General features: G+C 35.5%; 6 protein-coding genes and 1 non-coding gene across 11 annotated transcripts; 5 read left to right on the forward strand and 2 right to left on the reverse strand.

The window, feature by feature from the left end:
- The first annotated feature begins 2,524 nt into the window (after window positions 1-2,524).
- Window positions 2,525-11,738, forward strand: LOC100814492 (uncharacterized membrane protein At3g27390). The gene is made up of 10 exons (XM_003553842.5): window positions 2,525-3,133; window positions 4,486-4,594; window positions 4,697-4,892; window positions 4,989-5,125; window positions 6,408-6,696; window positions 9,915-10,021; window positions 10,116-10,257; window positions 10,384-10,579; window positions 10,669-10,909; window positions 11,394-11,738. The coding sequence occupies exons 1-10, from the start codon at window positions 3,040-3,042 to the stop codon at window positions 11,623-11,625; spliced, it is 1,743 nt and encodes a 580-aa protein (XP_003553890.1). The 5' UTR covers window positions 2,525-3,039; the 3' UTR covers window positions 11,626-11,738.
- A 1,439-nt stretch (window positions 11,739-13,177) lies between these two features.
- LOC100805229 (protein LOW PHOTOSYNTHETIC EFFICIENCY 1, chloroplastic) lies at window positions 13,178-15,978 on the reverse strand. Its single transcript, XM_026127126.2, has one exon. It carries the CDS (start codon window positions 15,730-15,732, stop codon window positions 13,309-13,311), a length of 2,424 nt encoding a protein of 807 aa, XP_025982911.2. The 5' UTR covers window positions 15,733-15,978; the 3' UTR covers window positions 13,178-13,308.
- A 14,864-nt stretch (window positions 15,979-30,842) lies between these two features.
- LOC102669901 (uncharacterized) lies at window positions 30,843-31,388 on the forward strand. Its single transcript, XM_006605058.1, has one exon. The coding sequence runs from the start codon at window positions 30,843-30,845 to the stop codon at window positions 31,386-31,388; it is 546 nt and encodes a 181-aa protein (XP_006605121.1).
- An 11,904-nt stretch (window positions 31,389-43,292) lies between these two features.
- LOC113000568 (small nucleolar RNA R71) lies at window positions 43,293-43,399 on the forward strand. Its single transcript, XR_003265901.1, has one exon. It is a non-coding gene; the product is annotated as a small nucleolar RNA R71 (small nucleolar RNA).
- A 3,197-nt stretch (window positions 43,400-46,596) lies between these two features.
- On the forward strand, window positions 46,597-50,892 carry LOC100815377 (succinate dehydrogenase [ubiquinone] iron-sulfur subunit 2, mitochondrial). The gene is made up of 2 exons (XM_003553843.5): window positions 46,597-48,463; window positions 50,597-50,892. Exons 1-2 carry the CDS (start codon window positions 47,802-47,804, stop codon window positions 50,766-50,768), a joined length of 834 nt encoding a protein of 277 aa, XP_003553891.1. The 5' UTR covers window positions 46,597-47,801; the 3' UTR covers window positions 50,769-50,892.
- Window positions 50,893-51,341: 449 nt separating this feature from the next.
- On the reverse strand, window positions 51,342-66,287 carry LOC106797257 (uncharacterized). 5 transcript variants are annotated; one of them, XR_005890112.1, is made up of 7 exons: window positions 65,983-66,287; window positions 65,167-65,214; window positions 64,978-65,064; window positions 57,788-57,868; window positions 55,127-55,296; window positions 53,507-53,785; window positions 51,342-53,371 (listed from the first exon to the last, which is right to left on the reverse strand). XR_005890112.1 is itself a non-coding variant. In XM_041012998.1 (6 exons), the coding sequence occupies exons 4-6, from the start codon at window positions 55,149-55,151 to the stop codon at window positions 53,337-53,339; spliced, it is 339 nt and encodes a 112-aa protein (XP_040868932.1). In that variant the 5' UTR covers window positions 55,152-55,296; window positions 57,788-57,868; window positions 64,978-65,064; window positions 65,983-66,287; the 3' UTR covers window positions 51,342-53,336. The 5 variants fall into 5 exon arrangements, 3 of the variants coding, with proteins under 3 accessions (XP_040868932.1, XP_040868931.1, XP_040868933.1); XR_001386477.3 differs by having other exon boundaries at window positions 65,158-65,214; XM_041012998.1 differs by lacking the exon at window positions 65,167-65,214.
- Window positions 66,288-84,709: 18,422 nt separating this feature from the next.
- Window positions 84,710-87,648, forward strand: LOC100815914 (cystinosin homolog). The gene is made up of 8 exons (XM_003553844.5): window positions 84,710-85,049; window positions 85,188-85,320; window positions 86,075-86,164; window positions 86,249-86,373; window positions 86,573-86,615; window positions 86,908-87,025; window positions 87,116-87,165; window positions 87,306-87,648. Exons 1-8 carry the CDS (start codon window positions 84,931-84,933, stop codon window positions 87,438-87,440), a joined length of 813 nt encoding a protein of 270 aa, XP_003553892.1. The 5' UTR covers window positions 84,710-84,930; the 3' UTR covers window positions 87,441-87,648.
- Window positions 87,649-115,747: the final 28,099 nt, after the last annotated feature.

Here is a 115,747-nt window from a genome sequence, read left to right on the forward strand (position 1 = left end):
TGTTCTAGATCTAAAAAAATATAATTAAAATCATAAAAGTAAAAGAAAATGATATAATTGATCAGTGAGATGATGATTCATCTTTCTCCTGATCTCATAGTCATTTTTTTTCTTATAGTAGCAAACAATAATATTTGGTTGTTCTAGATCTAAAAAAACATAACTAAAATCATAAAATTAAAAGAAATTGGCATAATTCATCCGTCAGATCATGATTCATCTTTCTCCTCCGTCATTTTTTCTCTTACAATAACAATTGGCATACACTCATAATGAGACATAAAGATGACAAAAACATAATGCATATACAATAATCATTCTTGGCTGATTAAAAAAAATACAATAATCATTCTTTTCTCATTGAATCCACTCAGCACTTAATCACAACAAACACATACACTGCACAAAGGCAACTCACATACACAACACTCACTTATTCTCCTTGTATTAATACACACAACCTCACTTATAGCCTTTTCTAAAAATCACTCATAGAACATAGCATAATTCTCCATCGTTTCACAATGATTCTCTTGATCTCTAAATCTGATAACTATTTATGAGCTAGTCAATTCTTGTTTGAATACTATTTATATTCCCTCTCTCAAGTAAATGTCTTCAAGTAGTTCCTTTTTTCCTTGTCCCAAAAGGAGTAAAGTTAATAAAGTAACTTGAAATAGGAATAACTTAATCTTGTATCAATAACAAAGGAATACCTTAATCACATACCAGTAACAATGTTTTAATAAAGAAAGTAATTAGATTGAAAAAAGGCTCAACTAGCTTATGGTTTGATTTCTTATATCAGAATATAAATACATATGTTATGATAAAAAAAAAAAAATAACATTGGAAGCACAACATCAATTTCTTATATCAGAATATAAATATATATGTTACGATGAGGAAAACATAACATTGGAAGCACAACATCAAAAAATACAAAGGAAAATAGATAATTAAAACAAACAAAAAATTACACAAGCACAAGACACATCCACAAAAAGAAGAAAACAGAGCTCCAAGATGTGTTTTTATCCTTCGAAATTTATTTAAAGATAAAAAACTATTTCAATTCTTATTTTTCATACATCCCAACAAAAAAGAAGAAGGAAAAAAAAAAAACAGAGAAAGGGATCGAGAAGCTCACTTGCATGACATAGGAGGATCTTTCTACAAATCTTTGAGCTCCTTTAAGATGTGTTTCGAAGCCATACTTAAGCTTCAAAGAAAAAACAAAATAACTAAGAAATAAAACACAAATAACAAAGTCCAAAAAATAAACCTTTTTGTAACATTAAAGGTTATAAGCAACAAATTGCTATTACTAGAAACCGATTAACAAAATAAAACCTAAAAAATTTTACATTGAAAAGGTATTGACAAAAGGATCACCAATCGAAATGGGTAGATTTAACCCTATTTTGGACAATTATCTAAAAATTAAGAAGACTAACAATATAATTTGAATAGCCTAAAGAATGAATAGATAGAAAGTAAATTTAGGAAGATCTTAAAAAGTTTTTAAAAAAAAGTGTAACCGACACGTTAGCGTCTCATGCCGAAAATATTTACCAATTTCATTAAAGATTAATATTTTTTAGAAATTAATCACTTTTAATAAAATTCTTGATCATATTTTTTATTCACAAAACTTAAATTTAAAGATTTATTTAAGAGATTTAACTCTAAACCAATGACATGTAGATTTGTAATTGCTCAATTTATAAAGAAATGTAATTGCTCAATTTATAAAGAAAAGAAGAGAAAAATGTGAATTATATAATAAAAATACTAAATCACTATAGTTTTTTTTATAAAGGTATTCATGTCATATTATATATATATTCTTTTACCTTTTTACAACAACAAAACAAAAAGAACGGAAAATTTTAACTTTTTGCTACCGAATAATTTACCTAATTATTTAACTTTCTACTCGTTTTCTTTTGTGTTTCTTTTTTTCATTTCTCTTTCTGTTTTTTTTTTAAAGAACTCTCTCGCTCAAATATAAGTGACTCGAAAAAAATTAAAGAATTTAATGACAAGAAAAGTAAAACATATTTTTAAAAGTGTAAAATTATAAGAAAATATAATTTACCCAAAAGTTATTTAATGAGAGCAATTATAAATTGCATTCAATAATAAAAGTAAAAAATAAATCTCAGTGAGCATTTTGTTTTTTTATAAATAAATAAATAAATGCATTATTAAAAGTATCTTTTGAATGTAAAAAAAAAAAACATTACACCTATAATATTTGTTTCCTTATTTTTTTTTTCCAGTGACTTTTGATCACAATTATTTTCCCGCAAATTATAACATCCAAAAGATCACATATTCACACACTAATAAGTGTCTGGTTGCTTCGACTCAAAAATTGGGTCCTATTCTAGTAGAAAAATTAAGAAAACAAAAGAAAACCACACCTAACATAACATCATTAACATTAACACTACGCATACAGCAGAGACAGAAACCAAGGACTTGCTTTTGCTTTAGCCTAACCAAAAAAGGAAAAAATAAATAATTTGTACACACTATCTTTAGTAATAGAAGCAAGGGAAAGGGAAAGGTGGAAATGAATCGGAATATGAGGATTTGACTAAGTATATTTATGTGACACTGATTCTTTTTGTGATATAAATTGCTTCATTCATATTCCTCTGATTTTTAAGACTTCAGATTTTCAACAGTGCCAGAAAGGTCGCATTCCCCTTGTACCCTCGTCGACAAAGTTGATTTTTTTTACTGTGATTGAGTTGGAGAAACCAACAAAATGGGGGTTCAGGAAGATCCACTTGTTTCTGTGGCCACTATCAGAAGCATAGTAAAGGGCAAGTTTGAGTCTTCATGGATGTTTATCGCTATGTGCTGCTAGAAAATTCGGTTTTTGGCTTCTGGGTATTTGGTTGAAACCTTTCTTATGTGCTGAGTAAAGGTTAAAGGGGGCAAAGATTGGATCTTTTCTACTTGAGGGTGGTGAGTGGGGAACTGAAAGTGTGAGTTTGTAGTGTTCTTTTGCAGAAATCTGAGTGAATGGAGCCTCCTACGGGGTTTTGTGCTTCTTTGTTGAGTTTCATCCGGTTTCTTCCTTTTTTCATTGGGCTTCTGCTTCTTGGCACCATCAAAGGTAAATGGCAATGGATCTGTTCTGTGTTCTTTTCGATTTTGTTGTTTTGGTTGTGAGTTTCTTAGTATGCTTTAATTTAACATCACGGAGGCAATTTCTAGGTTGTTATTTCAGGAAATGAAATACTAATGGACCACCTTTGCATATACTTTTTTTGCTATTTATAATTTTGTTAAATATTCAGTGATTTTGAAGTTGAACATCATGGAGGCAATTTCTAGGCTGTTATTTTAGGAAATGAAATACTAATGGACCACCTTTGCATATACTTTTTTGGCTATTTATATTTTGTCAAATATTCAGTGATTTTGATGTAAAATTTATTGAACTTTCTTTTCCTAAACCAATGGTGTGATCGGGTGCAGCCTGGTGTGGGGTTTTACACATGTTCCCTTGTGACCTATGTTTGTTGACAAATTATTCGTTTTTATTAAATTAATTGCTGTCAAGCACGCCTTGAATCATGCTTCAAGTGTCTTATTGGGGGAAATAATTGGATTTTGTATGTTTTGTTACTGATTAATTTTATGGATTTGTTTATAAGCGCAGCTGCAGAAGATTTAATATCATAGGAAAACAGAATTTTGAAAGTTGGAAGTAAAAAGGAATAAATTTGAATGACACCCAACTATATAATAGTTTAAGGTCAACTTGGACTTATTTCTAGGCAAAACCAACTAACCAAGGAATTTAAACAGTTTGTGTACTTGTTTCATTTTCCAGTTTCCACTATGGAATATATAATAGCTCTTGTATGTCATGCTTTACTATACTAGAGAAGAATTAAGGGTAGGGTTTTATGTGAGGAGTATGATTGTAAACCTTACTGCAAAGAATCTTTGGTGGGAGCCTATGAGATGGGTTAATAGAGTGGGTCCTTTCCCCATTGACCCAAAGAATCACTTTCTGCAATTCTCTCAGTGGAATAGGCCAAGTTGTACAGTCAAGAGATGGGAATTTCTCTGGATAGCCCTATCCTTGTCCATTTGGCATCACAGAAATGGCATGGTTTTCAATAATCAGCCTTTCAATCCAGAAAAGGTCATGGACGAGGCATTATTCCACACCTGGTCCTGGCTTAAGTGTGTGGAGAAGGGATTTCAATTGCATTTTAATTTCTGGTCAACTAATCTGAAGGATGCATTTTCTTAAAGGGGATGGGTTTGCTTTGTATTATGTCCTATCTACTGATTCTTCCTAGTGGGGTTTAGGCTTTTTATGCCTTGTATTCATAACTGTATTTTCAGTACACCTAGTACTGAACTTCATATATAATATATTGATTTTTGCTGTGCAAAAAAAAAATGATTGTAAACCTTACTTACCACTGCTCAAACTGCCAATCACTTCAGGTATCCTTTTCTGCCCTTTGATATGCTTAATAATTGCAACTGGGAACACTGCTATCATACTTGGACTTTGGATAGTGCATTCTGTTTGGACATATTACTGCGTTGTAAGGTGCTTTCCTTGACTGCCACTCATGCAAGTTTTTGCTTACTGTTCTATCCATGTGCTATGAAATTGTGATTACTTTCTCATAGTGATTTCCCTAACGGACAGAGCTAAACAATTTGGGCCTATTCTGAAGCTTGTTATTGGCCTATGTGTACTACCAGTGCTGTTGGTTGTGTATCCGATTGTTGGTATTCTTGGAAGTATTGTTGGTGGAGCAGCCTATGGATTTCTTTCACCCATATTTGCTACTTTAGAAGCTGTAGAGGAAGGAAAAGATGTCAAATTTTACCACTGTTTCATTGTATGTGTACTATGTTTCATTTTGTGTTCTTAAAATGCTTGTTATATCTGTTTTACTGTTGTTATTAATTACAGAAACTTTATATTAAATCATCAGGATGGTACATGGAGCACTGTTGAAAAGAGCTGCATGGTTGTCAGGGATGTAAAAGATGTTTGTTTCCATTCATACTTCTCGGTTATGGATGACCTGCGACAAAAAGGACCTCCAGATGCAAAATACTATGAGATCAGGTTTGCTCATTGTATGCCTCACTATTTTGTTTATTTTTGTGTTGTGTCTTTAAAGTGAGGGCAAGCATTGGTGCAACAGTAAGGTTTTGTCTTCTGACCTGGAGTCCACTGGTTGAAAACCTGGAAACAGTCTCTATACTTTCCAGGGGTAAGGCTGCATACACCTACTCTCCCTTGACCCTTCTCAGTTGGAGCCTTGTGTGGGCCACTCTTATGTGTTTAAGGCATTTCTCGGGGTTTTTTTGTATTTGTATCCAGATCCAAATTTTATGTTCATAAAGATCTGTTTGATTGAAAGTGTCACTTAATAGTAATGCCAAATTGTCAATCATGTCTATCAGGAGTTAATAGTTGTTAAGTTTTTTCTTTTGGTTCAGGGCTCCATTTTTTTCCCATTTTTGAAGAGAGATTGTGTTTGTAGGTCACACTTTTACACTTTAAAGCTTTTTAAATTTTAAAGTTTAAACCTTAGTTGTGTAGACAATATGTTATCAACTTGAATACTAGTTATTTTATTTTTACTTTGAAATTAAAGGAGCTGCGAATTGTGAATGTTAAATTGAAACAAAATAAAAAATATCAATTTTCCTTCAATTTGAGAAGACAGAATGGTTTCACAAACTATAGGTCTGTTGGACTTCCTGTAGATTGCTATCTTTTGAAAACTTAACTACTGAAATCAGAGGTAACATCTCTACTGTATTTCATACTTACTAAACTGTGTTGGTCAGGTTATTTAAATCTTCTATCATTTGCATGTGGAAGTTATTAGCAAGCTTGATTATATCATTTGAAAATTTTGACAGAAGACATTGGTCTTGGATAGAATCTTAAAGAATGACAATTCTTTTTGTGGGATATCTTCTGGCTTTGGTGACATTTCAGTAAAAAGTAGAAACCAAAGTATAGAAACTTTAATAACCAAAGTGATTATCAGTTAATTGTTCTTTCAAAATTTTCTCTGGTTTTTGGTCAACCAATATATGGTGAACCAGATGTAACTAATTTGTTTAATTGTGTTCTTCTTTCTTATGTGTTTTGTGTGCTAGTTGTATCTTTAGTTTATGATAGATTTACATCACATAAGAATATTCAACTGTACTTTGAAAAAAAAAATAAGAATTGCTGTTTTTTGGGAACATAAAAGCACGACAAAATGTGACTATGAAAAGGAATTTTAGACAAACACCAGTCATAATGTGTCAAATATGATGTTGTCAGACAACTCAGACACGAGATTTGTGCTATGACTTATTTTGATTTTTTTTCTGCTTTAATGCAGGCTACTTTATATTCCTGGTGCTTTAATAGCTTCAGTTATTGGAATCATTGTCGATGTGCCAGTTATATCATTTGTTGCCCTATGCAAGGGTCCATACATGCTATTTAAGGGGTGGCATCGATTGTTTCATGACCTTATTGGCCGTGAAGGCCCTTTCCTGGAGACCATATGTGTACCTTTTGCGGGTCTTGCTATCCTTTTGTGGCCATTGGCTGTTGCTGGGGCAATTTTGGCATCCATGTTAGCAAGTTTCTTTCTTGGTGCCTATGCAGGCGTTGTTGCTTATCAGGTCAATCCTCATATCTTTTCACTCCCGAGTTGTACTATACTACTATCGTTATTATATCCAATCATGATATACTTGGGTTAGACAATTACAAATATATAGCAGTTTGGTGGTAGGCTTACTATTACTTGACTGCCCTATGATTTTCTAGACTGGTTGCTATTGAAAAGAAGGTCAATGCTAAATTGTGGAAGCAACACTGGGGATTTGGATGGCAAACTAACTTAGTTTCAACATTTATTGTTGGTTGTCATATCACAGCACCCAATTCCCAGTTCATATTAGGCTAATATGCCATGTATTTGGATGATTCATGTAAAAGGTGAAGGCCTATACTAAGTACTTGGTGTCCAACTGTACCCTAATACAAATATGAACCTTGAGCTGTTAAGGCTTTGCCATTTCAAGCATACATTGTTGATGGATAGGATCATAAATAGTGTATGATAGATAGAACTTGAAAATTGCATTTGAAACATTGTTCAACTAATAAAAATTAGCACTGCCATTTCTGCATGGTTAGTGGAAACAACAGCAGAATAACACAAGAACCTGAATCACAGTTCAACTTTTGTTCTGTCTACTGTTTGTTGGTCAGTGCACAGCACAAGCAGTTGCAGATGTTGTTTGGTAAGCCATGATCAACATTATTACTTGGGAGAGAAGATGCAGGTTTACCATTTCCTAAGAGAGATGTGTAGTGGTATACATCTTGTAAAGGCCCAAAATTGTCCTTCATCACCATCCAGAAATGGTTTGGAGATGGAAAATGGGAAATCACAGAGAAATAGTTGATCGATATTCTTCTTAATGGTGGGTGAAGAGGGCTCAAGGAAGTTAAAGTTAATTTGCAGGAGACTAGCTGAGTCTATAAAGAAATAAGTTTTAAAGCGAGTTAACTAAATTTCTCTACCAAAAATCTTAAACTCTTCTCATACCTACCATCCTCAAGAAGTTGTGCACTACTTGTGTGCGTGGGCATTTGTGGTATTTTAAAGTTACTAGGGGCTGTTCTGTGTGTTACAGAGTAAGGCAAAATCAATTCAGCAATACAAAAAAGGAATGCATCAAGCAGGAAACAATTTAACGAAGCATAGACACCTGTCCACTTGATAGGCAATTTTATTGAAACTATAGATCACAAGAGAATTGCTGGCATTTTGTATTGAGAAGGCATGAAGGGTAATATTAAAATCTATTTTGCTTTCCTTTAACACTTGCCTGAGGAACATGTACCAAGCTTTATCTCCTGCTGGTCTTTAATACCAGCTCTATCTCGTGCTGGTCTTTTGCAGCCTTTTCCAATACTACATAGGTGTGCTGTGACGTTTACATTGGATTTTATTGGAGAACTTCCTAAAGTCTTAAGGATGGATACCATTTTGGTGGTAGTGGATCAACTTATAAAAGTATGTCATTTTTTTACCACATTGCAACCCACTTTCTGCTAAAGAGGTTGCTGACTTATTAAACAAGTTGCATGGATTCATGCAGTGGCGGATCCAGAAATTTTTTCTAGTGGGGGCAAATGTTTTTTTTTTTTTTTAAATATTTTCATAGAAGAAAAATATTACAAATTTTTACAAAATACACAATGTGTAGGGGAAAAAAAAATCTAAAATACCTATGTTTTACCAAATTATAATTACTCTTTACACATTTTCTTATTTTAAAAATATTGTATGTTTTTTTCATTGTCAATATTATAAAAAAATTGAAAAGGTAAAATGATAAAATTAATATCAATTTATTCTCTCTTTTATTTCTTATAACATCTTACATTCATTTAAAGAAAAAATATTTTATGGAGACAACTAATTTTTTATGGCCACAAAAAATAAATGTTATTATATATATCCATGTAAAAAAAAATCTTGTGGGGGCAATTGCCCCCACACCCAACAATGTGGATCCGCCACTGGCTTCATGGATTTCTTTCCACCATAGTTTCAGAAAGATGTCACACTTTTATTAGACAATTTTGGACTGAACTATTTAAACAGGCAGGAACCAATCTAAATTTCAGCTCTGCCTATCATTCACTGTTGGATGTACAATTGGACATACAGAAATTGTCAATGTATCTGAGATGCTTTACAGGTTCTAAACCTAATCAGTGTCCCTGCTGGCTTAGTCAGTTGTGTTGAGTTCTAGTACAATGCTAACCACCACATTTCTGCTAAATTTCTACTTTTAGGACCTTATATGGAAGAGACCCTCCAATATTGCTCGAATATACAGAAGATTTATCAATAGTAGAAACTAACCAGTTGGTGGCTAAAAGGAATGTAGTGTTAGATGAGCTCAAATCATATTTGGTCCTGGCTCATAAAAAAATGAAGCAGTACACTGATTCAGATAGAAGGGATGTGAGGTGCCTGGAGACTTAGTCTACTTAAAGGTTTAGTCGTATATAAAATCAGGAGTTTGGCTAATAATAATGAGAAGCTAAATCCAAGATTTTACCTTCTTTTAGAGGTGGTGATACTGGTGATTGAGGATAGAGCAGGTTGCTTGTAGGCTGAAACTTCTAGAATGCAGTCATGCTGATTTGTCTTCCATTTTTCATTTTAAAGTAGTAGCTAGAATTGTCAGAGCGTCAACCACTAGCATCTGCACTTTCAGGGAAGTGGGAGCTAAAAGTACATCTTGCAATGTGCTGCAGATGAAACAGGACATGATGGTAAACAGGGGGTGCTCAATCAGTGCAAGATCATGGGACAATATCTTTGAATTTCACCTTGAGGGCATGGTGAAAGTGTTGGCAGAGATTGATAGACACCCATTGCTCACGTATAGCACTAGGAAGAAGAAACATGTGAGCAAGGAGAGGTAGAGTGAGAAAAGATGTTGTATATTTGTAGTAACAGAATGCTTTTAAATGGCAAGGAAGAGGGAGAGATAAAAGGGGAGTTTGTTATGGATTAGTGGGCTGAATGTAGTGGGAAGGCTAAGAGGTTGGTATCTGTAAGTGTGTACTAACTTAGTCCTCTTGACTGATTTGGGTGGTATAGAAATTGCATCTAGTTGATCTGTCAGGCTTTTCCATTTTCTGATTATAATATCCTTTAGTATTGATATTCTTCTGTTGTTTTATTAACCTATAACAGTGGAAGGTGACTCCTGTGTGATTGTGCGAATAAAATAAAATCTGTTTCCTGTCCACACCTGGCTGCTGGTTTCCTAACTATCTCACTGTTTATTTGTTCTTTTAAATGCAGGAGTCTTCCTTCTTGTTTGGCCTTTCATACGTTATTGCAGCTTCGGCCATTTATGATGAATACAGCAATGATATTCTTGACATGCCGGAAGGATCCTGCTTCCCTAGGTTTTTTTTTCTGCTCCAATGTATTTATCACTGTGACTTGCAATTAAGGCTTTTATATTATGTTCTTATGCATTTGATATCTGAATTCTAATAGGCCCCAGTTTCGAAAAGATGTTGATGCATCGCAAAGAACTTCTAATTCAAATTCCGTTTCAAGACCCAGCTCCTTCCGAAAGGCTCCTTCTCGCACATCTTCAATGAAGAACAACAATATTGCTGAGTTGAAATCATTTGAGGTATTCTTTGTGGTATTTTGTGTTGAACAACAAGACTCAAAATATCACCTTTATCTTCCTTGGATGTTCCTGTTTTTGCGGCTTTGACGGTCTATAGTAAATAAATATTGTTCATGAATTGTGTAGCTGTTGGATGCCTTATTCAAGGAATGTTTCCATGTTGGAGAAAAAATGGTTTCTGAAGGTATAATTACAAGAGAAGACATAGAAGAAGCCAAATCTGGTAATGGGAGTAGAGTCATTAGTATTGGTTTGCCAGCATATTGCTTAGTCCAGGGACTCTTGCGCTCTGCAAAATTAAATTCCGTTGGTATAATGATTAGTAAGTGGAACCCTTCAACTTTTCTCTTTTTGAGATTATTTTCTTTTAACCATTTTGAAGCAACCATTTTGATCACTTCCTCAATGTAGGTGATGAAACTGAACTAACTATCACAAACAGACCAAGGGAGACATTTTTTGACTGGTTCGTTAATCCCCTTTTGATCATTAAGGAGCAAATCAAAGCTGAAAATCTTTCTGCCTCAGAAGAGGACTACCTCTGCAAATTAGTTCTCTTGGGTGGTGATGCAGAGAGACTGAAAAAGTCTAGCGTTGGCCCTGCACCTGAATCGGACGTCAAACGTGCAGAACTGGAGGCATTGGCCAGAAGGTACTGAATAGACCAAAACTTGCTTGGTGTGTTTATTTGGGCAAGCACTTTTAAACTTGATTTTGACTTGAAATTGTTTATGATCGGAAAAAACAAGTTTGTAGTAGCACTCAAAGCTAGTTCAAAGGAGAAAAAAAATTAAGGAAATACAATGAATCACACTTTTTACATATGCTAAAATCAAATTTATGAACCTCAACTTTTTCAAATACTACCCCCCCCATCCAACTTTAACCTAAACACCTATAAACTTTTAAGGGCTTTTATTGTAACTTAGGAATCAAGTACTTATCTCATGAAAAACACTCATGCTAGAAGCTAATTAATCCAAAATGGGTTAGTATACCTAATGCAAAATTTACATTCACTTTTTTGTCTTTTTTTTTTTTCCCGAACATGCTTTCACTTCAAATGGGTTAGTATACCTAATGCAAAATTTGCATGTTAAGGTTTTCTGTCTCATTTTGTTTCCATTTGTATACAGACTGCAAGGAATCACCAAATCCATGTCAAGGTTCCCAACCTTCAAGCGACGCTTCAACGATCTTGTAAGATCGTTATCTGATGATCTGAAGGAGAAAAGTGGAGGTCCAATAATGACCAGATCAAAGAGTGCCTTTGCTCGGTTGATTAGTTTAAAATCATTCAAGGGGACAAGAGCTAACGGATCTGCTCAAGGGTCACAACATGTTGCAAGAGACTTAGAAAATTCATGATGAGAATACCATGTAATTGACAAATCTTATGTCATAGGTTTATTTTCCAGTCCATTTTGGATAGAAAATTGAAGTGTAATTGACAATAATAGTAAGAGTTTAATTTCAATGTATTATCAGTGTAAATTTTTTGTACTGTTAACCAATTAGAAATTATAATTGGTACGACATTTATTGTAAAAATAAAATAAAATAAAAAAATATCATACAATTTGATTAGATGAGAGCGAAAAAAAAATATATCCTGTTGATGCCCAGACTATTTTCTCTAACTATAATATCTGACCTAGTTTACGATGAGCACATTTTAGCAAAATGCTGCCATAAAAAAGATTTCAGTTGGAGACCGCATAACATTGTAGTCATGTCTTGCTGTACTTCTCACGAGATCAATGAGTCCATTGGGAAAACTACCTAGAATTGAACATTCTCCCCCCAAGCATGTTCAAGCTTTTTCACATCGATATCAAGGAGATTCAGTGTTGCTTCATTTACAGTTTCACGTGATTTTTAAGTGCAACAAAGGAATCACCATAAAGTACTAATTTAATAAAAATAATAATTTTCGATGTATGGTAAAAAAGCTGCATTCAATTTTCCAAATTCAATATAAAAAAAAATGGAGGATTGATGGTATCAATATCTATATTTTATTATATTATTTGAGAAAATAATAAGTTTTAAAAAGTAATGAACTATATATTATAAATATTAAATATCAAGAAACCGTTTTGATAAACAACTTGATTAAGGTATTATTGAATAAATACTTATTATATAAGTAATTATGTATAGATTGATTTTATAATCGAGGGAGAAATAAAGTTAAATTGATTTTATATAAATTGTTAGTTGTTTTCAGAAGTTATCGTAGAGAACCTATTAAAATAAGTTAAATACAACTTATAAATATATCATAAACTATTTTCATAAGCTCTATGATGATCAATTTTTCCTTCTGCGTAGTGATGTGGATACGGGAACTGGAATTAACTGATACTCCTTCATATTTTGAGTTGTGCTTTTTATGGATTCAATACTATGGACTTAATACTGTAGGTCATGTCTAACTGTGAATGAGCACATTTGAGCTAACAATTCTGTCAAATAAGGTGTGTAAAACTTCTGAGCAAACAGGTGTGAAAAATTACACTGCCAATAAATGTTTCATTAACATGAAAGAAAAACATAAAAGCACCAATTGGAAAAACTGGCAAAGATTAATATGATACTAAAAACAATAATTGAACAAAGTGACATAAAAGATTGCTAAATGTAATCTTTAAATCAGTTGCAAAAACTAAATATGTAAAGGATTTAATTATTATCCTCTGATTAACAAATTTAAAAAGAAGCAAGACAAACATCATGTCATCACTTTTAAACAGTTGTTTTGACTTTAAATCTCAATAAGAGAAAACACACATTGAAACACAAAAAATTCTCAAGAGGAACAAACTTCTATGTCCTCCCAAATATTTGAGTAGAATTTGAGCCATAATCTAAAAAAGTTCCGCAAAAAAGGGTTGCATCTCTATTTTGCTAACAGTAGTGGAAGAAAACATGACTGTGATTCTTTTACCTTCTTGGCCTACGGATACAAAAAATCTCAAGCTATGACAGCAGAATGTACAGAGGTTACATAATATTTGACTATGGTAATTTAAATGTACTATAAATTCTTTATGGATTTTCTTGTGTCTGTGAGTGATAAATTTCACTTCTATCAAACGGTTGACTTCTTTTGGGAACACCAGCTAAGTTGTAGAATTCATTCAATGTTTTTCTAATTTGCACTTTCTTCTTTTTATCAGCAGGGCGAGGTCCTAAAAGACCTAATTCAATGGTTGCACCATTAGCCTGTGAGGATTGGACAACTGCATCGTAAGCTTTTGAAGAGAGGGTAAGGCCTTCGTTTTTAGCTCTCGTGTATAATTGATATGCCAGCCTTGGCTTTCCATCATTTGCAAGGGCCTCAATCAGCATTTCATAAGTTATCTCATTGGGAGAGATGTTCTGAACTTTCATTCGGTGAAACCATTCGTACGCTGCACTGCTCATACCATTACGTGCACAGCCAGTGATTATTGCATTGTATGTCACCACTGTTACCTCAATTCCTAATGTTACCATCTCCTGAATGATGGCATCAACCCTATTAAAATTTCCTTGGGCAGTATAAATCGAAGCCATAATTGTGTAGGCATATGCATTTGGTTCAACCCCAACCTTGACCATATGGTTCCACACACGGAGAGCATCATCATAGAGTTTTCCCTTTTCAAGAGCACTCAATAAAGCCCCATATGATATTATAGTGGGCTTTTCACCATTTTCCACCATTCTCTTGAATATTTGCACCGCTGCAGTAGTTTCTGAAGCCTTAGAACAGGCCAGAAGAACTGCATTCCATTCCCTACTTCCAGGTTTCAGGCCTTTATCCTCCATCTTGTTCAACAACTTAACACCCCATCTCCAAATTCCCTTCCTCTTGGCTGCACTGAGAAGAAAATTGAAGTGAGAGACTATCAGTTCATATGATAAGTTATTTGGTTTTGGCCCTTTGTCCAATAAATCTTCATATATCTCCAAAGCTGCCCACCATTTCTTTGCTTTTCCCATCAACCAAATTGCATGGTTGCAGACAGACAAGCTGATCTTATCATACCTTCCTCTTATCCGGGTGTACAGCTCTTTCACAACAATGTAGTGATCTTCACGGGTACAAGCCCATGCAAGCCGCTCAAGATCAACCTGCGGTAGTGGAATCCTAGCATTATCCATATCAAAAAGAAACTTCAACACGTTGTTGCTCAAGTTATCACGACTAACAAGCCAACAGCGCATTACTTGATAACAAACACGGATCGTGAACTTCTCTATCTTCATGAATTCTTTCTCCCAATCTTCTCCATCATCATCTTTTCCTATTTCACCTTGATGGTATTTTTCCCTAAACTCAACAAAGAAATTTAGAGCTCCATTGCCATCTTCCATCCTCCGATATGCCAACAAGGCTTGTGAATAGGATACAGGGGATGGAGTAAGGCCATTCCTACGGATCTCCTCAAGCATATTGAGAGCTTTGTCACACTCTCCTTTCTCAATGTAAATTGCCATCAAGGTGTTATATGTCACAACATTATAGGCAATTCCATCTTCAGCCATTTCATTAAGAATAGCTTCCATTTCTGCAAATTGACCAGATTGTTTGACTACACCTAATAGACCATTATATGTGAAAAGGTTGGGGCCATAAGAGCCATTGGTTTCTATCTTCCTCTTCTTCATCCAGTTGAAAAGAATCAATGCAGAATCCATTTTCTTCTCTTTACTAAAACCACTGATTATCGTCGAAAACACCTGCAGGGGCAAGTCCCCCTTGTCCTTAAGAATCTCCTCCACGTCCTCCACTGTCTTCACGGTCTGCAATCTCAGGGCAAGTGCTCTCACATCAACCTTACCATCACACTCTTCGTCAGCACCTTCCTTGCTATTGTCATCACCATGCATTTTTACTTCACAGTCACTCTCCTGAACTTGATCCAATTTCAAAGACATTACACCCTCCAAGTCACTGTTAACCGATGCATCATTAGAATCAGTCTGCTCCTCAACCAATTCACTCCCACCACTTTCCTTGCTATTGTCATCACCACGCATTTTTCCTTCATGGTCACTGTCCTTAACATGATCCAAATTCAAAGAGTTTACACACTTCGACTCACTGTTAACCGATGAATCATCAGAATCAATATTCTCCTCAACCAATTCACTCCCAACGCCTTCCTCATCCAGTGCCCACCCCAAGGGTGGAGCTAAGTCTCCAACATGACTCTTGTGTGGCTTGAAAATGATACCAAATTTGGGTTTAGAGAATCCCAACAAAATCCCACATCTCAAATCCAACTTTGCATGTCCAGAAAAGACCACAGTCCCATACCCTCTTGAACATTGAGAAACACTAACTTTTGAACTATGAGAAACAGAAAAAATAATACCCTGTTTCACCCTCCTTCTCCTATTCAGATCAGTAACACCAGAAGGGCCTATTTCAAAGCAAGGAACCACCAAGTGGTTGACTTTGAAGGGCCAAGTGCTAATCATTTCTCATAAATTTGAAGCCAAAGAGGAAAACCCACTTTCAAATAATTAGTCACAGGAATAATTGAGGAAGCAGCATAAGATGGGTTCTAAGTTCTTACCTTCTTCCACTGAGGCTCGTTCGAATCAGTTGAAGAATGGTGACTAAGGGCAAGGTCGCTTTGTCACAGCCATTCGTTTGCAGAGAATCAAATGGATAAACTGAGTATAAAAATAAAAGTTAGTAAAATTATATAAACAGATCACAGTAGTTACAGAGTCAACCGAAAAGAGTAGAGTATTATATTAACCATTTTTTTAATTATCGTTAAGTTAATTTATCAAAAGAATTATTATTCAGTTTTAAAATTTTAAAACATCATTATATTCATTTTCCTAAATTAATTTTGTTTCTCTTTAATTTTTAATCCATCATTTTAATTTTTTTTAAACTTTTTCATGATTTTAGTCCTCGCATTTTAAAAAATATTTATTCAATCCTTAATTTTTGCATAGGTTTATTTTTTATATTTTAATTAACTAAATTATTTTGTTAGATTTAGTTTTCATTAAATATATCCAAAATTGATAACAGGATCCAAATAATGAATCAAAATTGATGAAAAAGTTAAAAATATAACCAAGGACAATCATGATAAAATCCTTATTGACATCATAGTCATGACATTGAGAATAGAGAATTTAAGGGGATGTTTAGTTTGATTGTTTTCTGTTTTTATTTTCACTGGAAATAGAAAATGGTGATGAAAATTTGTTTGGTTGGATTTCAATTTTCATTTTCAGTGAAAATATTTTTCCAAACGAACCAAAAACTGAAAACAATAAAATTTCGTTTTCGGTTAACCCGGAACCTTATTTTGGGTAAAATGAAAAAGTGGTGGCATGGAATGTATTTTTAAGCAAATCTAAAAATATATTTCCTTTTGAAAATGCATTTTCAGTGTTTTTATTTCTTGAAAGCAGAAAACAAGAAATCAAACCAAATATGTTTTTAGAATTCTAATCTTTTGAAAATAAAAACAGTTTTCAAAAAATGAGAACAGAAAATGAAAATACAAACCAACCACACTCTAAAATATTTATTTTTCTATTTTTGTTTGGTTGGACTCAAACCTTTTCTTATAAGTTGAGCTTAGACCTTAATTATACCTTAACTTTCAAAATAGGGTTTTGGAAACATTGTGTATTGGCGGCTTAGGGAGTGAAGTAGATGTTTTTATTGTCCTTATTTTAGTTTCTACGGCTACGCGTGAGTAGCTTCCTTGTTTTAGGATTGGGGCATAACCCTTGAACTGTATTGATGCAAATCTATTGTTTTGATGTTTTCTTAATTCTCTTTTTTAGTCTTCTCTTATTAATTTATTTATGCAAAACGCTTAACTACCATTTTCATAATAGGGAATTACCAAGTGAATCTTACTATTGAATCTATTAGAGAGGAACTCATGTTCTAAGTTACCACAGTAGACTTAATCATAAGAGGGTAAAACAAATTAGTAAAAAACATAAATAAATGGTCTAATTGAGCATAGCTACAAGAAAATAGAGACAAAAATTACCTTATATTAATTTGTCTTCAAAGAGAATTGACAAGAATATTGAAATAAGAATATTAGATTAATAAAAAGTCTTAATGTCTAACCCCAATTCTAGGAAGCCTACTAAATTTGAATTGATCCAATTTAATTATTGTAAAATCATTCTTAAATGTTTTTCTCTAAATTAATTCCATTTTAACTTTTCCTTTTGTTTAATTTAGTTTAAATTGTGATAATTACAAAGTTAACTACACAATTTCTGAGAATAGAACGATAATCTGTTACTAGAGCACATGCACTTTTGGTAGCATATCAAAGGACCTTCCTTCATTGATTTTGAATTTATAAGAATCATCTTGTGTACTCTTTTTTCTCTTTGTTTTTAGTCTTTACTCGCTCTCTTAAACCAATTTTAACCTAAAAAGAAAAAACTTTCAAGTAACTTTTGATTTATTTATTAATTTTTTTATTATAAACTACTTTTAAAATTGTTCTAAATTAACAAAAAGGTAAACTATGTTTTTGGTTCCTAAACTTTTTCGGATTTTCACTTTTAGTCCCTAAACAAAATTTTGATTAGTCTTAGTCCCTAATGTTTTAGTTTGTTTATGTTTTTAGTCCTTAATGTCAAGTGTGCTTTTAAATATGTAGCAGTTGAAGTGCGTGACATGTGTTAAACAATGATAACGATTGTTTTTTGGTGGTTCAAATCCTCTTGAAAATGTTTAATTTACTTGTTTATAAGTCATTAAACAATTTATGGCATGTCAGAAAATTGCTTCATATAACTCTTACATGCGAGTCTTCATCAATGCCCAAATCCGCCACATAAGAATTATCCAAGGCAAAAGCAAAGTTTCACAAAATAAGACAATCACAAACAACCCCTGGATAAATGATAAATCGGACTTTGATCACCTTTTTATGTATAATTCTAGGCCTATCACATGCATTTGTGATATAAATTGTTGGCAAAACTCACGATTTGTAGCTAGTTATGTTAGTTAGACAGATGATCAAGGGAGTGTTTTAAGGGAAAATGACTCAAAACAGGCAAAAGCTAAAGAATCAAGGCCATGATGAATTTTGTATGGAACAGACGATTTTGTATGCGAAGTCAAGATTTAGTATGATCATAGATTTTAACATGGTCGTGATGGTTTCATCATAGTTGAACATCGATTTGGTTTTGAACTTTTATCATAGTTGTGATGAACTAACCACAGTTGTGGTGAATTTGGTACGTGCATGGTAATTTTGTATGCGCCTAATCGGAGAGTTATCTTTAGGGAAATAGTGCAAGGATAAGATGGCTTGTCAAAGATAACTAATAAAGACTAATTGAGAAAAGATTGAAAACATAAGATCACTTGCTAGAATATTATAAATAGATATTGAAGGCCTCTTTTTCTTCAGTCTTTTATTCTTTTGTGATTTTGAGAGTTCTGAGAGGCAAGAGTAACGTGTGAGAGTCCTTAGCCACAGTAAAGCACGGAGATCAATTGGGAAGGTTCCTCGCCCGACTTTCAACCCTTTTAGTATGATTGTGTTTCTCTTATGGATTTCTAGTGTATCCATGACTACGAGTGGCTAGTCTTTCCAATTCAAGGATTATGATGCAATCGTGTCTTAAACCCTTTCTTAATTTTAATAAGATTCTTGATGTTACTCAATCAATTGATTTTATTCCTTACATTTTAACTCTTATTTGGAAAAAGTCATTCTAATATTTAATCAATTGCATAGTAATTATCATATATATGTTTGTAATTGGTAGATCTAAGAAGGAAATGTTTTACACCAAACAAAATTACCAAACTAGTTGGGTAATCTTTGATGATCAATTGGGAAATAGATTAATCACCCTCATCTTCAAACTTAATCTTTTGACTTAAATTAAATACGTTAAGGACCAATTAGGTTTTCTTTAAGGAAAAAAGCGCTACTAGACTACAACCAATGACTAGTAATTGATTTTTGGATGCCAACAATTGACAATTGAAAGAATCTTGTTATAATTAGTCAAAACAAATCTTTTCTTAATTACTTAGTTAATAAAATTGATTATTTGGGAACACAACTGATCTTTTGGATTTGATATCCAGGCTTAGGTCCTCTATTACTATTGCATAGGGTATTGGTGTGTAAAATAAGTACTCGCACGAGGGCAAGTGTACCTTACGCAATAGCATCATGGACTCAAAATTTCAGATATCATACCCTAGAAACCAGTTGCGTTACAAAAGATTCCAAATTACAAAAACTAAATATTTTTTTTGGGGGGGGGGGGAGGGTTATATCTTGTGTTAAAAGTGTTTCACCAATGGTAACACAGAAATATAAATTAAACTAAGCAATAGTTTCTAAGAAAGAGATGTACAATTGAAGACAAACCCAGATTATGAATTCGCATGTACCCATTTCCCTCTAATTCTAATTTTAATGAAGAACCTTATGTTAATAATTAATCGCCGATTGTATCTTAAATTAATCATCAGCCTATGGTTTGAAAATACTCTTCCCCCTAAATTTGAAAATTAAGAAAAAGGTCATTTACAACCAAAACCTAAGTTATTTATAAGCAAAGAGATCAATTTTGTCACGCAAGGCATGCTTAAGTATGCACGATGTCATGCTTAAAGTTTGGAGCACTGACCATTATGCACGCCTCATGCTGGGAGGGTTATGCATGAGTAAGCATGGCTCATGCTTAAGTATGCAAGGGGTCATGCTTAAAGTTTGGAGCACTGACCATTATGCACGCCTCATGCTGGGAGGGTTATGCATGAGTAAGCATGGCTCATGCTTAAGTATGCAAGGGGTCATGCTTAAAGTTTGCAGCGTTAACCAATATGCATGCCTCATGCTTGGAAGGTTGTTCATGAGTAAATATGACCCATGCTTAGCTAAGCACAGGGTTTTGCTTCTGTTAAACAAGTGGCCTCAATAACTTAAGAGGAGGGGTGAATTAAGTTTAAAAAATTTCCCCTAACAAGTTTTAATTCTCTTTTTAAAAGAAATATGCAGAAAAGAAGTAATAAACAATTTACTTGATGCTTCTTTAAATATGCAAAGTAAAATTAAATTGCAATAAAGTAAAAGAGTTTAGGGAAGAGAGGATTACAAACTCAATTTTATACTGGTTCGGTCACGTCCTGTGCCTACGTCCAGTCCTCAAGTAAACCACTTGAGATTTTCACTAACTTGTAAATCCCTTTACAACTTCTAAACCACCCAGGGATACCCTTCCCCTGTGTTCAGAAAACTTTACAAATCAAGAGACTCACTGCCTCTTGATTAACAATTGATTGCTTTGAAGTACAAAAGATTGTTTTTCTCTCTTTTAGAGAAGAATGATACAACTTGAAGAACTTATAAGAATCCTTAATGATTTTGCAAGGGTTTGGCAAAATATTTTCTTGTGAGAGGATAGGACAATGAATGTTTTGAAAAACTCTAAAGAATTTCGAATACAAGTCACATATTTATAGGCCTTTGGTGACCTTTCAAAAAACTTGTGAAGAGTTGTGACTTTTTAGAGTTATTTTCAAAGTTTCCTCACTGGTAATCGATTACAGGTCTGTGGTAATCAATTACACAATTAATTTTGAGGAGTCATGACTCTTCAGCTTGAATTTCAAAACTTTTCGTGACTGGTAATCGATTACACAATAGTGGTAATCGATTACACCTTTTAAAATTCAAATTCAAACTTTTCTGAGAGCTGCTAAACCATTTTTGCTTCTGTTAAACCATTTTATGAAAGTTGTTAAACCATTTTCACTTGAATTTGTGGAGCCAAATATGGAGCCAAAATTTCACTAATTATGATTAGTGAATTTCAGCTATGGTTTAGCCCACTAATCCAAGATCAAGTCCAAGATTCTCCATTAAGTATACTTAGGTGTCATGAGGCATGTAAAGCATGAAGGACATGCACAAAGTATGACTATATGATGTGGTAATGGGGTGTAGCAAGCAAATGCTCACCTCCCCCTTAGGCTGGTCGTAATTTTAATTTTAAATTTCTCTCCCAACACACATATCAAATAGTGCACTTAATGCATGTGAAATTACAAAACTACCCCTAATACAAAAACTAGTCTAGGTGCCCTAAAATACAAGGGTTGAAAAATCCTACATTACTAGGGTATCCTCCTTACACTGTGAAGCCCTAAATACAAGACCCAAAATAATGAAACCCTAATCTAATATGTACAAAGATAAGTGGGCTCATACTTAGCCCATGCGCTCAAAATTTACCCTAAGGCTTATGAGAACCCTAGAGCCTTCTCCTGCATCTTTGACCCAATCCTCTTGGAATCTCCTAGCCATGGCTTTGGTGATGGGTCCCCTCCTTGGGAGGATTGCATCATCCCCTCCCTCTTGAAGAGGATTTGTCCTTACATCTATAGACTACTCATCATCTAAATCAGCTACACCTACAAAAGGAACCAAATCAATAATGTTAAAGGTGTTACTAACTCAATACTCTTTTGGGAGGTCTAGCCTATAAGCATTGTTGTTGATCCTCTACAAGACCTGAAAAGGGCCATCACCTTTGGGGCTAAGTTTGGACTTTCTCTTAGTAGGAAACCTATCCTTCTTAAGATGGAGCCAAATCCAATCCCTTTCATTAAGCACCAATTCCTTCCTTCCTCTATTGCCTTTAGCTACATACACCTTTATTTGGTTCTCTATTTGGTTCTTAACCCTCTCATGTAATTTCTTCATAAACTCTTACCTAGATATCCCATCTTTATGTATAAAAGAAGTGTCAAGTGGAAGGGGAATTAGATCCAAAGGTGTGAGAGGATTGAACCTATAGACAACCTCAAAAGGTGATTGCCAAGTAGTTCTATGAACCCCCTTGTTATAGGCAAACTCCACATGAGGAAGGTACTCATCCCAAGACTTGTGATTGCCTTTTAGGAGAGCCCTTAACAATGTGGATAGAGATCTATTTACTACCTCTATCTGCCCATCAATCTGTGGGTGACAAGTGGTGGAGAAAAAGAGCTTAGTTCCTAGCTTAGCCCATAAAGTTTTCCAAAAATGGTTAAGGAACTTAGCATCTCTATCAGACACAATAATAGTCTTAGAAAAACCATGAAGTCTCACAACTTCTCTAAAGAAGAGTCTTGAGATGTGACTAGCATCATCTACCTTGTGGCATGGTATGAAATGTGCCATCTTGATAAACCTATCCACCACCACAAAGATAGAGTCTACACCCCTCTGGGTCTTAGGAAGCCCACGGACAAGTCTATACTAATATCTACCCAGGGTGCATATGGAATGGGTAACGGTGTGTATAGCCCTTGAGGCATCACCCTAGACTTGGCTTGTAAACAAGCCACACACCTAGTATAATACCTATAGGCATCTTTTTTCATATGGGGCCAAAGAATTTTTCCTTGAGGAAGACAAGAGTCTTATCAATTCCAAAATGCCCCATTAGCTCATCTTCATGGCTTTCTTTGACCAACAACTTTCTAATGGATCCTTGGGATATGCAAAACCTTCCCTCCTTGAACAAATACCCCATAGCAATGTAGAATCCATCTTGGGACTTATGCCCACAACTAGCATAAATGGGAGAGAAGTATTCATCAGAAACAAACAATTCCCTTATGTTATCAAATCCTAAAATTTGAGCTCCGAGAGAAGAAAGCAATGCGTGTGTCCTAGAAAAAGCATCTGCAACCACAATGGTTTTTCCCTTTTTGCATTTGATAACATATGGAAATTGCTCTAGGAACTCTACCCATTTTGCATGCTTCTTGTTTAGCTTTTTGCCAACCCATGGAAGCTCCTAATATCTCCTACACTTTTTGGGGTGGGCCACTCTTGGATGGCCTTGATTTTCTCAGGGTCCACATGGACCCCATTTTTGCTAACCACAAAACCTAAGAAGACTACACTATCGACACAAAAGGTGCATTTATCTATATTAGCAAAAAGAGTGATGTCCTAAGTGATCATCTAGGTCCCAACTATAGACTAAGATGTCATTGAAATAAACAACTACAAATCTACCTATGAACTCCCTTAGGACATGATTCATTAGTCTCATGAAGGTGCTTGGTGCATTAGTGAGCCCACAAGGCATCACTAGCCACTCATACAACCCAAACTTGGTCTTGAAAGTGGTTTTCTACTCATCACCTTCTCTCATCCTTATTTGGTGATAACCACTTTTAAGATCAATTTTGGAAAATATGTTTGCACCATGCAACTAATCAAGCATATCATTAAGCCTAGGAAAGAGGTGCCTATACTTCATAGTTATGTTGTTGATAGCCTTACAATCTGTACACATTCTCCACTTACCATCCTTCTTGGGCACCAACAACACAGGTGCAACACCATGACTTAGGCTCTCTTGGACCCAGCCCTTCTCCAACAATTCCTTAACTTGGGATTCAATCTCCTTGGTTTCTTGAGGATTAGTCCTATAAGCTGGCATATTAGGAAGGCTTGCTCCTGGGACTAAGTCTATTTGGTGTTCTATTCCCCTAAAAGGAGGTAACCTAAGGGGTATCTCTTTGGAAAATACATCACCAAATTCCTGTAAGAGTTCTTGGACCTTTAGGGGGATAATCTCAACTGGTGGAATTGTGGAAATGCTAAGGGAAGTCTCCCTTGAGAGGAGAAGGTAGAAATATTGCTTGATAAGAAGAGCTTTCTTAATATCTCTTTTTGTTGCAAAATGACTATCCTTCTTTACAACTTTCTTAGAGGAACACCTTCCCTCTTTTTCCTTCTCCTTAACCTTTGGATCTAAGGCCTTACTATCCTTTTTTTTTCTCTTGTTTTTCTAAATTTTCCTCATCTCTCTTGTCCTTCATTGGGATAGATTTAGTGCCAAGATGGGTGAGGGTAATCTCATTAGTTAGGCCATTGTAAATGATCTTCCTATCAAATTGTCATGGCCTTCCTAAGACAATATGTCCTTTTTCCATGGGAATTATATCATAATTGACTTCATCCTTATATGTCCCAACGGAGAAAGGTACATACACTTAATGGTTAACTATCATTTCCCCTTGCTCATTAAGCCATTGAAGTTTAAAAGGTTTTGGGTGGGGAATGATAGTGAGGTTCAACTTGGAAACTAATCTTGTGCTACAACAATTGACACAAGATCCACTATCCACAATGAGAGAACAAGTTTTATATAAAATTTTGCATCTTGTATGAAATATGTTTTCTCTTTGGGATTGGGATAGATCACAAGATTGGCCTCCAAGGAGCCTTCTAACCATTAGGAGGTCACCTTCTTCATAGGGGTACACTTCCTCACTAGACTCTTCACCCCTTACTTCATCTTCACTTCCACTAGCGGAAGGGGAGAAGTAGTCTTCTCTTGACTACTATAAATGTCTTGACCCCTCATAATCATGGTTTTATTTGTGGGGCATTAAGAGGCAATGTGACCTTTCCCAAGACATTTGAAGCATTTAATGTTGCTAGTCCTTGCTTGGGAACTAGTCTTAGAGGTGGATTTCTCTATGGTCTTATCCTTATCTTCCTTGGGTTTTGAAGGTACAACCCCCAAAATTCCTTGGGCTTGGTCCTTCCTTGGATAAGAGTGAAAACCATAAGATTTTGAAGAAGACTTTCTTTTAAGTTGTTGTTCCACTCTTATAGAATGTTGGACTAGCTCATCTAGGTATCTATATGGAAGGAGTTCTTCACTTAAGAGACATGTTTTTTTTCTCATCTAGTTGTGGAGCCAAATTTGGAGCCAAAATTTCACTAATTATGATTGGTGAATTTCAGCTATGGTTCAACCCACTAATCCAAGATCAAGTCCAAGATTCTCTATTAAGTGTGCTTAGGTGTCATGAGGCATGTAAAGCATGAAAGACATGCACAAAGTGTAACTATTTGATGTGGCAATGGGGTGTAGCAAGCAAATGCTCACCTCCCCCTTAGGCTGGTCGTAATTTTAATTGGATTGGACTTCTCCCAATTCAATTAAATTTCTCTCCCAACACACATATCAAATAGTGCACTTAATGCATGTGAAATTACAAAACTACCCCTAATACAAAAACTAGTCTAGGTGCCCTAAAATATAAGGGCTGAAAAATCCTACATTACTAGGGTATCCTCCCTACACTATGGAGCCCTAAATTCAAGGCCCAAAAATAATGAAACCCTAATCTAATATGTGCAAAGATAAGTGGGCGCATACTTAGCCCATGGGCTCAAAATCTACCCTAAGACTCATGAGAACCCTAGGGCCTTCTCCTGCATCTCTAGCCCAATCTTCTTGGAGTCTCCTAGCCATGGCTCTGGTGATGGGTCCCCTCCTTGGGAGGATTTAATCAATTAGTGGGTAATTTTACTACCTCAACCCACTTAGACATACCTTCTACAACAACCAAAATATATTCATAACCAGAACATTTGAGGAAAGCCACATTGGAGGACCTTGTAAGTTCTCCTTGTGGAACCATGGTGGCCCCTAGCCTCCAGACAATCAATGTGTTGGAGAATGAAACTTACCTCCTCATAAGGCACACAATGCCTTATCATATCATCCCTGCAAACCTTGTAAGGGTAGGGATCATCCCATAAATACTGTTGGCCTCCTCCATCCGTCTTTTCCTCTCCTAAAACTTGAACTCTGGAGGGAACACCTTGCATGCTCAAAAATTTACAACTTGCCAATGTTTCTTCCTAAGATTACCCATATACCTAATCACAACACTAACTTCTTGTGTTAGGTATGGTCTGGTGCATACCATAGTATATATGAGACTGCCTACAACACTTGCATAAGGAACATGAGACATGTATTCCTTCTGTGATTCTGATTGTGTAGTATTGAGTTCAGATAGACGAATGCACTTTGTCAGAGGAGTACATACTAGTTTTGTTAATATCATCCTAAAATGATTCAACACTTTCTGAATGTATTCCTTATGACACATAAATTTCTTCTAGACTCAAACCCTTTTGATCTCTATGCCTAAAATCTTTTCAGTGATACCCTTGTCCTTCATCTCAAATTCACTACTAAGTAGTGACTTTAACTCCTGAATTTCCAGTGAATTTTGAGATGCTATGAGCATGTCATCCACGTAGAGTAATAAATGGATGTGGGAACCATCCTCCACCTTGCTATGATAAACCATGAGTCATAGAGACTTCTAATGTACCCATGAGAGACAATTAACTCATCGAATCTCTTGTACATTATCTTGGTGATTTCTTCAGTCCATAAAGAGACCTCTTCAATCTAAAGATAGAATTTTCCTTTCCTTCCACCTTAAAACCTTCAGGTTGTTGCATCAAAATGTCTTCCTCTAGTCTCCCATGGAGAAAGGCAGTTTTGACATCGAGTTGTTCTAGCTCCATATCTAGAGTTGCCACTAGGGCCAGCAAAACACGTATGAAAGTGTGTCGAACTACTGGAGATACTGCTTCTCCGATGAGATGATAGATGCCTTTAGTCGATTCCTTTATCATCTCGCCCTCCCCGATTTATTGAGACAAAAAAATTTATACTATGTTATACCCATCTTTTTATAGTACTTTGTAGTAAAGTAGGAAAATAAATTTATACTATGTTATACCCATTTTTTTTCATTCAAATTGAAGAATTTAATCAAATGGTTATATGTTGTTGTAGTCCACTTCTTCTTTCTGATTATAGCCTTTAGCTACTAGACATGCTTTATAACAGATGACTTCTTTAAGATCCACTTGCACCCTACTACTATTCTATGTTCAGGTAGCTTAACTAAATCTCAAGTCTGGTTCTTATGAAGGGATTCCATCTCTTCATTCATGGCCATCATCCACTTTTAAACTTTAAAACAAGAAATTGCTTCCTGATAAGTGGTTGGTTTGAATGGATTGATGTCTTCTGCTATCTATAGCGCATAAGACACTATATCAAATGCATATCTTTTAGGAGCCTTGATTTTCCTTTTATGACTTTCTGAGTGATGTGATTTTGGGTTACTTCGAATGGTTTTGAATCATCTAGTTAGTCCCCTCAACTATTGTTGAATTTTTATGTTGAGGATTGTTAGTCGTCATTTACGACTAACTTTTGTATTGAATAGTTATATGAAATTAGCATCTTTCCCTCAATTTATGGTTCTTTTTGTAGGATTTGTACATATTTTCATGTTTAGTTTGAAAATGTGAATCAATGTGAATTAACTTCAGTTTGAAAATTTGAAAATGTTTAGCAGATACTCCCATTTTTGTGAATTAATGTGAATCAACTTCAGTTTCAGGCTAAAAGTAGAAGAAGGTGAAGCAGCTGGTGTCTCGCTAAGCGAGGCATATATGCTTAGCGAGTGACATCTGCTAAGCGAGACACTCAGCCCGCTTAGCACGTGGGAAAACCCTAGAAGAGGATCAGTCACAGATGCCCGTGCCTAGCATCCTGCAAGCTCACCCAGCGAGTCGTTTGTCCCTTCTCGCGCTCAGCATGCCCAGCTCGCTAAGCGAAAATTCACTAACCCGCGCTTAGCGAGAAAATGGCGCTATGCAAGCCTTCAGAATCTAAAACTTCAAGGAACCTTTAAAACACTGAAGTTGGTGTAAAAATAGGGGGACATCATATACACAAAGAGAGGAAACAAAGAGACACACCCAGAGCGACGAAAAATAGAGCAAAGCTCCAGCCTTCAAGAGAGTTTAGGTTTTAGGAGTGATTTTAGGGTTCTAGGGGTGGAGGAGACATCCTCATCCATTTGTAACCTTAGTTTTCCTTCACAAATCTATCCTTTGAGCTGAAAGTTACAAACTTGCAATGGAAGGCTAAACCTCTTGTTGGGGATTTCTGTTGAACATTTGATGTAATATCCTCTCACTATCTATTTAAAGTTGTTTTTATGTGTTCATTGCTTCTATCTGCACTTATTTCTTGCATGGTTGTGGCTTGATCACCTATTTGTATGTAAAGTTAGGATTTTTAGTACTGGGAAGTGCTTTAAAACCTTAGAACTTGATAGAGCAGGCTAGAAAACTGTATGTTTGGGGACGGAGTGCAGTGATTTAGTTTATATTATGCTATAATCTTAATGCAACTCATTTAAACCAAGTTTGTTAAGGGATCAAGGAAGAAGTTTAAATAGAGTTAGACCCATTCACTCGAGGGATCTTGGTTTGGGTAGTTGTTTTCAGCATAAGGACACTAAATCAGCGTTAAATAGACAAAAATACTTAGTAACATCAAAATAGGTTTAGTAGAATGACCCAACGCTTTTACTTGACTATTTTTACCTCTCACTGTTAGATACTTTAGTTTGTAGTTAATTAGAATTGTAGAAAAAACAACCCCTTTTGATTATTTATTTGTTTTACACAAATGTTTACTTATTGAATGCACATTTTCTGAATGAAACAAGTTCCCTGTGATTGAATACTCGGTTCTTACCGTTTTATATTACTTATGCGACTTGGTACACTTGCTGATTAGCATTCGCAGATCATTATTCACGATCAAGTTTTTGCCGCAAAACAAGTTTTTGGCACCGTTGCCGAGAAACTTCTTTCCATTTAGAAAGTAGAGTTCAATTTGTATACATTTATTCTTTATTCTTTTATTGATTTTGTGAATAGTTAGTCACAATTTATATTTCTCTTGATTTGGTTAATTGTTGTTGCTCTGTTTAGTGCTTCTTGTATGCGAGGTAACTCTTCTGCAGGCGATTTAGCTCCATTAGATTTGGAGATAGAAGCCACTTGCAGGAGGAACAACACAGAGAGAAAGAGAAAAATTTTGCAGGAAAGGACAGCACAACCAAATTTGGAGGAATCTCAATCATCTAAGTCATCTTCGATCTTTCCAGAGTTAAGAGAATCAGAAGTAGGTGCATCTGAAGTTTCAATTATGGCTGAAGATCAACCACAAAGGGTTACTCTTGAGGACTATTCTAGCTCCATCGTGCTGCAATTCTTCACAAGCATTGTGCGGCCATAAGTTCAAGCCCATAACATCACGTATCCTCATTCCTTGATACAGCTGATTCAAGGAAATTTGTTTCATGGTTTGCCTAATAAAGACCCTTATGCACACTTGGCTACATATATTGAGATATGCAACACAGTGAAAATTGTCGGTGTGCCTAAGGATGCAATAAGGCTAAGTTTGTTTTCATTCTCCTTGTCTGGAGAAGCTAAGAGGTGGTTGCACTCATTTAAAGGAAATAGTTTGAAGACTTAGGATGAATTGGTAGAGAAATTTTTGAAGAAATATTTTCCTGAGTCTAAGACAGCTGAAGTCAAGGCAGCTATCTCCTCATTTCATCAATTTTCGGATGAATCTTTAAGTGAAGCACTTGAAAGATTCTGTAGCTTGCTGCGGAAAACACCCACTCATGATTCTCTGAGCCAATTCAGCTAAATATCTTTATAGATGGTTTGAGACCATAATCCAAGCAGTTGTTAGATGCTTCTACTGGAGGGAAAATCAAATTGAAGACCCCTGAAGAAGCTATGGAGTTGATAGAAAACATGGCTGCAAGTGGTCATGCCATTCTGCGTGATCGGACTCACATTCCTACAAAGAGAAGTCTGCTAGAGCTTTCCTCACAAGATGCATTATAGGCACAGAACAAGTTGCTAGCTAGGCATCTTGAGACATTGACAGAAACACTTAGTAAGTTGCCAACTCAATTACAAGTGACTCAACCTTCACATTCAATTGTTTTGCAGGTTGGAGGTTGTAGCATATGTGGAGGAGCTCATGAATCTGGTTGTTGTATACCTCTTAAAGAGGCTGCACAAGAAGTGAATTACATGGGAAACCAGCATAGACCAGGTTTTAATGCAGGTGGATTCGCAGGTTTTCAACAAGGTTCCAATTTTAATCAGAGTCGAGGGCAGTGGAGATCTCATCCTGGAAACCAGTATAATAAAGACCAAGGTGGATCATCCAACAGGCCTCAAAATCAAGGGCCTAACCTTTATAAAAGAACAACCAAGCTGGAGGAGACTTTGGCTCCGTTCATGTAGATTACTATGTCTAATCACAAGAGCACAGAGTCTGCCATAAAGAACCTGGAGATTCAAGTAGGATAGCTAGCCAACCAAATAGCTGAGAATTCTTCTGGAAGTTTCAGAGCTAATACTAAAAAGAATCCTAAGGAAGAATGCAAAGCTGCCATGACTAGAGGCAAGAAGACAATCATGATTCAAGGTGAAGGGAGGAATGTGGATGAACAAGAGCTAGTAGTTGAAGAAGAAGAAGAGGAAGAAAAAGATCAGTTGAGAAAGAGAAATATAAATGATGGTGAGAAAGAAATAAGAGAAGAGAAAAATGAAAAAATGAAAGAAAAAGAGAAAGAAAAGAAGACAAAGAGTGAGCTAGCCAGAGAAAGAAAGAAAGAGGTTGTTCCATGCTCAGGGACAGAAGTGCCATATCCTTTGGTACCGTCCAAGAAAGACAAGGAACAACACTTTGCTCGTTTTCTTGATATCTTCAAGAAATTAGAAATAACTATCCCTTTTGGAGAAGCCTTACAGCAGATGCCACTTTACTTAAATTTTCTGAAGGATATGCTAACCAAGAAGAGCAAATATATCCACAGTGATAATATTATGGTGGAAGGAAACTACAGTGCTGTGATTCAAAGAATCCTTCCACCTAAATACAAGGATCCAGGGAGTGTCACAATCCCTTGCTCTATTGGTGCAATGTCAGTTAGAAAAGCCCTTATTGACTTGGGGGCCAGCATAAATTTGATGCCTCTCTCCATGTGCAGAAGAATTGGAGAGTTGGAAATTATGCCAACTAGAATGACACTACAGTTGGCAGACAGATCGATTACAAGGCCTTATGGAGTAATTGAAGATGTTTTGGTCAAGGTGCAACACTTTACCTTCCCTACGGATTTTGTTGTCATGGACATTGAAGAGGATGCTAAGATCCCTCTGATTTTGGGCCTTCCCTTCATGTTAACTGCCAATTGTGTGGTGGATATGGGGAAAGGTAAAATGGAAATGGGTGTAGATGATCAGAAGATCAAATTTGATTTGTTTGATGCAGAAAAGCACTTACTTGACCAGAACATCTGTTCTAAGATGGAGGTAATTAAGAATGAGATGGTTTTGATGGCCAGAGCCAAGCTTGCTCCAGACCCATGAGGTAATATATGTCAAGCTAGTGACGTTAAAGAAGCGCTTCTTGGGAGGCAACCCAATTCTTTTTCTTTATTTTCATTAATCATTGCATATAGCTAGGTTTCAACTTGTTTGTGATTGTTAGAGTAAGTCATCAACATGTTTTGTATGATACATGGGGTTGTTAAAGCTTCTTTGAAGTTGTGGATGAGGAATAACTTAGAAAAAAAATTTAGTCATTCACTCGCTCAGCACGACCGGTGTGCTAAGCGAATCATCATGCATGCGCTGAGCGAGCCACCACTCGCGCTAAGCGCATCAACCCCTACCCATTGGCTGAAGGGGCATCGCTAAGCAAGACCTGTGCGCTAAGCCCAAAAACCTCTCTGGAATTGCATTTAATGGAATTAGGCTAAGCGAGTCATCTCGCTAAGCATGCAACATAGTCTCACTAAGCGTATCCATGCGCTAAGCACAATTTCCTCTTTGCCTGGACCTTCATGTTAATTGGGCCCAGCGGGTCATACCCGCTAAGCCCAAATCCCTCTCGGGTTTGGAATTGCGCTAAGTGAGACCATCTTGCTAAGCGCTCCCCACTACTGCATCTTAAGTCATTAATTCGCTAAGCTGACACATGTCCCGCTAAGCGAAAGTTACAGACCAATCAGAGCTACAAATCTCGCTAAGCGTGTAATCTTCCTGCTAAGCCCAAATCCTTCTTGGGTTTTCCAATTTTTGAATTGGGTTGAGCGAGCCTGTCCCGCTAAGCACATGATTTTAAAATCTAAAAACTCAAACGTCACTGAGTGCTCGCTTAGCGAGTCACTTGCGCTAAGCGAGGCAGTCGAAACTTCCAAAAATAAGACTTAACTGCCATAGGAAGTTTCTTTTTGTGCAAACATCATAGCATCTCTTGCTTCCCTCATCATTGGCATCCCCTGCATTGCACTCACCTTGCTTCACTGCTTCTTGGCTTCCATTTTGTTCCTTCTTCTCAACAATCCAAGTAAGTATCTCTTACTTTAATTTTTTTTTAATTTCTATTTTTGAACCCTAGGATAGCAACCATGTTTAGTCCTCTTGGTTTGGGTAGTTGTTTTAAGCATAAGAAAACTAAAACAACATTAAATAGAGAAAAATACTTAGTAACATCAAAGTAGGTTTAGTAGAATGACCCAACGCTTTTACTTGACTGTTTTTACCTCTCACTGTTAGATACTTTAGTTTGTAGTTAATTAGAATTGTAGGAAAAAAAACCTTTTTGATTATTTACTTGTTTTACACAAATGTTTACTTATTGAATACACATATTTTGAATGAAACAATTTCCCTGTGATTCGATACTCGGTTCTTACCGTTTTATATTACTTGTGTGACTCAGTACACTTGCTGATTAGCATTCATAGATCATTATTCACGAACAAGTTTTTGTCGCGAAACAAGGATGCATTTGAAGATCCTGATCAATCTCATCAGGTGCTTCAAACTACTTTTAATCACTAATGTTTCTAATTGTGGAGCTCTCAAACTCCACCTAGTTCATCAAAGACGTCATCTCTACTCGGAATGACCTTTCTTTCAGATGAAGGCTAGACTAAGAATCCTTGGACTCTATCTATATAGCCTATGAAGAATCTTTTCGTGGCTCTAGGCTCCAGCTTAGCTTCACTTACATGATAGTATGTTGGACATCCAAACACCTTCAGTATTGAGTATTTAGCTAGTTTGTTAAACCATACCTCAATAAAGGTCTTGAAGTCTATGGTAGTGGATGGTGATCAATTCATAAGATAGCATGTTGTGTTGACTGCCTCAGCCCATAAACTTTTATTTAATCCTAAATTGGATAGCATGCATTTGGCCTTTCAACAAAGTCATGTTCATTCTTTCAGCTACTCCATTTTGTTGTGGAGTATAGAGTATGGTACATTGTCTTGCTATGCCATCATCTCTACAGAATTCATTGAATTCAGTAGAACAAAATTCCAACCCATTGTCTTTCCTATCTGATTCTTTATAAGAATCATCCAATGCTTGAAAAAATTTGAAAGCTTCAGATTTCTACTTCAAATTTGAATACCCATGTCATCCAAAAGTAATCATTGATGATGGAGAGAAAATCCCTTGCCCCTCCCAGTGATGGAACTCTCAAAGGTCCCCAGCAATCAAAATGGATGTAGTACATGGTCTTTGTGGTGTGCATAGCCTTTTAAAACTTATTTTGATATTGTTTCCTATAGACGCAGTGCTCACAAAACTGAAGAGGTTCCACCTTTTGATTTCCAAGTAAGCCTCGCTTGCTTAGAATATCCAGACCTTTTCACTCACGTGGCCTAGATGTAGATGCCACAGAGAATTATCACACGAGCCATTGGACGCATGACTTTCAGATTGTGAAACAACAAAGACAAAGTCTGTCATAATGGATGTACAAATTTCCTTGCTTGGTTCCTTGCATTACCATAGACTTCCCTTTCCCTTTGATTTGCATAACTTTACCTTCAACCCAGCAAGAAAAACCTTTCGAATCCATGACACCAACAAATACAAGATTTTTCTTAAGCTCTAGAACATGACGAACTTCAGTCAAGGTTCTAACAACACCATCATGCATTTTGATTTGAACATAACCTATACCGATAAACTTACTAGGAGCATCATTACCCATAAGGACGTTACCACTAAACTTCTTCTCATATGTCACAAACCAATGTTTGTGTGGACACATATGATAAGAACAACCTAAGTCCAATACCCATTGTTCAATATGTTGTTGTAGTTGTTCACTAATAGCTAGAGCCAAATTGATTCCCAACGAGGAGTCATTCTAAACAAGAGCAACAACAAAATCTTTCTTTGCTTTCTTTGGATAGTCTCACTTCCAATGACCTGATTCTTTGCAGTAATTGCAAATTCCCTTAGGATTGGGTTTGTCTTCTTTCCATATTTGCCTTTCTTCTTCTTATTCCCTTTAGTAGAATCAATCACCAATAATCCAGACACAAAGGCTTCATCACCATTCCCAGACACCTTTAGTCGAAGCTCTCTAGAATATAGACTTGACTTAACTTCTTAAAGTGTAATGGAGTCCTTGCCTACATTAAGAGAACCCATAAAATTCTCATAGGATGGAGGAAAAAAGGCTAACAAAATCATTGTCAAATCTTTGTCTTCCATCTTGACATCAATGTCACGTAGTTGCATTAGAATAGAGTTTAGCTCATCAAGATGTTCCTTCAGGGGTCTACCTTCCCTCATTTGGAGGCCAAACAAACATTGTTTCAGAAGCAACTTGTTGCAGATTGATTTTGTCATGAAGAGTTTATCCAATTTCAGCCAAAGCCCAATAGAAGTTAGCTTTTCAGAACATAATTCAATTTTTACATATATCTAAACTTGGAACTTACATGTCCAATCAAAAAGAGTCAAGGAATCAACTAAGGAAGAGTTGATAACAAAACACAACTCTCTCCCAAAATAAATTCCAATGTTATCACGTTGGCTAGGCGGCTCCAAAAAAAGGACTTCCCTCCAAGTCACCTACTGCTGCTCATCTGCTCGCACGAACGAAAGTTCGAGATCATCACAAGCACCAACCACACAATACAAAAATTGCAAGGGCGAGTTTATTATAAAAGATCAACAAGCACCAAATGACAATGATTAGTAAGAAAACAATAACAATAACCAGAATCATTCTCAATAATCTAACAGTTCAACATACACTTAACAAACTAGTCATCAACTTTCCCACAATTCAAATCAATTATGCTCATAATGATGCATGCACCTGACTCAACTCTAAAATGCAATGTGGTACCATTCGTCAGGAAATAGCCTAAGCGTGTCCACATGACACTCTCACTTAGGAAAATTAGGCAGCAAGTGTCGAGGTCACCCTGTCATGCACAGGCAAGTTCCCCTATGATGATCAACCTGAGTCTCAAGGAAGTTCCAAATCGAGTGACATGCCTTCAAGTATAAGTATTTTTCCTCATGAAAAACTACGAGTACTTACTAACAAAGTTTGTACTATTTCCATGCAATATGAAGTATGAAACATTGGCATCATCAATACACTGACCATGAATAGTTAAAGATTCTAAGTCATCCCCTTCTTTCTCCAGAAATGCTTAAAACTCTTTAAACACTCTATTTCCCCCTCCAGGGATATCCAACATGTTCATTGCACCCCCCATGTACATACACAACATACATCATCACAATGACATCATCAACATCAACATCATCTCATCTCAATGTCATTATCAACATCAGCATCATTTCATATCAATATCGTTATCAACATCAACATCATCTCATCTCAATATCATTATCAACATCAACATCATTTCATCTCAACATTATCATCAACATTTATCTCATCTCAACATCATCATTAACATCACAAGCAATCACATTTCACATACATACATATAAATTCATGCCTGGGATTCACATTCCCCAGGTCTTCAGACAACATAAACCTCATACAATAGCAATTCATAATATCACAAGACTGGTATTTTAAGGAAAATTCTAAATTAAAGAGGAAAACTATGATATTCAATACAAACTCTTAGCCCATTTAAAATTTAATACAAAAGTAAATAGAAGAACAAATATAAAATTTTGGGCAGAGTCTCCTCTATAATTAAGACTTTTCCCAAAAATTTCAATCATTACAATGACAACATTATTCACAATTTCAATCATCAATAACAAATGTATCACATCCCATTAGTTAAAAACACAACTTTTCTTGAAAATCAACATGCACATCAATAACAAATATATCATATTATGTTAGTTAAAAACACAGTTTTTCTTGAAAAACCAGTATGCACATCAATAACAAATATATCACATCCCATTAGTTAAAAACACAATTTTTCTTGAAAACCAACATGCACATGGACAAACATACATCCCTGTAATTAGGTTTCCTGACCCCAACTATGGTATCAAAAGTTTTAAACAAACAATAAACTTCCCTCACCTATCTATATCTCTCCGTTAGTTCCTTGCAGCGTTGTTCTAAGATCTCTTAGGTTCACGTCCGTTCGTCCAAACATAGAGCTCTATGAACCAAATCGAAGATTATTTAGTATAGATTTCAAAGACAAGGTTAATATCAACTTTTGGGGTAAAATACTCATTCAATTTAAAAAGGGGCTAAAGGGGTGTTTTGAGATCCACATCAAAGAGACGTCATTTTAAAATTTTGATCATGCTATTGTGATCAGGGTTCAGTGAAGGTTACAAAAATGAAGTCTATTTTATAAAAAAGAAACTTTTACAAAGTCTCATTTTCAAGGGTTTTTCAAAGGAAGTGTAAAAACATCCAATAATGGTACCCAAGTCACAAGAGATGCAAAGATAGGCTCAAACTAACTGGGAGAAAGCTTAGTAATCATGGTTAGCTCGAAGAAACTGTGAAGGGAGGATTGGAGGCTCTGCTCTCTACCAAATTCTTGAGTTGAGTTTTGAAGATTCTGCTCCGATTAAAGTGTTCCTTTCCGTGCAATGGTCTTGCAGCAAGCAACGACAGCTCATGGCGGTCACCGATGGTAGGTGATGGTGGAGGAGGAGGTTTGGGGTGTTGGGTGAGGGTTTAGGGAAGAAGATGGAATCAAAATGACCGTTTTACACTATTGGACATATTTGTAGCCTGCAAGACTCGTCCAGACGAAATATTGCTCACCTGGGCGAGCTGATCCAACTCAGACTTTCCTGGGAGAAATTATGCTTGTATGGGCAAATTTTGCTCTAGAGAATCATACTCTAAACATGCATTTGGATGGGGGATTTAGAAATTTCTTGGAAATTTAAATGCACAACATTTTAATTGCCTCGATTTAAATTCCTTTCATTTTGTAAATATTTTGTTTGGATGAGGCAATTCAATTGCTTATATTTTAATTTCATTGTTTGGATAAAGTAATTCAATTTCAATGAAATTCAAATTTTCATTTTTAAATATTTATTTAAAAATTAAAATTTCAATATTGAATGAAAATAAATGATTCATTTTTTAAATAGTTAAATATTCAAAATAAATTTAATGCTATACAATATTTAATAATAAATTTTGTTAATATTTAATAATTAAAATAATTTTAATGTTAAACAATTTTGAATCTTACACAATATTATTGTAGTAACACACAAAAAAACTTGGATTAAACAATAATATGTAAAATATTAAAGATGAATGATATGTAACTCAAATATTTAATTTAAATTGAATTATATCATTTCTAACAAACCCCAGATATGTAAAAAAAAACTTATACAAAAACACTATGTGGGTGAGTTCACGCACCATAACACTATTTCACTTGAGAAACAAAACCAATGTGTTAACCACTGCTAATTGATAAGTTTGGAGACTATGGATAGCTTGGATTGACAGAGACATCCCCAAATTGCAACAACAACAAAAAATAAAATGATAAAGGTTAAAAAATTTTGGATGAAGGTTCAAAAGACCTTGGAAGAGAGCCTTGTTTTCAATCTGCCACCAGAATTCCAACTAGCCTAAACAAAATTTCCAGATGTTACTAAAAAAACTATTCTTTTTATATTATAACTTGTTATTTCCTGTGATTATTGTTTTAAAATTGTGGTATAATGTAAAAGACCTCTCTCACTAAGCCAAATAAAATGGTCCTATTGGCTCGTAACATTCGATCCACAGAAACTTGCCCAATTTTTGTCTTCAAAATCTGTTTGTGTGGAGTATGTTGTATAATAATCCCATCAAAATCTTTGTGTGGAGTATGCCGATTGAAGCTTGTAGTAATCCCATTTGACGTTTGAAGTATATGTCTATGTAAAATAAAGAGGAGCATCACAATATTATGAAATGAGTACCAAGTAGCATCACAATATTATCAGTATTGAAAAAGAAAAGAAAAGAAAGCTATATTATGAAATGAGTGTTGAGTAGCATCACAATATTATCATTGTAAACAACATTAGGGTCTCAACATACTTCATAAAATTATATGTTGAAGATAACAAAAAAGAAAAAAGACACATTCAACAGCTGTTTTATGGGATTGAATAGTAACTACCAGAGCATACTTTGCAAATCAGATGTAAATAAAAGGCAGAATAATAGAGGGGAGCAAAGGGAGAAATTTTAAATAGCAATTTCCAACAATAATTAAATAATCACTCGTCAAATCTCACATCTAGATCTTTAACGACTATTACTTGAAAAAAATCAGATGCCATTGGGTAAACAGGAACCTACAAACTCCTAATCCTAAAAATCAAATTTCCCAATGTGTTTTGAAATACAATTAATCTGAAGAATTTCACTAACTAGTGAATTACAGACATGTCCTCACTCCATATCAAGTTTTTGAAGACCATACCAGTCATTGAACCAATAAAGGGAAGTCTCCCCAATTTACTACTTTCAAAGCCAATTTTAAGTATTGTGGTTCTTAGTTAATCTGGAAGCATGACTGTCTGGCCATTGATCCACTTTTCCAGTTCAACCCTTCAGACCAGCTTGTCCAGTTTTCAGAATCAGAACTATACTACTAATATAAGACATATTCTACAAGGCTATACATAGCACTTAATGATTGAGATAGAAAATTGACAAGACTCTGACTAAATGTTTATTATGCATTACTCAGTCAGAACACATGCCCCAAGAACACCGTTTTCCCAAATATATATGATTTTGAGCTCTCAATTCAAAGTCTTTTTATAATGTTACATCAGTATTAAACCCACTATTGCTTGACCATGATTACCAAGATTCCATTAGACAGTTACAATTATTTGGAACTATAAGCACAATCAACACAACTTCCAAGTACCTAGCTTGCCTTGAATTAATAATTGTAGTTAAACTAACTTGTGATCAATTACATACCTTACAATATTTCTTAAAGACAGAAAAGATAACATCATCATCTACAACCACTTTTGCATGCTTACGAACAATATTGATCCACTAAAAATTCAAAATAAATTCAAATTAAGAGATAATTTCCATAAACAAATGTTAAAAATTTTAAGAACTAGATTAAGTTTTTTGGTACTTTCTAACAATTAACAATTCAAAAATGGTTCCACTGTATCTAGTTATCTAGCTTTTAGAGTGTGGCTAGCCAAATTAATGTTTCTCTTTCAGCAAGTGTAAGCTAAAATTATGTGTTTCAAAGAAAAGGCTACATCTAACCAGTAGGTTTCGAAAGATTACAGAATAAAATATTCTACTAAGCACCATTTGATCAACAGATTAAAATCATGTATGATTGGAAAGAACAATAGTGGTATTTAGGTATGGCAAAGAAAAGAAATATGACCTGTGACCATTTACGCCATTTTTCCCTTGGTATTTTAGGTGACATTTTTGGGTTGTAGCGGCCCTCCTTTGCATCAAGAAAACTGCAATATAAACAAACTAGTTTATTCCACCTTTGAAGCATATCATTTTCATAAAATTGAAAAAGACAATGCAAGTTTGAACTGATTACAATTGAACATTCAACAAAGAATTAGTGCTAAGCACCTCAAGAACCAAAGCCTTCTTCTACCTGTCCACGAAACTCCTTGGAGAAACCATGAGATAATTGTACACGTAGGAAAAGTTGTACAAAGGAACACAGCTGCACATGGAAAATAGAAACTCAGATTTTTACCATGAGCAAGTAAGTTTGTACAAACAAATGCCAAGTCCCACCCATCCCTTCCTTCGAAAAGGAAGGGTGAAGACAACAATGAAATAGAAACATAGAAAGAACAACTCCTAATGGAAACTTGTATTAATACAACAAGACTTGAAAATAAATAGAGTATCCATTTGCAACTGCATCTAAACATTCCCTACAAAATATAACAACAATCATAAGCAACACACATTGTCAAGGAAGACTGAAGGTAATAAAACAAATTCAAAATAACAAAAACTAATAATCCACCAATTGAGAACCCAAAAAAACAAACCCAACTCCTTCCTCTGAACCGATATTAATTAACCTAATAAAATACTACCCTCCCCAGAATTTATTAAGGACAGAACACAAACCAAAAGCCCCAATCATAAAAAAAACCAGCTCGATGACATTCAATTGCATGAACCCCAAAAATCGAAAACTGCTTGATCCAAATCGAACAAATGGCGCAATAAACAATTAAGAAAAAAACGAAGAAAAGGATTGAAGAGAAATAAGTATGGAAAAGGAAGAGGCGATGGCGTGGATCAATAAGGTGCACATGAACCTGGAATCAAAGAGCAGAGAGAGAGAGGGAGGTGGTAGCTCGTGACGCTGCTGAGAGAGAGTGACGAAGAGTACGTGTGGCTGAGAGAGGGAGAGAGAGCTGGTGTGGGCTGAGGAATTTTAATTCCTTTTTTTTTCGTGAGAATTTGAAATGCTATTAAGTTAGTACATTAAAATACTTTTAAAAAATTACAACATTTTAATTACTTTTAAAATATCTCATCCAAACATATTACATTATAGGAAGGCATTTTAATATCCCTGTTGAAATACTTCACCTGCTTTAATTTCCCCATCCAAACACATTGTAAATGTTATTTTGAAAACCCCAATGGTCAAAAGGTGCATACTTGGGTTGCAAGCCTACAATCTAAATTTGAAGGTGATCCAACGGTTAATGAATCTAGGATCAAGGTTTTACCATAACAGGTTTAGGTAAAACTTGAAATCTCATAATTTCAACCTAAGTCAATAAAACTCCACACAACTCAACATCCATTACAAGCAAATCACACATGGCTAATTCACACAATACTTCAACTCATCCAAATTAATCAAGTAATCAAATAACACAAGAAAAATATCAAACATCTATTTTTAGTTATCAAAATTTCAGGGCGTTACACATTTGGATCCTTTGGGAGCACGATGTAGGGTCAATATCCTTAATGTCATGAATGGTCCACCTAAAGGCCTCCTTGTTGTCCCTTAAAACCCTCAAAAGTTTCTCATCTTCTATTTCATTCAAAGTTGGGGCAATGACAACTAACCAAGAAAGAAAAGTTCAAGAAAAACATACTTTAAGCTGGAAGGTAAGGGTTCAACCCCAACACAGGAGGTTCCTCAATGGAGGGTTTAGGCTTTGGCCTACTACTCCTTTCCAACTCTTCAAACCTTTGATTTCTCATTGGTCTAGCATTTCTTTGAGCTTAGAGGAACATCAGTATTTCCTTTTCATCACTACTCAATTACCAGTCCAAGTCCTCGCCAATAAAAACTCTTTCCAGGGGTCCTCCATCCCCACACTTAGGAATGAGGCTTCCATCAAAGCATCAATGGGATTTCTTGCCTAAATGAAATTACAAGCAGAAAAAGAGGTAGGCTTTTTAATAGTATCAAACAATTTAAAAACAACTTGCTCCTCACCCATCCTTAGAGTGAGCTTTCCTTGCCTAACCTCTATGACCATGTCACATGTATTCATGAATGGACGCCCCAATATGATCGGGATATCCTCATCCTCCTCCATGTCTAGCACCACAAAATCAGTTGGAAAGATGAACTTTTCCTCTTTAACCAACACATCCTTAACTACTCCCCTGGGACAGACAATAGACTTGTCAACAAGTTGTAGGGTGATGCTTCTGGGTTGTGTTTCTCCCATGCCTATTTTCTTAAAAATTTAGTAAGGCATTAAGTTGATGTTTTCCCCTAAATCACACAAACATGTCTCAAAGTGAGAGTTTCTTACAGTGCAAGGGAGGGTAAAACTCCTAAGATCCTTAAGCTCAGGGGGGAGCTTTCTCAGTACTATAGCATAACATTCCTTAAATAGGCTAATAGTCTCAAATTTTGTTAATTTGTGCTTGTTGGAAATGATTTATTTTAAGAATTTAGCATGCTTTGGAATTTGAGCTATAGTTTCAAAAAAAAGGAATGTTGATATGCAACTTTTTAATCATTTCCAAAAATCTAGAGAATTTCTTATCCTACTGTGTATTTTTAATCCTTTGAAGGTAAAGGATACTTACCTCATAAAGTGTTAGTACCTCATTTTCTTTTTCATTCTCCAAACTACCTTCAGTAGAAGTTTCCTTTACTTTTTTTGGGTTTTCCTTGGTGAGAACCTCCTTCTTTGGTGGTGGTGGAGTTGTCTTCTTAAGCTTTGCATAGGGCTTCCCACTCTTGATGCTGACCACTTTCACATCCTTCTTGGAGTTGGTCTCAATTTATGAAGTTAATGCACCTTGAGCCCTTGGAGACATAAGAGTGACAAGGTTTGATACTATTGATTCTAAGGATTTAATCCTCCCATCACTCGTAGTCATGTGCCCCATTGTCATTTCCTACATAGATGGCCTTCATTCCTCCTTCCCAGGCCTTTGATTTTGATTTTGACTACCCTTATAAGTATTGTGATTTTCATTTTATACGGGAGGGGGCCTGCGCACATTTTAGCTTTGACCCCTGACCTTGCCTCTAGTATCTTTGCTTCTTGCAAGACAAGTTTGGGTTGTCTTTCCCCCCTAATTGTATGTGTTGGAGTAAGGATCATAACTATTGCTCCTTCTTCCAGCATAGTTCACATCTTCCAAAGGCTGAGAAAAAGGGCAAGCTCCAATCATATGTCCTGTCTCCTCACACTGATCACAAACAGGGGATGGGGATCCTCTGAGTTTGAGCCTTCCTTAATGTCTCCATCTGCTTAGTCAAAACATCCAGCTTTTTGTCAAGAGCTAAGATGGATGAATTGACCACCACTTGATGAACTCCCATAGGCCTCTTTAGGATCCTCTTATCGCTAGTACCATTATAGGCATTGGAAGCCATGGCTTTACCAATGTCCACTGTTGCATTAGTCATCTTATGCATGAGGTTTCTCCCTACAACAACATCCACTCAAGACTCATTGTGTTGTGATAGTCCTCTATAGAAGATGTGGACTTGTCTTTATGGTGAGTAACCATGGTTTGGACAACTTCTCTATAGTTCCTTGAATTGCTCCTAGGCTTCAAATAAGGATTCTTGCTCATATTGGGTAAAATTCCCAATTTCTCTTATTAGCTGCTTAGACTTCACCACTGGAAAGGATTTATGGATGTTGCATTGAGCATTGGTCCCAAGTGGTAATGCTCCTATTTGGCAAGTCATAGAACCAATCTTCAGCCTTTGCCACCAATGAGAATAGAAAAGTATACAATCTAATGTAGTCATGAGCATTAGCTAGGCTTCTTACTGTATTTGTGAGTCTTAGGAATTTCCTCAGATGAAGAACAAAGTCTTTAGATGGCAAGCCATGAAATTGCATCCCCTCAATCATGTTGATCATCCCATGCCTCAACTTGTAGTTTTTCTCCCTTAAGTTAGGAAGCAAAATACTGGACGTGACTCCCACCATGGGGGGTGAAATAGTCCTACAAAGTGGGCTCCCATGGGTCAACCTCATTACTTCAATTTCCTCCATTACCCCTGTTTCCAGCATTTGCTTCAACCATCCTTCTCTTCCTTGTGTCATTGTTGTTCTTGTGACGAGCTCTTTCAATCTCAGGGTCGTACTCAGGAATTTCAACCCTCTGAGATCGAGTTAGCATAAACTATCAAACAAAGGGAAATGATTAAAACACAATAGGTAATTGAACAAAAATTTAGTGGGAATGGAGACAAAACAATTAATAGAATTTAAAGACAAAAAAGAAAAATTATAGAAAAGAAATCAAAAACAATTATGAACAAAAATTATTTAATTAATGCAAATTAAAATTATACAAGAACTCTACAACTAGTCATCAGCAACGACGCTAGGAACTTGATGTGTAAAATAAGTACTTGCACAAGGGCAAGTGTACCCTATGCAATAGTATCGTAGACTCGAAAGTCCAAATATCATACTCTAGAGACCAGTTGTGTTCCTAAAGAATTCAAATTACAAAAACTAAATAATCATGGGGGGTTTTATCTTGTGTTGAAAGTGTTTCACCAATTGTAACAAAAAAATATAAATTAAACTAAGCAATAAAATCTAAGGAAGAGATGAACGATTGAAGACAAGCCCGAATTATGAATTTGCATGTACCCATTTTCCCTTAATTCTAATTTTAATTAAGAACCCTAAGTTAATAATTAATCGTCAATTGCCTTTTAAATTAATCATCAGCCTATGGTCAAGATTTGAAAATACTCTTCCCCCTAAATTAATTTTCAATTGGTCATTTAGGATTTAATTTAGGGTTAAGGATGAATAAAAGAGAGGTTTATAAAAAGGAGATTCATGAACCAATTTGATCATGCAAGTTTCATGAACTCTATTGTTTTACAGGTTAGTTAATCATAAGTAGATGAACACTAATACATAATTAACTATGAATTAGAGTGATCAATTCTAGTGTAAAAGAGAAAATAGTAAAACAATACAATTAGTTGAATATCATTGGAGAACTAAATTAAAATATGGAATCAGAGTACACGGTTACAACTAAATCATAATCCAAGCTCTAGGGGTTTAGCCAATTATGGTCATAGTACAACCAAATGACATACAAAATAGCATAGAGAACAAAAGAGATCGAAAATTCTTATAGACTATGACCCCAAATTTTCCTTCCTCAGTTTTCTACCGATAGCCCCCTCAAGAATTCTCAATTGCTCCAAAATAAAAGACAAAATTTTAAAATTAAGAAAAAGGTCCTTTACAATTAAAACCTAAGCTATTTATAGGAAAAAAGGTCAATTTTGTCACGCAAAGGTAAGCATGTCCCGTGCTTAAGTATGCACAAGATCATGCTTAAAGTTCAGAGTGCTAACCAATATGCATGCCTCGTGCTTTGAGGGTTGTGCATGAGTAAGCATGGCCCATGCTTAAGTATGCAATGGGTCATGCTTAAAGTTAGGGGCAGAAACTAATATGCATGCCTCCTACTTGGAGGGTTGTCCATGAGTAAGCATGGCCCATGCTTAGCTAAGCACGGGACCATGCTTCAAGTTCAAAATGCTGGTCAATAAGCATGCCTCGTGCATGAGGGTTGTGGTTCCAAATCCGAAACAGAGTCTAATAAGCACCCTCTGTGCATAGATTAAGCACAGAGCATGCTTTATGCAAGAAATCAACTTTTAGCTCCCCTTTTATGCTCTTTCTCAATCCTTTAAAGATTCATAGGGTTTGCACAAATTTAACACAATTTAGACTGAAAATAATTAATCCATGTGCTTATAATCATGAAAATAACACCAAAAACCCGATGAAGATTAAGATCAAAATGGGGTTTATTAGGTACACTTGCCCTAATGCATACTTATTTTACGCATCAATAAAAAAAAAACCTTGATTTTGGTAACAGATATTGCAAAACTTAGTAGATTCAATCAAAACATAAAAATAGATCTAAAGTATGAGTCACCCCATACTTTCTGTACTTCGACGATGGCAATTTCCAACCCGCTTCCCTTCGTTGTTCTCCAACCGTCGACACTTCTTTATCTACCTCTTTATGCGCACACAAAATGGGATCTAAAGTGTGAGATGCAGTGGCTCACAAGTGTGTCTCCTAGATAGCCTTCCCCTTCACCATACGAGCCCATGCGACTTTACCGATGATGTTGAACCTCAATCTACCCTTGGGCCTCAAGAACTGCAGTAAGCGTGGTCCAACTTTGACTGTTATGCTAGCATTGACGTTGACTTTGTCACTGCCATCTCCAACGAGGCCATACTCAAAACCACCCTTGACATCACCAGCCTTCACGATGCCAATAAGGCCATCAAGCTACTTGAGTGTGACGAGATTAGGAGGATCAAGAAGATAGATTTGTTGGGTAAATTAGTGTGTTTAATTAATTGGTTGGGTAAATTAGTAGTGAAGGTTGGTTGTTTTCTTCAATGGATCGATAGGGGGCTAGGTTTGTATGTTTGCTTATTTGGGGGAGAAGATGTGTTTGTGATGTGTAGTATTTGATGTTTGTAGTTGAGTTTGTCACAGTAAATTAATGTGTTGGTTTTCCTCGAAAAAACACGAAATTAATTTGTACTATGTAACAATTTTGGTTAGTTCTAAATTGCCAAAAAAATAAGAAAATGTATAAAAAAGTAATTCTGTCATCAATTAACGACTATTTTCACAACAATAACTAGAAATATTAACAACACAAAAGTTTAAGAATTAACACTAGTCAAAATTTTATTTAAAGACTGAAAATGAAAAATAAAAAATAAAAAATATTTAGGAAGAAAAACATAACTAAAAAAAATAGACATGCCCATGGTTTTATTTGGCCAAACATTTCTTAAGCATAATTAATCATACAATCATACACAACAGGACCGAACATTAGGGGTGGAGCTGGAAATCCGGATCCGTCTGAAACCTGTACTACCCGAGCCTAATTTGATTGAAACGGACGGTGGGTTTCAAACTTTGGTAGAAATGAAGTGAAAAACTCGGTTAAGAATGGATATATCAGATCAAAACCGCTAAAACCCGCACCAGACCGTGGTGATATGTACGTAAAAAATGCACATGATGCTTTGCTTCATTCAAGAAAGTTACACTCATTGTGTCACTTATTTTTTCTCTCAGGGTGTACAGGCTCTGCTAAGTCCTATGCTTTTAGTGGCAGAGAAAACGTGAGAGAGTAGAGAAACACCCATTAAAAAAAAAAACCACAGTTTTACATGCTACTAAAACCTTGAGGTAGAGAGTTTTCGACGACTCCAACTCTTCGTCTCCGGTTCATGCTGTAATCCAGAGTTCATATCTTCTTAACTCCTAAACTCCAGAATCTGACAGTGATGTCGTTGCGGATAAAGAGAGAAGAGAAGCACTGGAACGCATCAAATCAACAAGAATGCAACAAGCTACCGGTTGAGGTGTTTGTTGTGCTTATGACTCCCATGGTTTGTCTTCATTAATTCTCGCAGCGACAACCACCATGGTTTCACTTGCACGAAGAAGCTTTGTTAACCCAAAATAACCCACCCACCAACACCTGCCAACCTGAGAACCGAAACCCAATGAATCTAAGAGCGCAATCGGTCGACAGCAAAGAAGATGTGATGAGTTTCAGTTTTCAATGGATTGAGGATTTTGGGTCCGAATCCGACCCGCGCTCAGCCAACATGGCAGTATGCTCATGGTGAACACTCACCTTCATTTATACTCTGCAAAAAAAATTAAATGCAGCACAAAACATGCCACGTAACACCCATCCACGAACGCTTCCCCTCCTGCCACGTCACCCACCACCCGTACTTTCCTTAGTCCTAAACTCCTAATCCTAAGTAAAAATCACTCACGACCCGTAAACACATCAACTTCCTAATCTACCCTCACTCCCCCTCCAAATTCACCAACCCACCCATCCCTCATATATAAAACAAAAAAACGCAGAACGCACATCACAAACACAACACTCCCGAAGAATCCCCAATACCCATTTCGGTAAATAATATAATCGCAATCCTTCTTCACTCGCTTCGATGGCGACAGGGTTACTGAAGAGGGCGGCGCAGAGGCTCCCCTCCTCGCCGGGGTTCAAGCTGGCCCTCCTCCGGGCCCACGCGTCGGAGGCCCAGGCCCAGCAGGTGGAGCCCAAGGCCCGCGGCACCCCGACCCTCAAAACCTTCCAAATCTACCGCTGGAGCCCGGAGAACCCCTCAAAGCCCGAGCTCAAGGACTACCAGATCAACCTAAAGGAGTGCGGGCCCATGGTCCTGGACGCGCTCATCAAGATCAAGAACGAGATCGACCCGAGCCTCACGTTCCGCCGCTCGTGCCGCGAGGGGATCTGCGGCTCCTGCGCCATGAACATCGACGGTTGCAACGGCCTCGCGTGCCTCACCAAGATCCCCTCCGAAGGCGCCGCCACCACGATCACCCCTCTGCCACACATGTTCGTGATCAAGGACCTCGTCGTCGACATGACGAACTTCTACAATCAGTACAAGAGTATCGAGCCGTGGCTCAAGAGGAAGAACCCACCGGAGCCGGGGAAGGAGATTCTACAGAGCAAGAAGGAGAGGGAGAAACTCGATGGGATGTACGAGTGCATACTGTGCGCCTGCTGTAGCACGTCCTGCCCCAGCTACTGGTGGAACCCCGAGTCCTACCTCGGTCCCGCCGCGTTGCTCCACGCTAATAGGTAACTAACGCTTCACTACACACTTCTATTTTGACCGCAAAATTTAGACGCAGTTGCTTGGCTTTTTTTTTTTTTTTTTATATTATTATAGTTTTATCACGGTCCATTCCAGTTTGTAAGTAACGAACTCATATCCCAACAGCAACAGCAGCCAGAATGTGTGTTTGATTTCTCCTGCTGATTTGTGGACCAACAGACCTTGTTGATGGTCTTTTAAGTAACATCAGTAAGCGCTCTTTGAGCGTATGCCTTGGTCCTCGTGAGCCTCCGACCCAACTCACCTAAGGTTTTCGTTCCAAAAAAAAATCACGTCATTGGGATATGCTATTCGGTTCGGTTCTGTGTGTTTTTGTTGATTGGATAGGAATTTTGGATTTTTATTATAATTAAAGTTTTATCATGTTTTGTGATTTGGGCGTGTTTGTGTGATACGGTGACAACAATTAGTTTTTTTTCCTACATGTGTGTGAAGTAGGTTACAAGAAACAAGGATGTCGTGATAACCATTTGTTGAGTTTTTATGGAAATCTGAAAATCATGTGTTGACATTTTTTGTTTCTTGTGTGATACTTCTGCATCTAGCGTGATAAAGAGGTATATTGTTTGTTTCCATGAACACCGTTTTCTTTGCCTTAGTGGTATCTTCTTAGTCCTTGTTTGGATTGGCTTTTAGCTTATGGGACTTTTTCAATTGTGAAATTGTACTGCTGAACTTTACTAAGGCAAGAGTGTTGACCGTTGAGGTCTGTTAAGTTAATAGGGACTTCTCTTCTTGAAGTTCATAGAGGAAGTTAAAGAAGAGATCTTCTGAAAAATTTGAGGTGCATTTGTTGTGCAAGAGGTTTGCTTTATTTTACCTCTTCAATTCTTTTTCATTTTTGTTTTTCTTTTATAAGTACTTGAACAGTAGTCTATTCAAACTGACTCTTAACTGTCATATATTTTTCCAGTTGTCTTTTTTTATCCTTTTCCTTTATGTAAGTGACCAACTTTATGAAATTTTCGTTTGACTCCAACCTTTTCCTGAATGCTAGTGGCTCACCACCAAGATTCTAGTAATATCCGTGGTGTTGCATTGATTTTCTTGGGTGAAATTGAGGGTGATAGGAAATTGGTTTTGGAATATGTGAGCATGTATGTGTTTTTAGCTTTGTTTGTCAGTTAGTTGGTTTATGCTGAGTACGCTATTTGGTTGATTCTATGTGTTTGTTGTATTTTTATGATAATTAGATTTGAACCTTGGGTTGAGAAAGGATTATAGTTCACACCTTCCATGATATATGCATGGTGTGTTGTTGATTTACTTAGGTTAATATTAGCATAATATCTCAGCTCTGCTGTTCTTAGCTTTGTAGTTTGTACTTCAGCTAGTATAAGAGAGCCCTTTGCAGAATTCTATGTTTGTGATTGTATCTTTAATACATTCTTTGATGCTATTTGCTGAATTCTATGTTCGTGATTGTATCATTATGCTTGCTTTTTAGGTTGAAATTTTATTATACTCCAGTGACATTTTTCATGTGTCATTATTTGCTGAATTCTATGTTCGTGATTGTAACATTATGCTTGCTTTTTAGATTGAAATTTTATTATACTCCAGTGACATTTTTCATGTGTCCTTATGGTTGGTGTTTTAGTAGTTCTATAGGATTTATTTAAATGCTTGGGGATTGATCAGAATTCACTAGTATTAACAAGATGGTATTTCTAGTAAGAATGTGACAAATGAATGATACCTGTACTGTTCTTCAAAGTGCAATACCTCTGCATTCTTAGTGTCACTCTTTTAACCAAGATGGCTGATATTTACTGAATTATGTAAGGAAGTCAGTAATTACTTCAGATCTTGCCTCCATACCTGATATTTACTGATTATGATTATGATTATGTATAAACTCACTGTTCTTCGTGCCTACATTAATTTGTAGGAAATACAGTTTTAGTGAATAATGCAAGTGAATGAGAGGGGCATATCTTGATCATTAAGAATGAATGAGTGCAAGTTTCCATATTAGAAGATACTTTTTTTTATTGAATTCATTGCATATTATCTGCTGCAGTGTGTCTCTGTTATAGATACCTTGATGATTGGGTTATTCAAATCTGAGATATTGTTTGTGGTGGTATTTGCAGGTGGATAAGTGACAGTCGTGATGAGTACACTAAGGAGAGATTGGATGCCATTAATGATGAATTCAAGCTCTATCGCTGCCACACCATATTGAACTGTGCTCGAGCCTGCCCAAAGGGGTTAAACCCAGGAAAGCAAATCTCACATATCAAGTCACTTCAGCCTAAAGCATAAAATCCTATTGTTAGAGGCATGATGATGTTTGCATTTGATCATTTATGTTGCAACTTTGTATTTTCTTCGTAGTTGGGGATGATTTAGCTATATTCTTAATAAAACCTGAGCCCCTTTTGTAAAACTTGGGTTTTAAGTTTTTATTGACTTGTGTTTCTCTGAAATAAATGTTAATAGCAAACAGAACCCCATCTCATAAAATTGGCTGTAGCTATGTTGGATTTAGATATACAAGCTAAATACTCCCTGGATTTTTCCCCCCAAAAGATTTGCACTGGAAACTGGGAGGCACGCATGTTTCTTTTTGTCTTAAATAAAAATTTCAAAGTTCTCTTCTGAGTTAACTGTCCCTTTATGTAATATGCATGTAAATGTATTGGGAACTTGAAACACCCCCAATGCTACCTAAACAGCCATTTTGTTGCTTTAATGCTTTCCAATCGTGTTAAATTCTTGATCAAGGTGATGATCAATATGGAGCTTGGAGTTGGACCCTCCTAAATTACTATAAATCAGGAATTGCGTTTAATTTGATCGAAGTTTTAAATTTTATTTGTATCAAATCATGAATTGACATAAACAAAGATGTATTAAAATAAAATTCATGGTTGTTGTTCTTATATGTTAGGAGTATGGTAGTTGAGTGCATGTTTTGGTGGTCATAGCTGTTCTATTTAAACCAAATTACATTAAGAGACTTGATCAAACTAAAAATATTGAATTTGAAACGCCCGATTAATAGAATTGTCATGAGGAATCTTCAATTTATATAGGGTAGCAATATAATGAAAATCAGAAAATGTGTATTCACAATTAACACAACTTTAGAATGATCAGTACATCTAATCATAGCTTATATAAAAAAGTATGAACTTGTGAAAGAGATTCAATGATTTACATATCATACATCAAAACTTTAGTTCTCTTATTAAAGAGTTTCAGTTGAGAACCAGATATAACACTATTGAGAAAAACTTCACATACCATTGAGCAAATCTCATACCAAGTAAAATATCACCATCACAATCATGAAGTAGTTGGCAGTAGCTTGGTTTATGATTTTCATGATTTCTTCTGAGCATGGCATTAATGTTCAAGGTAGCACTCGCCTTTCAATTCTCAGGATTTCTCAGGGTATCCAACCATCTTAATGTGACTATAACAGGTAATGCAGTGAAAAGTATAAGCTTGTAATAGACCTTTCGTGCCACTTTTATTTAGCAATGATAAATAGTTTGGCCCAAATTCTTAGGATGACAATTACAGAATTTGCAGATTTCCTAAATCCTTACAAGGTAGACAAATAATGTTTCTACAGGATGCAACAATGACAGCGACACAGCATGTTGTAGCTGTGACATCACCAAACAGCCCTCCACTTTGTGTTCTATGCTGTCAGAAAGATCCTTAAAAGCCACGTGTATACTTAACACTAACAAAATACTAACAATTAACAACTAATATTTCCGGAAAAAAAAAATACTTGACACTAGCAGTAAGGATTACAGTTAATCAAGTATCTTATATTCAATTTAACTTGAGGGTTATTTCTTCGGCGCTTACCGGCACAATCTATTTACAGAATCAAAGGACTGCATTCTTCACACCACTTATTCTCATCCAAAGTATTCAGAGGATTCCCATTGACTTTAACTCTTCTAGTACAATACCAGCTCTTTAGCCAATACGAAGAAAGAGGAAAAATAATTACATTTTCATACAACCGCAAAGTTTGTTAGTAAAAGAACAGCGCAGAATGAAATAGGCTGAGTGAAGAATTCAATACATAAAACAAATATAAAATCATAAAAAATGTTGCAAGTAATTATTCAAATTGTACCAAAAAATTTCCTTTTATAAATCACATTCAATCTCAAAAATCATGCTCAAAATATTTCTATTAGAAAGTCCCACATTGTTTGTCTTAACTTTCTCGATACAACTTATATTAATGTCAATTGATTTTAGAAATAATATCTAACACAATAATAGAGCCTATAGTCCATCTTGATCAATTACCTATTTATTAGGCACACTTGTTAACTCTCTAGATATAGTTTATATATCCGCTGAACAACTTTACTTAATAACAAATGATTTTAAGCTGAAATCTAACAATTTCAAATCATCCTAGGTTACCGGTGTTAAATTATGATGAGTCTCCACAGCATATTTCGTAATCATCTTCTAATCCACAACCCACAAATTTGTTTCCGATGAACAATGAAGCTGAAAGTAAACACTTGTACAAAGAATTTTACCTGTTATTCCAGGACAAATCAGGCCCTTGTAAGGTCATGTTGATAATGCTTCAACTCATGATAAAACTGTAACCATAATAAAACTCATCTACAAAGCAAATTATGCGTACCCAAGAATATATATTGCCTCTGGAAAGATCTGGATATTACAACAACCCCTGGTTTCCTATTCTAGTCTAGCCTGATAGCTAGTTCTTAGGATGGTAATGCAAACACGAAAGGATGTTAAAAAACCTATATGCATCTTGACAAACCAAGAAATACAATTGCTGATGAAACCTGCACCCTTAGATCAGCAATATCCACATCATGACCACCTTCTACGAGGCCCCACCTGTTCACCTGAAACAGAGAATCAAGACTTTTATTTCGCAGATCATGTCAAGATTAAGTCCCGTACTTCAATATTTAAGCACATTATAGAGAGAAGATTATGAATCAGGTTATGATTATAGTGATAGTCATGTAAGTATGTACCTGAGAAATCCTCTTCAAGTCTAATAAGTTCAATTGCTTCCTCAATTTGCAATTTCCCCTGCACCATTCCAATAGCTAAAGTTAACGAATGTGCTGATGCTGCAATAGCATCAATTGCTGCCAATTCACAATCATCTGTTTTCTTTAGAAGGTTCTCAATAGCCGTTAGAAGACCATCTTCCTGCTTTTCACCAAAAAAGCTGGAGTAAACAACTGGCTTAAAGCCAAATTCTGACTCCACCCAACGAAGCAATGGATCAATTTTCTCCACCTGGCGATCTGCAAAGATAGAATTTTGATATTCAAATCCGTACATCTTATTACTCAAAAATCAATGAGATGTTTCTTAACGTAACCCAGATAACTTTGATCAACAAAAACATTCATGTTTGGGGTTTCAACAAGTTATGTGTTGGGTGTCAAGGGCCTGTTACAACCCTCACCCTTTACCAGGATTAGGGTCCAAGTATGGGACCCCAGGTTGAGTTAACATGAGCATTGCACAAAAAAATTAACAATCATTCTAGGTAGGCAAAGCTAAAATATACTCTTAACAATGCACTATGTCTCTGAACAGCTTCCACAGGAGAGTGAAACATGAATACAGCTTGCCAAATATATATAATCACAACAATACCAACCCAATGATAAATGAAAAAGAAATGGTCACAGTGAAATTTCTATTTACATACTGACCTAAACTAGCTGTGACACTGATAAAAAAGATTTAAATGTAATTTTGGTTCCTTTATTTTTTAAAATCTACAATTTTGGTTCTTTATTTTAAAATAGATTTATTAAGTCCTCCTATTTTTTAAAATCCCTAATTTTAGTCTTATATCTTAAAATAGAGACATTCGGTCCTCCAAATTTTATAAAATTTGTAATTTTGGTCCTTCCATCAAATTCAAAAAGTGACTATTGGAACGACCAAAATTACAAATTATTTGTTTAACCTAATGTGGCTCAATTTAGTGACATGACTCGAGATCATTTGTTTAATCTACGTCATACTCAATGTTAATCTTTTAACGGTCAATGTTTTTAGTTTAACAGAAGGACTAAAATTGTAAATTTTACAAAAGTGAGAGACTAAATGTCTTTATTTTATAATAGGAGGACTAAAATTGTGGATTTTAAAAAATAGGGAGACAAAATGTCTCTATTTTAAAATAGAGGAACCAAAATTGCGAATTTTAAAAAATAGGAGGACCAAAATTACATTTAAGCTTAAAAGAAAGAAAAAAAAAAAAGAAGCTTAGATGCTTGTATTAAAGAAAATCATTCCTGCAACTACAATAATGCAGATTATTCAACAAGACTTGAAGTTCATGATCATATTAGGCGGGAAGATATCATTATTATTTATTTCCATTGCAATAAATGCAGCCTAAGTTATAAAATTCAAATAATTGCACTACAGAAAAATCCACACTCCGAAAACCATCAATTAAAAGAGCTCTATGAAAATGGTTTTTACAATATAATCTAAAGATGATGACTTCAATTCAACTCAAAAAATTCTAATGTACTCAACAAATATTTATATGAGGAAATCATAATTTAATTAGCTGAGATCAGACATGTAAAGACATACCAAGCTATCAATCAATACCATACCATGTACATAGCCGCTCATTGTCATCAGGTGCACGACAAAATACTAAATCTTGATTAAATTTCTTCATCAAATTCTCAATAACTTTGCTCCTTGTGAGTGGAACTCTTTCCAAGGCCGTGCAAGCAAGTCCCATAAGAGGCATTGTGAAGGGCCTTATGCCATCCGTTTGCTGCAATAAATCAAACTGCATTAGCAGTAATGACACTTCTAAACATCCATAACTATATTAAACAGAATATGCAGCTTCAAATTGAGATTATTTAAGTATTTCCAATGGCAATTTAAGGGACATATAATCATATTGAAGGGGAGGCTAGCAGTATCTATATCACCCCACCGAGAGACTTTAAATTATTTTAACCCTGTTCGGAGGAAAATTTAATATTATGAATTCGCAGCTTAAAGCTTCTTTCTTGGCAATGATGATGAAAAATACCAGGCAGCCCTAGTATTCATGATAGTGCAAAATTATGACATAAGCTCACATTGAAGTCCAAAAGTGAGCTATAAATTTTCAAAAGGTGGAAATTTTTCAGCCATCAGCTAGGCCTGCTAATCGTGTAGCATTGAGAATAACAATATAACAATATCCTCTACACTGGATGATAATACAAATAGTCATGATCAATTCATCAATTAACATGGACAACTTCTGTGCTCGCCTGCTCAGTATTAACTCTTACTTAAAGTAATTGTCAACTAAACGTCAACACATCACTTATATATGAATACAATTATACAAAAACAAGTGTTGTTAAATAACGGCCATGGTGCCACCATTGCAGAAAAGCGTGGCAGTTTGCCAACAGCCATAGCCAATATGTGAAGGGAGGCCCGCCATAGCACTGCCATAAGGCACAATGGCGAGTTTTTTTTCTCCGTAAATACATCTCCTCTCTTCTGCTTTTTTTCATGTACATTACTTTGCAATTTAAGTCTCAATATACATTATTTGTGACTTTCTCTCTCCTTTTTGTTTTTTTTTTAATTTAAAATATTATAAAATATAAATATTATATTATATAATTTTTTAATTGGTTTTAAAATTACTTATTTATTAAATTAAATTTTATAATTTTATTTTTAATTCTTTTAAAGAAAATGATATTATTAAATATAATTATTTTTATTTTGTTATTTAATTTACTTAACATATTTTTTAGGTGAATATTTTTATTTAAAATCTGAATTTTCTAATATAATTATTTTTAATATAATTATATTACTAAATATAATTTGTTTGTTTATGTCATTAGATTTAATTAAAAATGAGAAGACTTTTTGTTTAATAATTTATTTATAGAAGAACATTATATTGCATTATCAATAAAATACTTAAACAATTACACTTGGCTAAGGAAAAACTTAATATGGAGATATGATAAGACAATTGTTTCTGTTATGATGTTGTCGGAAAATTCTACATTTTTTTCTATTTTCCTGTGTTCATTTTCTTCTTCGTCCATCTAAGTAGGAATGCAAATTGAAATGGGAAGACCCTTTGCAGTCCTCTTTCTTCTTGGATGAGGACCCCACTGATTTCGTTCATATTCTTGCCACATTGATCCAAAAGATCTCGTAGACGTGCAAAATATGTTGTAAAGTGAATAACATCGGCACATAGTTCATGGGATCAACATTGACAGATTTACATGCAGTCATGACATGAGAAGACGGTAAGTGTTTAACCTGATATTCACCACAATCACACTTTTGGGATTGTAACATTACTCTAAACCTTCCAGGTGGTCTGGGTGTTTGAAGTGAGGATTGAGTCTCACTACTACAAAGCAGGCTTTCTACATCGGTTAAAAGTGTCTTTCTACATCGGTTTTGACGTGTCATTATAGCCAGCGATGTTGAAACATAGTCGCTCTACTACGACGATTGGACAGAATGTGATCATTCTACATTGGTTATTACAAAAATCGATGTAGAATGATTCACTTTCTACATCGGTTTTGCTAATAACCAATGTAGAATTGTCAGCATTCTACATCGGGCGTGACGGTCAAATGTAGTTGAATGCTACCCATGGTAAAGCATTCTACATCAGTTTTCTGTATAACCTGTTGAAGCATTTTACATCAGTTTTCTGTATAATCGATGTAGAATTATTAATTTTTTTTATTTTGTTGACAATAACAATATTCAAATATAATTGAACCTAATGTCTTGTATGAGACTAATTACATTATAAATTCCAGTCAAAATTCAACAATGAAAGTAGTAAATAAATAAATGACATCATTAAAACAAGCTACATATAAAACAAGCTATATATAAATGAGGGAAACACATAGGTTTAAGTTTTCTTATTTTTGTAGATGACAAAAGGATGATTCAATACAGCCTTTTACAACAAACAGAATATTAGGCAATGACGCAACATAGCATCAAAGATGCTTATTAAGTAATTTATGTCTAGATACAACTTAAGTGAACTATGTTGAGGAAGACTCAACATCAACATTTCTTTTGCAATCTTTGCAAAACCATTGATCATTCTAAGTCAAACTGAGATACCAGTAAATTTGCATCTCATTCAAATAAGGACCAGAAATAATTTCTTTTCCCTGAATAACAGGAAAACTAAGAAATATGTATCCAGGAAAAAATATGAAATTAAATGAAAAGACATAGCAATCAACAAAACTAACTTCAGAGATTCTGTCACACCGTCTCCCAATTTCTTGTTTTTCCCTGGATATTGTCCTTCAGTCGTAATTCAAGACCAAGTTCTGTGAAAAAATACATATTACAAATGAAGCTCACTCGAGTGTGGGAAAACTGAATTAAGAAAATAAAATAAATGAAAGATATAAACCCTTAATTCACATTATTTGAATTATAATATTTTTTTAAAAATACATAGTATTCTAAACTATCAAAGAATTGAGAGACTCAATTCAATTTTTTACTAGATCTTTCAAGCAAACTATAAACAGCTTTTTAAATATAATTCCTGCACATATTTGTTCTCCAGCCAGTAGCATTGTTTATCCAAAGCATCATAAAACAATTAGGACTCACTTATGAATCAATAGCTTTAAACCTAACACAAAATTCATTTTCATTTTGAAGCATGTTGCAAAAAGTAGCCCACAAGCATAATCAAAGGGGCATCAAAAGAACTAACAAATCCTTCATCATCAAGCATGGAAGAAGCCCAATCACACAGAAACTTGTCAAAATACAATGAATGCCCTCCCCATAATGAATGCCCTCATCAAGCATTGGAAATTCTATTTTATAAAGAATTTATTTAATTTGTTTTTCATTTTTATTATTTGTCATCGATAATTTAACAATTATTTTTTATTTATATTATTTAACGTCAAAAATTGAATTAACACGGGTGCAATTAACGAAATACTCAAATTCATAAATTCAAAAAAATAGATTATTAAGTTAAATTAAAAATAAATATAAAAGAAAACACAATGTGTTGGGCTGTGACCTATATCCATATGGAAGTTTATTCTGTTATTTTTTCTGTTTTGCCCTCTGCATATAAGGAAAGGATGCCCTGTATTTTTCTATATAGGATAAGCTTCCACTTGTATACTGCAACCATAATAAAAAGCTTTCTGTTTTTCCCTCTCGTGGATGTAACCTTACTCAAGGTGAACCACGTAAATCTGTTTGTGTGTTCTTTCTCTCTTTTCTCTCCCTTTCAATTCTGCTTCAATCTGTGTGTATGATATTTCTGTTCTGCTGCATCTACTGCTGCTGTTCTTGTTTGTTCTTCATCACTTCCACAACAAACTAGTATCCAGAGCTCAAGTTGCGATCAAGGGAATTCAAGATTCTCGTCTGAATATAAAGATCAAGTTGTGGGAGTCTTGTTTCTGGTTCTTTCGCTACTTCTTTGTGATCAAGAACATTCAAGAAATCATGTCAAACACAATCAGGATTGAGAAATTCAATGGAAAGAACAACTTCAATCTGTGGCGCATCAAGATGCGTTCTTTGTTGAAGGAACAACGTGTTTGGGCTCCTGTTGCTTCTGCATCTGTGAAGAAAGAAGTGGCTTTTGAATCAAAAGAAAAGGCCTCTATTTCAAAGACTGAAGAACTTGCAGAACAAGAAGAAAAGGCTCACTCACTAATCTTGCTTTCCTTGTCTGATGAAGTTTTATATGAAGTTGCAAATGAAGAAACTGCAAGTGGCTTATGGCTTAAGTTGGAAAAGTTGTATATGACTAAGTCAATCTGCAACAAGCTCTTCTTGAAGAGGCGTCTATTTGGTTTACACATGAAAGAAGGTACATCTCTTAAAGATCATCTTGATGAATTGAATTCTATTTTGATGGAATTAAGAGATATAGATGTTAAGATAGAGGATGAAGATGCTGCCATGATTCTGTTAGCCTCTCTACCACCATCATATGAGAGCTTTGTCAATTCTCTTAGTGTTGGTAAGGAATGTGTCACCATGGAGGAGGTGAAATCTAGCTTATACTCAAAGGAACTTTGATCTAAAGCACCTAGAAATTCTGAAGAATCAAATGGATTAGGTCTAGTTGCCTCTAACTCTAACAAGAACATCAAGAAAAAGGTGTTTAAAGGAAAGAAGAAGACTCATGTCAATCCAAAGGATATCTGTAACTACTGCAAGGAGCTAGGTCATTGGAAGAAAGATTGTCCCAAGAAAAAGGGCAAACCATCTACTGTTGTTGCCAAGGAAGGTTCCACATCTAAAAATGAGCTTGTTCTCTGAGTTGTTGATCATCACCAACATTCTGAAAATCAATGGATATTAAACTCTGGTTGTTCCTTTCATATGCGTCCTAACAAAACCTAGTTTGACACCTATGAAGAGAAATCGGGTGGAAATGTCTTCATGGGAAATGATGTCTCATGCAAGATAGTTGGAATTGGCTCAATAAAAATCAAGATGCATGATGGAATTATCCGAACACTCACTAAAGTTAGGCATGTTCCAGAGCTGAAGAAGAATCTAATCTCCATAGGTATTATGGATGGAAAAGGGTTCAAATGCAACACTAAAAATGGGGTCATGAAAATTCAGAAAGGCTCTACAATGGTGATGAAGGGTATAAAGAAGGGTAATCTTTATATACTTCAAGGTACAACATGTATTGATGATGGTCTAGTAGTTGTTGCATCAAGATCAAATAAGAGCATACCTGACTTAACTCAATTGTGGCACATGAGGCTAGGTCATATGAGTGAAAAAGGTATGTTGATACTTCAAAAATAGCAGCTGTTGGGAAATCAAAAACTAGATGAACTTAAATTATGTGAGCATTGTGTTTTCGGCAAGCAGCATAGGATTAAATTTCCTAAAGCAATTCACACCACCAAAGGAACTCTTGATTACATTCATGCTGATTGTTGAGGGCCTGGAAGAGTACCTTCACTAGGTGGTGGAAGGTATTTTCTGTCCATAATTGATGACTACTAAAGGATGGCATGGATCTACATCATGAGTCAAAAGAGTCAAGGTTTCAAATGCTTTAAAGAATGGAAAGCATTGATTGAAAAAAAAACTGAAAGGAAAGTTAAAAGACTCAGAACTGATAATGGCTTGGAGTTTTGCTCAACGGAATTTAACAAATTCTGCAGAGATGAAGGGATTGTTAGACAGCTTACTGTTAGGAACACTCCTCAGCAAAATGGAGTTGCTGAAAGAATGAATAGAACACTCCTGGAAAGAACAAGATGTCTATTGTCCAATGCTGGTCTCAACAGAAGTTTTTGGGGAGAAGCTATCAATACAGCTTGCTTTCTGATCAATAGAATACCCTCTACTGCTATAGGACTTAAAACTCCTATTAAAATCTAGAATGGCAAAACAGCAAACTACTCAAACCTAAGAGTATTTGGCTGCAATGCTTATTATCATGTCAATGAAGGAAAACTGGTACCTAAATCAAGAAAGGGTATGTTCATGGGTTATGGTGATGGGGTGAAAGACTATATGATCTAGTCACCATTCGAAAAGAAAGTTCTTCTCAGCAGAGATGTAATTTTTGATGAATCACATCTATTTCATCCCAAGCTTGAGGTTCCAATTGCTGGAACACAGAGCTGCCACTCTCCTCAAGAAAAGGATGTAGAATCTACAACCAAAGACTCAGAAAAAGGGGGTCATTCCGAAACATCTCCTATGGTTCTTCAAGAAGGTGGGAAATTAGAAGATTTCAGTGCAAATGAGTCTCATTTGGTTGCTGAACCTGATCCTCCACAGCTCAATTCTGGAATCAATCAGAGACCAAAAAGGGTCACTAAACCTCCTGAAAGATATTGTTTTGAAGACATGGCTGCCTATGCATTACATGCAGCTGAAGAAATAGATTCAAATGAACCTGCCACCTACAAAGAAGCTACCAATCATACTGAAGCTGAAAATTGGTTGTTAGCTATGAAATAGGAAATTGAATCTTTGTATAAGAATCAGACCTGGAAACTTGTTGAACTACCTAAAGGAAGACATGTGGTAGGTTGCAAGTGGATATTCAAGAGGAAACCTGGTCTTTCAGAAAAGGAAGGAATAAGATACAAGGCTAGGTTAGTTGCCAAGGGATTCAGCCAGAAAGAAGGAGTAGATTTCAACGAAATCTTTTCACATGTGGTCTGACATACATCCATCAGGGTTCTGCTTGCTATAGTGGCAAACCAGATATGGAACTTGAACAACTTGATGTCAAGACTGCTTTTCTCCATGGAAGATTGGAAGAAAATATTCTAATGAAACAGCCTGAAGGGTTTGGCAATGGTACATGAGTTTTGACAGCTTTATCACCAACCAAGGATTCAAGAGAAGTCTCTATGACTGCTGTGTTTATCACAACAAGGTGGAGGATGGATTAATGATCTATCTTCTACTCTATGTAGATGACATGCTTATTGCAGCAAAAAGCATATGTGATATACAAAATCTGAAGATCCTCCTGAGTGGTGAATTTGATATGAAAGATCTAGGGGCTGCAAAGAAAATCTTAGGAATGGATATCTATAGGGACAAAACTCAGAAAAGGCTATTTTTGTCTCAAAAGGATTACATTCAGAAGATACTTGTGAGGTTTGGAATGGTTGATTCTAAACCTATTATTACTCCCCTTTTAGAAAAAGAGAAGTTGTCTGCTCTGATAAAGGTTCAAGCTCAAGCTGATCAGGACTATATGTCAAAGGTTCAATACTCAAGTGTTGTTGGCAGTCTCATGTATGCCATGGTTTGCACCAGACTTGACCTTGCTTATGTTGTTAGCATGGTTAGTAGGTTCTTAAACCAACCTCAGAAGGAACATTAGAAGGCTGTGAAGAGAATTTTCAGATATCTTAAAGGGACTACAGATTTAGGTTTGATCTATGGATCTCACTCAAATTGTTGTCTCACTGGCTATTCTGATGCAATTTTGTTGCTGATCTGGTCAAGAGAAGGTCTTTAACAAGGTATGTTTACACCCTTGGGGCTGCTTGGTGAGTTGGAAGGCAACACTTCAACCTTCTGTTGCCCTCTCAACTACTGAGGCTGAATATATGGTTCTTACTGAAGCTGCAAAGGAAGGAATTTGGCTGAGAGGTCTGATAAATGATCTCAGAATTAATCAAGAATATGCTAACATCTACTGTGACAGCCTTAGTGCTATATGCTTGGCCAAGGATCAAGTTCATCATGATAGAACCAAGCATATAGATGTTAGATATCACTTCATTCGGTCAGAGAGAAGAATCAAAGTTCATAAGATCAGCACTCTGCACAATCCTGCTGATATGTTCACAAAGCCAGTTCCAAAGAACAAGTTTGATCACTGCTTAAGCTTGCTCAATGTAGATTGTTGGGGTTAAAATCATGTGTGTTTGGAGGGTGAAATTTATGTCCTATATGGATGTTAGTTCAAGGTGGTGAATTGTTGGACTGTGACCTAAATCCATATGGAAGTTTATTCTGTTATTTTTTCTGTTTTGTCCTCTGCCTATATAAGGCAAGGATGCCCTGTATTTTTCTATATAGGATAAGCTTCCACTTGTATACTGCAACCATAATAAAAAGCTTTCTGTTTTTCCCTCCCGTGGATGTAGCCTTACTCAAGGTGAACCACGTAAATCTGTTTGTGTGTTCTTTCTCTCTTTTCTCTCTCTTTCAATTCTGCTTCAATCTGTGTGTATGATATTTCTGTTCTGTTGCATCTATTGTTGTTGTTCTTGTTTATTCTTCATCACTTCCATAACACAATGTATAAAAAAATATATTGATTATGATGATTAAAAAATATACTACTATATTTTTTTTAACAGACAAGATAAGATTTGTAATAATCACAAGAAATTATGATAAAAGCGGGACAGTAGAGTACAACATAGAGTGGGGTATTTGGTACAATCATCAATGTGGATTTTCATCTTTCTATATTTGTATACTCTTATTCTCAGAAAAATGTTATTCACGTGTAATATATAAAAGTGACATATCAAAAAAATACAAATAATGCAATAGATACCTTTAGAATTTAAGGTGCAGTAAAGAAATTGGATATATATATATATGTGTGTGTGTGTGTGTGTGTGTGTGTGTGTGTGTGTGTGATGTAAGTAAATATAGGAATGGATGAGTAATTAATTTGATTAGATGTTACTCAAGTCAACTGAACTATATTGGTCTCTATAGAAATAACAAGTGAAGTAAAGAAAGCAAGAAGAAGAATGCTACCTTCACAGAAGACACAACACGGGTTATACTAAAATAAAAACATGATCACTTATGAAAATAAATATATTATGAGAAATTGAATACGAGTTTTTGTAATGATATATATATATATATATATATATATATATATATATATATATATATATATATATATATATATATATATATATATATATATATAGAGAGAGAGAGAGAGAGAGAGAGAGAGAGAGGGGTAAAACCTAGACAAAAAGATTTTATTACAAACAACAAGTTTGATGTAAGTAACATATTCAAGAGATTAGAAAATTCTTCAACCAAACCAACGACTATCCAAGATCTTCAAACAGAGATAAACAATCTAAAAAGAGAAGTAAAAGAACTTCGTCAACAACAAGACATTCATCAAATCATTCTTTCTTAGCTTGAGGAAGAAAGTGATTCTGAAAATACCAACAGTGGGGAAAATCAACCAGAAAATCTAGAAGACGATATGTTATTTCTGGAGATTGGTTTAGTAGAAAAATTAAATATAATTTTCCTTCCTAAATAACTTGTAGTTATTCCTTCATTAGATATTTGGATGGGAAAACTAGTTTCAGTAATATAAAAATTTACTCTATAAATTCTGACATGTCTTAAAATATAATTAAATTATAAGAACTAATTTTTATGAAAGGTCTTTTTAAAAATATTAAATAAAAAAATTAAACCAACACCCTACCTAACTAAATTGCTTGCTGGTATTCTATGTCAAAATATTGTATAGCAGAGTTTGCCACTAAAATTAAACCAGCCACTCTAATTGGTTGCAGACAATTTTTAAATTTTTTAAATGTGAAATGTTTGAAACTTATATGGCAACAAAAGGAAGTCTTTGCTCAAATTAAAGTTAGAGATTTGGCAACAAAGCACAAATAGAGACTATACTTCTCGCATTGAGTCCCAAGCATGAAATGACTTTGACCCCAAGGTATATATAGACAACAATGCAAGAGGATCACAGATCATGCCAAACATGTTCTAAGATGCACAGTTGCTCATGCCTAACATATTGTCAACTCCAACTTATAAAACTGAAAGTTAATTATTGTACAAGCTATGCAAACAAAAGTAGCTTATCATCCACTTTAACCAAGGCATCCATTAGATTTATCAAGATTGTTATGCAAAATGGTTGAGTATCTCTTACCTTTCCAGACCTTTGGTCAGGAACTTTGAAGCTAAAAATAGCCTTCAAACCAGGAGCAGGTTCATTGACAGTGATAGTTGTGAAGAGCTGGAATGCACAAGCATTAAGTGACATTAGTGAAATAGTCATAGGAATATAAAAGTTATGAATAGATCAACCTTTGCCTTATAAGACACGTACCACACCAACCTTTTCCCTTGTGAAAGTATGTTTCACTTTTCAGGCCTTGCTCCTTGGCTTCACACAAACTCACACTCGTCATAACCAATTATTCTAGTCCAAGTTGCAAAACAAGAGCTCTATAAAATATCATCTCATTTGGTTTGGCCTTTGCAGCGATTAAGCAGTTTGTGTGTTAGTGTCTTAATTACTTGGTTCTAAGTTTCTAAGAAAAATAAACTCTCTACAACATTTTATTTTTTCTTTAGTTATTGTTTTGTTGGAATTTCCTCATTGCCTTTGGTGGGTGGACAAGAATATATAGCAGCTAAGTACAAGTAAGTACATGTTTAGATGATTTTTGTCCCAAAAAATTGAAAATACTTTTATTCCCAAAGCAATATTTTTTATTTATTTCATACATTAATATTTGAAATATGTATTGGAATTCTTAAAAGTATTTTCCTATCAAGAAAATCTAGATTAGTTAGCTAATGTAACATAATGAGTGAATTATTATAAATTTATTGTACTTATTTTTAGTTTCTGGTGATTAAAAAATTATTTTTCTAACTTTTATCTAAACATAACTTACGTTTCTTTATCTTGTGTTCGCCTAACAAGCACTATGTTGGAGGGAGATCAAGTTCTGGGGTTTGGCTTCTTTGTAATTGGTTTGGCTTCTTTGAAAGGGTGAGACTAATTAAGTCAACAGTCTCCTAATTTCGAATGAATCACAGAGATATATATAGTACTATATAGGCAGTATTCTTTATGAATATAGAACAAATTAAAGAATATATAGACATCACAGTGAAACGAAGAAAGATTTCAGATTGGACTTACCATGAAGATGTGATTCCAATTTCATTTAGAGTAGTAAAGTTGCCAGCACCGGAGCCCACGGTTACAGCATTCAGGATAAGTGACTAAATTTCAAAAAGAATAAATAAATTATATAATGTTGCAATCAGGAGATACGATTTTCAATCATAAATTCTAGAAAACCCAGAAAAAGAGATCAAGACACGCAATTTTGCTATGGTGGATATTGATTATACAAAGTGACATAGTCCAATAGAGAATTGATTCTACTGAATATCAGAAAATCTTTTTGTAACAATATAATTGTTTAGTGGCAAAAGGGATTCACAAAGGGGTTATAGCACATCATCATAAGTCATAACCATTGAGAACTGAGAAGAGTTATATTATCGTTTTAATATGTTTAATTATCTCTTTTCCTTTTATCTTTTTAATGACGTAATTAATCTTGCTACATATTTTTCTTTTTCTATCCGGCTGTGTTTTCTTATTACACAAAAATTTCATAATTATATAAATAGTTATCCCAATGAGAAAGCAGGTATATGTATAATGTATTCATTAAATTTTCTGAAGATGCTGATTGAAAGAATAATGCAGACGCATACGGTTATAATATAGGTGAGTGATCGTAAATTTAGTATCTTTAATTTATACTCATAAAACAAACCTCTTAATTTTTATTTTTTTACAAACAAAAAAATAGTAGTAAATTATCTATCCAACCTCTTACCCTTCCAAGTTCCAACTAACTCGGCAATTACCACCATTCAAGAAATTCTAAAACACTTGCAAAGTTAAAAAGCTAGAAGTGAGAGATCACAACACAGCTGAAAAGCAGATGTTCTTGTTTGAAAGAATGAAACAGAACAGAGACTCAGAGGATCTACTAGCAAAAAGGGTAGAGGGATGAGGGATCCATTGGTAAGTTAATTAGCCATTCATGAAATTAACGTATGAAGGTTAGTTAGGTTTATTCTCTGGCAGTGACAAAGCCAGCACTGATACCATTGCAAGATTATCAATAAACTAATTTGCTAAATTAATTAAGAATTAATTTAACTAACTACAAAAGAAAATCTAACCGTGTACAACCAACCAACCAAATAAAAATAAAAATAGAGAGAAGTTTAAGAAAGCTTACCTTGGTTAAAAAGTTGCCTCCACCAATTTGGAGCTTATCGACTTCATAGATAGTGGAATGAAGAGTCCTATGGAGCAGAATTTGCGCCATCAGCTGCAAGCAGAATTCACATAGAGAGTTATAATTAAATTAGATAGCATCAAAATACAAAGTTTGACGAGTAGTGAATTTTACAATCGAATATCCTTTCATTCACCAACAATTAACCATGAGAGCTATATTATTAAAAGTAATTTGGGAAAGTGAAACTTTAAGTATCAACTCTAACCTTCCCCAACAGCAATAAAGGAAAGGGCATGTCCTGGAGACAAAACAGCTTCTTCCTTCATACCCTCCAGATAAGTTCCCTGAAACATAAATCCGATCCATTTCCATAATCTCAACACTAAAAGCAAAAAACTAATTGCTCTCCATTAGTTCCCTAAAAAAATCACATGAAGAAAATAAAGTTTGAAATCAAAATACCAAACACATAAGCAATAGCTGGATTATACTCATTGCGCACAATCTTATCACCGTCTGCATACCACGCGATCTCGTCTCCATTGTGGTACTCTCTTTCACTGCAACCAAACAACATCGTAACCTCTCATTTGATCTCAGATAACTCAACGCGACAAGAATAGAAACAACCCGAACGATTCGGTTTCTCTAAAATCCACATCTAATGGATCTGATTCCATAGCCACAGATCTAAGCATTACCTCAACGGTCTGAAATGAATCGTGACCGAAATGCTATCCCGAGCTCTGGACGAATCAACGGGCTCCGTGATCACCTCCTCATCCATCCCGAACTCCACCAGCGAAGGATTACCGTAGCCGTAGTAGACAGACTCGTTGTGACCGCAACTCGGAGTCATGGATCGTCCACCGCCACCAGAGATGTAAAACGACGACATGGAAGAGGAACAGTAGCGAGGCATTACGCATCTGTTCGTGAAGGAAGAAGTGGAAGAGGAAGCTGAGGAGTGAGGAGTTGAGGGTTTGCGGTGCGAGAATGGCAAGCTACTCCTTGCACGTGAGGATGAGGCCGTCGAGTTGACTCACCGAGTTGGTGTGTCAGGGGAGAGTGGGAGAGAGAGAGAGTGGGTGAAGAAGATGGTGAGTTGCAGTGAGAGAATGTAGGGCATGGTCAGAGTTTAAATGGTGAGAGAGTGGCACCAAGCATACAAAGACGGTCATGAGGATAAGACTGTCTTTGTATCAAAATAAAAAATTTACATGTTCCCTACTGAATGCCTTATCAACGACGGTCGTGCAAAAACGTTGTCGTTACATTTGAGTTAATTACGAAAACACCACTGTTGCACTTTCTAAGACAGTCATTTACAACCGTCTTAGAATCAACAACGTAAAAAGCTAAATTTTTAGTAGTGAAGTGTGATTATGTCTATCGAATTCATTTACAATGTGTGTATTAGATTTTTTTCGAATTCATTTTTTTTAAAAAAAATAAAATTGTAAAATTTAATTTAATAAATAAGTAATTTTAAAACCAATTAAAAAAAATTATATAATATAATATTTATATTTTATAATATTTTAAATTAAAAAAAAATAAAAAGGAGAGAGAAAGTCCCAAGTAGTGTATATTGGGAATTAAATTATAAAGTAGTGTAGATTGGAAAAAAGTAGGAGAGAGAAAGTGTATTTATGGGAAAAAAAACCCCACAATGGCGTGTTTAAATGGCGGAATTTTGGCCTTCTATCATGTTCTGTCATTGATAACATTGACAAAAAGCCATACATTAACAACAAACATGCCTTTTCCCACTAGCTGGACTTTCTACATAAATCAAACAACCTCATAATGTTCACTCATAAATAATGTCTAATTCATACAATACCAATCCTGCCACTCATTCAACACAACATTTTAGTATGTTTCGATAAACTTTTACATTATCACTTATAGAGATAAAAAAAAAAAAAAAGCAATAAGACGGTAAATTCTTCATGAGCTCCTCTCATAATTAAAATCAATTTATGCACTTCAGCTTTCAAAGAAGTGGTTTTAGAGAAGTTAAATGAGAAAGCTTTAATGTAAATTAAATTTGATTTTAATAAAGCTCAAGTAATTTTGGGCCTTTTTGGATCCAAATGTAAACTAATTTGCAAAAACTCTTTTGTATTAGCTTCTCTAAAAGATGATTTTTAACATATGCATAAATCAACTTATTAGCTTATGGAGAAACTTATTTCATTTTTTTCTTCTTATTGTCCTTTTGAGAAGTTTATCCAAAGTCATTTATCTTCTCAATTTCCTATCTTGTAAGTGTTTACAGAAAGGGTAAATGATACACAAACATCTCATCATTTTAAACATTCCTCCAACCCCTCTCATTTTTCTCTCTCTTCCTATTGCATCATAAGACCTATTACACCTATATCTTTCTTCTTCTTTTTTCTTTCTTTTTCTAGGTGTTAAATAACATAATGGGTATTCATGTAACATTTTTACTCACAGAAGAAATTTATCTAAACAAACCATTTTTTCCGCTAAAAGTGGTATCAACAAAACAAGAGAGACAAGGGTTATGGGTTGGCTTGATGGTGAAGGGAGAAGAATGGATCTCCATGTAACAAAAACAAAACTAACAACTAACATTGTTGAAGAAAAAAAGAGGGACAAAAAATGAATAAAAGAAAATTAAACACCAAGAAGAGAAGGTGGTCAAAATCAAAGAGCAAACCTGATATTCCCATTTAGCAGCAATGGCTTTGGCAAGAGGAAGAGAGGGAAGCTTGAAGGGTCTCTTGGAAGGAGTCTTCAGGGTTCTGTAATCGAGCATCACCGTCCACCCGTTCCCGTCGTCAGCTTCTTGAGTCTTCAACTCTTTGTAGAACCTCTTCCCCACGATCAACCCCGTCATGAACGACATCGACATTGTCACCATCGAGGACGACGACAGCTTCCACTTCCCTACCAGCACCTTTGTGTACACCTTCTCCCCCTCCGACGAGAACATGAACGACAACGAAGGCGACTACGGAGGGTCCCCGTCCGCCACCGCTACCGTTGCCAGCCGCTGCTGAATTTGGGGGACTGAGAGTGATTTGAGGAAATTGGGGGTTGTTGGTTTTATGGATTTTCTTCTTAACGAGTGAGCCATTTTGAAGATGGGAAAATACTCAAAATAGTTCGATTCTCAGTCATTCGAGCTTGCTTGAAGTATGGAAGGGTTTTATGAGATGTAGAGAGAAAGGAAGTAGGGAGAAGAGAGAAAGAGAAATAGGGATGTTGCTAGGTACACCCAGCATTATTGCTGGTATACCCAACAATTTAAGTGAAGTGACAAAAATGTTCTTTACTTAAATTTTAAAAACCCTATCGTTGCGGACTATTGTTCATATGCCATTTTCCGTACGTCGTTGTCTCCTCTTCCCTCAAGTTGCGCCTTCTTCTTGGTTCGTCTTCCTTGGTTCACGTTGCACCTTCTTCTTGCTTCGTCTTACTTGGTTTCCTTTGTGTTGTCGCTGTTGAGTGCTTCTGTTGTCATCATTGAGGACGTCTCCACCGATCTGTGTCGCTTCCGTCGTTGAGGTAAGCTTCGTTCTCGTTATTAATGGCTTCTGGTGGTTGGTTTGTTTTTTGGTTCATACAAATCATATAATCCATATGTTAATTTTTTAATTATTAAAAATAAAAATTTATTTTTTTAATAGAAAAAGTTTTTTTTATATAAAAGGTATTATTTTGTTTTTGTTTTCAAATAGGTTTTTGTTATGAAATATAAATATATTATTTTATTTTTTGTTTGTAAATAGTTATTGTTAATTTTTTAAATAAAAATAGTTTATTTTGAATTACATTTTAAATAGTTACTTTATTTGTAATTGTAAATATAAATTATGATTTTAAATAGCTATTTTATTTGTAATCATAAATATATAAATTTTAATTTTGTTTTAAAAATAGGTATTGTTTGTGTTTTAAATAAAAATAGTTTATTTTGAATTATGTTTTGAAATAGTTATTAATTTTAATTATAAATAAATTAATTTTGTATTTGTTTATAAATATTTTTTTGTATGAAATATAAATATATTATTTTATTATTTATTTGTAAATAGTTATTGTTTATCAGATAAATAAAAAATAGTTTATTTTGAATTATGTTTTTAAATAGTTATTTCTTTTAATTCTAAATATATTGATTTTGTTTTTGTTTTAACTCTAAAATAATTTTTTTATTTAGGAATGATTGTATTGTAATTGATTTAAGTATTGTTTGAATTTTGACAAAAAAATTTATGTATATGGAAATTTGCAAATTATGATTAGAACTAAAGGTTTAGGTCGTGTCTTAGGTAGAGTTATAAGAAGAGCCCTGCGAAGAGAGGATAATCGTGATTAAATGATATTCTCCAGCGGCGAAGGCCCACAGCATCTGCACGTAGGCAATGGGAAGTTGTCGCTATTGCTGAGGATGCTCCTCACGTGGATGACACAGTTGAAGAGGTATTCCAACATGCTGAAGAAGTTGTTGATGATGCCGAGGGTTTTCCAGGCAGGTTGTGTGACCCATCAGTGTTGACTGCCTATCTTGATCATGTTGCAGTCATTGTTTGGAATTGAAAGATATTTATAGTTTTTAATAAATTATATTTCAATAAGTGTTTGTTATTATTGTTAAAATTATTTAAATTTTTTTTAGGAACATCTTGAATTGAAGTTATCCTCCCATGGAAGGAAGGTTCGGAAATATGGGAGGCATGCTGCTGAAATTGAAGGGCTAGTTGCTGGCACAGGATTAAGTTCTGTGATCGCATATTCATTAGACATTGGCAATCAGGGACTTATATCGACTTTTGTCGAGAGGTGAGATAAGGAAATGACCAGTTTTCATCTTCTAGTAGGAGAGATCACCATCACCCTCGATGGTGTGGCCTTTTTGCTTTATCTACCCATCATAGGTGCATTCCACTGCTTTGACACTCTTCATGTCGACGAAGCGGTGTTGATGTTGGTGGAGTTACTTGAAGTCACTGGAGATGAAGCTAGAGTCGAGACAGGATAGTGTCATGGGGCATACGTATGCCTATCGTGGCTACGAGAGATTTATCGTAGTAAATGTAAGGCCGAACACTGGACTATAGCAGCTCAAGCATATTTGTTGCATTTGTTAGGTTGCACTCTTTTTTCTAACAAGAGTGCAACACAGATGCATGTCGTGCTCTTGGACGCCTTCCGAGACCTCAGTCAAAGTGGAAGCTACGCATGGGGAGTTGCCGCCCTAGTGCATATGTACGATAATTTGAATGATGCTTGCAAGAGTGGTGGCAGACAACTTGCTGGATATATCACACTGTTACTGGTAATTGTCAATGATTGTTGTTTAATTGTTTTTAATATTTTTTTTACATGTTTATGTGAATTTTTTTTTGTTTTGATCAAATTTGTGTACTGTTGGATTTATGAGCATTTTTCATCTATTGTTGAAGCTTTTACGGACTCGGACTATGATGAAAGGTCATCACGTGCCTGCCGCTGGACATCTACAAAGGCATTACCAGCATCGATGTATCGAAAGCATCTACATCGACTGACGACTATTGATGTTTGTTGGATGTCTTACGGTGACCATCGTGTAGTTCAAGAGTTTGACCTCATTTCATGTTTTTCTGGACATATCCGATGGGGTCTCATTGTCGTCATACACCGACCAGAGAGGGTGGTGTGACAATTTGGGTATGTTCAGACGATTTTTCCACACTGTGCGGGTCCAAGATTGTGCTTCGAAGACATTGACGATAGATGGATGCATTTCTCTTACTACCTTGCACTGGTGGGCCAGATTTGTGTTGTGCCTGGACAATATGCATCGTACTACATGTACTGGTTCTACATGATTTCACATCCATTCCTGAGGCCGACACAGCCCGGTGATCCACCTAGACATCCACCTGTCATGCAAGATGAAACATATGTGGAACTAGATATGCCTGAGTTCTTGGTGGCGGCAACATCTATGGAGGAAGCACCTGTACAAGCACCTTCTGATGCGGAGCAGCCTAGACATGCAATGGTAACATTTTAATTCATGTTATTCTTAATTTCATTTAATTTAATTATGCAATATGGTAATACCTTATCCGTTGTTGTCAATGTCATAAGAGGCTTGTCAAGCAATTGCAGAAAGGTTGGAGCGGTTACTCAACCTAAAGGTAGTGACTGAAGGCACAGAAGAGCACACGAGGTCATGCAAGACTGCGTAAGGATTACTGGGGGTGTCACTGTGGATTGCAATGTATATGTGAGATCGCAACGAAGATGGCGCATTGATCATGCATGGAGACTATGTTTGTCATTTGTAGACTATGTTTATCATTTTATTTTGTTTGGCAACATTTTTATTTTACCAATTTTATTTGAATTGTTTTTAATATTACTATTGCCAAACATAAATCATTTAACCCTAAAGTGTAACACTAAACCCTGGTTTTCACGTCACAATTAACTCTAATAGCACACGTAAGACTAAATCCTAAGTAATATAGTAACCCAAAACAATGAACTTTAATGTAAGAAATAATTATATATTAATGTAGGACATTACAATGTCATCGAAACCTAAATGTCCACTCTTCACTTAAATCAATATAGTCTCCTTTCAACATTATCAAATTTCTGTACCGATGCATTCTACTAATATATAGAGTTGGCCACTACTTTGCCTCAGGATGACAATTCCTAGACCATAACAAAGCTAGAGGCGGTAACGGACAACGGTCTCTTAAATAAATCTGTTACACATGCATAAACAATTTCAAGTTATGATAACACAATTATTTTCATTAATTTAAAAACATCATTATGATGAATGTACCTGAACAAAATGATTGCCAAAGACGTGACCAATATATATTACGTGATGCACAGAAGAATCTGTTGGTGGTTGACTTCTAAAGAGAAAAAAACGTCATGCTTTGTTGCAGAGACAACGATACAAGGATTACATTTTACCTTGATGCAATGACATATCCCATGTTGGCTATATCCATCCACTTATCCATTGTAACCTGCATGAACCAGGTATACGGATGACATTTATTTAAACTAAATTTTAAAAAATCAAAACATAAATTACATACCATGGATAATCCATCAACAAGTATGGACTTCTTTAATTCCTCAAATTTGTCTATGCCACCAAAGAGGTTGATATACTCATAAGACCATTTGGCAAGTTCTTTAAGCAAATGGTTGCGCACCAACGACCATGAATCTTCACTCATACCTAATAACGCAACAATTGCACGATATCCACAGTTACCGTCAGCTTTCACATCCACAATGTTTTTAATGAAATCGTGAATGAACGAATGAAATTGATCCAACATCAGCATGGTCCTTCTTGGACTGGCCTGGTCAGAAGATGAAGAATTACTATTTGGCACAGAATGTAAAGCATCAACATACTCCCAGTAAGACGGGTCACATTTTGTTGATCTTTAGTGTTTGGTCATCGATTTCTTATGTGCACCTTTGGTGTTGACCTTTTTTGAAGGAGGACACATAGAGTTTAGATCAGGGTAAGCAATTTCCCAGAGTTTACTCTTTAGAGTTACTTTTCCACAAACATCAAGCTTCTCAAATTGCTTGGATATGGTTTTCATCTCTTCGGTTATGGTCACTTGGGGCTCATTTAACCCTTGGTCTGAAAAACTTAGCCTCCGCCAAAACATATGGATTGTCTCAAGTGGGATGGTATCAAGACTATATTTGGATAGCTCACATGCACATGGAAGACCGTGAGTAGTTCTCATCACACATCCACAACGAGAAGGGTTTTTCCAACATAATGTACACACTCATACGCAACAATAATTTGATTTAAAGCATACCTTGAAACCATGCCAAGTAACCTCTTGTATAAGGTAACTTTAAAAACATGTCTAACCACATGTGTACTTGTCTTAAAGGATGACTTAATTTCAGTGTGTTGCAGCGTGATCATGTTGTTCATGACTTTCTAAACACTACATAGGTCTCCAAGGCTATTCTGTAATATTCTTTTTAAAGCCCAATGAGCAGATTCAACCCTACATTTCAAATACACAAATCCCAATAAACAAATGTAATAATTAAAATCTATGAATTCATCAACCCTAATAAAAAAGCATGAACATTTTCATACCTGTTTGTTATCATGTTTCTTAAGTGCATCACCGTATTCATCTGGGCTTTAACAAATTTTTCCTTGTGAGGAATTATCCATGTTTTGTTAACATAGTCAACAAACATTGGCCAATGTGAACAAGAAATTTCAAACTTCTTAAGGCAATCATCAAACTGATGCTCGAAACGACAATCAACCAAACTTCTCCAAGCATCCATGACATACTCCCATGCATTTTTTTTACCAATTAGGGATCTACATTTTGCCTTGACATTCTTGTCGATGTGAAACCTACACAACAAATTATTACACTTAAGGAATACAATTTTCACTGCATTCATCAATGTTAGGTCTCTGTCGGTCACAATAACTCTAGGGAGGGCATCACGTCTTAGAAAAAGATCTCGAAACCGTTCTAGAGACCAGACCACATTATTTACACGTTCTCCCTCCAAATATACAAAACCAGCAGAGAATGTCATCCTCGTTGGTGTCACACCAACAAAGTCAAGTAACGGGAGTTTGTACCTGTTTGTTTTGTAGGTACTATCTATCAAAAACACCAAATTACATGCATTGCATAACTTCACTGCATTAGGATGACAATAGAAGATATCACGTCCAACATCTTTGTCCTTTAATCTATGCAAATGATATAATGATCTCGTTCAAGAAGCTTCATTAGATGTTGCATTTCACTATCACTACCTCTTATGGAAGAACGGTATGCACTTCTTGCATTGTATATTTGTTTGATTGTTGTACAGCTATTGGCATTGTGCTCCTTCAACGTTAGTAGAATGTTTCTTGATTTCACCATTGAATTTTTCATATCAGCAATAATTGTCTTCTCATCATTAGTCAATCAACCAGCGTATGAATGTATAACTAATGACTTGACCAATTCATGATTGTGACTCCCACACATTAATTTCACCATCCAACCTTGCCCTCCAACCAGTGGTTTCCCACGAAGCTTAAAGGGACACCCACATTTCCTACTGTCAGTATCTCTTCTGACAAAATCTTTCTTCCTAGACCTATACTGACCATTCCTTTCACAACCAATTAATACAAATGAAGTATTTCCTCTCATACCAGTGTTTGTGTTTGAACTCATAATACCGCCTCAAATCCAATTTCATAAGCGACTGATCGAGTCCACTACAAAACATCATCTCGGGTAGCAAACACCTACAATGCAAGTCACACAATTTTAGTCTTCAAAGGGACATTCATTTATTAATTTAATAACAATAAATCACATTATTACCTAAGAAGTATTGAACACATCAGAACAATCAGCATATTCTTCTTCATTCATGTCAGCTTCGTCTTCATTTTCATCATTCATATCAACTTTTTCAAACATTATATTGTCATACATCCATTGATCTTCGTCCATCTTAACAACACATACACATGCAAAATTTTCAACATCACAAACAAACAACCCCTAACCGCACCATACATATACTATCACACAAAACCCTATGTAATTTTTTACTACATACCATTTTATAAACATTAAAATTGATAACCCTATATATTAAAAACCAATAACATCAACTTTTTATACTTACAATTCATAATCATATAATACATAAAAAATTATAACCACAACATATGTAGTCAAATAAATTATTTTATTCAACTTAATTTTAATTCATCAAATAATTACTACAGAAAACAATCAATTTTAGACCATAAAAAGTCAAATAAATTATCCATAAATTACAACTATAAATTATCTTACAATTCATACCATTTTTAAAATATAAAAAAAAAGTAACTACAAATTAATTATCAATCTACACTTCTTTAAAAACATTTAAAATAATAATATGAATTATATTTCAAATAAACATATAAACAAATAAGTTTTATTTAAAACAATAAATACTAATATATTGATAATTTAAAAAAATTTAAAATTTCTTTTTATTTAAAAAAAGTTAAAAATCTGTGTAAACCATACATATGGTTAGTAATCTGTATGGTTTATACGGATTAAGTAATTTGTATGACTTATACGAATTATCTAATCCGTATAAATCATATGAATTAAGTAATTTGTATATTTTAATTTAACTTACAGATTGCATCCGTATAGAACATACGAATTATGTAATCCATAAGTTATGTTAAAACTTACGAATTACTTAATATGTATGTTATGCAAACACAAAAATTTTATGACATACCTTCGATTGACGTCCATTAATAACCAAACCAACCACCGCAACAATCACCACCGACAAACCTTCGTAACACTTTCACCTCGACCGAAGCGGCACCTCTCTCAACAATGAAAAACTAACACGAAAGGGAGAAAGCGAAGAACAAAGTGTAGCAGCGTAAATGAAAAAAGCTTTGAAACCAACTCAAAAAAGAAGAAGAAAGCACAGGGACATTTACGGAATTAATTAAAATTGCTGGGTGCATAAGCAATAATATTGGTGCACCTAGCAACACCTGAGAAACAAGGATGGTGGCCCTAGAGGCCCATGGAATGGGATTCTTGGGCTTAGATTTATTTGTATCTTGGCATGTTTTTTCTTACCTTCTTTTTGCTATCCGCAACGTTGAAAATATTTTTCTGAACTTTTTACAAAGATATCTTTAACCGAAACTAGTTTTCTTTTTAAATTATGTTCAATTTCATATGTAACCATTCCGTCAAGATCTTTTCATTAGTTGGGGAAGAGTATGCAAGAATAGATTTTTTTAGGAACAATGTAAAATTAGACCAAAACTAGTTCTCATTATGCATTTTAGTTAAAGTAAAATGAAAATTAGTTTTCTTTTTGTATTTTTTTCTTTAAGATTTTATCCATATTTTGTTCATACAATGCTCACGCGATAATAACATATGTGGGTTTATCATATATATATATATATATATATATATGGGGAATGGTTCGAATAAGCGAAGCATAGTGTGCATTAGACGAAAATTCCTCTCGTAAAAAAAAATCCATCTTATAGAAATGATGGAAACATAAAAGATGGAAATAAAAAAGGGATTTTTTGAATTAAAATAAAGTATAAGAGTCTAAAAGGTGTGAGTTTCACATAATCTGCCCTTTATTTATCTTCTCATCCACCCTATCTTCCTCCTGCCAAACAAGGCATTATTGTGGTTAACAAGGTCTTCTGATGGTAAAACTTTGAGTGGGTATACAATGCTCCAAAAGGAATCAGCTATCAGAATAGAAAGTTTGACGGGTTAACTAGCTTCTAACAAAAAATAAATTAACCATTTTTCATGTCAAATAAACTTAAAATATATTTAAATAAGAAATTAAATAAATTAAAATGACGCATGACAACATATAAAAATAAGATTTAATTATATTTTTGGTCTTTCAAGTATTATACTTATGTGATTTTTATTTCTTGGGTACTAATTGTGTCAATTAGGTCTTTTATATATCATAACTTGGGTAATTTTAGTCTTTTAAGTTTTGATTTAGCTAATTGGATTTGTCAGATGTCATGAGATTTAATAAACAAACATCATTTTCCATTAATATATATTAAAATCACAAAATTATGAAACATGAAAAATTCAATTGGTACAATTAAAAATAAGAAGATTAAAATTATACAGTTGCATACCCAACAAACTAAAAATGTATTTAAGCCTAAAACTAATGTGAGATCTAATAATGTTGCTATTAAAAAGACAAATCAATATAAAAACAAAAAGTTAATGAATTAAATTGAATAAAAAGTTCGAGAATAAAATTAAAATTGAACCATTTGGTCAATAATCAAACAATGAAGAGTCAGTCGAGTAAGTCACCAACAAGTCTAGTACTTAGGGTGATCCATATTAACATATTGTCCGTCATCTATAAGGTCGATCACATTAACTGACTTATCCTCACATAATAATTTTTTTAGCCTAAAGAGTTTATGAGCCACAAATTTGTGAACCGAATATAACAGGATTCTAACCCATTCCCACACGTGACCAAAACACATTACGTAAGAGAGTAGTTATACACGTTATCCCTTGAAAAAGGTGGGAATGGTTACAAGACCATTCCTCAAGATACCTATCATGGACAGGGGCTAACAACCTCTACTTGACATAATTATTATGCTTTAGGGTTAGTTGATAGGGAAGAATAAAAATTGAAGACGAATGATTTGTCCTAGTTAATGAGCCAGATGTGGGTGAATCTTAATTTAATATGAATTTCGGGAAGACACACTTAATAAATAAGCATAATTTGTCCTGGTTGTGCTTAGGTCATACTTGCTTAGATTTTTTTAACTCTTAGCATATACACTCTCACTTTTCAATATGCATGTTTTTTTTACTAAGAATGAGTTTCTAGGATGAACAAAGCCAACTTTAAAATTGTAACGTGTTTTATACTAAACTAGAAGTAAATAAACTTATACTATCTTTGATATTTGGAGAATAAACTCAATTTTATGATATATTTGATTACACTCAAAAATATGTTCATACATTAAAATTCTACCTGAAAATACATATATGTAAAAATAAAAAGTATTTACGTAAGCGTTTTTTAATCTTGAGGCTTGTGTTCCGAAACCTGCTAATCTAAACTATTAGCCAAAAAAAAAACTTGAATTATCTTTTTAAACTTGAAAAGTGTAAGATAAACATGCATATTACCTTCATAATTCACACTAGTTGGAAACATGCACTGCGTGCTTCACTTACCAATTTTTATAGTTTTAAATTAAAAATAAAAATAATTAAAAGATGTAAATAAGTCATATCGGAGGATTTGTTCTTTCTAATAATTGTATTTGAGGAGTTATTTTTTCTTATAATTTTTTGATTCAAAGATGATTTTTAGAATTAGTTAGAGGATAAAATGCTATGAGAAAATGTGTATAGCAAATAAGAATAATTGCATTTATTTTTTTGAAAAATAAAAATAATATTGGGTAGTTTTTAAGATGTGTCTAGGTGTGGGTTGGTTGAATTGAAGAAAGTAATTATAGCTAGCGTGTTCGGAGGTCGATTCAGGTCAATTTTGATCAAATTCAAAATTCAATCTAATCAAATTTGATCAGTTTGATTCACGGTTTTCACAAATTTTTTTTGAACCATTCATGAATGATTTTGTTTGGTTCAGGCCAACGGGTTACCCATTTAAATTTGATATTTTTCTTTTCAGAATGACTATTTTATATCATGATTCATCTAAATATTTATTACAATTAACACAATATTATTAAATGTCTAAAAGTAGTAAAATTGATTCATTTAATACCACCAACATAATATTCTAAAATAGACTAATACAAATTAAAACAAAAATACTCTTCAACAACATGTACTATAGTAGTCTGAATCACAACTATTTCCTACAAACTAATTGTTTGCAATAACTAGATTTGCTGAAACAAATGAGCAAAATATGATACATTAATATTATAAATATGAAAAAAGGTAAAACAAATAACAATGCACTTGAAAGTAATATCTTAAGAAGTTTCAAAACTAGTAGTCCCAACACTTGTAGTTTCAATACTTTGAATCTCAATATTAGTAGTATTTAAAACCAAACCAAACAACTCTAAAATTTTTTTGATTGGTTTTGATGGATTTAGTTTGCTTTTGATCAAATCTATAAATATAAACTCATGACCTAACTCATATATGAACAATTTTGATCAGTTCAGTTCAATTTTGATCCAAATCCATAAATGATCCAATCCAAACTATTTGGATTGATTTTGATCAATTCAGATTCATAGACGACCCGTACCCGTGAACACCCCTAGTTATAGGAATAAAAAATAAATTTGAAAAGGTAATTTTAGGAACAAAATGGGAAAAGAAGTATATATATATATATATATATATATATATATATATATATATATATATATACTAAAACATCTTTTTTTTATTAATAGTATAAAACATAGATAATTGTCATCTATAATCTATAACAATTGAGAAAGGGAATACCAATTGCCACACTCACATTGTCAGGCTTCATAACAACCTTATTTCAACTTCTTTCTCTCTTTTTTTTTTTATTTTCTATTTTGAAAACATATTTTTTTTGAAATTACTAGGATAAATATTGGTATTCACAACATCCCAACTTAACTCGGTCACTAAATTTGTCCAATAAATTTTCATTCACTTGAAATTAAAATAATTATATACACAAATGATTCTCTCATCACCATTGCGTTCTCTTTCTCAATTATCTCTCATCTCTCAATGCATAATACGCGCTTCATTTCTATACATCTTTATTCCTCTACATCCCATAACACCTTCAATCAAAATTTAACTCATTGAAAGAAAGTATTTTCAATTTGTTGAACGACACCTGTGCTTTTAGTAATTATATGTGATTCCAAATCATTGAAGGTATTAATAATGTTGTGCGAGTGCTTACTATTTTTTTCTATAAAAAATATACTCATTGATCAATTACTTTGAGATCTCCCATGTAGCCATTTATTTTTCTTTCTCTCATGCCAGATTAGTTGCTTCAATTCATGAAGGAAAACATTTTCATTTCACTACATTTGCATGGGACTCTAGATCAGTCAAGGTATCAATTTCAAACCAATTATTTGTTTTACTCCCGGCTTGCATTAGAAAAAAGATAATAACTCCCTTCGTTGATTCTTTATAAATCCTTTTGTCCCATCTTTGTTGGTCAATTTTTGTTATTAGCATCTTATTTATTTATTTTACATAATTTTGATATGTGTATGCAAATATGTATTTGATTTAGGAAAGAGAATTTCTTATCAGGCAAACAAATTTGAGTAACCTTTCTTATCTTAAATATTGAGTAATCATTCTTATCTCTAAAATTGAGTATCCACTCTTATATATATGTTTTATTCTTTTATTCTCCGGGTGTTATGAAGTGATTAGATTAATTGATAATTTAGGTGCTTTAAAAAACAAAGAGATTGAAAAGAAAATTATGAAGAGAATAAAAAAGTTCAGACAAGCGTGGAAAAAAATTCTTACATTTTATAGTTTTTTTTGTTTTTTTCTTACCTTATGCTCTTCTTCTTCATGTTATTTTATAGAATTTTTTTTTATAAAAATTAAGATAATATTTCACTAATTATTAAACTTAAATATTTTTAATATTACTAAAATACAATAGACTACGCGTAATAAAAAAAATAATATAAGAAATAAAAAAATCAACCTATATTAAAAAAAAATATAAAAATAAAATTAGTACACAGATCAATTAAAAAATATTTTAAATATAAAAAATAATATAATGCAACATAAATGCTATCACACAGGCATCTTAGTGTCCGCTAATTATTAATAGTGATAGATAATTCAGTTCAAAATAACCCTATCCTTCACGTCTCATCACTTTTAATACTCATAGTGATATCCATATAGATCAAACAATTAAGAGAGCATCTTAGAAAAAAGCGATACCGAGATATAACCGTGTAACTAAAAAGCATCATCGCACGAAGAATCCCTAGGATTGACGGCACGAACCTGACCATTTATGCGTCTTGAATGAAATTACATTGTTGAATGTGCACAGCTGTTTACTTCCAAAGTGTATAAATGGACAGATGCAGCATCCAAGGATATTGCATGCTATTAAACGGAAAATGAACCCTTTTTGACAATTGAAAAGCAATGTAAGCGAAACGTATATTTGCATCCTCTGTGACCTGTGTCTAAATTAGGAGTTTATAATCAGGAATAAATTCAGAAATGTATTGAAGGGAGTTTTTTTTTTTTTACATATCTTACTTCTAATAAAAAAATATTTAATAAATAATGGGTTTCACAAATTTTTTTTTGAGTTTAAGGATAATTTGACATTATCATATTAAATTAAGATTGATATGAAGTAATTTTATAAAAGTAACATATTTTTCTTCATATTTATTATTAATTTTATGTGTTAAAATGGACATAATTAAGATCCACTATCATAAGGAAATTAAGCAAACATAAACTCATCACCCTACTTTTATTATTTATTTTCTTTTATTGATATTTTTTAATTTTTATTTGTCTTTTATTCTCATATTTCCTTATACATAGGTTATATAAATCAGTTTGCGCTCTTCATTGCTCCATTCCATCTCATTTGAATACTCTCCTCTCATGAAGTGTTGGACTTCCCTCTACTAATTAACATGCATCTGGTATATTTTCTTCTTGTATTTTTATTATCAACTGAATGGTTTGATTCAATATCATAAACCAATTTTAAATATGTAAGGGATCAAATTATACTAGTATAACTTTGATAATTATCATATTATTTTTATAATTTGATATGAAAGTGATTTTTATTGATCCAATTGTTGAATTATATCTATATATTATCAAAGATCGTTTGTGTCAAATTTTATCAAAATTAAACAACAACAAGAAAGTAATTAAATTATCCATATTTTAGTATATTTTGAAATGTTTATATTACGTCGATATTAATTTATACGAATGAGGTAGTAAATGATTTTAGATTAGTATGAAATTTTGCATACATGATCCATGTGAAAGAAACTTAATTTTAATCCAATGATGAGTTTTAAAAAAATATTATTCAGTTGAAAGTTATAAAATGATTTAATAGTTATTAAAATTATATCGATATAATTTGATCTCTCATCATATATATTGTCTTCAAAATTCAAACAAGTTTTTAACATGCATATGACATATTCTCTTATACTTTTAATATAAAATGAATTATTTAAATTAATGTTTTATCTTTTTTGAATCTATCATTTTTAATATCTTTATATTTAACTTGAATTTAATATTTTAATTTTTTTTATCAATAATTAAAAATAATAATATATCACAATATGAATTATTTATCATAAATGTAAAATATAGTTAATTATAGTTTTTAATTATAATATAATTTATATATGTAAAATTATTTATTTATTATAAATTTTAGTTATATAAAATAATCATATACATTGTATAATGCATACTTGCATAGACTAAAATACTAGTAAAGAGTCTTGAAGGGAGGAGGTCAATGTGAGTTGACACTTTTTTGATAAATTTAATTACATTATATAATAAATACATAAATACTAAATTCACGAAAAAAATACATCATTATGGTAAAATTAATTCTGTTACACTATTGCATCTGAACAAATTCATTTTTTTTTTTTACTATGATACCTAAAAATAGAATAAAATCAAGAGTAGTTCTATTTTATGCCAGCAGCAGTTGAGAAGTGTAGTATATAGGACGGGTATGCGGCTAAATTCAACAAACCGTTTGTGTACCTTTGACCGTGATGACTTAATTTTGTAAAGACAAATCCTCATCAAGTACAACTGGAACAAACCATATATATATAAATATATATATATATATATATATATATATATATATATATATATATATATATATATATATATATATATTCCAATTATAGAAACATGAGTCAGAGACATAACTATGTGCCCCTAACGTCACAAATCCTGGCTCCATACAACTCCCATAATTCATACCCCATAAAAGATAAGAGTACAAAAAAAAAAAAAAAAACAAGAAAGAAACAGGAAGTTACTGTTTCTCAAGAAGAATCACATTGAGGACACAATTACAGCATTAAAAGTTATATTGTGTCCACACTGGCACATTAAATATATTATTTTGAGATTCATGGTTTCTTCTTTGAACAAGTTGAACAAAGAAATCATATCATGGCTTCTTGGAATTCAGTTCCACTCCATGTCTCCTATGAAGTTCTGGGTTGGGTTGCTTTTGCTTGCTGGTCTATCAGTTTCTACCCACAAGTCATTTTGAACTTTCGCAGGAAAAGGTACCACTAGCCAAAAAGGCAATGCTTTTTCTTATCATCGCTTATACTTTCTGTGTAATTTTTTTTTTATCAATTCTTATCTTGTAACTTTTTTCCCTTTATTTTATTTTTATGTTTTGATTTTCCATTGTGGTGTAGTGTGGTGGGGCTGAACTTTGATTTTGTGATGCTGAATTTGACGAAGCACTCCTCCTATCTCATATACAATGCTTCTCTGTACTTCAGTTCTGCTGTTCAGAAGCAGTACAGAGACAAATACGGTCAGAATGAGGTTTGTTCCTTTATTTTGCTATATATATATATATATATATATATATATATATATATATCCACTTTTCTTTATGGAAGCTAAATTGATTAATCAATTATTCAGTTCGTGCTATAGTGAAAAGGGCAATTTGTGTTTGTCACTATGCACTATTCCTATCGTGATATGTTTGATAATTTGATATGCTTGTGTTGGTGACTTCAAGTCCGTTGCGTTGTTATTTGGATTGTCCGCTCTGGCTCTTGCGAGCGGCCTACACGGTTTTTTCTTTAATAAGCATTTTGGTCTTGTCCTTTGGCTCTAGAAGTAGGCCTAGGCCACACATGGGGCCAACATGCCCTCTAAATCTCGAAAAGGCTTTTTAAAGACAAAATGGTTAAGACTCTGAGAGGTAAAGCAAACAATACCTCGGATGCAAGAACTAGAAAACTTGGGGCTGGAATAACTTGTAAATTAATCTTTATGATTGATATCTTTGTTCTTGGTATATGGTGTATATTCTATCAAGCTTCAGGCATATACAACTTATGGAAGGCTAGAAGTTTTTAGAAGTTGTCGTGTTCCTAAGTTCTAGATTTAAAAATGCTCAAAATGTTGATGGTTAGAATGTTGAACAAGTCACAAGATAATATGAATATATTCATTGATTTAGAAAAGATCACTCTTTTTCTTTTCCTTGTTGAATAACTATATGATGATATATCTGCATAAATTCATTAGCTAAAGTCCATTCTGCTTCATTTTTTATTTATTTCAGATGATACCCGTGGCAGCAAATGATGTTGCTTTCTCAGCCCATGCTGTTCTGTTGACAGCAATTTCCTTGTTCCAGATTGCAATCTATGATGTTAGTGCTACATTCCCTTTAATTGGGCTTATTGTTCTTGCAATGAATTTATGATTAACCAAAAAGAGGTTATTTTTCATGTAGCGGGGAAGTCAGAAAATCTCTAAAATCGCTTATGGAATCCTCCTTGTTACGTGGACCACTGCAGCAACGTGTTTCTTTGTAGCATTGCACAATCATCACTGGCTCTGGCTAATCTCAATATTCTCGTATGTTTCCTGTTTTCATTTGTTGCATGGTTAATTGCATTAATTTAGCTTCTTATTGTGGATTATTAACCAATTTGCATAGGAGCATCATAAGACCAAGTTTTTTCCGCATGCCATTGTTATATATGCGTCCTGACTCCTGAATGATGAATGTTACAAAATTTCTTTCTGACTTTTGTTGAAACTGGTCAACTTGCAGTGGCATCCAAGTTTGTATGACGATTATAAAATATATTCCTCAGGTTAGGATCTATTCAAATTTGTAAGGTTTTCTTTTAATTTTATCTCCTCTTGAGTTTATATTGATGCCTATGATATTCAATTTGATTGCTAAGATATAAATTAGCTGTTTGAACTAGGAATCTATAAGATTATGCTAGTCTTATCAACAATAAAGTATATTTTGGAATGTAAATATTACATATGCATTTGAGGATTGTTAATCATACTTCTTTTGCCATAAAGTGAAACGATTTTTTGTTGACACATGCTAGCCAGAATCTTATCCCAAGTAATAAAGTGTTATGAATATAGGCAGTGATGAACTTTATGAGAAAAAGTACAGAAGGCTGGAGCATTGTTAACATTCTACTGGACTTTTCTGGCTCGATAGCTAACTATGCACAAATGTCTGTGCAATCAATCGATCAAAGTATGTCATCTCTTTTACCAAAGGTTCTTCTTGTTCTATTTATAGTTGAATTGATTAACATAGTTTTCAAATTCCATCTTTGATGTCCAGATTCATGGGTGAACTTCTATGGAAACATAGGAAAACTATTGCTATCCCTGGTATGGGTCATTCTTTTACTGTATGAAAATACAATTGATTTCTTTCTGCAAGAAATTTTACTCGTTACATTGTTATTCTAATTCAATAGTTTTTCTACTAATACAACATTGTTATTGACGGAATAAACAATTAATTGTAGGTGTCTCTATTCTTTGACATCCTCTTCATGTGCCAACATTATCTGTTATACCCTGAAAAGAAACGCAAATTAGAGGGATCCCCTGAACCTGATAATGCTAAGTCTTCAGATCGACCATTGTCCGAGAATGTCTAAGATGTAACTTATTTCATAATCTCTCTAGTAATGAACTCACTCTTAGTTGATCCTTTTCCATGGCACAGATCATATGCATATGCTAGAGGCTTTTAACTTTTAAGCCCTATGTTTATTTGTAAGCTTCATGGAAAATTTCAATACTCGTAAATGCTGTTAGTGTATAAACATAGAAATACCAAATTAAAAGTTATTATTGTCCTTATCATTTTCTTCTTTAATCTGAGAGTACTTGTTTGTTAGACCATAGCGGCTGACTCTAGGGTATGAGACCCTACAAATTTTATTTAGGATCATTTTTTTTTATCTTCGTACACCATCCTCAAAATAATATTGGTGGATGTTAGAGATGATAATGGTTAAAATTTGGATATAGTTGCTAGGATATGTGGGTTCTTTTTTGTGTTATTGGGCCTTAAGCCCATATATCTTAAACTCATTTGTACTTATATCTAGGGAATTACTTTTAGCCCCGACCTCATTGCTATTCGCTCCACCAACATTTTCAATTTTCAAAAATATCCTTCTCCACATTGTATAATGAAATCGCACTTTCGTTGCATTAGTGGGGATGCAAAAAAATTGCACAAAGGAAGTATGATTCCATTGTGTAAAAAGGGTGCAAAAAACAGTTAACGAAAATATGATCCCGTTGTGTTTTTGTCAATGGAATCATGTTTCCATTATATATATGTTCTTTTGACCCCCACTTAATCCAACAGAAACACAATGTTGTGTTGCTAAATATCCATGTGAAAATGCAATTCCATTATGGCAAAAAAGTGTGTAGTGGTGGATGTGCATAATGGCACAGTGATGGTGGATAGGAGTTGCGTGCACAGAGCCTCAAAGGTTGAGGTCGTTTGTAGTGGCACAATGATGGTGGAGAGGAGTTGCATGAGGAGCCTCAAAGGTTGAGGTTGCACGTGCAAGGGATGTTGTGCATAGGGGCTTTGTGTGGTCCAGGGTATGTCATGTGCATGGTGCATGATGATGCATGACAATGATGGTGGAGATTGGTGGCGATGCGTGGTATGGAGGTGATGTGATAGGGTGGTGCAGCGTGGAGGTGTTTGGTGGTTATAATGGTTGCACGACTATCATATGGGGGACGGGTGGAGTCGTTGTTTTGGATCTGGTTGGGGATTGGGTGAGAAGAAGGTGGGGGGGGGGGGGGGCGACTGATAACGATTGTCAATCACTCCAAAACAAATAAAATTAGGAAATTTTGCAAGACAAGATTAACTTAGCTTGAATCAAAGATACAATTCATTTGGGTTCCTACTTCAATTCAATTATAAACAGCAGGGGGAATTTCAACCAATAACTTGTAGGCAATGTAAAGGAATGCGAAATCACAAAAACAGAAATGAAGGAATAGAACAAATGGAACAGAACAAAAACAGAATACAAATTAGGTTGAATAACATTAATCTAATTCACCAAACCAATGCAAAATGAATTATCATAGTTCTACAAAGAATGATCATGTTGTGAAAGTTCAAACAATGCCATTAGAGTTAGTTAAATCGAATTAATCCCTAAATTCATTGAAATCACAAATTAGGTTGAAATATCATCCAAACAATCTGTTATTAAATTTCTCAATTAGGAAATAAATCCATAACCTAATCCATTTCTAATCCTAAGCATATTCATAATCATGAAAATCGAAAATCAGATTGAAGAAAAAGATGAACATTCACACAAAATAGAATTAATAAACTAGAACTCAAATGAAGCATTGCTTAGAGTGGATCCATGGATTGATTGAGTGTTTAGCCTTTCATGATCATCAACAATGAAAGAGCCACAAAATTTGTGTAAGAAAAAGGAAGAACATAAGTGAAAAGAATAAGGAGAATGAAGAACAATTGAGAGAAAAAGAAAGAAAAAAGTTTGATCCTAAATCTTGCACAACAAGTTTCTAAAACTATTTTTGTACAAATGAAGTAACTAACCAACTAAATAACTAACTTCTACTAATATATACAGTGACTACTCAGAAGGAAGGGATGGGCCTAGATTAGGCCCATCTAATCTATCTAATTAAACTAATTACATGAAGCAAAGTCCAAATTTGCAGCCCAATTATTTCAGTGCAGAGGTTCTGACTTCCAAGTCCAATTTAACCCTTAAAATGGAAGAATTGCCCAAACGTATTTATGAAACAATTGAAGCTCTTTCTCTTATCTTTCCAAGGACTACTCACATGCTCCATTTGGAGTTCTGTAGTGTCCTCTAGGCCCTACACAAGACAAATAGGTCAAGTAAACACAAGAATTCGAAAATAAGCAACAATTATCAACTAAGACCAATCATTTGCCTAAGACCAAAACTGAGTTAAGGTGAGAAAATAAGGGTCAAAGATATGTCAATTGGGATAAGAATAGAAAATACTAAACTAAAAATGCTCAATCAGGGGTGTAGGAATGGGTGAGAAGATTAGGGAAGAGGAAAGGGCAAAATAAACTTTTCCATGGGAAGGTCAGGGCCAATAGCAAAGGAGGAAGGAGCCAATAGCAGTTCCCTTTATATCTATTAGCCAATCAATGAGGAAAGAGTGACAATTATTTTTTTTTTACTAAACAACATGGTATCTAGAGCTTAAGGTTATGATTGGAGTGTTGCTGCTTCTTGCAACTGTCTACCGTCGTTGAAAATTTTCCCGACAAGTTTTCAAGCCGATCTTCTTTCGTCGGGTGCATCTTTCCTCAATGTATCTATTGGTATAGGTTTTGTTCTTAGAAACCCAAACATGTGGTTCCACATGCCTGTCTCATTGTCTACCTTCTTTCATCTTGTCATACCCTAATTTCGTCCAGGGACTATTGCTTGATGACATGCAACCTTTGATTGACTGCTTCGAGGTACTTGGCACCCTTTGCTGCACAATATGTGAAGTCCCGAGACGTGCCAGAAATCAAAAGCAAGCGTTGTTACGCAATCCGTGAAATTCCGTAACGTGACGGAAATCAAAAGGAAGTATTGTTACGCAATCCGTGAGTTTCCGTAACTTTTTCGAATGCTAAAAAAGAGTAATTACATGATCCGTAAGGTTTCGTAATCTTACGAAAAGAAAATAAGTATCATTACGAAATTCGTAAAGTTTCGTAACGTGACAGAAAAAGAATCACCAAAAAAAAGTAAAGGGGGGTGTATTTAGTAAAATGGGGGATGCAAATAGTAATTTTCGAATCTGGGTCCTTCTAGAGGTTTCTGGGCAATTTCTTACTTAGGGTGGAAGCAACCTAGCTCACCTGGGCGAGCTAGGTGGCAACCACCTCCCCCGTTTTGTTAAAAAATGGGCTTCCGGGGCATCCGGGACACCCGTAATGCTTCCGTAAAATTCTCATAACCCTAAATAAGCATATTTCACTTAATATGGGTGAGAAGGAAGAGAAAAAAAAGAAGAAAATCAAGTCCTATAGGCTTTCGTAAATTACGAAAGAAGGAGGGTGAACTTATCAAAAATGGGGGGGGGTGCAAATAGCAATTTTGAAATTTTGAAATTTCCAGAGTATTTTCGAAGCTGGATTGCTTCTGGAGGAAGCAACCCAGCTCACCTGGGCGACCTGGGCGGCAACCTCCTCCCCCTTTTTCCTATAAATAGGCTGAAGGGGGCTGTTCTAAGGGTCCCGGATCCCCCTGGTGATGTATTTTATCTGTTTTGGGTGAAAAAAATCGTTTCCGTGAAGAAAATCCAAGCCGAGGCGCTTCTGTAACGCTTCCGAGATGTTTCCATAAGCAAATCCGTGAAGGTTTTCCTCCGTTATTCACCGTTCTTCCTCCGTTATTCACCGTTCTTCAACGGGCAAGTTTCCAAATCTGAGACTTTTAATTCATTTCTTGTTTCTTGGCTTTCATTTTTATTTCGTTCAAATTCGGTTTCTTTTCTTCCGTTTTTGACGAGCTTTAACCGATCGTTTAAGCCGTTTTCTCGCCTAATAATAATAAAAAAATTTTCCACCGATCATTTGAATTGTAATATCCGTTAATTTCTGTTAAAATGAAATCCGACCGTTCGGTCATGCCGTAACCACGTTGGAAACCAAAAAGAGGTAAAATAATAATAAAAAAATCAAAAAATACTTTTTAGTAAAATAAAGCGAAAAAATCAATCAGACGTTTCTATTTGGGATTTCTCTTTCTTAATTGAATTGACTAATAACTAAAGTGAAACTAAGGCTAAAATCAACCCGCAAAGTCAAGCTCGTCCACAAAAAAGTCACTAAAAAAGGATTTGAAAGTTCAATATCTCAGTTTTTATTACCAAGTAAATGGATCATTTTTAAGGTCCAACGCCTTAAAATGACCACCTTCCAAGTAAAAAGAATCGCTTGATTCACCCTTAAAAAAGGACTACGTAGGTATGATTTCCTCTTCGATGGAGGGTACGTAGGAGCAAGAGCCCCGCTTTTGTCGACTTCAAAAATAAAAAAGGAAATAAAAGGTAAGATAACACAATTTCACAATTCTAAAAAATGAGGCTGTTGTCCTTTGAGACAAACGTGAGAGGTGCTAATACCTTCCTCAAACGTAAATACAACTCCCGAACTTAGAATTTTCGTTTTGACCGGTTTCCTTCGGTTTTTTCGACGTTTTCCACAAATAAACGTTGGTGGCGACTCCGCGCATCTTTCCTCCTTTGGAAAGCGCACCCGTGAGCCTCGCCTCGCTCGCCTGCAAAAGGGCATGTTGCGACAGTTGGCGACTCCACTGGGGACTATTTTTTGTGAGTTAGGCCTATTTTAAGGAATTGTGGAATCGTGAAACTTTGTGTGTGCATTTGTTGAACTGTGTAAAATGTAATAACTGCTGTCTTTTCCACATTTTTACACTACATTCTAAAGCACCTACGGGTTTGAGTAAAAAAGGGACCCTATACCCGGGTTCATGGGAATCTAAGGAGTGGAGGTGAATCTATGATCATGCTAGGTCTTCGACTTGCTTGATAATAATGAAACCTCATCTAGAGCTTTCTCTCTTTATAATATGTTGTCGCTGGTATTCCATACCGCCACAATATTATTATCTTGAGTGATGATATCTCTAGAAAACAACCATGTGAGTTATGAATCGTTGGGAGTAGTTATTAGAGACCCCTAGATATTATCCTATAGGTCCCTAAAATAGGGACACGAAGTGAACACGCTGCGTGCTTTTTAAACACTGTCATGCATATAACCTGAAGGTCATGTACGCCTTTGTTGTATGATTATTTGAGGATATTGCCATGCTGTGTAAATCCCCCTGTTGCGCTTTTGCGCATCTACATCATGTCGTCACACATGCGTTGTATGTGGGTCTCGTCTTTTGTCGATGGAAGTCGGAAGATCCATATCGTCTTCTTAACTGCACACATGGGGCACTGCGCCCCCAAATGCGCAAGTAAGGAGAGATGATTTTTCGGGCCCTCATGTCTGTAAATGCATTCACATCATGCATCGCATAAGCATCTCTTCATGGCATCATAATGAACATAATTGTTCCTGCATTTGTCCGTTATCATATTCCAGCATCACATTTTGCATGAGTCATTGTATCATCATGCATATGCGTTCAACATACTTTTTGTTCTATAAACTACATACCTTTTATTTTCATGTTCGCTCATCCTTGTATTTTTCTCTGCAAAACAAAAAAGGGAAAGCGTGAAAATTCATGCTGCATTCTTAGTTGCATATATTCGATACCATGAGCCAACCATGTTGGGATCATAAACCCGTTTCACTTAAAAACAAAATGATTGAACATGGTACCTAATACATGGTTAACTAAGAAAAGATATTTCTTCGGGCATCTCAATTTCATAATTACATTTTCCATGCATAGCATGTGTATTCCCGAGTCTTTCATCTCTATGAAATGTTGTCGAAGTATTGGCGATCAAATTGTCATTCTTTGGATTATGGGGTTGAACCAAGCTCATGCTTTTACGAAAAGGTTCATCAAGTCAAGTTGAAGTATGGAAGTAACCATCTTGCAAAAATTGGGGCAAAAGATGGATCGTGTTACATCATTGCTTCGTCTACTGCCAAACACGTGTAGGATTGTTGATATCCTTGTTACTTCCAGCTTCACCTTGACAAAGATGTCATGGACCATGTTGAAAATCTAAATTGATTCAACCCCATGTCCTGCGTAAAAATTCGCAATACTTCAACTATGCATCATTCGTATATATCCATGCTTTTCATTGGTTGCATTGCTCATTACATTCTTTCCTTGAAAAATAAAATAAAATGAACTTAATCATTGTTATAAAAAAAAAGGAACACGCTTTACGGCGCCCTTACCGAACCTGTGCTAGAGCTAGAGTAATGGGTGAAGTAGAGGAGGTGCAAGAGCAGATGGAGGCCGACATGGAGGCCATGAAAGAGAAAATGGCCACAATGATGGAGGCCATGATAAGCGTGGAGAAGATAGTGGAAGCCAATGCGGTTGCAGTTGCCGCCACCAGGGCTGTTGCTAAGGTAAACCCGATGCCCCATCTGGCCTCAACCAAATGAATCATCCAACCTCAGCTATGGTAGGCAAAGATTTGGGAAGTACGGGCGGCCCCCATGATGTGCAAAATTCAAAACGAGCACGCCTTCCCACCATATGGCTTGCCTCTCAACTATACGCCACCCAATGTGGCGTACACTCCCAATAAGAATGTCAATAACTCCACTCCTATACCCATTGAGAGCCAACAACCCCGAACTATCATGCACATGTCTCTTAAATCGTGGGGGAGGCACATGAAATTCCCCACCACAATCTAGCCGACTTCGAGCCTTGCCTCAGATATGTTACTGAAGGGCAAGCAGTTGGTGGTATACCCCTACAAAACCCTTTGGAGGGCCCTCAGTATCATCCCCAGCTACACCTCTTGCATTCCACAACAAGTAAAAATCCTCATGCTATGGCAGAAATAGGAAAGTTGGATCATCTAGAGGAAAGGCTCAGGGCCATTGAAGGAGGTGAAGATTATGCCTTTGCTAACCTAGAAGAGTTGTTCCTAGTACCCAATATCATCACCCCTCCCAAGTTCAAGGTGCTGGACTTTGACAAGTATAAGGGGACTACTTGCCCCAAGAACCATCTAAAGATGTATTATCGGAAGATGAGGGCATACAAAAAAGATGAGGAATTGCTGATACATTCCTTCCAAGAAAGTCTTACTGGGGTAGCTGTTACCTGGTACACTAACTTGGAACCTTCCCGAGTCCATTCTTGGAAGGACCTAGTGGTTGCCTTCGTTAGGCAGTGTCAGTATAATGTCTTCGGATAGGATGCAACTACAGAACATGTGCAAAAAGGGGGCACGAATCTTTCAAAAGAATACGCCCAAAAGTGGAGAAACCTGGTAGCTCAAGTGGCACCTCAATGACGAAGAAAAAAATGATGACAATGATAGTAGACACATTACCAGTATTCTACTATGAAAAGATGGTGGGCTACACACCTTCAAGCTTTGATGATATGGTCTTCACCGACGAAAGGATCAAAGTGGGTCTAAAAAGAGGCAAATCTGATCATCATGCTTTGATAAATGCCAAAAGAAACTAGGGCAAATGAAGAGGGTGAGAATGAGGGAGAAGCCCATGCTGTGACTGCCATTCCTATACAGCCAAGTTTCCCACCAACCCAACAATGTCATTACTCAGCCAATAACAAACCTTCTCCTTACCCACCGCCCAGTTATCCACAAAGGCAATCCCTAAGTCAACCACAAAGTTTGTCTACCGCACTTCCAGTGACGAACACCACCTTTAGCACAAAACCAAAAACACCAACCAAGAAATGAATTTTGCAGCGAGAAAGCCTGTAGAATTCACCCAAATTCCAGTGTCCTATGCTGACTTGCTCCCATATCTACTTGATAATTCAATGGTAGCCATAACCCTAGCCAAGGTTCATCAACCTCCATTTCTCCGAGAATACGACTCGAACGCAATGTGTGCTTGTCATGGAGAAGCCCCGGGGCATTCCATTGAGCACTGTATGACCCTAAAGCATAAGGTGCAAAGTCTAATTGATGCGGGTCAGCTGAAATTTGAGGAGAATCGCGTGTAAATCCTAACATTGACAAGCGACATCACACATGGGGCAATTTTGAAAGTTGTTGTTAGATGTCTCTAATGACTCATCAGGATTTTCAAGTCTATGCCATTATTGTAAACCATAGTTACAATGCTAAATAAAATGGATAAGTCTGACATCTTTGTCCCTCATCCTCTCATAATTACATCTTTGCTTTCACCGGAATGTGGGTGCAAGCCATTGGTCTGTTTGCTCAAGCGACCTGTGCTCCTGAGTTTGGACTTCCAAGACCATTCAATCAGAGATTACTCGTCTTGCACGTTGGTGGCGGTGCCGTAAAACAACGAGTAAAGTTCAAAACAAATAAGTTTCAAAAAAAAAAAAGAGTTCAAAAAGAAAAAAAAGCATTTGACTGACTGTGTTTTCAAGACGTTCATGTGTCCTCATTTTATCATTCCGGAAAGTTTGTCTTTTTAGAGAGAAGTGAGTTATCAAGAATAGGATGTTGGATAAATGGCCTCAGTTACCTTAAGAAAAAGGGGGGTTGAATTAAGATACGAAGACTATTCCCCAATTAAACCTTCACTCTCTTCGGATTAACAATGCACCCTTAACATGAATTACTCAAAAGACAATTCAAAATAAACTTCTTTAAAGCAAAAGATAAATAGCAATAAATAAAAGAAGTTTAAGGGAAGAGAGGAATGCAAACTTGATTTATACTGGTTCGGCCACTTCCCGTGCCTACGTCCAGTCCTCAAGCAACCCACTTGAGATTTTCCACTCTCTTTGTAAAACTCCTTTTACAAAGTTTGAACCACACAGGGACAACCCTTCCCTTGTGGTCAGGAATCCTCTACATCAAGAGACCCACGGTCTCTTAATCCCTTTTCAGAAATAAGAAGAAGAGAAGAAGAGATCTCTCTTAAAAGAGATAGATTGTACAATGAAGATCAATCAAAATTACTTATTAAATATGCAAGTGGTTGACCAAGGAATCGTTTTGAGAGGATAAAACTTTTTGGGCAATGAAAACTCTCTTTAAATTCGTGTTTCCAAGTCACATATAAATAGACCTTTGATGGCAATGAAAGGCACTATGCATAAACCTTAAATGAACCTAGGGGCAAATTAGAAGTTCTCACCCAATAGGTTCCTTGCTACAAGGTCATGACGAAAGACAACGATTGTACCTCAAAGCCTTACACTGGGGCAATGAAAGGCACCATGCAAAAACCTCAAGCGAACCTAGGGGCAGATTAGAAGTTGTCACCCAATAGGTTCCCAGCTACAAGGTCATGACGAAAGATAACAATTGGTACCTCAAAGCCTTACACTGGGGCAATGAGGGGCATCGTGCATGAGCCTCAAGTGAACATAGGGGCAGATCAAAAGTTCTCACCCGTCGATGTTTTTAAACAAGAAAAAAAAGGGGAGGGGGGGGGGGGGAGAGAAACCCTGGAATTTCAATAGATTGATTAAACGTCAAACGGCTCCATTGTCGTCACTCCAAAATGGTCAAGTGACTAAATTAAACAGAACATACACTCTGAGGGATTTCCCGGAGAGATTTGCAAAAGATAGGATAAGGTTGCATGAATTATCACCTTTTTCAAAAGGACAGTCAATCTGTGTCTTCCAAAAAAATTAAATCAAAATAAAAATAACAAAATAGGGAAAGAATGTCATGAACATTGTACATCTTTCCATTGCATTACATTGTTTCATATGAGGTCAGCATTACCAAATTTCACGACAAAGGTTGCATGCGTCTGCATCCCTAAAAATCATGTTAACTGCATAGATTTCCTACATCTCGTGTCTAATCTTTTTGGATGACCGGCCCTCTCGATGAGTCGATCTCTTGCTTTCTCATAAAGGTGGACCCTTGGGTACTAGTACCTATCACCTTTAGAGGACTATATGTCCTCGCCATCAGAGGACTGCACATCCTCGCCTGCAGAGGGCTGCACGCCCTCGCCTTTAGAGGGCTACGCGTCCTCATTTTCAGTGTGCTCCATATCCTCACCTTAAGAGAATATAAGGTCCTTTGCCCTTAGATGCTTAACCGAGACTTGCGCTCCCTGTTAAGGGGCCACTAGTTTCCTTTTATCAGTTCCTGGGCCACCCCCTGATATTGGAGGGCGACCAACTGTGTGAGCACATCCAGAGAGGGAGGCTATCACACATCTACTATGCATACCGGGGCAAGATTTCACCCGTGCCGCTGCAAAAAGACGAGTGCGGATCATGCGCACCAACATGACCACTCTTACGTGGATATGGATGACGTTGCTATTTAGCAACATTCTGCCCAGCGACCACAATGCCAATCTCCCCCTGCAGATGTATCAGTTGGTATGTGCCGTCATGACATAGGTAAGTATGCACATGGCTCAATTGATTTCTGATGTCATCTATTGTTTGCAGGGATCGCGCCCACAAGACGCCCAGTGGACTCGAAGAAGTCCAACAGGGCCCTGGGGTTTCCAGCTCTGGTTACGGGCCTCTGTCAGTCCTACAGGGTGCCCGTCCCCCCAGCGAGGTCATGCTATCGTGACATAGGTAAGTATGCACGTGACTCAATTGATTTCTGATGTCATCTATTGTTTGCAGGGATCGCGCCCACAAGACACCCAGTGGACCCCAAGAAGTCCAACAGGGCCCTGGGGTTTCCGGCTCTGGTTACGGGCCTCTATCAGTCCTACAGGGTTCCCGTTCCCCCAGCGAGGTCATGCCATCGTGACATAGGTAAGTATACATATTGTTCAACTGATTTCTGATACCATCTATTGTTTGCAGGTATCACACCCACAAAGACACCCAGTGGACCTGGAGAAGTCCAACAGGGCCCAAGGGTTTCCAGCTCTGGTTACGGGCCTCTCTAGTCCTACAGGGTGCCCGTTCCCCCCGGCAAGGTTACGTCATCATGACATAGGTAAGTATGCACATTGCTCAACTAATTTCTGATGTTATCTATTGTTTGCAGGGATCGCGCCCGCAAGACACCCAGTGGATCCGAAGAAGTCCAACAGGGTCTTGGAGTTGCCAAGCTCTAATTACGGGCCTCTGTCAGTTCTACGGAGTGCCTATCGCCTCCAGCAAGGTCATCAGGCCCCCTACTAATCAAGCTTTCATCAAGAAGTACTGCGTCCCCAGGCAGGCGCAGGGCGAAACACCACAGCAGCCTGGGGATGGCCGGCAGCGGGTAACAGACGCACCGCCATCACCTCTAGAGTTCACCTCAGCTCATACACAAAAAGGTTAGAGCGTTGCTTACGACCCATGGCCGACCAATAGGCGACCAAGTCCAAAGCCAAAGGTAAGCAAAGTACTAGGTCCGTGACCGACAAGCCATCACGCGTCCAGCTCAAGACGTTAAAGAAGCGCTACTAGGAGACAACCTAGTACCTTTTAAATCTCTGCTCGTTATTTGATCACTTTTGTTTCTCAAGTCATAGAAGGACACACCTAATTGCTCATGATCCTAGGAATTTAAATAAAACAAAGCACAAGCTCGGAAGGTAGTCATACCTCACAAAAAAATATATATGTATGTTTAGGCAGAAAGATACCTTGGATATGCATGTATGTAGCAAAAAATACTTCACAAAATATATATATGTATGTTTAGGTAGAAAGATACCTTGGATATGCATGTATGTAGCAAAAAATACTTCACAAAATATATATACGTATGTTTAGGTAGAAAGATACCTTGGATATGCATGTATGTAGCAAAAATACATCACAAACATATATATGTATGTTCAGGTAGCAAAATACCTCATGAAAAAAAAGAGAGCGAGCAAGAAAAGAAAAAGAAGAAAAAAAATAGAAAAAAAATAATAAAAAAATATATAAAAAGTTGTCTAGCTAAAAAACAACATGCTTGTGAAAAGAGATAATTTCCAACTTTTCTTTGAAAGATTTTACTGATCTTAACCAGTTTTGAAAAAAATATGTATACACCTAAAGAGTGAATGCTGTGAAAATTTTCCGAACGCCCAAAATGGACTCGGATGAATGCATGATTTGATAAAAGAACATATTTTGGAAACACTGGGTTGACTTAAAATAGGGAAAATGAATCCTGAGCCCTAGTGTCACATGACCATAAAAACTTGATGCTTGAGTGTCCACATGGGTGCATGCATGACCAGTTTTGCATAAAATTTCCTAATAATCATTGTTGCATGTGTATCATGGAAATAATGCAGGACATCCCCTTTATCCCCGAACCGCTGGCCAAACCCTAACATATATCATGACCAGCCGTTCTACAAGCCTTGAGCCAAAATCCCAACTTATCATAAACCTTGACCCAGGGTGAGAATGTCAATCCTTGCCCTCGGAAAACAACAAAAAAAAAAGAGAAGAAGAAAAGAAAAATTCCCAATCAAAGAGTGGGAGAAATAAAAAAAAGGAAAGAAAATTCTCGATCAAGGATCGGAAGAAAACAGAAGAAACATCCAGAAAGGTCTTTGGACCAGACAATATCTGAACAATACAGAATTGTCACCAAGTAAACAAGAAAAAGGAAACCACGACCTAAAGTGGTCCTCTCCCTTTGATTGCCGACAAAATCCTATGCGCTAGCGACTTTCTCGCCACGCACTAAACAAAAACAGAAGAGGAAAAGGCAAAAACACTCAAAGCCAAATTCCCCACCTAAAAACCATTCCCAAAATAAGTCCTATTGATCCATGATCACGCATGTAATCTTTGATTTGATAGGAAATGATTTGCAAAATCAAGTCATGACATATCTATGGTTCGAAATTAGGATAAAACACTTACCTGTGTGAGATTGATACACTTTTAGTGATTTTCTCCTATCTTTGTTGGACCCAGTGTTTCCTCTATATGGTCGTTTAGAAACGAAATGCTAAACATCCAAAATCTCATTTATGGTTATGAGAAAATTTCATCAGCATACTCTCCTTCCCCGATAGACACATCATTTTTCAAAAAATATAAAAAAAAAAACAAAAAGGGAAAAGAAAGAAAGACCTCGAAGGTCGGCATGTTATGGTTAGGAAGCATAAATCATTCGTAGAGAGCAAACGTATCTTTTGGAAACAAGGGACTGACGCTAAGAGTTTATTTTCCTGAATAAACGAGATAAGAATGGATGGATTCATTGAACTGATGAAAGAACATAATTTGGAAACGTTGGGTCTGTTTGAGTAAATTCCCAACCGTAGTATCACAATGCCATAAATGGGATGCTTGAGTGCCCACTTGGCTGTGGCCATGACTAATTTTGCACGTTGTTTCCAAATCATCATTGTTGCGCGTGCCTTGTGGAACAATATGGAAGTTCGGCCCGAGACCGACACCTTGACACACGAATTTGTTTTGCCCTAGATATCAAGATCGGACTCCCACGATAAAAGACCCCATTGAGACACAACCTTAGACTATTTTGAACCTTGGCCAATAAAAAGAATCCTCATCCTTTCCCCCGAAGCAAAGGATAGCGGAATCTCCTCAAGGGAGAGCAAATAGATTGCTAAAACTCGATCTCCCAAGGAGAGAAATGGAGAGGGAGGAATGAAAAGAAAGAAAATGAAGAAATGAAAAGAAAGGAAAGGAAGAAATGAAAAGAAGGAAAAGAAAAACTGAAAAGAAAGGAAAAGAAGGATTCCCGATCAAAAGATCGGAAGAAAGTAAAAAGGAAAGATCGGAGGAAAACAAAGTAATTCCTGATCAATGAAAGAAAGAGAACAGAAGATCTTCAGACCGGATAAATTTCGGCATGGTAAGTGACTGCCGGCAAAGGAAACCCCATTTTTTGGTGGTTCATCCTTTTGAATTGCCATTCAAAGTCATTCTCGACTGGCGATATCCCGCCCAACATAAATAAAGAGGAAAAGACCGAAACACCCAGCTTCCTCTCCAAAAACACTACCTTTGAGAAAATCCTATTGATCCGTGATCGTACGTGTGATCTTTGATTCGATAGGAAATCGTGTGCAAAATAAAGTCATGGTGCAGTTATGGTTTGGGGTTAGGGTAAAACACTTGCCTATGTGAGTTTTTATACACTATGAGTGATTTACTCCCAGTTTCAGCTTCACCCGATGTTTCCCCTGAATGTTCATTTAAAAGCTAAATGTTGACGTCCTGCCCTTCATTTTCGGTTACAAGGAAGATTACCCTTGGAATGGGTATATTGCTTCTCTAAGATATGGTGCTCTCGCAAATGATTTATTTTTCTTTGCAAAAAATCATGTTTGCCTATGTAGGTAGAAAAACCCAGTGGACCATTCGGTCCTGCCAACAAATCTTGGTCGGAGCCCCATGAATTGATTGTCGTTCATGCATCCTCCACCAATGAGTCTGGAGACCCGCGAATTGATTGCCTAGCGCTGTTCGCCAATTCTCCATTCTCCACTTTTATCCGAAGCCCCATGAATTGATTGTCGTTCATGCATCCTCCACCAACGAGTCTGGAGCCCCGCGAATTGATTGCCTAGCGCTGTTCGTCAATTCTCCATTCTCCACTTTTATTCGGAGCCCTATGAATTGATTGTCGTTCATGCATCCTCCACCAACGAGTCTGGAGCCCTGCGAATTGATTGCCTAGCGTTGTTCGCCAATTCTCCATTCTCCACTTTTATCCGGAGCCCCAAGAATTGATGGTCGTTCATGCATCCTCCACCAACGAGTCTGGAGCTTCGCGAATGGATTGCCTAGTGTTGTTCGCCTATTCTCCATTCTCCACTTTTATTCGGAGCCCCATGAATTGATTGTCGTTCATGCATCCTCCACCAACGAGTCTGGATCCCCACGAATTGATTGCCTAGCGCTATTCGTCAATTCTCCATTCTCAACTTTTATTCGGATCCCCATGAATTGATTGTCGTTCAAGCATCCTCCACCAATGAGTTTGGAGTTCCGCGAATTGATTGCCTAGCTCTGTTCGCCAATTCTCCATTCTCCATTTTTATCCGGAGCCCCGTGAATTGAGTGTCGTTCAAGCATCCTCCACCAACGAGTCTGGAGCCCCACGAATTGATTGCCTAGTGCTGTTCGCCAATTCTCCATTCTCCACTTTTATTCGGAGCCCCATGAATTGATTGTCGTTCATGCATCCTCCACCAACGAGTCTGGAGCTCCGCGAATTGATTGCCTAGCACTGTTCGCCTATTCTCCATTCTCCACTTTTATTCGGAGCCCCATGAATTGATTGTCGTTCATGCATCCTCCACCAACGAGTCTGGAGCCTCGCGAATTGATTACCTAGCGCTGTTCGCCAATTCTCCATTCTCCACTTTTATTCGGAGCCCCATGAATTGATTGTTGTTCATGCATTCTCCACCAATGAGTCTGGAGCCCCGCGAATTGATTGCCTAGCGTTGTTCGCCAATTCTCCATTCTCCACTTTTATTCGGAGCCCCATGAATTGATTGTTGCTCATGCATCCTCCACCAATGAGTCTGGAGCCCCGCGAATTGATTGCCTAGCGTTGTTCGCCAATTCTCCATTCTCCACTTTTAGTCGAAGCCCCATGAATTGATTGTCGTTCATGCATCCTCCACCAACGAGTCCGAAGCCCCGCGAATTGATTGCCTAGCACTGTTCGCCAATTCTCCATTCTTCATTTGTATTCAAAGCCCCATGAATTGATTGTCGTTCATGCGTCCTCCACCAATGAGTTTGGAGCCCCGCGAATTGATTGCCTAGCGCTGTTCGCCTATTCTCCATTCTCCACTTTTATTCGGAGTCCCATGAATTGATTGTCGTTCATGTATCCTCCACCAACGAGTCTGGAGCCCCGCGAATTGATTGCCTAGTGCTGTTCGCCAATTCTCCATTCTCCACTTTTATTCGGAGCCCCATGAATTGATTGTCGTTCATGCATCCTCCACCAACGAGTCTGGAGCCCCGCGAATTGATTGCGTAGCGCTGTTCGCCAATTCTCCATTCTCTAGTTTTATTCGGAGCCCCATGAATTGATTGTCGTTTATGCGTCCTCCACCAATGAGTCTGGAGCCCCGCGAATTGATTGCCTAGCGCTGTTCGCCAATTCTCCATTCTCCACTTTTATTCGAAGACCCATGAATTGATTGCCTAGCGCTGTTCATGTATCCTCCACCGTCAAGTGCGGAGCCTCCGGTGACTGGGAAATGTGGTTTTTGTTATTTTTCCGATTGGTTCCTTCGCCTAACATATGTATATATGTATATTATGTTATTGTTGTTTTTGTTGTTGTTTGTATTTTGTTTTGTGTTGTGCAGAAAAAAGAAGAAGTAGAGACGAGAGTCGTCATAGATTAATCACGGAAAGGGCAAAGACGGACGACATCAGTGTTTTTATCTTTACTTTCCTCTTATCTCCGATAAAAGGTAAGTAAAGAGGGGCAACTGTCATACCCTAATTTCGTTCGGGGACTATTGCTTGATGGCATGCAACCTTTGATTGACCGCTTCGAGGTACTTGGCACCCTTTGTTGCACAATATGTGAAGTCCGGAGACGTGCCGGAAATCAAAAGCAAGCGTTATTACGCAATCCGTGAAATTCCGTAACGTGACGGAAATCAAAAGGAAGTATTGTTACGCAATCCGTGAGTTTTCGTAACTTTTTCGAAAGCTAAAAAAGAATAATTACATGATCCGTAAGGTTCCGTAACCTTACGAAAAGAAAATAAGTGTCGTTACGAAATTCGTAAAGTTTCGTAACGTTACAGAAAAAGAATCACAAAAAAAAAGCAAAGGGGGTGTATTTAGTAAAATTTGGGGGGGGGGGGTGCAAATAGTAATTTTCGAATCTGGACCCTTCTAGAGGTTTCTGGGCAATTTCTTGCGTAAGGTGGAAGCAACCTAGCTCGCCTGGGGGAGCTAGGTGGCAACCACCTCCCTCGTTTTGTTAAAAAAATGGGCTTCCGGGGCTTCCGGGACACCCGTAATGCTTCCATAAAATTCCCATAACCCTAAATAAGCATATTTCACTTAATATGGGTGAGAAGGAAGAGAAAAAAGAAGAAAATCAAGTCCTATAGGCTTTCGTAAGGCTTCCGTAACTTTTCCGTAAATTACGAAAGAAGGAGGGTGAACTTATAAAAAATAGGGGGGGTGCAAATAGCAATTTTGCAATTTTGAAATTGGGCCTTCCGGAGTATTTTCGAAGCTGGATTGCTTCTGGAGGAAGCAACCCAGCTCACCTGGGCGAGCTGGGCGGTAACCTCCTCCCTCTTTTTCCTATAAATAGGCTGAAGGGGGCTGTTCTAAGGGTCCCGGATCCCCCTGGTGATGTATTTTAGCTGTTTTGGGTGAAAAAAATCATTTTCGTGAAGAAAATCGAAGCCGAGGCGCTTCTGTAACGCTTTCGAGATGTTTCCATAAGCAAATCCGTGAAGGTTTTCCTCCGTTATTCACCGTTCTTCCTCTGTTATTTACTGTTCTTCATCCGTTCTTTGTTCTTCAACGGGCAAGTTTCCAAATCCGAGACTTTTAATTCATTTCTTGTTTCTTGGCTTTCATTTTTATTTCGTTCAAATTCGGTTTCTTTTCTTCCATTTTTGACGAGCTTTAACCGATCGTTTAAGCCGTTTTCTCGCTTAATCAAAAAGTAAAATAAATTTCCACCGATCATTTGAATTGTAATATCCGTTAATTTCTGTTAAAATGAAATCCGACAGTTCGGTCATGCCGTAACCATGTTGGAAACCAAAAAGAGGTAAAATAATAATAAAATAATCAAAAAATACCTTTTAGTAAAATAAAGCGAAAAAATCAATCGGACGTTTCTATTTGGGATTTCTCTTTCTTAATTGAATTGACTAATAACTAAAGTGAAACTAAGGCTAAAATCAACCCGCAAAGTCAAGCTCGTCCACAAAAAAGTCACTAAAAAAAGATTTGAAAGTTCAATATCTCAGTTTTTATTACCAAGTAAATGGATCATTTTTAAGGTCCAACGCCTTAAAATGACCACCTTCCAAGTAAAAAGAATCGCTTGATTCACCCTTAAAAAAGGACTACGTAGGTATGATTTCCTCTTCGATGGAGGATACGTAGGAGCAAAAGCCCCGCTTTTGTCGACTTCAAAAATAAAAAAGGAAATAAAAGGTAAGATAACACAATTTCACAATTCTAAAAAATGAGGTTGTTGTCCTTTGAGACAAACGTGAGAGGTGCTAATACCTTCCTCAAACGTAAATACAACTCCCGAACTTAGAATTTTCGTTTTGACCGGTTTCCTTCGGTTTTTCCGACGTTTTTCACAAATAAACGTTGGTGGCGACTCCGCGCATCTTTCCTCCTTTGGAAAGCGCACCCGTGAGCCTCGCCTTGCTCGCCCGCAAAAGGGCATGTTGCGACACATCTTCTTTGGTTTCCTCCATCGGGTGTGGCGACACGTCTGACAATGTCTACAGCAAACCCAACCATCATCAAAGTCACTAGAGACTTCTACTATTGTTTGCCTTTGTGAGACAATGTATGGGATCCTCAAATTCACTATTAATCCTTCCCTAAAGCCAAATTTTCATGCTCATGAAACATGTAAGGTTGTATTGCAGCATGCCAGCTTAGGTTCTCTACACCAATGATACTCAACGACTCAACAAATTTTTCCAAAATCTTGTTAGTATGATTCCTTCTAGACAAATTAAGGGCTCCGTGGATGACTACATAGTAAAATTTCATGGTCTTCTCCATGATTTCAATGAATTATTACCTCTAGCTTCCACTCCTGCTCAAGAACTTGAACAATGTGTAATCTTTTGCATGTTATTAGCAATGTATGGGTTACCTATGCGAACCAAATTTCTCCAAAAACATTGTTTCTATCTCTTCTTGGTTGATCCATGGTGGGCTCACAACCCACAAAGGCTAACTCTTCCATCATCATTAACTAGGCTACAATCCTCTTTCCTTTGACAAGTTGGATGGAAAGAACTATGATTCCTACTTCCAAGGCTTTCGACATCAAACTTTGGCTTCACGGTCAAAGTTACAAAGACCATCTCACCCTCACATTGACTTCTATTCCTAAGGCAAACTATTCTTTACGGATAAAGATTGATACCTGGTTGTGTAGCATCCTCAAATTCACTATTAATCCTTCCCAAAGGCCAATTTTTCGTGCTCATGAAACTTGCAAGGCTGTATGGTAGCAGTCTAAGGTTTTCTACACTTATGATACTTAACGACTCTACAAAGTTTGCCAAAATTTTGTTAGTGTCATTGCTTCTAGACAAATTGATGGCTCCATGACTAACTATACTTGGACAAATTTCATGGTCTTCTCCATAATTTCAATGAATTATTGCCTCCAGCTTCCACTACCGCTTAGCAACCTGAACAAAGTGAAATCTTTTTTCATGTTATTGGCATTGTATGGGTTTTCTACATAGTATTCTTTATTTCGAGACTAGATTTTGGGTTCTCCCATTGTTCCGACATTGAATTTTGCCTGGTTTACTTTGTTGCGTACGTATTTCAGCCAAACCACCTACTATTGTAGAAGTGCCTCCTGCACCCATGATTCCTCTATCTTGGCATCTTAGAGTTGTGATCGTGGTTGTTCTTGAAAGCCAACTTTATATGCCAAATCCCATTTTATGTGTGACCATAGTCACAAGTTAAGGCACACCATTGATAAGAATAAATATTATAAATATTTTAAAATATCAAAATTTTATTTAGCTATGTTATTTATTCATTTTAATGACATTATTTTATTCATGCAATGAGAATTAATAAAAAAATATATTTTATTTTTAAAAAATGAAGAATGTAAAATCAGACCTCGCAATAAATAAATTTTAAAATAAACTAAAATATGATAATTATTTAATAGAAACTAGTGAGGTACTCAAATTGGGAAATCAATGAAAACTTAAAAAGAAATGGTATTTTAGTTTGAGTTGGGAACAAAAAAGAGAACTACGTAAATAAGCTTTGTATAAGTTGTAAAACAGTTTCCCCTATTAATTTAAAGTCAGTTTTTTTAAGATTAAACAAATGATTTTAGTATAAAATAATCTAGTGATTATGTTTTAGAGATTTTTAAAAAATCGAAACTAATTTATGTTTATTTACAATAAGAAAAATACTTTTTTTTAAAGAAACATTACTACAAAAAGCACATTTAACATTGTCAAATTAACATCGATTTTATACAAAATCGATGTTATGCTAAACGCGGTAGCATATTTGTAAATAATGTATATTCCTTAATATCGGTTTTCCGTAAAATCGATGTTAATTAAAAGACGTTAACATCGGTTTTTAAAAAATCGATGTTAACACCATTCGTTAACATAGGTTTTTTTAAACCCGATGTTAACATGTCATACAATAACATCGGTTTTTTGGAAAATCGATGTTAACGTCTTTTAATTAACATCGGTTTTACGGAAAACCAATGTTAACGAAATGGTGTTAACATCGGTTTTTCTCAGAAAACCGATGTTATCGTTAACATCGATTTGTTATTGAAAACCAATGTTGGACTTATATTTTAAAATTTTAGAACCCGGCCCCTAGCTACTTTCCTCACGCTCTATTCTTCGCTTCTTCTTCTTCGCGACCGTGAGTACAACTTCTTCAGGTTCTTTGTATAGCTTCTTGGCGACCGTGACACGTAGCCACGTTACCTAGGTACAACTTCTTCTTCATCTTCTTTGTAACTGCAAGGACCTTAGTCTTTGTTGTCTTCTTCTTCTTCTTCTTTGTTTCTTTGTTTGGGGAACTTGTGGTCACTACAAGGATGTTTGCTTTGGTGTGTTGCAAGGAGTTGGTTTGTGGAAGTCGTGCAAGCTGCAAGGATTAGGTTTTTGCTCACAAGGTGTCATTTTGAGTGAGGTAAACTATTTGATGTCTAAGCTTCATTTCGTCTAACCTATTGGATCTGTGTTGTTTTGGTTAACCCTAGGTACATTTCGTGGTGACCTAATCGAGGTAGGAGGAAAGCTTCAAGACTCCGCGCCATTGTTTTAGATCTCACTGCCATTGTCACTGTTTGGGTTCGAGGTAAGCTTGGTCCCTGTGCCTTTGTACATCTTCAAGTTGTTTGGACTTAATCTCTAGTTGGCTTTTTGTTTTCAATGTATTTGGTTCAAGAGTTGTTGCAGTTTTGATTCATTCTGATTTGTAATAAGCATGAGCTCTTGATTGCATTTCCGGAGCATACTTACATTCAATTTTGTGATCATGCATGTAGCATGCCATTCCTTCATAGAGTAAACAGGAAGCTAACTTTTCATTTTCAACACCTATTCTCAACAAGTTCAGCAGTGCAGTCCTAATTAACAAGCTTTGAATATGTAGAACCTATTCTAGTATACATGTTCCATTTTGCCTATGTATGCAGTCCCCAATTATGCAGAAAAGGTTATTTATCTCATACTTTAGTGTGACCAAGCTAAGAAGTGAGAACAAAATAAGAATTAATTTAAAATTAAGTATTAGTCACATGTTACGTTCTATAGTGCAACCTAATCATTCCCTCACTAACATAGTACCAACCTTACCTACCAGTCACCACTAATCCATATAAACTTAGAATTATGCAAAAAAATGGTATCTAGTGCCTTGATTCAGTACCATACGTTGATTACAGAAAGATACATTAAGTCCCTGTGGCTTTTGCTTACACTTACTAATATCTAACCATGCCATACTCATCCTAAATGACACCATATGTGGCCCTATAGTTCTATCTGTTTTAAGACCCACCATTATGAAGAAAACAAGTGATAACACCACAAGCTGAGAAAAATACACATCCTTGGTCGTAACAACCAAGGATGCAAACCAAGCACACACACACACGTCACAACCAGCAAATACTTGAAACCCATGTTCTCAACTCATCTGGTAATTCAACACATTAAAGACATTTTCAGCAGAAACAATGCAGAACAAGCTACTTAATAATCATAAACAACCAATAAATATTTATCTACTCTCTATGTCTCTAGTTCTACAAATGAAGTCACCAATCTAATAGTCTGATATGTAATATTAATAGAGATAAAGTTGAAAAAGATAGCAATGATTCTTAAAGCAAGGGTATTGAGAGTAAGTTACATTATAGTGCACTGTAGGCACTGAACTACAATACATAGGTGTAACATACCATTCATATATAACTGTAACCATGATACGGTTCGTTGTTATAAAAAATTTAATTTATTTGTTATCATTAGACACATGAGATGGTGAAACTAGTATCTAGGCATGTTATCTTATTTGCAATCATATTTGGTTGTATGATATTAATTTCATGTTGGCATTTCAGGTTAGAAGTGGTATTATTTAAAATTATTGGTTTTGTGGGTGTTCAGTATGATTTGACAAGTCCTAGCTGTTGAATAATGTGAATCTGTTCTTTGCTTAATTATATTTGGCATACAATACTATTTTGTACATGTTTAATCAGTATTGATAAGGATTATGTGTAGAAGCAAAGCTTCATGATGAATCAAGAGTGATTCAAAGATGTTTTGATGATAACAAAGATGATAACAAAAGTGATGACAAAAAGCTCAAAGGTCAATCAAAGAATGAGTTCAAGATGTTCAAGAACACTTCAAGATTCAAGAGGAAAGTTGAATTCAAGAATCAAGAATCAAGATTCAAGAGATCAAGGTTCAAGACTCAAGATTCAAGAATCAAGAAAAGGCTATTCAAGAATCAAGAAAAAGCTTAATCAAGATAAGTATGAAAAGATTTTTTCAAAAACTGAGTAGCACATGGATTTTTCTCAAAACATGTTTACCAAAGAGTTTTTACTCTCTGGTAATCGATTACCAGATTATTGTAATCGATTACCAGTAGCAAAATGGATTTGAAAAAGTTTTCAAACTGAATTTACAACGTTTCAATTAATTTCAAAAAGTTGTAATCGATTACCAGTGCCTTTGAACGTTGAAATTCAAATTCAAATGTGAAGAGTCACATCCTTTCACATAAAAGCCTTGTGTAATCGATTACACTGATTTGGAAATCGATTAACAGTGATTGTTTCTGAATAAATCAAAAGATGTAACTCTTCAAAAGGTTTTTGACTTTTTCAAATTGGTTTTAAGTTTTTCTAAAAGTTATAACTCTTCTAAATGGTCTTCTTGACTAGACATGAAGAGTCTATAAAAGCAAGGCTTTGTTTTGCATTTTCATTCATTCATTCTATCAATCAATCTTTACAATTCATTCTTTAGACAACAAACTTTTGCCAATTGATTTCTGAGTCTCTTTGAACTTCTACTTCTTCCTTTTGCCAAAAGCTTTCCAAAGTTTTCTGGTTTTTCAAACCTTGAAAACTTGTGCTATTCATCTTTTTCATTCTCTTCTCCCTTTGCCAAAAAGAATTCGCCAAGGACTAACCACCTGAATTCTTTTTGTGTCTCTCTTCTCCCTTTTCCAAAAGAATGAAGGACTAACCGCCTGAATTCTTTTGTGTCTCCCTTTTCCCTTGTCAAAGAATTCAAAATGACACAGTCTGAGAATTCTTTTGATTCTTCCCATTCCCTTATACAAAAGTGTTCAAAGGACTAACCGCCTGAGAATTCTTTTGTATCCCCATTCACAAAGTATCAAAGGTTTAATAGCCTGAGATCTTTGTCTTAACACATTGGAGGGTACATCCTTTGTGGTACAAGTAGAGGGTACATCTACTTGGTTTTGACTGAGAACAAGAGAGGGTACATCTCTTGTGGATCAGTTCTAGTGGAGGGTACATCCACTAGGGTTTCAAAGAGAACAAGGGAGGGTACATCCCTTGTGGATCTTTGCTTGTAAAAGGATTTTTACAAGGTTGAAAGAAATCTCAAGGACCGCAGGTCGCTTGGGGACTGGATGTAGGCACAGGTTGTTGCCGAACCAGTATAAAAACTCTTGTGTGTTTGTTTCCTTCTTCCATACTCTTTTACTTTCCGCTGTGCATTTAATTTCCGCTTTTACTTTCTATTAAGTTTCTCTTCTACTCCTTATTCTCTTAACAACATAAGTAAAAGCCTTAGAAGGGTAAATTTTTTTAATTAGTAAAGGTTTAGGAATAATTAATTCAACCCCCCTTCTTAATTATTTTGAGGCCACTCGATCCAACATTATGAAGATTAGTGTTGTTTGAAGGGACTACATATGTGGATTGAGTAGTTACCCTTTGATAAGGATTATATCATCCCTGGTTTTGTTGGAGTGCATGTGTTCTGATCTAAAATTAAGTAGTTCACTTTTGATTTGTGTGTTGGTGCTTAGGTATGATGTGATTGATTGGGTTAGTGGAAATTGATTGGGTAGGGTCTGAGTAGAAAGCTGGTCCATATATTGTCTGCATTGCTTTTTCTAGTTTCTTAGGCAATTTTCAGGTATCCTATTTCTTCAATTTTTGAATGTTTGATACTAGTTTAGGTGTGTGAACTGCAATGCATTGATTGCTGGTGTTGCTGCAATGTTTGAATGTTTTGATGTAATTGCTAGGATAGAAAAAACTCCCCTAAGGCAACCTACTTTGCTGCTTTTGTTCCTCTGGTCAACTGCTTGAGTCCTAAAACTGAACTGTGCATTCCTCTTTGTTTGTTAAAATCTGCTTTTTTGTCCTCTCACACCACCTCTATAAGCAACTCCTGTTTAGTGCTTCACTACCAAAATCCACCTCCAAAGCTCTCTCTCTCTTTCATCTTCTGCTTGCTTCTATTACTCTAATTCTACTCTCTTCTAACCAAATCATCTTTTTTCTTTTCTTCTAACCAACCACGTCTACAACATAAGGTTTGCTCTATCTTGTTGTTCTTCATTATCTCTAATTGACTTTAATTAAAGAGAAGAAAGCTAGCTAGGTACAAGGTTTGTTTGTAGCTATCTTCATTGATTATGAATATGATCTTCTCGTTGAGACATAGAGACATTTAGTTTGTTTCTCTCTCTCTGTCTTTTGAAGAGATACATAGAAATTAGAAAATACCCACAGTGGGCTAAAGAGAAAAGGACTATGAAAAATATTTGGAGGCAAGGTCAAAGACATGTGCAAAGGTTTGTTAGCAAATTTTCTGCTTTCCCCACTAGAAGTAATTTTCCTCCTAGTCAAAGATGGAGAGGTTCCCTTTCTAGTTGAAAAAGCAGGTGTCACTGTTTTGGTAGGAGTTTTTGATGCAGGCTTTGAACTTTTTGGTGTTGAAAATGGGGATGCCTTAGAAGTAGGTAGCATTGATTTCTTCTTAGTCTTGGCTGAACATGAAAGGTGGTTCTTGTCACCTGAACATGAAACAATTGCAGCAACAAATTGGCATCAAACCTAGTCTTATTTGTGTACTCATTTGCATTTTTATTCATTTCTATATACACAGAGATAGCAAGATTTATCATGTACTTTATACATGATGCTTGCCTTTCATTTTCCAATGCTTGTACATCTGTTGGTGTCCAATGTTTCATTCTGTGTTGTATTGATGACTTTGCATTAACTTCATTGCAGTGATAGTGATCTTGGTGCACTTCAGCAACTCTTGGTTGATCAACCCAATCTCCAAATTGAGGAAGGTATGCTAAAATTATGTGTGAGGTAGAATCTATAATGCATGTCCACACCATTAATAATTTCGTGTTATGCTTATGATAATCATTAAGAATGCTTAATTTTGAATTAGACCTTTATATGCTTCTGGGACCTCCCATATGATCCTTGCCTTGATTGATCCATCTGAATATCCACTGAACAACAATCCCTTGAAATATATGAGGGACTAAACTGCTAAGCTTAAGCCACAACCCGCCTCTAGGATTTGTGTGTGAACACAAGAAATACGTTGCTCTTACAACCACAATGATTTGAGTGATGTCACAAAATAAATCAGTAAGTGATGGTAATGGTAAATATATAGGCAGCAAAACTGCAAAAAGCTCAAGAATAAGCTCCTAAGAGCCATATCATAAATCAATTACTTATATGGTAGTCATTTTTTTAACCCTTGCTATTTTTATTTTGCCCCACAGTTGGTCTAATTTAACCTTAAGCTTATACTTCATATCCAATGCTTGACCACTTTTTATCTTTGACTTAAATCATTCATCCTTAAGCTATTCCTTTATTAGCTTCAAAAGCCCATATATTTCCAGTTAAAATGGCCCGACCATGAAAATTCTCCCATCACGGATGCTGGCTTACATATTTTAGGCACCAAGGAAATCCTCAAAATGTTATGATATTCATGCAATGAAATAAAGTTCTTGGTTACTAAACCAATGGCGGAGCATCAATCATGTTAATTATGGGAAATTTTCATAAGTTCTTCTATAATATTCATGCAAGTGGTTCAACTTAGTACATGAATCAATACTCACTGATATGTTTGGCAGCAAGAAATCGACTACTCTGTGTAATTCCTCAACCATCCAAATTACATTTGAAAGGCGTCTTAGTGATTCCTTTACTCCTTCTGAGAAATGCATTAGTTTTTGCTTTCCTACATGAAAATGATGTCTGACTTAATTGACAAAGTTGATAATTCATGATCAAGAAGTACTCTTTCATTCATTCTAACAAAGTTTCATTTGATTTTCAAATTCCTCTAGGAGTGATTTTGGCCATTCTTGATCTTGCGCTCATTGTTGTTTCCAAAAGTGCTCCTGCGGTCATTGCTGGAAACTCATTTGTGCTCAAACCTCCAACTTAGGTATTTATATCTTTGATTCGAAACTCTTCAAAATCAAGACTAGGACACTACACTAGTACCTTACTATCTATAGTTCTATACCCCATTTCTGAACTTATCCATCTATGCTAACTACAGAAATAGTTATATATTATGTGTATTTAATCCAAATCTTCTCCATAAAGGCAATCATATTTATAAACCATATTGTGGAAGCAATGACTTCCAAGATTATTTTGAAGATGCCAAAGAATCAAGAGTTAAGCAAGTTCCAAAGAATCAGGAGTCAAAAAGCTTCAAGAATCAAGTTTCAAAGAATCAAGATTCAAGAATAATCAAGTTTCAAGATTCAATCAAGTTTCAAGAATAATAAAGTTTCAAGATTCAATCAAGTTTCAAGAATCAAAAAAAGATTCAATCAAGTTTCAAGAATCAAAAAAAGACTCAATCAAGATAAGTACTAAAAAAGTTTTCAAAACATTGAGTAGCACAAGAATTTTTCACAAAATCTTTTACCAAAGAGTTTTACTCTCTGGTAATCGATTACCAGAAGGTAGTAATCAATTACCAGTAGCCAGCATTGTTTTCAAAACTGATTTATAAAGATGCAATCGATTACCATGAGCATGTAATTGATTACCAATGTTTTAAAACGTTAGATTTCAAATTTCAAGAGTTACAACTACTGATAAAACATTTTCAAATCATTTTAAACTTGTGTAATCGATTACACAATACTTGCAATCGATTACAGTGTTTCTAAACATTTTGATTTTCAAATTTAAACATAATGAGTTACATCTTTTGATGTGTAATCGATTACACTATAATGGTAATCAATTACCAGTGACCGATTTCGAAAAATAAATTTCCAAAAGTCACAATTCTTAAAGTGACTTGTTTCTGAAGATTTTTTCAAAAGTCACAACTTTTTAAGTGACTAGTTTTCAAAAGAGTCACAATTTTTAAAAGGTGACTAGTTTTAAAGAAATTGCCAAGAGTCACAAACTTTAACTTGAGTTATCAAATAATTATAAATATGTGACCATGGCACGAATTTCAAAAACAACTAAGACTGATTTCTTTCATTCAAAAAGACTAATTTCTTTCATTCATTTCTCTTCATCTTTCTAAGAGTTTTCATTTAATACTTTATCTTTCAAGAAAAGTTCATTGACCAAAAACTTGTGCTATTCTTTTTCTTCATTCACTTATTTCTCTTGTCAAAAGATTCAAAGGACTAACCGCCTGAGAATTCTTTTGTTTCTTCCCTTCTCCCTCTTGACAAAAGATTTCAAAGGACTAACCGCTTGAGATATCTTCTGTTTCTTATAAAAGATTTTAAAGGACTAACCGCCTGAGATATCTTTTTCCCTTTCCCTTTATACAAAAGATTTCAAAGGACTAACCACCTGAGATATCTTCTGTATCCCCCTCACAAAGAATTCAAGTGACTAACCGCCTAAGAATTCTTTATCCTAACACATTGGAGGGTACATCCTTTGTGGCACAAGTAGAGGGTACATCTACTTGGGTTGTTATACTGAGAACAAGAGAGGGTACATCTCTTGTGGATCAGTTCAAGTGGAGGGTACATCCACTTGGTTGTTCAAAGAGAACAAGGGAGGGTACATCCCTTGTGGATCTTTGGCTTGTAAAGGATTTTAT

Source organism: Glycine max, chromosome 19 (assembly GCF_000004515.6).
Source record: "Glycine max cultivar Williams 82 chromosome 19, Glycine_max_v4.0, whole genome shotgun sequence".
NCBI lineage: Eukaryota > Viridiplantae > Streptophyta > Magnoliopsida > Fabales > Fabaceae > Glycine > Glycine max.

Bases quoted from the DNA above. Each gene is read 5' to 3' on its own strand.
- LOC100815914 (XM_003553844.5), top strand. From the start codon at position 84,931: ATGGCTTCTTGGAATTCAGTTCCACTCCATGTCTCCTATGAAGTTCTG. The intron at 85,050-85,187 runs GTACCACTAGCC...ATTGTGGTGTAG, and splicing joins TTGAACTTTCGCAGGAAAAG to TGTGGTGGGGCTGAACTTTG. The intron at 86,165-86,248 runs GTTAGTGCTACA...TTTTTCATGTAG, and splicing joins TCCAGATTGCAATCTATGAT to CGGGGAAGTCAGAAAATCTC.
- LOC100814492 (XM_003553842.5), top strand. From the start codon at position 3,040: ATGGAGCCTCCTACGGGGTTTTGTGCTTCTTTGTTGAGTTTCATCCGG. The intron at 6,697-9,914 runs GTCAATCCTCAT...TTTTAAATGCAG, and splicing joins CAGGCGTTGTTGCTTATCAG to GAGTCTTCCTTCTTGTTTGG. The intron at 10,022-10,115 runs GTTTTTTTTTCT...GAATTCTAATAG, and splicing joins GAAGGATCCTGCTTCCCTAG to GCCCCAGTTTCGAAAAGATG.
- LOC102669901 (XM_006605058.1), top strand. From the start codon at position 30,843: ATGGTGGAAGGAAACTACAGTGCTGTGATTCAAAGAATCCTTCCACCT.
- LOC100805229 (XM_026127126.2), bottom strand. From the start codon at position 15,732: ATGATTAGCACTTGGCCCTTCAAAGTCAACCACTTGGTGGTTCCTTGC.
- LOC106797257 (XM_041012999.1), bottom strand. From the start codon at position 55,151: ATGACAATGAGCGGCTATGTACATG. The intron at 53,786-55,126 runs GTATGGTATTGA...CTATCTTTGCAG, and splicing joins AATGAGCGGCTATGTACATG to ATCGCCAGGTGGAGAAAATT. The intron at 53,372-53,506 runs GTACATACTTAC...TCTCTGTTTCAG, and splicing joins ACTTGAAGAGGATTTCTCAG to GTGAACAGGTGGGGCCTCGT.
- LOC100815377 (XM_003553843.5), top strand. From the start codon at position 47,802: ATGGCGACAGGGTTACTGAAGAGGGCGGCGCAGAGGCTCCCCTCCTCG. The intron at 48,464-50,596 runs GTAACTAACGCT...TGGTATTTGCAG, and splicing joins GCGTTGCTCCACGCTAATAG to GTGGATAAGTGACAGTCGTG.